The sequence below is a fragment of the Pungitius pungitius genome, chromosome 6 (genome assembly GCF_949316345.1).
Source record: "Pungitius pungitius chromosome 6, fPunPun2.1, whole genome shotgun sequence".
NCBI lineage: Eukaryota > Metazoa > Chordata > Actinopteri > Perciformes > Gasterosteidae > Pungitius > Pungitius pungitius.
In genome coordinates this window covers 4067651-4200767 of record NC_084905.1, presented here as the reverse complement: position 1 = coordinate 4200767, position 133117 = coordinate 4067651, and the positions used below count along the sequence as shown (strand labels likewise).

Sequence of the window (133117 nt, the reverse complement as noted above, 5' to 3'; positions counted from 1 at the left end):
CTGCCATACAAAGAGATTCAAGTTGAAAAAGCAGCCTTTAGTTCTTCTTTGCATCCAACTACTGTATTTATACCCCCCACATTAATACACATGTGTGGAAAAACCTTGCACTCAAATCGTAATCACTAGGGTTGAAATGAGGAAGAATCTCTTGCTCCCCGAATGGCCATGTCTGTCAGTTCCACTGCAACTGTCCAAATATCGCAACAATTTTAGCATTGATTCCCATTCATTATTTTAAAACATAACTTCTATACTAGTCATTGAGTCCAAAGCTGTAGGGTTGATTGGCAGAACTCTTGACATCCAATTTTCCTAGACGGGAAAACCCTGCTCCTCAAATGTGTACTCTGGCACCACCGTAAGGTGTTTTGACTGAAATGTCTCAATGGATTACAATATCACCTGGTTGGCTTAAAGACGTTTTTTGTTCCCTCTGAACGAATCATGCTAACCTTTTTAATCCTGTTATTTGCTCCCTGACATTACAATCATCCTCAGCTGGATGTTTTTACATACCTGTGTAAGCTTGCAAATATGCTTGACTTAGATGTTTGAAGCATTTTGCACGGCAAAAACTATTTTTCACCCACAACTAGAATAACCTCTGACTCTAACCAGTTTTTATATGAACAAATATTTTTGTTAAATATAATCCCAGCTTGTATTACCAACCTTGACCCAGCAGGGATGCCCTTCTTAACGGCTCCAGAATTTCAAGTCAAAAGAGAAAAAGAGAAATAGTAAGTCAGCCAACACCACCCTTAATCCTTGCTGAGATGAGTGTACCTTCCTTCCTCCAGCTTGTATCTATAATTAGTTTCGATAAAGAGTGCATTAAGAGTCTTTTTCCCCCTTAGTATAATGTAAACATATGGACCCACTCTGCTATTTCATTCCTTCACATCTCGAGCAGACACCAGGGTCATTTATCAACTGAAACTAAAATTTGCATAGCAACTGGTTAATTAATGACCACGGATCCTCTTGAGCAATTGTGATGATTGTGTTAAATTTACTGTCTCATATCCGGAAACCTGAGTAAGCAAATACACCATAGTCTGTTCTGTGAATTGAAGCAAAACATTAAAGTGTTCTGGATATATAATCAACGCTCCAATTAAAATGATTAGACAAGGAGTTATCAGCGCAGGAGAGTCTGTTGCCCGTCTTGATGTTGTGGTTTGGAATAAGTGATTCATAAGAGAGCTACAATGGAGACAAATTTGCTATCTTTAACCAACTTCCCTCACGAGTCAAGAGCCTTCAAGGCAGGCCATTCCACAGAAACTGCTCTCCTTGCAGTCTCAGAGAAACTCCACACTGCCAGAGCATCTTTTTCTCCTCCGTCCTCATCCTTCTGGACCGTTCGGCTGCATTTGTCACAGTATCTTACCAAATCCTTATTCCCTCCCTTCAGGGACTTGGTGACACAGGTTCTGCTCTCTCCCTTCTCTCGTCCTACCTTTACGGCCACACCTACTGGGTATCTTGGAGAGGATCTGTGTCGGAACCTTATCCTCTTACACCTGGAGTTCCTCAGGGCTCCGTCCTGGGTCCCCTCCTCTTCTCTATCTACACCAACTCTCTCGGCTCTGTCATTCGCTCGCATGACTTCTCCTAGCACAGCTATGCTGATTACACTCAACTCTCCTTCCCTCACTCGGACACTAAGGTGGCGGCACGGATCTCTGCCTGTCTGACTGACATCTCGCAGGGGATTTCCTCTCACCATCTGAAAATAAACCCTGACAAAGGGTTCAAGACTAAACTACTTCGCTTTCCGGGAAGAGGTTCTCCTACCCAGGACCTGACTGTAAACTTTTGCAACTCTGTGTTAACGCAGACTTTGACTGCTAGGAACCTCTAAGCGTGTATCCTGTAGGTACACGCTTACAACATCAGGAGAATGCGACCCCTTCTCACTCAGAAGGCAGCGCAGGTACTGATTCAGGCTCTTGTCATCTCTCGCCTTGACTACTGTAACCCTCTCCTGGCAGGTCTCCCTGCTACCACCATTCGACCACTGCAGCTCATCCAGAATGCAGCAGCTCGACTGGTCTTTAACCTTCTGAAATACTCCCTCACCACACCACTTCTCCGTTCTCTTCAGTGGCTGCCCGCATCCACTTCAAAACATTGTTACTCACGCACCATGCTGTGAATGCATGGGGTCCAGTCAGGACATGGTCAAACCCTACATCCCAACCCGCACACTGCGCTCTGCATCTGCCAAACTGACAAAGACACACCTTTTCAGACTGTACCTTGACTAAAATAAACAAATTGTAGGACTTTAATTGTTCTTATATTGTCTCTTATCTATAACAATTTTTAAAATTGGCTTATTTGATGAAATTGCACTTTCTTGTTTCTTGTTCTTCTGGCTTTGTGTCCTGATGGTTGAAATGCACTTATTTTAAAGTTGCTTTGGATAAAAGCGTCAGCTAAATGACATGTAATATAATGTAATGAATTGAATTACTCTCACAATTTATATTTTGATGGTGACCATATTTCAATCTTTGATTTGCTTTTCAACATCTGGAGTTTTTTCCTCTATCTGCAGCAGTGCTAGCTTGTGCTAAACAACAGCTTTACAGAAAAAGTAGCTCCTTATCTCATATAACAGCCCCATTCTACTCAGCAGGATATCTTAAAATAGGAGACAAAGTGCTAAAAAGTCCTAAGAACAGCCTCCCTTATTACACGCACTACTAATGTGCTGTAAATATTGTTGATAAGCCTGTTGAAGTAAATGATCCATGTTGCCGAGTAAACTCAATAGAACAAAACTCCATATGAAGTCTCTATTAAACTCCTATCAGTTTAACATTGATGCATTTCCAGGTTGCTAACAAACTCATTTTCTGTGTTGTCTTATGCACAGAAAGGTGAGAAGCAGTAGGCCTTGATATGCAGATAAGGCAACAAGAGATAAATGGAGGATGTGGATGTCAGTGTGTGACGGTAACACCTTGTGGGATATACCATCATGCATCACTGGCTAAATTAAAAAACACCCTCCTGTGGGTAAAAATAATTGAATTATCAACCAATACTACCTTTTTAAAGCATTGTATGGAAACATATATTGTTGAACTGATTCTGTGTGCATTAGCCATGCTGAGATAAATGGTAGAATAAGGCGAGGGTGATCGGGTGTTTAGTTTTTGTGAGCCTCTCTGTCACAGGTTAATTTAATTTACCTTTTGTCTAGTAATGTGTTGTCTCATAGGATTTATCATTAAGCTACTTAACACTGTTGAAACTAGGTGGGAATTTGCAACATTACACTGGCTTTTATACCAACTCCAATAGGGATCCATTTTTAGAATCACATGATGATTTAAGTATGAGTCATATCAGTACTTGTACGCTGAGATAAATATATTTTGCAGATTCAAGAGGAACATCGGTGGCTTTGCAATAACAACTAAATAATTGAAAATAGCTGGTTGGAAGACATGTTTATGTGCACAACTTAGTGTATAATGGCATTGACTGTCCCTAGGTGATGACGAATACAAGAACAACCCATGAAATCAGCAGGGAGTATATAAAAGATGCTCTTATTTTCTACATAGTGTCAACATGAAGCCGTATATAACTATGATGCATATCAGCTTGACCCCTGGATTGCTTTCAACCTCCTAATATCTGAAAATGTGTGTCGAGGTACCATGTTGAGCTGGTTAGCATGCATAGTGATTTCTGTTTCTGTAATTTACACTTCAAACACACACACACACACAAAGAGTCCTCTGCACGATCAACCACCATCGCACCAGCTGAAATATATTTTTTTTAAAGTCATCCTCACCTTACCAGGTAGCAAAAAGAAGCATTACAGCTCCCCGAAGTGCCAATTTGTTTTCACTGCTGGGCTCATTGTGTCTCTTTGCGGTCGGATGCCTGTAATTCCGCCACCCCCCCCCCCACCTCTGATAACTATGAGGAGCAGTGGATGGACGCAGCACATTCACTCACAGGGTAGATTCACAATGTGGAAACTCAATGGGTGTTTGCATGCCAAAAGGAAACACATTAAAGGGCATATTTATGGACTGTGGGCTTTGATGACAACTGATGCAACAGAAATAAGCCAACAGATACAAAAAGGAAAGTGGATCACTATGCTACATGAGTAAAAAGAAGTCAGTGGCTGTGAAATTTTGTTTTCTTCACAGGTGCCGTCCTCCTGCACTTAGCATCTATTTTTTTTCAGCCCCTTTACCTTTTCATGGGATTTATGGACTAATCATATATCATCATCTACAATCTTGGTCCCTGCAGCTTCCGAAGTCATTTTCGTAAAATAAAAGCCTGTGAAGGTGAAGGTAAAACACTTTCATTGAGTTGCACCTTAAATATAGTGTAGACAATTCGCCTCAATAAAGTGAAAGCAAAACGGCAGGAGAAGCTGTCAATCTGGTGTGTGTGTGTGTGTGCGTAACACTTCCCTGTTTATTGAGGATTTCCAATAATGTTGATCATATAAAGTGAATTACAGCAAATAAGAAAATAAATATTCTTACATGGCATTGACTACGGCTGATAATCAAATTGAGAGAAGAGGTTTCAGTTGCCAATCATGATCTCGTGTGAAACAGAGGATTCAAAAAGCAGACTTATTGAGAGGAAATCTGTATGTCCGTCTATCTGTGGCCAGCAGTGTCTCTAATAGATGTGTCTGTCTGTCCTTTACTCTTTTACCTTATTAACTGTGGAGACAAAGTCAATTCAAAGTGTTCTGGCCTCTTCACTATCACAATAACTCTGGTTTCTCAGAATTGGACAATAAGCAGTGTGGCCCAGAGTTCACTTGGACGGGTACAACTCAAAATACCACACACATCACCAAGAAGACTCCAACCACAGCGGCTGTAATAGAATGGAACAAGTTATCTCATACGACACTTACTCGGTCGATGGGGCTGATTGAATGTCTGTAGCTTGATGTTTAAGACGCATTTTCAAAAGAAAAACACAAGGGCAAAAACACTGTGCAGCCTCAATTTAAACATAAGAAACTCAGAAAATAAAATTGGAGGTGAAAACGTTTTGTGTTCAATACGCTCACGGAATGGTGACAAACCTTCCTCTCCTGAGAGTGCAGCCTAAGGATGGAAAACTACATATCCAATGTTTATTTAAACATGAATAGGTGGTTTATTTAAGCAATAAGGTACGAGAGGCTTTATCATCCAATAACGTAGCAGTTCGGGAGTGTTGTTGGGCGGAGGAGCGGATGCCATGAATACTGCATTCAATGTAAATCCATATTTTGTATTGCCAATTATTACATTTTAAGCGCTTAGTAAAATGCCTCTCTGTACTATAAAAAAACTTCCTCAGGAACCAGATGCCCTCAGATGTTTTGACCTGCCCCAGCTATGCTGATCCTGCCTATATATTTATATATGTTTATTTATATACTGTATATATTTATGTTTGCTTTGCTCTTCTGGGTTTGGGTCCTTGCTTTGTTGTTTTAGACCATTACTTTGTGGCATGAAGCTTTTAGCATTGCGTGTAAATGTTTGTTTCAAATCCACCGTGTAGCATTTTTACATTCAGTAAACTCAACCAGACTTTATGTATATTGATGTCATCCTAATGTACTAAAGGGGTAGAAGGTCAAAGACCACTGAGTGCAATCCTGAATACTTCTTCGTATGTATTTAATTATATATTATAAAATATACAGTGCACTTTCTACTTGCAACATGTCTCAAGCCTAATCCAGCATCACCTGGGGGCTTTAATATCAAACCTCTGCCTGCCAGTTAATGCCTGAATTTGATTTAACACAGGAAGCCCTGAAGTCGAAGCTGAGGATTTGGGAGACCAGTTTACGGGTTGTGTGTCAGCAAAGTGGTTAGCTAAGCTACTTATCGTATTATACAGAGTTATTGTAATGTTTGGCTTGGTTCTGTCTGAGAAGCTTTCATTGCGAGCACTTTGCTATCCTCCCTGAAGTAATATTGGCCATAAATAAGAAAAGGAACACAAAAAACAAGGAAACAAAAGAGATAATTTCATGGCAGTGTGGTGAAAAGGAAATTGCAAAATCCACAAAAAAAAAGAAAAGCTTTTTTTCTTTAACAGACTGAGAAATAAAAGTTACGGCAGCGCAGCACATCAAGGTCACATTGAGACTTTTACATGTTCCTTTCCGATTCTTAATTACAGTCCACAATCAAGAAATGAAACCTTTTCCACCATCAGAATTTTAAACAAGGAATCTGTGTACATTATGAACCAAAACTGCATCCCCCCCCCCCTCTAGTTTCTCATCATTCATTCAAAGTTAAAGATGAAAAAACAACTAAGGACTAACTAATTGACTGGCACTTCTTATGAGCAAAATAGGCCTCCACATCCTGCAGAACGTATTTAGCGAGTGAGAAACAATCCCAGAGTGAAAGAGAACACCGGAAAAAGAAACAAGAAGAACGCACAAAGAGATACGAAACGACCACAATGAGGAGAAGAGTCTTCAGAGTGGCATCGTGTCCTCAAAGCTAAACAACAGAATATTATTTTCTCTCTCGCTCCCGTCCAAATCACTATGGTAACCAGAGACTGTAGACTAACAGCAAACATAAATCAGGTCATAATGTTACTACCTATAGGACTCTTTTTGGGTGATGATGTAACAAAGAGCTGCACAGTGACCCCAAAGCGAGACGATCCTAAACCGGACCGTTATGTGAATTCTTTTATCCGCATTTCGGTGTATTAGACTTCTTTCATGATGGCAGCTCACTGACCGAGGAGGGCAGGCCTCAAATGCCCCCTTCTCTCCTTTATTTGTGCTCCGAACATTTCTGCAGCGAGAGGAGGAGGAAGAAAGAGGTGAAAGAGACTGATCCGCTTGTTGGGTCGGTTTAAGAGCTCGGGGCTTTTGGCGAAGATGGACACTACTGATATGAGAGGAAACCGTTAGATTACTACTCCACTGGGAAAAAAGTGACCATAAATATACTGACACCCTTGATCTTATCTCTAGTGGAGCAAAGCCAAGAGACCGACCCAAAGGTCATGGGTCCAACTCGTAAAAATACATTGAACAACGTATTTGTCGTTGGACTTAAAAAATCTAAATTGCATTGACTAAATTCTTAAGCCTCAACGTTCCTGTGTCAAAAACAATGTTTGCATGAGAAAAGAAAATCAATTGTGTGTTAACCAGACCAGATGAAGAAATCCTGATAACAACTTAGAATTATACATAAATTCCCACAATGGCTAATGACGAAATGAAAGGCAGTTGTGCTGGCAGGCTACTGCTGAGTCCGGGAGGCGAGAAAGCACTCAGAGGTGTCTGTGGGGGGGGGGTCCAATTAGGTACAGCAGTAACGTGCATACGCAGAGTACACACACATCCACAAAGAGGTCTGTTTCCAGGATCTGATGCTGAAGACACTGTCCGCACTTTCATTTGCTAGTCATTTAGATCGGATCTGTGTGTCCAGAATTCCCCGACATATCTGCATGAGGTTACCGTGGCAACAAAGTTGGCGTCAGTGTACTGGGGACACAGCGCGCCAATACGGAAGAATGCTTGATTGTGGTTCACCATTTCGCCCCCAGTGCAAATCACGCTGGCGACAAATTGCACAGAGCTCCTCGGTTGCACCACACAAGATCAGTGAGGGTGGTGAATACATTGAGTCGTTCCGTGATGAAATGCTGGCGGGCGTCACTATGTATGGAGAGGTTTCAAAAGACTAGTAATCCCTCTGTAGTTACATTTCAATCACCCTACAAATGCAGTGTGGCTCCGATAAACAAAATTTGTATTACATTGTTCGTTTTTGCCATCCGTACTTTCTAAAAAAAGAATCCGTCTGGAGAAAACAACAAACCTCGACTAGAAAGTGTTGCAGCAAAATGTGTTTACGTGCCTTTGTGAAACAGGTGAGGCTGGAAGTGTGTTGATTTGAGTCGTTTGTCTGCGTAATCAAAATTCTTTACTAATCCTGTGAAGAAGCACAAATAAAACAGGAATCCATGTGAAGATCCTGCTCTTGAATTGTATAAAACACTTAAAAAAGGTTGTGATAATGCTAGAATAGTCCCTCTAACACATATGAAGGCAGAATATAGTGTTTCCACAATGCGCCTCCAACAAACAGCAGTTTAATTAACTCTCCTCTGGAGACGGAACATAGTTTATGACATTCTCCCGTCAAGAGATTAAACTATTCATACAACTCAAATTGAATTTGAGACAAATCCACACTGGGCAGTCAGTGGGTTTCTGGTCAGCTGGAATGAATAGACTGGCCTTCTCTCAAGGAGATGAAATATCTCATTTGAAATCCCTGGTCAAGAAAGCGGCCAATCAATAGCTATGATGCATCCGCGCTGTGACGCAGAGGCAAGTAACGTTTCATATATGGATTCACATCTTTCTGTTGCACTAGGCCTGCAGGACCTAGCTTTTCTCTTTCTCTCTGAAGGGCCGAAGATACATGTGCAAGGACATCCTCTCTGCCCTATTACCAGGTTTATTAAAATCAGCTCTGGGATTTATGGCAGCGACGCAAGAGCAATTCTCAGCCATCTATCAATCGGTGCAATGCTGTGTCTCTCTCTTCCTCCTCCGCTATCTGTGCTGGTGGCAGCAGCAGGATGATGGATGACATTACCCAGCAGGGAGCCAGCAGACGGTATTATCATAGAGCAGGTATTAGCATGGAGCCTCCGGGTCCCTTTTCGGCCCATCGATTTGGGCTGCTAGCCTGATCTTAACCTCCTAAAGGGACCTTGGAGCTGGAGGAACAGAGCCACAGTACAAGCCCCGGGGATAATCTCTGCCCTGGTCCTGGTCCTTCATCATCCTTATTCCTCCCCTGCCGCCCTCCGCCTCCTACCTTCCTTCCTGTTGTAGCCTCCGCACTACATCTTTTACTCTGTCTGCCTCGCTCCTCTCCGGTTTAACAGCCATTGGCATATATTAATGCGACAATTTCTTTTATTAGAATCCTCAACAAAAAAAAGATGCATGCCATGTGCCGTTATCTCATAACTGAAAACCATTGCCATTCTTTAGTAAATGAGTTTATACCTGAAAGGAATTTTTCTGTGGTTTTGAATTTCAATGGAAAGTGGGATATCCTCACAGTGATGTTAATAGAGATCAGCAGAAAACAAAGTGCTTTTCCTTCTTTGGGTGTGCGGTTTTCTGAGAAATGCTCTTTTTTAAGTTTTCTGGCACCAGGGATGAAAATGTGTACATTACGTAAGTGGTTTTAGATTCACACACACGTATGAAAAAGCGCAACAGCAGCATTGTGATTACTGCTGCGGTGTGGAGGCTGCTCCAGTTTCCCCGGTGAAGGAGAGTTAGGATTCCCCCAACGTCGTATGGTACATCTCCTGCTTATTCTATTACCAAATGAATATCATTTATACCTCGATTGTTTATGTTAGGTTTTCAATGTTTTAACTTACTGGGTAGCATACATCTGTTCTACACTTTCACAACTTGGTAGATTTTTACTTCACATGCACTAACATACAGTTTTTCAATGAGGGGACTTGGCACATTGTTAAAAGTCTCTTAACGTCAGCTGTGTGTTGGTGCTGAAGAAGATGCAGAATTATCTGTCTGTAAGCCATACTATTTATTCAAATAACCTGCGTTGCATGTAAAAAGTGTTTTCACCCGCACAAAGTACAAAAAAATCGTAATAAAGTTACCTTTAACATTAGTCTTAAGCAACAATTATATCATTCTGTTATCATTTGTATTAGACCCACATGAGCGTTTCAGAAAATCTACAAAAATAGTACAAATGAAAAGATGAGAACATTACACTGGCATATCAAATGGGGAGGGAGGAAGATAAGCATGTATTTTTAATCCCTCCTGCAGATTCAGGAGCTTCCTAAGACCCTCTTAGCCTTCTACAAGTGTGTGGGACGCTCATTAATCCGCATCCCTGTAGAGTTTGCTGCATTTAGATCATGTGAGTGTTGAATCCTGGTCTTTTTCGGTTTCTATCTGGCCCCTGATCCACCAGCGCATGAACATCACACGCGATGCTATTCATAATTGCTATGAAACATGTACCATACCAGGAAGGATTTGGGTGGGAAAACGGTGGTAGGCAAGTTGTTTTCAAACCCTAGAAATCTGTGTGGAATTTCCCTGAAACGTGAGACGTGATTTTAGGTGATTTAAAGTCGCGTAATGGCATCATTTCCTCTGGTGCCGCTGCTAATGACAAACATTGCATTGGGGAGTTAGCGACGCTTAAACAAAGGCCCCTTAAATCTAGACAATAATGAGGACGATCGAGCTGAAGAGTTTTAAAAAAAGGTTGTTTTTTTATTTTGACGCTTAGCATAAAGCACACACACACACAAACATGCACAGACTCACTACTTCCTGAAGGTCAGTATGAGCCGCGCAAGTGTTAAGCATAACTGTACTTTACCAACTAAGAAACAATGACACTAAAAGTGACACATTTTAAATCACACTTTAATTTACGACTCTTCTCATTGTACCATACAGAAAGAGAGACACGGCTCGTGTATTCATTCATTTAGATTCCACCCAAAAATAATCGGAGAACAATGTGAATATCAAACTGCAAATTTGATGAGCGGAAAAATGGGCGATGATAAGGCGTCGAACCTACCAAGCGTCTCTGATTGGATTCTTTTAGGAGAAGACAATGCCTTTCATCTCATAATTGAACAATTGAACACACTCAACTCCAACTTTAATTTTAAGCACATGTATCCACAACTTATTGGACAAATAAAGTTTTTAGTGCTGCACAATGTGTTATTAGAAAACAGCTTACAGCTTGAAAGAGCATCTCTTTTATCAATCACTGTGAGATCACTGATTGAGAGACATTTCTTGCACAAAACATATAGTTAGTAATATTGAGAAATGGCAAAAGTCATACATTGTCATTCTGTCATGTGATATCTGTTAGATGTTTTGAGTTGATTTCAAAAGGTCTACTTCTCAGTAAGTCACTTTCTAAAGAGCAAAGGGATCACTTAAACACATTCGTCCAGTCCCATATATTCATATGGATCCCCCCAAATGTAAGACTAAAGAGCCAAGTTCTGATCTTTTGTAAGAGACAGAAACCTGTGGGAAACATGCAACATGCTGCCTACAGTTAGGGTTGCCACCAGTCCCTTAAAATACGGAATCGCCCCGTATTTGAGCATCAAATAGCGCGTCCCATCTTGAATGCAGGCCATAGCATCCCTTTTTTTCGGTAGAAAAAGTGCCAACCCTACCTACAGTATCCCTTTGCTAGCATTGTTTCAGTGTCTTGGTTAGATCTCAAACCTGCACCTATCAATCCGCCTTCTGTCTTCTGCGCCATTGTCTCTTTTTATCAGAGATGTGTGATGCGCATGCAGAGCATCTTTTTCTTTGGTTTCTTTTGTGCTAGCGCAATATATGCCACTATATACTAGTACAAAAGAAGGCTGCGCACCCCAAAAAGTGTAATCAAACAAGGTAAAAGTGTGACAGATGCTGCAGCAGTATCCATGGGTTACAATTTGTATATCATGTGTCACCCGGTTCCCAGCGACAAACCCGTGCATGCTGACAGATAATTATTGCTGGGGAAGGAGGTGACTGCTGTAAGGGGAAAACATGTACACGCGAGAGAGCGAGACGCTATCTTGAAGAGAAATAACCGCACTGGTCCATACTTTGTATTTATGGTTATAAGAACCTCTCTAAATCTGTTCTCTCAATAAATCATTCTGAGAGGCCATTCAACTCTTTTGCTAGGCCTCTCAACCTTTTTAGGTCACTTCAGATATGTGACTAACAATTGTGGAGCAAATAAAATGCCTGATCGCGTAGCGAGATCTACAGCCTGGCAGACATGTGTTGTCTCGCTATGACACTTTATTTAAATACTAATGAGTGCCCAAGAAGGACCAAAAATAATTGAGATTAAAGCAAGCGTCTTATTTCCAATCTCTTCTGCCGCATGTTGACGTCTCTGTATCCGTAGTCCTGCACGTTTGGGCCCGTCCCTCATCAGGAAGCATCTGTGCATATCCATGGCGTGTAACAGCCTCACCAATCTTAATCAATGGTACGACAACCACCCGCTGATTGTCTTTTGCCGTGTCAAAAGAAGCCTGTGTCTCTCCTTCTCCGGAGCGCAGGCCGACAGACAGAGCGAGGTGTTGCACGGGGGGGGGGGCTTGGCAGATGCCGCGGCATCCCTTACCGAGCCAGCGAGAAAGAGCCAACGATCCCGCGGTCTGATTACAGCAGCCACGGGGGAGCAAAGCGAGGAGACTTAATTAAAAATCATCTAGATGGAAAATGCGGTTAAAAAAAAAAAAGGCATTCGTAGGGGTTGCTGAAAGCTAAGGGGCTATTGTTCGGGTGGGGGGGCTAAAATATGAACTCACCAGCCAACTGGGGGATGTCAGCTGAAAAATGATCATAGTTAGTTTCTTATTAATGTATTTTATCTTGTCCCCTACTCTCACTGTTCTCTCACTGTTGCCACGACTCCACAGTTGGAGCACACCTCCACCGCAAGAGGAGAAGTCTCGTCCTTTGTGCGCACCGCGTCCATTTGTCCTTCTCATCCCGCTCTCTGCCCGGCCATCTAAACGACAGCGCACCGCTGCAATGGAGCCCATCTCAAACACCCGTTAAAAATAATGAGGTGGCCATTTTCCCTGCCTGTTACTTGAAAACAATCACGGAGGGAGCCCCGGGCAGAGACCGAGGTGGGAGCCAACGGGAAGGAAACAATGGCTTTAGTGGATTGAGTTAATACCTTAATGTCTGCGGTCGGGGCTGCTGAGCTGGTGTCCTGAAGTAAGCTGTCCAAAAGACAAAAGGGACAACTGGACGCTACTCAAACAACAGAAGTATTTTTGGCACATCTGTTCACACGGGCCGTCGTGAAATGGTTCAAGTGGGAACGCACACGTCATTCTTTTCTTCGACTGTCTAAGAAACACTGATCAGCGAACCTGAGGGTTTACATTACATTACATTACATGTCATTTGGGAACAAAACGACAACAAAGGTTGTAGTTTAAGCACATTTGTTTTAACTTTTGTAAGTTTCAACATACATAAGAAATGTCTTTGAAACAATGACATATAGCCATATAGCAACGGAGTATATTATCTCCCCATTGCTGTTAGTAATGGCCTTTGAAGTCATACTGATTACAGATGGTAGTAAGTGATAAAGTCTCCACTAAGGAGTTGCGAGGATGACCAGACGAGCATCCGCCAAATTGCAGCTTGTTATAAATAAATTGGTTGATGAGCCGATGGTCTGAGAGAGAACGAAAATCAATCTACATCAAGCAGCCTGTCTCTTAAACTGAAGTGGAAAAGTGAGGCAATATTTAATCATTTTAGAGTGAATGTGTGTTGTGCTATAATGCATACCTAATGACTTGCATTTTGCTTAAAGATATTGTAATTGTTAAAAACTGTCAGAGACATTTTTACAAATGCACAGCTCACTGTCATCTATGTCAAGTTGGACTAACCTAGCTTGGGTGTGCATAAATATAGCAAACAGTATTGATTCTTACATATTCCGATAGGGTTGAATCTTTGCTGAATATTTCACAATCACCAGAAAAGATGCAGCTTTTGACAACCAGCTAGCTAGTGATGGAGCTGATTTGTTTCTATATTCTCCTAGCTCTCTTTTTTATATATATATATATGTATATATAATCTATTTTAACATTTCCATTCAATTTCTTCTGATAAAAGCAAAGATATTACAGCTGAAAGGGAGCAAGCGGTTGATAAAAACCAGTGGAGGAAAATCCATTTGTAAGGAAGTTCATATTGAATCGTGAAATAGCTGTGCCTGGTCGTGCTGAACACAAAATAAAAGAATGCCCCCCGTCTTTATCAAAATGAAAGCAATCCGCAGCACATCTCCCCTGGGTTTGCAGAGACATGGCTGTTATGTACTTTGCCTGAGAAGAAAGAGAGGACAGAGTGGGGCGGGTAAGGGCTAACCATTTTGACTGGCTAAAACAAAGACAAGAAAAGACAGCTAAATGAGCACCACTGGGGAACTACCCACAGATGCTAGTCACATGCTGAATATCCAAGAAGAAAAACATTTGGTATATTCCACTGCAAAGTTCTCCGCCCGAGTGCCTCTTCACCAAGTCAAACATGCTATTTGTGGGATAAACGTTGTATTGTACTAAGATAGATACACCTTGGATTGCTTAAACCTGAACCCATGCAGGCTTGGCCATCCAAACTCACCAAATATCAAATGTGTTTTATTACAAATGTATTTTATTTGGACTGTTGCAGTACCATGCTGTTCTACCCCCCTTGGCCCTTTATAATGGAGACCATTACAAAGCTGGGATCTCAGGCTTGGTGGAAGCCACAGCAGCTGGAGGCCCGGATATTCCCTGTTTAAACTTTTATTGTTGATCGACCTCAAAAAACCATCCGCGGGGAAAGAGCTCTATCCATTCAGCTGAATTATTTCCTCATTTATGTTTAATAAATAGATATTTAATACATTGTTGTTTCTCACATGGACGTTAAAAAGATTCATTTCCACCACACTAATCCTCCCCCTGCAGTTTACCAAAATGAATGCAGTCAGACACAGTGTGCGCGCATGTGTGGTTCTGTGCTTCTAATGAAGTAGGAAAACGGGGCATGCACAGTTGGCACTGGACCTCTATCCAACAAATGAACAGGCTAACATCCTACATGCTGGTCCCATTGGCGGTCACCCACATCCACACACCTTTCTTTTTTTGTGCCCCTGTCGTGTGTGCTAAGTTTGGCCTCCCATGCCCTTTGCTGTCTCCCACGCTAGACTGAAAATACAGTCAGTTCTCAAGGAGTATGTGACCACTCCACTGAGGCTTTTATGCTCCCGCAGACGCCTTGTCGCCTCATCACATTGCAAAATAATCACTCGTCAGAGCATTTTTGTTTTATTGTGAGGGCACCAGCTGAAAATGATGGAAAACACTGAAAGTGTAGGTCGAAATTGGTGGTGGATGAAAATGATGGAAGCTATTTCCGCCAAAAGGAACAAAGGCGCAGTACAGATGATAAAAGCTATTTCATGTACCATACCAGCAACCAGATGGATTGTGTGTGTGTGTGTGGATACTTGGGTATTGAATGGACCTCAACTTTGATGTAGGTCGACATGGCCACTCAGGATTGAATTCAGCCTTGTGAATTCTGATTAATCTAGAATGTAAATCACATGCCAGTCAATGATGAATCCTGGCATTTTTTCTTGGTGTTTTTATCCAGAACTTAATAAAATAATCTATAATGCCGACTAATACTCATTGGAAAGATATTCTTGCGTATATCGAGTGAGTCATCACTCAATGGTGTTCACCTTTTTTTTTGGAGGAGGAAATATTGGATGTTAAAAAAAAAGTGAAGTTAGATCAAATTCATGCCGATGTGAATGGTGGTTGTTATGGTTGTCGAAAAGGGACTGATGAATATCAAAAGAAGCTTTAAAGTGGTTTAATTGAGGGCAGAGCCTGGTGTGCTGTCATGTGTAAAAAAAAAAAGCCTTGACTCGGGCTCTAACATCCGTAGCACATTTGCATATACATCCCTGTGAATTATAAAGCACCCCTTTACATTAACATCTTACGCAGAAAACGAATGAAGATCTGATCGAATATGATGGACTGTGCACTGTTCTTTCCGAGGGCAAGATCATCGTTGACAAGTCTGCAGCCAGCACTGTTCCTCGGAGCCCTAGCCTGAAGGTATTATCTGTTACAAGATCTGACCAAAGACCAACAGAGAGATTTAAGCAGCCAAAATTTGTTTACTTTGCAAGCTGGGTTCACCCTTTGGCACCGGTTGAGGAGCTTTGATATCTGATTGCCTTTCAGTGAAGGTGAGCTGGTTCAGTAGTCTGATCAGAATGCCCTTCTGGTCGCTGTGCTCTGGGCACATCCCATTCAGAGGAGACCAAAGGAAGACCCAAAACTCGCCGGAGGGGATTACACGTCCCGTGTGGCCCAGGATGCCTTGGGCTACCCCTAGAAGAGCAGCATAACGTGACAGGAGAGACAATCCTCTGGGCTTCAGTAGCCTGCTGCTGCAGCAGTTCGGGGTGTTTCCAGCCAAAATGTGTCCGTCTGTGTCGTAAAGCTTTGTGACACGAACACGAGCTCCTCCTCGCTGGAACCATCTCCCTGCACTTGTAGTTGTTCTCACTTTTAATACCACTTCACTTGCTATGATCATAGCATCATATGCATTTACAGCAGAACGGATTAGAGATAACCCGAAAGAGATACCTGAGCCGTTTGAGTTCCACTCAACATGATTGGTATCAGTCAGTTATGTGTGAGGCATATTTCATTTATTTACTCTGTGTGCACAGTTTGGAGCGTGTTTGGTTAGTAGCAAGTATTAAAGTGTAGTTATTGACATCAATAGAATTAATAATGTCAGTAAGATTATTAAAAAATAATAAAAAAACACGGCACCACCCAGGGACCAACAACTCGACTATAGATTAACTCCAAAACCTCATAACTTACATAATGTTTATTTAATAAGTAGTCAAACAGGTATTTCCACATTAACAGTGAACAATAAAGGTTGGAATTTGAGCAAAGGGCATATATACCAAACTACGAGAGAAATGATAAAAAAGTTGATGTTATGCAGCGCCGCTGCAAAATGCCACCGAGGTCACGAGAGCAGCCACGTTTACACCACTGGTGCCTGAGAACGGGAGTTGAACGAATACGTGTCTCGCTGGCATAGTTCAAACTGTATGTTTGCATTAGTTAACAATAGAGAAAAAAAGGAAAAAGAAAAACTCAAAGCAAAGTAAATCTTCACCTCCTTAACACACAGAAATTGTTACTTTATCAATCAGCTACTTGACTGGCCAATCCAATGAAGTTAGAGTTATTGATCTCACTCTTGGCGGATCTAGCAAGGCAATAACATCAGCAGAATGGAATAGAGAGTCATCATTACAAAGCGTCCTGTCAGCACGAAGTGGTTATAATACAGCACACTTAAAACCAACAAAACTAAGTTACAAATACTCCAACGTATCTCTGCCCGGACATAAGCCTCTTACTGTGGGATGGGTAGCGTAGAGGTCGCTCTGCTCCTAGGAGTGTTGTTTGAACTTGGAATTAATTAACTGTCTGTTTAGAGAGCTCTTTGGAAGTGAATGGAATTTTATTCATCCTTACAGCCGGCAAATGCCAAACTTATCTCTGCTGCTTACATGCAAACCGAATAGCGTGGAATGAGCCGACGTTGTTCATACGAAGCTTAGGCGTCAATTCCGTCAGGAAGACGAGCTGAACGATCCTGTGGATGTCGCAGGTTGCCGCCTCTCTCCCTGTGGTTACGCTTTCAGCTGATTGGCGGGCGGGGGTCGTTGAGAACCAGCCAACCAGACGCGGGGCCCCGTTTCCGTAAACCAATCGCAGCGGTGCTGTCAAAACTGTCCTCTCGCAGCTGCTGTCTGTGTTCATTTCAGCGAAATCCTCCACTAACCTGGACACCTCCAATTAACAACCAATTCAAGGACTATTCTCCTGATTGACTTCTTCTCTCGCTGATTGGGGTCGGACTAAAGGTAGCCGTGCGTCCACCCTTTGCCCCGCTGGACGTCGGGCGGGGGAGAACGTAATGTACGTTTAGAGTCACAGTTACGCCAGGGAGACATCCGCCATGTCTTTGTCCCTCGTCCCACGAGACCTTGGTAAGTGTGTTTACTGTCTTATGGCGGCACTGCAGGCCGAACTCTTTGTTAGAAACCTCAGATCGAAAGAAATACATGAATACTGCATAAATAAAAATGACTGTGTTGCTTGTTACAACTAGAAAATGCATTTCCTGCTGAAAATGCATTGGAATGCAAAAAGCTGAAATTAATTTCAAAAAGTTGCTTAAAGTACAGAAATGAAACGAGCTGAAATTATTCTTAACATTGCTGAAAGAATAGAAAAAGCTGAAATACATTTAAAAATTGCTGAAAATACAGAAATGAGAAAAGCTGAAATGAACTTGAAAGAATTGCAAAAAACAGAAATGGGAGAAGCTTCTATGAATTTGAAATCACAGAAATAATAAAAGCTGAAATTAATTTAAACGTTGCTGAAAGAATAGAAATAGGAAAAGCTGAGAATTAAATACATTTTCTGTAGTAATATAAGGTTTAGTACTAGTTATAAATCTAAAATCTAAACTGTCCTCAAACAGACGTAACCGGTGAACAGCATCACTCTGACACCACATTAAAACGTATGAAGACTCGTTATAGTATAGTTATGTAGCAGGTTGAACCAACCATAAAGAAAGTTATATTCAATGTAGGATTTAATTGGAGTTTAGAACAATGATTTCATACTAAAACATTTCCCCTTGTTCATGACCATGCTTTAACAGGGAAACACCAGTCTTACTCAAGGGGGAGTTATTCTAACTGAAGGGGGCTCATTAACCAGAACAAAACAAATAAATTCCCCATAACAACGTACATTCATTCCACTGCGTGGTAATGTCATAAGCAACATATAGCCATTGATGCAGTAAACGACAGGCCAAGCGTAACACTGTACTGCAACACTGAATGCAGCAAAACATGTAATCACATCATTCAAAACTACCCATAACGTAGAGGTCCTTGTGTACAATAAAGTCTAATGTTATTATTCACACTGCTCCATCAGTATTATGTCCACTTGCAGTTTGTAGCGACAATTTACCATCTTGTCACTAGTAGAGGTGTTTTGTAGGGCTATCTGACGCGTGGTTCCAAATGAATCCAGTTCCAGTCCACTACTGCATTTTATCTTCTTTATTTTTTGCTCAGTTCTGATGCTCAAACATGTTACAATCCATAGTTCTGATGCACCATGACTCTTGATCCTCACCCTTGATCCTCACGGTCAAAAACTGTTTGCTTCCCCAACACCCCTATTCCCTTGCTCTCTGATTATCTATACACACCTTAAACCCAACACCTGGCTTCCCTTGCTCCCTGATTATCTATATACACACCTTAAACCCATACTCCACCCAGTGTTCTCCAGTGGAACTACAACAGTCAAAAAGAGAGCATAATGGCTCTTACACTCCGGCCCCTAATTGTACATGACAAGTAGACATTACAATTCAATACAATATTAATACAAAGAGCCATTAAAGTCCAAAGCGACACTGTATAACATTGCATTTAAACAATCTTCCATTTTTAGAACATAAGTCTTTGCAATCAGTCCTTTAATTTTCCAGGTTGTCATACAATAGACAAAGCTTTGTCACAGGTCTCTCAAGTATATTGGTTTTAGTTTGTACTCGCACAAGTCCATTTTTATCAGGAAAAACTTCCAAGACTCGTCCCATCAACCAGGATCCACGTCTGAACTCCAGGTGGAGGAGGTGGAGGCGGCTCTGCCCCCCCTGCGGAAGAAGGACGTGCCGTTGGAGGTGGACTTCTTCTGAGGATGCTCCATCGTCTGCTGGGACCTGAGCTGCTGGTTGATAACGATCTGGATATCGTCCTGCCAGGCTTCCAGTTCCTGTGACAACTCCAGCTTACGTTGGATGGCTTCTAACTGGTTGTTGAGAGATATCATGTCACTTTTACTTCTCACCAACTCTGCCTCCATCAGGGTTTTCTTGGCTATGGCTTCATCTCGATCTCTGATGGTGTGTTGGACGACGTCGGCCTCCTCCTCCACGTCCTGCAGCTTACGTTTCAACTCAGCGTTTTCCTGCTGCAGATGGACGTTCTGATCTCTCAGCTCATGCGCTGCACTCGGATTCCCACACTGATCGCCCGTCCTGTCGACAAAAGCTCGATTCAGCTCCTGAGAGCCCCACGTCAGTGCCAGAGTCTGGGCCACTCCCTTCAACTGACGCAGTATTGTGTGCAGGTCTTCCTTTTGATCCACGACCTCTGACCTCCCCGAGTTGTTCAGTTTTGGTGTCAGTGGGAGCAGCAACTGAAGACTGGACCACATTTCTTGTGTAATCTCTTCTTTGCTGACCCCGAGGCTCGTCGTCTCCATGCTGCTCTCCAGCTCGGACAGCAGGGGTGCGTCTCCGTGGCTCCTGCCTTCCTGCAGGGACACCTCCTCCTGAAGCTCCTCCACCTGGGTCTGCAGCTGCCGTGAGCGACCCTGTGCAGCCTCCGCCTCTTGCAGCGCCCCAGCTAGCTGCTGGCTGTGCTGCTGGTTGAGTTGGTCTTGTAGAGCCAGGCGTGTGTGCAAAGAGGCCAAACTGGCCCTCAGCTCGGTGGTTTCTTGACACACACTCTCCAAACGCTCCTCCAGCACCTGCTCCTTCTGGGTGAGACGCAGAACCTGCTCTCTCATCGCACTGATAAGCTCCTCCTCCTGCAGCCTGTTGTGGCTTCCTTTTTGTTGGAGCTCCTGTTTCAGCTCCTCCAGCTTGTCTGCGTATCTATTAACAGTAACATCCGGACATTCAATTGTGTTCCCATTGTCCTTGCTTCCTTGTAATGGTCCATTCACGACCCATCCCAGTAGGGTTCTAACTGCATAAGGTCCTTCTCCATCACTGTTTTTAACCTCCCAGGGCTCCATTACCTTGGAAGCATTTGCTCCAATTAGCAAATCCACATCAGCAGGAATATGAGGGATCTTAACACCTTTCAGGTATGGCCATTTATCCAAATCCTCTTCGGTAACCATGTTATCTTTGGACACAGGCATTTTCTCCTGAGTGAAAACTTCCGGAAGACTGTAAAAGATGTCATTATAAAGGCTAGACACTTCCAATCCAGTCAGAATAGAACTACTAACAGACCTTTGATTGCCCATTGTTTTCAAAAGAATATTAGTTTTCTTTCCTTTTAATTTCAAACGGTGCATTAAGTGTTCTGAACAAAATGTGGCAGAACTACCAGGATCCAAGAATGCATATGTTTGAATTACCTTTTGTCCTTTACAGGATTTGACTTGAACTGGTACAATTGATAATGCACATTCTCCATTACCGGCCCCCGTTTGACCACATGCTTGAAGAGCAACAAGCGCACTACTTAGTGATGGACGATTTTGTTCTTGAGCGTATGTTCTCTCCTTCTGTTGAATGTGCAGAATGCTGGGATGCATTTGGCCACATACTGTGCAATTCAAGCGCTTTTCACAATCTCTGCTCATGTGTCCGACACAAAGACAGCCAAAGCAGATACCTTTCTCCTTTAGAAAGTTCAGTTTTTCCTTGTGCATCTTGTTTTGCATTTGTGTACACTGCTCCAATAAGTGATCACGTTTGCAACACAAACATACAACTTGAGATTTTGATCTGAAATCAGACATACAACACTGAATTGACTTGCTGTTAGTAACAACCGTTGTTGCAAAGCTGTTTCTAATTGTATTCCTATGTTGAGGTTTCTGTTGTACAATTTGAGTACTCTGGATATCACCAAAAAGTGGATCAGATGACATTTTAACTTGACGTTCCACAAATGTTACGATATCTCTGAACTTTGCCCTTCGATTGTGCCTTTCCAATAGCTCACAAGCAACAGTTCTCCAGTTCTCCCTTAATTTGTAAGGCAGCTTCGTGATGACTGTTTTCAAATTGCTTGGCATCTCCAGCTCCTCCATGTACTCAATTTCTTCCATTGCATTACAGCATCCACGCAAAAAGAGAGCATAACTCTGCAGTGAACTTACATCCTCGGATTTTACTGAAGGCCATCCAAGTACTTTCTCTATATATGCAGCAGCTATTTTGAACTCATTGCCAAAATGTTCCTTTAACAATGCTTTAGCTTGCACATATCCTCTTTGTGCATCCATGTGCTGACAACTGCGCACAAGTTCCTTAGGTTGACCTTGTGTGTACTGTTCCAGAAAGTACAAACGATCTCGATAATTGTTGGTTTTGTCCTCTATTCCATGTTCAAATGCTCTGATGAAAGCTCTATATTGCAAAGGATTACCATCAAACACAAGAATATCTCTTTGAGGCAGTGTGCTGGATTGTTGTTGTTGTACAAGAAGAGCAGTAATCTCATTTTGTTTTTGCATAATACTGCAGATGTTTGAAGTTGATGTTCCATTGCTGTTCGGCATTACATTTGATGTTTGCATTTGTGACACAGAATGAAGATCAGATTGCAGTGCACTGTGAGTTTGCTGAACCACATTCCTTTGGTTCGCTTGCTGGAAACAATTCCTTGGTCTATATTCCTCAACATGAGGGTTAAGAATAACTTCTTTGCCACCCATTGTAGTTCCTTTATCATAATATGCATTCATACCATCAGAAAAGGTTTTACGATGCTGGCCGTCAGAATTGTTTAAAACCGCAATTTTAGCAGTAGCAGCAGCAATATCTGCATCAATATCCATTTGCTCTTGTCTTTGCCTCAGTTGTTCCTGTTGTACCTCCAAGGCATGCTGTTGTACCTCCAAGGCATGTTTCTCCTTTAAAGCAGTTGCACGTGCAATTAATGCAGCCTTTTCTGCCTCTGCTATAATTCGTGCTGACGAAGCAGAAGATCTCCCAGTACGCACACTGCTAGAACTTTTCCTACTGGATGGTTTAGTTGACACTCGTGAGGAAATGTTTGAAACGCTATCATTTGGTTCAATGTCATCTTGACAAGCATTGTCATCAACACCAGAACATGAAACTTGACTTTCAGTACTCAACCATTTGTTAACATCATCTTTAAACCCATTATAAATTAACATCTTTCCATTGAACCATGTTTGTTGTCTTTCCTTTTCTTCATTGGGCAAAATAACCATCACAGAATTGTGCATTTCTTTTGCTTCATCACACAGCTTTATGAATTTCTCAAAAGAACATTGCACTTCCTTTTCATACTCTCGGTTACACATAAAATCTCTTATGATAACCATCAAGTTGTTTGCTTTATTTAGTTTAGTCTTTCTTGTTTTCTGCAACGTTTCCAATTTTTCCAGTAATGCCCTTGGAGTAAGTTTGATGCCCCGTTTTTCTTTCACCGACTCCATTTCAACTCTCTCAACCGGCACATTAGTCTCTGGTGGTTTACCAGCAGCCATAAAGTCTTCACCACAATTACTCACACTCATTTTCACAGAGTGTTGATTTCATTCAACTTGTCAGTAACTGTAAACTTAAGCAACCAATGCATTGGATTTATGCTATTAAAGGTGTGCACACAAGAGCCATTCATAGGTAGCAGTACACATACCTTGAATTAATTCGCTCGCTTCGTCGCGACTGGTCCTTGATTCATACGTCCAATTATATCCAAATCCACAGCGGAATCCAGTGCTTAGTTCAAAAAAAAGGTTCCAAAGCGATGCGTGATAATCCACAAAGAAGTAGTTTTTGACAAAATGTAGCGACAATTTACCATCTTGTCACTAGTAGAGGTGTTTTGTAGGGCTATCTGACGCGTGGTTCCAAATGAATCCAGTTCCAGTCCACTACTGCATTTTATCTTCTTTATTTTTTGCTCAGTTCTGATGCTCAAACATGTTACAATCCATAGTTCTGATGCACCATGACTCTTGATCCTCACCCTTGATCCTCACGGTCAAAAACTGTTTGCTTCCCCAACACCCCTATTCCCTTGCTCTCTGATTATCTATACACACCTTAAACCCAACACCTGGCTTCCCTTGCTCCCTGATTATCTATATACACACCTTAAACCCATACTCCACCCAGTGTTCTCCAGTGGAACTACAACAGTCAAAAAGAGAGCATAATGGCTCTTACACAGTTCACGGTTTTACCCGTTCAGTAAAAAAAAAGGAGGCACGATCAGCTGGCCACGTTGCTGTTCGTGGACAAGATGGATTCACGTGTGGCAGGATATTACTTACGTCAGGTAGTGGCGTGGGAGGGGAGAAAGCAGGCGTGCTGCACGTCACGGGCTGTCGTTGTTCGCTGGCGCGGTGAAGCGCGGTGAAGCCTTCGGCGTTGGTGACGAGCTAATAACGTTTCTAAAGTTAGCTAAACACTTCACTAGCTAGCGAGGAGACCCCGCCTAGCACCCCACGAGCTATACTTTGCTAACCGCGGCGACGGACAATCTTCAGCGCCGGAGGTTTAGACGCTCGTCCATCACACGGCCACTCCGACAGTCATTCTTCCTCGACACGGACCCTGAACTTAACTTGATGCTAAACTTGCAATGGTCTGACATCCTACCGTCTCGCTTCCTTAATCACAGGTGTCCTTAAACCTAGACGTCCCTGCACAGTGGAGGACTCCTGAGCTACGTCTTTATGGCCATCGATCAACAGCTGGTCGCTAATGAGCTCACAGGGAAGAGAGCGAAGAGATTTAGACAAAATCCACACCTCAAACAAATGCTTCCTGGAGCAAAAATAATTGGAGAAAAATAATAGCATTTTGAGAGACACGAGACTCTACCGAACGCATGAGTGTAGTTTTTATGTCTCTATGTGTTTTAAAACTGCTCAAACAGCCGTTTACAAAAAGTGTACCGTCTGTGTGTTTTTTTTTTAAATGTCGGCAGATTTGTATGGAAGCTTATGGGGCTCGGGGCAGACTTTGTCTCACAATCGGGCTCCTCACGCAAAAAGTAAATAACTCTGAGATTTCAAACGTATACGAGTCCAGCCAGCACAAGCACGGCAAATGTTTTCTTTTTAAATAAAGGCTGAAAAGTGAATATTGTGGCCGTAAAGATAAAAGTGCCTCATTTTTTTTTTACCTGGTTCTGAGACGGCGCTCACTCTAAATCGCGGGACAATCCGGAAAACTCCACTCTAAATTCGAAAGAAACCCCAAAACTAATGAAACATAATTAGTGATTATGAAAAAACTATAATAGATATCAACAAGCTGTTTGTGTGCTCGTCGTTTCTAAATGGTCTTGGAAAGTCCTGAAAGGTTTTGAGATGATGTCAGTGTGGCGTCTTTACTTTACTAAGCAGGGTTTCGGTACACAGGTAAATCGGTCAAGGCAGGCGGAGGAATGCCCATCGGCAGGCAAAGAGTCACGGGCGGACAAAAATAGATCACAGCCCAGGAAGGCACACTGGGGTAAACGGCTGCTAAGCTCGTGGAACATTAAGAGACAAACGGGCCCAGAACAACGAGTGGACACTGACTAAAATACACAGGGGAATGAGACCCAAGTGGAAACAATGAGGGCGGAGCTCGCAGTCACACAGGAGGCTTGGAGGCGTCTGAAGCCAGAGACGAGGTGACAGACAGAAAGCACAAAAGACCACATCACCACCCAGAAGGTGGGGGGAGGGGGGGTGCGCTACGTTACTTGGTGTGACCAACACTGGCATCATTTGGACCGTTGGATGGATGGACAAATGACACATCGTTTACTGAGTCTTTCCCTAGAAAAGGCTTTCCCATGCACTTGTAAGTCCATAACTGTCGTTGATTACTACTTCTGTGTAGGATTTCTGTCTTTATTGATCCTTAAAAATTTGTGCAAAAAGTAATATGTTAGTGTATAATTCCAGGCAAGTTAAAAAATATTTTCTCATTGACTTCATTTGACAAAGTGTGTCCAAACTTTTGACTTCAAAGATAGATGGACGTGATAGAAGCGGGTTACGAGAGGTTATTCAGTAGATGAATTATTGGTCATAAAGCTGAAGACGGACATTGTGGTTCATGGACAACAAAAGTCTTAACAGCCATCATTCGTGTTTGTTCTGGTCAATTCATCATTGTTAAGATGTTAAATTAAATTGCTAGATATCAAACATGTAACTGTCAACACAAGTCTTGTGAGTTTGACGGCAGGCTAATTTAAGCTGCAATTCACACTGTGTGTACCAGGCATTTTGGCTTTACAAAATTACATTACAATTATTCAGAAAGCCAGGAATTAAGACGTCAGTCTTTACTCATTTAGTTCAGTTTCCTCATCATAAGGCCTGTAAATGGTTGTTAGAAAGTCTCCTCATACTCCATGTCTCAGAGTGGAGCACCCTTAAAGCAATGATCCTCTGATATCATGGTTGTCTCAGCCTGGCCTTGAGATTTAACCCCGGAAAGCCTGGTTCACAGACTTCAGGTGAGGTCTTTGAAAGACGTGGGTGTGCAGGAGGCAGGAACGGTCTGATGAAGATCTTTCCTTTTGTCAATCCGTCTCTTCTGATAGTTCTAACTCTATGGGAGGGAAAAACTAAATTGGAGTACCACTTTCACACTTTAGTAAATGAAATATGTCTATACTAAACTAAATCTCTAGTTTTTTTTTGTATTAAGCATTTATTCCCGGCCTGTAATTTGTTAGTTTACTGTAGTTATATGAGGCGCATCATTTCAATTAACAGTGGTATTTATGTTCAAGCTCTATCTTACCACAAATGATGATGAAACTATTACAAAGCATGACCCTTTTAAATAACTTGATTTACGTCATTTATATATTTGGAAAGCAATATCTTTAAACAAAATGCTAATAGTTCAGTGCAGGTTTCCTGAAGACATGCCCAGAATTCTGAAAAGCTTTGTCCAGTTTAGCTATCTTGATGGTGACAGAGAGGGTGATCGAAAGTTAAAAATGATTAACAGAGCAATAAAAATGTAAAAGGCAAGATGTTGCAACATGGTGGGGTGTTGTTAGCCATGTTTAACACTCTGCAGAATCATGTGTGCACCGCACTGTGACACTACATGGCATAATTGTCAAAATAAGTCCCTCTACGCTGCTGAGACCAGCAATTAATATTTCAAATCAAATTAAGCTGAGTGACCAAACTGAGATAAGCACATTGTGAGGAGCAGTCAAATTGCCCCTGGAGCTTTTTCATGAGTGCATGAGTTTATGTCTATCATTTTTTTTTTTTCAAGTTAATTTAAGCCGCCGAGGAGCTGGATGTGAATAAGCTTCGTCTTGAGTATATTAATGAGCATTGTGTGGTAAGTGGTTTCAATCTTTAAGAAAAGAGAAGAGGGATTTAATTGTGATCGCTAAATTGTTTTCCGACCCGTACATGAATTTAAGATGTCAACCAGAAACCATTTGGCTTTGTTAAGATACAACTGATCGTCTTTTGGAGGAGTCACATGGTTGGTAATGTAAAAGACCCCATTATAGACCCAAGAGACAAGTCCACTTAATGGACTTATTGATTGACAATCTTGTTTATTTGTTCATTAATTTGCATGTAATTGTGTAATGGTCAAATCCTGCGGAGAGACATGTTTTGGCACCGTCGCCACGGTGATTTGCATAGACACGGAATAAAACCATTTAATTTCCATGATTTGTCGTGACTCCTCATGTACGACGGTCGGTAATAGGGCAGTCAGACAGAATTCAAACAAAGATTTTTCCATTTTGACCTTGTGCCCTAAGGGCTGGAAGTACACGGACATACGCGTTTGTCCGTACACTCACGGATGCAAAAGCGCTGTGCTGCGTGTTTAGGGCCCCACAGAGGGAGGAGGAAGGGGGGGGGATAAAGGTGAGGAAGGTGCTTGGGGCACTAGGAGGTCTTTCTTGTTGCTCTCTCCGTCGTTTCACTGCTTTAGGGATTAATGCCATGCCTCATTTAGGACGAGGTTCTGTCCAATCTTTCTCCCCCTGTACGCCGTAGATTACTGTCCTTCAACGGAATTCGTTACGAATCACGTGGTGGTCTCTCCCTTCCTGCCAGCAGTAACACTTGAAACGTGGTCCCACAACCTTGGCCGGCACCCTGGAGGAGAGCAAGTGTGCTCGTCGCAGTTCCAAATAGGGTCCTGCACATTTTCTGAGCCCAGGGACTTAATGACTTTTTTATAATCTCACAACCACTTCATACCTGTTGGGCAGTTAAAGCTGGCTGCTCTGGAAGACCCTGAGCCTTATTGGGTCAGACTTTCATTCCAGGAACCCCTGAAACCAAGCTTAACCAGCTTTTTGGTTGCAAAAATGTCCTTCCTCCCTATTTTAAGCAAATTGGTAGGTGAATTTATGGATATCTTTGCAAGCTCTGCAAGGATTTCACATTTTATTGCTAGATAAAGGGCTATATTCTGATTGTGTGCCCTTGGACCTTTCTGCCTTCATGAGAAGAAAAAAAATGAAGCTAAGAGACGGTACCTGCCTCCCTTGGCAACCTGTATTCAGCTAAAGCTCCATTTCATTATTGCTCCATTGGATTAGTTCTTCGTGTTACTCTCATTTCTATCTCTCGCTCTTCCTTGTGCTTTCTCTCGACTTTTCTTATCCCGACACTGTGTTGCCGTTGGATTTTGTAGCATATTTCATTGAGTTAATTATATTTCATGGATATTATATTGTTTAGCTGACTAATGACTCTTATAACATACCGTGTGTGTGTCTGCAGAACATTGTGTAAGCAACCTCAGTAAATCCCTAAATGCATATTTCTCCCATCTCAATAATTGAAATGTCCCAGATCACCCGAAGAATGCACATTGTCAATGTAAAGTGGGACAAAAACAAAAACAGGAAAATAACAACCATATTTTTAAGTTTTGTTGCTTGAACAAATACAAAAAATTCAATAACAATTCGCAATATTGTTTTATTCACCGATTTATTCTTAATCGTGTCAGAATCCGAGAACTAAGATAATCCTCCATCTGGTTGAGGAAATCACACTATGTTAACATAAAGTAGTCCACTAATATGTAGCTTGTACTTGGGAATTCATTTGACTCTCAAAATCACTCGGCCATAATGGATTCAATTAGTTTAATCTAGCCAATCTTATTTTAGTGTTAGTGCCTTTTTGTGCATAACCAAACCAATGCTGCTTTTGTCTCCCTCTGATGATGTAAAACACTTCTGTCTGAGCTTTTGTTTTAAAAGTTACGGGAAGGTTTTATTGAGATGACCGTTGCTTCCAGGTCAATATGAACAGATGGCACTCTGCTCTCATTCAATTAGAGTTAAAAGAGCAAATGCCAGGCGTCATTTCGTCGTGGTAAAGCAGAAAAACACGGTCTGCACTGCAACCCAAAGAGCATTTCAGTGTACAACATCTCATCATTTTTTTCCTAGTGCCAACAACAAAGTTACAGTTACGCTGCACATTTGCTGAACCCCCCCCTGTCTCAAGACAGTGCCCTAGCTTTTATTTAAAAAGCCTTACTCTCGGTTAGAGGTGTGCGTCTGGAGAATTCAGCCCAAAGCGAGCGCAAGCAATTACACAATTGCTCAATCCAACGCTCGGCTTTGTGACCTCCCTCGGCAGAAAACCAAGTCTGCTCTTTCAAATCCGAGCCTGTGCACTCACGAAGGTCCCCTTTCAGACTAAGTAGGCCTCTGATCTGTTTTGTGCTTTCGCAAAATCTTTTAATGTCAATGTCTACCATAGTTTCTTTGCATAATGTAAGGTGGGTGTGTGCAGTGCGCCTGTTCTGTTCTTCCATTATTGCTTTTACTACTCGGACCACAAAAGACAGGTAGCATCAATCACAGGTTGTTTATACGTCATAATGTGCAAGTCTGTTTGCCTGTAAATACAGTACGGTTAGCAGAAATGTACAGTAGGCACTTGAAAATGTTGCTAGCAGTGCATATTGATTTTATTTGTGGGTTATTTCAAGCATTTAATGGCACATCTACATAGAGAGGCTGGTGCTCAAGGTTTGGAGAAAAAAAAAAGTAGTCATTGTTTATGACATCCACATTTCTTGATAATTATTTTCAACAATGTTTGACATTCAGCGTTTACAGATGGAGCAATTTGCTGGAAACCAGTAAAAAAATAGTATTGAAAAGTCAATTTGATGTGTCCCTTGTATTTTACATCGTTTTTACCTTTCACTCGTCAATCAGAATCTGCTTTTCTGGTCACGTATACTTACGCACACATGGAATACTTATCCAGTTTCCACTTGGTTCTCTGCATGGATACAAATAATACAAAGAGAAAAAATACAAAGTCTGCCCTGATAACATTACATAATTCAAGGAGAATACAGCAGCTACTTGCTGAAGATAACGCTCACTGAGAATATACACAACGTTTGAAATTCAGGCAGTTCACACGCATAATGTAGATGTTAAATAGGAGACTTTTATTTACCAGTTCACATGCAATACTTAAACATGAGGAATTTACCATCACACTACATTCTTACTGTGTGGATGGACTGTGAACTGCTTTTTTGAATAAAGAATGTTTCCTTGTAATGCGGTAAGGAGATTATGTGAACTGGTACTAGGAATTCTATAGTTATTATCTATTATTTTTCATCCAGACTGTTATCCTTGTGTACTCAATAACGCAGCCATATGTGTTTGTAGTTTCTAAATCTATGCACTCGCCTCACACACACACAAAGCCGCTTTACAATAACTGAACACAGTGGTGTAGTGGTGCTCTCAAATAACCACACTCATAATGATAATTGAAACGTTTATGAATACTTTGTTGTATAATGAAGACCTAAATTCCCCGTATTTTCACCCCAGTCAGGACACGTAAAACTACCCGTTTGTTCGGCTATAAACGCCCTCAGGGAGGAGAGTTGTAACTCATTCGGGGAGGATGACAGAATTAAACTGGGAAATGCTAATGAGAGTCTACAAAGAACTGTGAGGAGACAGTTGTTCGTTCCCAAAACAGATGCCCACAAACATGAACAACAAAAGTCGCAAACAAGACCAATCTGACATCAAACCCGGGGACGGGGAGCAGATGTCCTTTTTTTTGGAAAACCCTGCTTGCTTTAAAGGCGCAAGTGAGGGCAGTTTATTGGGGGCTCCATGTGGAAAACATCACAGGCAAAGGGATTGGAAAAATAGAATGAAAAAAAAACACACCTTTCTGATTTGTTTAGTGACAATAAGGTATCTATATAATAAGGAGTTGAATTATATTTGAACTATGTAACAAATGTCATGGTTCATTTATTGAAATACGTATTGTACATATCCGTTGCAGAGTCATGTTAATGGATATTGCATTCTGTACCATCCCTAGCTCCCTAGATACAGGCCCATCACATTGGATGTCCCCTTTTTTATTTTAATGGAAACACATGGAAAGCATCAGTACGATCCCACACATTGTTTCCAGAGCTTGATTTGATGCCATCATGATTTTGCCATTTTGTTACAGCTCAATAGTTTGCTAATGGCTGTGCTAGTGTCAGACAGAGGAGAGGGAATAGTTGAGGCATGAAGTGTACACGCTGTGTATATTCTGCTTCCCCCCTCAAACTCTGACAGAGGCCTTGAGTCGAAGGCAGCCAGCATGATTTAATATGCTAATGTTAGATGTCTTGCATGGACCTCATAACGACTCATTTAGCGCCCGACTTCTCATTTCTATTGACACTACTTCTTCATCCAGAGGCAGGAATTTCCTCCTTGAACTGATTCTATAAAGATTCACCATTGAGTAACTGGATCTATCAGTGAGAACACAACGTTTTGATTGTTGCTGGCTGTTTTCTTTTGTTGTAGTTGGAGAAAGACGAATCATTTCAGTCCATATATGTGGACAAACGGATCACCATGTTTCCCTAAAGTAGCAATTGAAGAAGGATGTTCTACAGTTGTCCAATTTAACAAAGGCGTCTTTTTGCACAAGCAAGACGCTGTTAAATAAAGTAAATAATTAAAACACTGGACAGATTTGTCCATGACTTTGGTAAAAAAAATAGTTGCTAAACAAGGCATATCCTTAAAAGTAATTGTTTGTTGTTTTCTTCATATGCTTTACTGAAGTAAAAGAACCATGCAAGTGGGCTGCAAAGGAGGTGGAAGCAGAGAGAAAAGACACATTTGAAAAGTATCAGGCAAAATTATTTTGGACGATAAAGTACAGCCTCTCGTACCTTATTGCCCCCCCGTGCCTCGCTCTCAACCAATGAGAACGCTGGATTTCATCTACCCGTGTTATAATATTAAATATGTAAAGCGAACTTGCCCATAAACACTTATTCATTTATCTTATGATATCTATGAACATTCCATGTGTCCCTGTGGTGTTTCCAAATACCTTTTGAACAGTGAACAGAGGCGGGATTAGAGTCTGGAAGCCCACCTGTTATTTTCCCATGATGATTTTCTAAAATTAGCTTGTCACTGGCTACATGTGAAATAATCCGGTTGGGTATGTTGTCTTTCAACTTCAACTCCAGTTTTGCATCTCAAATTTCTTATTGGACCTTTACCAATTAAGCAGCGCACTGAAAACAAAGTCTTTGGCCAAATATCTTCTGGCCACCCGAGAATCCCCAGAGATACAGTCCCTTTACCCAGAGGCTTATCCTGCGCAAACCACTACGCTTTCCAAGATTGTATGCATTTTCTCTGATGTTGTTCCGCTTCCCCTCTCCCAGCTACTCCATTCTCCTCCCGTCTCTCCTGCAGACGTGTTTATTCCCCTGCTTTGCCTGAGATTGGTCAAGCTGTCGCGGTAGAATAGTGATGTCTCTGTGGTCGGAAAGAAGACGGCGAGCGCCTTGATGGATCCATTAATGTTCCTTTGGTCTTCCATTTCAAGGCTGCGCCAACACTTTCATGCATATCTTTGTTCCTGTGAGTTTAAGAACATTTTGAGAAAAAAAGGCATGGACAAAAACCTACTGTGTGCGTGTGTGTGTTCAGTGTTACAAGGTCTAACTTCATTCAAATTCAGGTTTTAAAAAACCCTAAAATGTAGTCAACTGTTAGAGCTATTTTTCTGCACCTCAGTCTTCATGACAAGGACTAATTTACGGTAATGATTGTTTAAGTGTTGTCAGTGGCGGCTGGTGAATTTTATTGTAGGGGGGGCTAAATAAAGTTTTTTTTTCACATACAAACGAAGCATTCTGGTGCATTCTGACAAAATAATAAAGACAAAATAGAACATTTTCTTACAAAGGCAAATGGGGCCAAGGAAAAAGTTTTAATTTAATTTATTTGCCTTGTAGAATTTAGCAAGATTAAGTGCAAATACATCAATAGAAATTGGGAATTATACACAAGTTAACATTCTAACAAGTTAACAGAATGTGATTCTAAGTAGCTACTCGAAAATATCCCCATCCCCCTCGGTATGTGGCAGCAGAATCATGAATAATTTGTCACTTCCCTGACAGCAGTGGCCACCTTTTAAGGCCCTGTCTGATAAGGATGAAATCAGAGCGAACTACAGAATGTGGCAGACTTCATGGTGGAGGAGCTGCACTGCAGTCAGCACATGTATGCACCGTCGTGCTGCTGTGTAGAAGACATATTTATTTTACTCAGGGTTCATCTTATATTACACTAACCATACCAAAAATTGAGTGACTGACCAAACAAAATAATAAGATGATAGTTTTGATTATATAGATCTTCTGTCACTTTTACAAGATACACTTGCATTATGAAAAACAGGTGGGATGGACCTCAGCTGTGGTCCCCGTTATTGTTGCGTCTAAGAAACTAATTAGCATCTAGCATTGGTGCTGCAATGCAATGCTAACTTTAGCCCCCAGTTCCAAACTAAAGGTGCCATCTGTGTGAACAATAAATCCATCTCGGCACCTGCCGCGGCGGACAATGTGTCTCCCCGTCTCCAACACCGCGGCACGCCCACAGACGACACCCACGTGCACACGGAGGGCTGCGGCTCTCGCTGCACAGCTCCATTTAAGGTGTTTTATTTGCCGTGGGCCAATGTGCCTGAAAGGCCGTAGAGATAGAGAAGGTCACAGAATTCATTAATTAAAGCATAATCGCTGTGCGTCGGGTCTGAACCAGGGATGCGTTCAGTCCACTTCAAGGCCTCCACTCCGCTGCTGCCAACTTCGTCTCATCCATCCAATTCAGCTAGTTCAGTGCCATGCCCCTTCCAATTCCTCAATTAGCCTTGGTAGTAATTCTACTAACGGGTAATCACCAGGTGAGGTGCTTGAAGTGCAAGACTGTCCGTTTATTCCCGTACAGGGCGACGGTGACGCGTGGCGTAGGGGTTGGCGGTTTGAATCCCAACCCTAAACTGCCTTGGCTGCCTTTACAGCAGCACACTGCTCCCACTTTGTGGGATGGGTAAAGCGCACAAATTTCCCCAAGGGGACTAATATTGAAAGTTGCTGTGGATTAAAGCGGCAGCTAAATGTAATGTGCATGTAACGGTGATCAGGAAACGTGCCCTCTATCATGTGATACTGGTAACTTTATGTACATGTGTATTATTGTTCTACTCTGCAGCATATATATAGCAGCAGGTGGGGGGCTTGTGGCTTCCTGAACTCCATATTAGCTAGCGCTCTGCAGGGAAAGCTTCTGGATGGAAGCCTTCTTGCCTCCAAAATCCTCCACCAGCACGGACTTGATGTTCACGTATTTAGTGCCAACAGTTTCCTTAAATTTGAAAGTTTCCTTATTTTTTTATGCATGCAGTGATCAGCCCATATTCCTGCAAATGGTTGGCAAATAACCCAATAATGTGATGCAAAGCATATGGTGAATAAGATGAACGACCCGGTGGGAATCTTTTTCCAAACATTAACATCAATTTGTTGTGTATGAATTAACAATATTCACTACTAAAAGATATATCATTTTTAGCCGGTGTTACATTCTAAAATTCCAAAGCGATATGTGCAATATTTCAAAGGCATCTTATAATGATTCTCTCATCCATCATTTGCTTATTAAACTAAGGGATAACTTTCATCCTACATACGGTGTGTGTGTGTGTGTGTGTGTGTGTGTGTCCAATTTCTTTAGAGCAACCAAGGTCATAAATACACCACTTGAGGTTGTGTGCTCTTAGCAACAGCTTTCTCCAGACTCCAGAGAGTGAATTTAGTTGTCCTTTCTGTGTGCATCTTGTTTGTTGCATTTGTTCATTAAAGGAGAACCTTGTGGTGTGCTTGCAGTGCCGGCTGGTGGAATTTTTTATTTTTTTGGTAGGGCCAGCTAATCAGTTTCAGTAAACATCCCAGTATCATTCAATGCAAAAAAGGGTATCAAACCTCAATACCATCCAGTTAAATATTTAACATTTATTCCAACAGTTTAGCATAATGAGGACATATTATTCAAACAATTTAGAATAAGATATAACTATCATCTAAAAAATATATTAATATAAAATCTATTTTAGTTTATCTCTATGTGAGAGGAAAAACCAACTCAAAACTTCACATGGTGAATTAATTTGGATAAAATGCGCCTTCTTTCATCCACGTTCTGCTTGTGTGTCCTCACCGCAGTCCTGCGTGCGTCGCAGCTGGGTAGCGACGTTAAACTTAAACACGGCGACGTCATGCCCGAGGTGCGTGAGTATACGCCGTTAGCATGTAGCTAACTAGTTAGCTAAACGTCCCAATATCTTAATTTACAAATATTACCGGGCATATAATCCACGTTTCAAAAGCACAAATAATGACTATTTCTAAAATGTATTTTTAGTATAATAAACAACTATGTATATATATTTTTTCTGTCGCTCATGGTGGGGCCACGCCTCATGAATCTTGACACTGCCGCTCTGTCAAGGCTCACCCGAACACCTTGCCCCTAAATAAAAGCTTCTCTGATGACGGCATGGTCAAAAGCACGCAGAGAGGCACAGTGAGACGGGGGGCAAATAGTCTAGAAGAAAAAGCTAAAAGATGCATTATTGGGGAATGAGCAGCAGTGGTGAATGGAACACAAGGTAATGATCCGCTGAATGCATCCATCTGTCTGCTTATCCATGTCTCTGTACTACTATTGATTTAATCAAGTACCCACAAACACTCGACTTCCATACTGTGTGTGGGTGGATGTGTGCGTTTGTGAAAGTGCACCCAACAGTGTGCTTACCGAGTGAGCCAACAGGGATTTCATTAACTGTAAAAGGCTGAGATTATAGTGATCGATGGCCCTGCTCATCGGTCACCTGGAGAGACCCATCTGACTGCAGAGTCAAGATGGATGAAGGGACTAGAAAGGAGGGAGTGGCTGAGCGGAAATAGAAAGGATGCTGATGAAAGTTAGGATAAATAGGAAGAAAAAGACAGATGAGGATTACTGGATTGCACTGAACACACCCCCCTTTCTGCCCAAGAAACACACTCACACTGCACTACTTTTCTACTTTACTACCACATCTGAAGACCACATGGTCCGGACCAGTCCAGATCTACTCTAGCAACCAGACTGAGGTCCACCTCACTGGCTGAGGTACCAGAAACATGGTCACTGTTGGTCTGCAGGTATATGAAGTAGCTTCATGTTCACATTATAACCCCAATCGGATCCCAGACTAGAATGTTAGTAAGCACGTAAACATTATTCTCCGTTGCATCCGCACCTTGCAGAGTCTTGAATATTGCCAGAGACAGGTGATCCATCACCTCAGCATTTTGTCGCCTCTCTTTTCCCTCTAACTTGTGCTATCATTGCCTGGAAATGCAAATCAACTCGGCTTACGGATGGAATGCAGTATCCCTGAGTGAGATCCCTGAGTAATTGAATAGCTTGAAAGGTGTGTGTGTGTGAAATTTTCCACGTGAAAGCCGCCCAGCCAAAGAGGACTGCTTGGGGAGGATTTCCGATTATGTGAAAAGAGCAGAGGGTAAGCATCCAGAGACGACCGCTGTCGTCACTATCCAGCCTCCTAAAGACACAGCGAGGCCAATTAACCCCCCTCATTACCACGGCCACGGGCCTTCTGCTCCACAGGATGGAGCTGGATGGCAAACGGGATGGGGGTGTGGCCGACGGGTGCCGGGTTAGTGGGCTGTGGATTTTTGTGGCGGTGCAGTAGAAAGAACGAATAAATCAACGGGGTGAAAATAAGAAAACGCAATTTGTTACACCGTTGTCGGCTTCTGCTCTCTCTCTCTCTCTCCCTCTCTCCTGGTGCGAGAGGAGCGTGGATTCACAAGGCGAGGCCAGCGTGTCGGCCCAGCTGCTGCATCTATTTAAATGAGGCTCACAGCTTCATGAAGTGCGACCCCGCACTCTCTAAATATGCAGCGCTGGAAGAAGGGAGGGCAAGACACGGAGCGAGAGGGTGGTGTGTTCTGATCTGGGGAGGAAGGGGGGGGGGGCTTTCGAAGACAACTCTAGACGCGTAAGTGAAACTGAAAGTGTAGAGGAGGTCTGCAGCCTTAATGGGTCGCTGGGACGCACGCAGTGACTGTAAAAGACGAAGCGTGTTGACAGGAAAAGCCATTGACTTATTACCCAGCTTGACAGCGGAAGAGAGGAAAAGTATGAAGTCTCTCTCTCTCTCTCTCTCTCTCTCTCTCTCCCTGTATGAGTTGTATGTTTCATCAGATGAAGGAATCTTTCAAAGACACAAGTTGAAATTCATTGAAATGAATGAATAAAATACCATATTGCATTTTAATATCACACCTGCGAGCTTTATATCAAACATAAATTGGTAGCATGACTTCACAAACTTCATTGCCGTATGATTATTTCACTATTATGTATGAGAGACATGTGATTTTGATCTTTATCAGCTTTCAAGACACTGCTAATTAATAATGAAACATCTTCTGTAGCTGTGAAAGTGCTTTGTCAAAAGCTCACAAACTTCCAAAGATGTAAGCACCAGGCAGGGGAGGTCTGCAGTTACAGAGCCAATGTTTTTAGAGACAAATATTACAAGTCAGAATATTTTTGCCTTTTCTGCATCTTTTGTTTCAGGTCAGTCAATCCGTACAGGACTTTGATCCATGCCGATGTATTGCATGGATTAACAGTACATTTTGTGCGGACACTGTTTCCACAGATTATACCTCATAGCTCTGTAACCCTTGACTTTTCATCATTGGTTGACATATGTTATAGTCATTTCTCAAACAGTATGCCCATACTGGTGTTTTGGTTTCATTGTGGGACAGTATTCATCTGTAATGGGAATCATTTAAACAACAATATTTATGTATAATTGAAACGGGCCAATGAAAGCGCCATTGTGTTGCAAATATTACAGCCCTTAAAGATGCCTTTCTACTCAGAGGAGAAGAATGACAAGTACAAACAATGTAGGTAAGAAGATCTGGTTTGTTTCCCGACTCTCAAAAGAGCGATTTGACTCGTGCACAGTAGGAGGCACTTCATTTCACCAGCAGGATCGACAGAAACGTGTCTCCAGATAACACACATGCCCAGTTTGTCCAGATATCCATTGCACAGGACAAAAGGAAAGGTGATTTGTGAGTGATCATCACCTCCTCTATTTAGCTGATCATCATCAAACTCAGAGTCAACTTGTGCGCATATCTCGCTTTATCTTCTGTTCAATGTCTTCCTGAAAAATCTGTCACTGATCCAGGGAAATGTTAGAATTATGAATGCAAGCACTCATGTTTGTCCCTGTCACTTTCTCTCTCATACTCAGAGAGGTTTTCACACTCTCATTTCAATCAGTCTGGCAGCTGTATAATGCCTGCAGTGGCTTTCCCCTCGGGTGATGCCACCGTTGCTAAGCCTGTTTACCTCCTTTTCATTCAATAACCTATTCTGATACAAGACGTCAGGTCAGCTAATACTTGGCTGATTGCAATGGATGAAGGAGTGTGCGGAAAATGTCATCAGCAAGACAAATTAGTTTTAATTACGGCCTATAACTAGATATAGCAGATCTGTCAATCTCCAACTCGCTCCTCATCTGGGACGCAATGGGTGGGTGGGGTGAGCTGGAAGGAATGACAGCAAATACAGCTCAGGGAATGTAAGAAGGTATGGGAATTAAGAAAAGCAAGGAATGTGTTTGTGTGTGTGTGTGTGTGTGTGTGTGTGTGCGGGCCCAGCCACCACATTAGGGAAGCATCCTTGCAACTACTGTGTGTGTGTGTGTGTGCTAATTCACCCTGAGTGAAACTCTGCTGCCCTCTAAAGGTTACATCTTGCAGTGTGGGCCGATCCTTAAAGGCAGTGTGTGTCGCTGTGTGTGGCTATTCACATTTGTATGTGTGTGTGTGTGTGTGTGTGTGTGTGTGTGTGTGTGTGTGTGTGTGTGTGTGTGTGTGTGTGTGTGTGTGTGTGTTTCCGGGTGTGTGTATTTCTCCTGAAGCCGTGAAGCCCTTTGAAGACAGACCAAGGTATTGGATGAGGGGGGCAGGGTCGGGTTACCAATGGGCGGAGAAGGTGGAGAATGGTGGTGATCTGAGGTGAGAAGCATGAAAGAGGGCCGGCGACAGCAACCAGAATGGATTAACACACTTGGATGAATTGTGCGCTCACTCATCACACAAACAAACACACACACACACACACACACACACACAAAGATAAGTCAGTGGCCTACAGGTAAGACCTGTTTTTTTTCCCCCTCTCCCTTCAGTTGGAACAGAAAAATCCCACTTTCTACACATCATCCCTTACCCGCCAACACTGCTCTGAATAGACCACACAATGACATTTAGAAAATGTCCTCATCTTAAAAAATTACTCAAGCCAAAGAAGCGGGATGGATTTATTTCCCCCCAAATGTCACGAGAAAGTGTGCCACACCCTATAAAATTTCAGCAGACACATCCTTCAACCTGAGCTAATGGCCGAATGAAAGAATACAATAAGTGAGCCGCTCTTTGAGCCACATACGGACTCTTGCATATTAACACAGAAGATACACTTTCCCGACTTCAGTAGTCGGTTAAAGGAGCAGCATTTAACAACATTTTATTAGAGACTGAAGTGTCGTGTGCGTGTGCAACCAATAATGTCGTCCCCGCCAACTAGTGGGCTTTGTTAGGGCCGTGGGCACTTTTGCCATAGTTAGCACCATCAGCTGTTAGCAGCATTAGCTCCAAGCACCATCAGCCACCGGCTTACCGTACACATGTTCAGAGGCGACGTGAGGCGCCGCTCCCAAACTCGTACAGACCTTTTATGAAGGTCAGACAATCAAAAACACACACGTCTGTTTTTTTTACACACCGACGAGTCGGCGAGCTTTAAACATTTAAACTGTCAACGGCTCTAAAATGTAGAACACGGTGATGTTGAAATGGCCACATTTTAAAAATCATGGTACATGACCCCAGATCTGACTACTAGTTAATGTATTTTACGCACGTGGACCTGAAAGGGTCAACATCTTTAAGGCTGTTAAGGCAAAGCAGTGCTTGACATGCTACTGTACTTGCATCTATTTATTCATTTATTCACGTTTAACCAGTAATCTTATTTCAATAATCTTTTGACTGTGAGGGATTGAATCCTAAAACCATCTGTCAAAGTTGAAGCCGTCTTTGTTATCTACACATGAGAGACTTCTCTTTTCTTTTCTTTTTTTTTAAAGCTTCTTTCGGGTTCCGAGTGGGCCGGACTCTGGTGGGGAAAAAGGTGATGTCACATACTTTTGATTACAAATCGTAATTGAGCAACGTTCAAGTTAAAATGTAACGACAGATGTGTCTTGAACTACTCAATCCTGATGAAACAGATTAACATTTTTGAGTGTTAAATACTTAGTAACAATAAAAGTTTCCCCAGCCTTGTACCTTTTTTAAATATATAAAGCTTAAGGGAGCTGTTGATGTCAAAGGAATCATTTGTAAGCATAGCTGAGGTTTGGTGTTTGAGGTTTGATATTTCCAAGAAAATTCAGCTGGAAGGTTCAGTAATTAATATCTCATTTTTTGTTGTGCTTTGTGACATTTCTTTCAGCCATTGTTGCCTTTGATACCTGTAATCGAATGAATCTGATGCGGCACGATTGTTTTCCTCGGTGGCACAGCTAAGAACTGCTGCAATAGGTTTGTGTTCAGTACCAGGGCGGATTATTTTTTCTCTTTTATAAGTTAAAAGTGCTTCAATGAAGTACCTGCAGTTGAAGGTGATTTGGGAGAAATACCAATTTTGTATAGAAATTATTTCTAAATAAAAATCATGAAAGTATTTCAAATCAATTGAAATAACATTTTTGAAATTATTTTCTTTGGTTTTACGTTCTCACATGTTGTTATAAAATACAACATTTCAAAGTTTATCAGTGTTACAATCCGGTTCTATAGTTGTGCTTTAAAATGGCCGTGTAGATGAATAAAAAAGGGTTTTGTATCTCAGATCTTATCAGAATGAATTAGAAAATGAAAGCACCATGGCCACCGCTCTACTTGTCTTGCCACTGTGATCTGTAAAAAATGGATTAGCTTCATTTGTAAGGCAATTTCCTACAAATGAGGTATAAGATATTAAATACACCACATCCTCTCATGTTTAAAAAAAAAAAAAGGAAAAAATGGATTGTCTGAATTACTGAATTATTTTTAGCTGAGGCATGAATTTTCACAGCCCACACTTTCTAATCAATTGTAATCAGGTCTTATGGTGCTTTTTGGAAAGTATTGCCATGTCTGACAATGTAGCAGTAAAATATTGAACTTGGCTGTGAATTCATTATTAACATGTGCTGGGCTGGAAATGGGACAAAACTGCAATCTGATTAGACCCAAATGAAGCCTGGTCTAAGCACACATTGAGCCCATATGACAACTGTCAGTGATCAGAATACGTGCCGGGACATTTGTCTACAAAAAGCTCAAACATGGCTATCCAATTTCACTGCCATTTGAGAACAGATTCAGATTCCATTCATTTGAAAAGCTATTTTCAAATTAACTCTTTAACGCGTGAAAAGTGGAACGTCCTTTTTAAGCATCAACTGAAGGGGTTGGGATTATTTCATTTATCCTATCTGAAGTTTGTGAGGCGTTTCTCTTCTAATTCCTCCAATGGGAAACACCCGACTGACTACTACGGACCGAAAAGTAATTACTTTCACTGTATGATACATTTTAAAAATGTCATTTTAAAAAGCCGGTGGACTTGTAACCCATACCGCTCTGCACTCACTCACCAGGAAGCGGTTACTCCAACAAAAACAAAACAAAAAAGCCAGGAGCCAGCGTGGAATACGTCAGTCGTTTCCCTGGCAACCCATATAAACATACAGCGTAATCTAAAGGGAGATGGCGTGACAGTGTCTTTCTTCTGTGTCCGCACGCACATGCACGCTTCTCATAATGTCTCCAATATCTCTGTAGACACTTGTACCATCTATCAAGGGCACCCTTAAACCACGGCCCTCTTTATCCTCTTCCCTCCTCCCCTCCTCCCATGGCAACTGAACATCATCAATCTAACCATTTACTTTAACTTTATTTCCCACTCCATTAGTTTCTAAGACACAGAGTTGCACAATGAGGGAGAAAAAGAATAGGGGTGAGACTGGGTGGGCGGCTGCAGATGGTGTGACAAAAACGAAAGTTTTTCTCCTTGGAGAGATAAAATGTAATTTCACAGTCAACTTGCTGTGATATATTATTAACAATAGAGTGGGCTGGTATGAGCCCTGCTTGGCACCTGTACGGCACAGTTCGAACATCTACGATGGCTTTCTGGAGGTGTGTGTGTGTGTGTGTGTGTGTGTGTGTGCTGAATACTCAAAAGAAAATCCCATGAATGATGCAGCAGGAGGGTTTAGTCCAGTAAATCAGCATGAGCACCCATCGACAAAAAGAAATCCATTTTGTTTCGAGTTATGTCCAATAAAATAACAATTCTACTCTTTGATCCAATGTATTTTGTGTAGTATGCTGTAGTGAGAATGATTAACCCAATTTAAAAACAGTCCTCTAGGAAAAACAGACGCGATCCAACTCTCTTCCATTCATCAACATATTTGCAGGGAAACGGTGCAGACAAATGAAAGACTCTAAACATCATTTATTCCAGTAGTTGCACTCCCTCATTGCTTCACCATTACACACACACACACACACGCACGCACGCGCGCACAGTTATCCAAGAACATGGAAAAGCATTGATAGATGCCTCGTGCTTCATTAGCCGCAGTCTCTCAGCCTGAGAGGCACTTACACAATATCAAACAAATTCACCCAGAAACCCGATGAGGCAAGAAGCCCACCCTACGCACTACACACAGACGCGTCATGTGACCAATTGGCCAATCTCAATTCTAAAGTAATACCGGCGGACATCCATCGAGCGGTGTCTCTGTCAAATACTATACAATCAAGTCAGCCAGTTAACGTATAAATGGTGTCACGCGCCGAACTAACCCGAACCGGTATGCGTTTGTGGGTTTGTCATCGTCTCGCTGTCAAAGTTTGCTGCTCTTCTGAAATTGGGACACCAGCCCCACCACCTGCTCCGACGCCGTGATGGCCTTGTTCTGCAGGTACAGGGCGCTGTTTTTGGTCGTCTCGTTCAGGAAGTAACGATAGTTCACCATGATGCCGCAGGCGTTCGCCACGCCCCTGGGGCTGGTGTCGGCGCTCCAGTTGAGCCGCCACATGGTGGCGCCGTTTTGCAGGTGGAAGTTGGCCACCGGGTTGAGAGCGTAGCCGCGCCTCTTCTCCCCGTACAGGTACCAGGCGCAGAGGCGCATCAGGACGGGCTCCAGGACGCGGGTCAGGCTCGCGGAGCGCGTCCACTCACCGGTGGCGATGAGCTTGCGGAGGGCCTCGATGGCCGCCGACCCCGGCGCCGAGTCCACGGCCTGTTGCACCTGCTCCCACTCGTGCTCGGACAGGAGGTCGGAGCCCCGGCCTTCCTTCTTGCACTGCCCGAGCTGACCTTGGAGCCACGAGGAGAAGCCCGGGATCGGAGACAGGCTGGAGAACTGGGCCATGTGAGGGAACTCGCTCTGGAAGACATGAAGAGGGGCGGAGCTTCAAGGTGGAGTATTCACGTGTTCTCTGACTGTGCCTAAACACTTGTGGTGGTGATTTTGGAAGCTCGTCGGGGCTATAAAGTGGTTGACTCTGCCGCTAGGTGTGACGCATTACTTTAAAAAGGAGGGACTGGTTGTCACCAAAGAAGAAGGAAGCCAAAGAAAGGACAGTAACTCAGTCATATTTTCTATGTAGGGGTTCAGCTGCTAGCCGGTGTATCGCGTCAAAATCTATGAGCGCTGTTTGTGAGAGATGGAATTGTCGCGTTAGGTGAGAGATGGAATTGTTGCGTTAGGTGCGAGATGCGGGCGCATGTCTGAGATCAGTAACAATAATATCCCTATCCCTTCAGTTATTAACTCACTGTGATTCACGCTTTGCAACTTTTCATTTCACCGTTTTCTCCTCGTCTTTAGTCATTGTGGAGCCTACCAATCGGAACAGTTTTTCATTCACCGTTATACCGTGTTACCATCAAAACGTCTAAACTTTAAAAAGGGAATCTCAGAATCCTGTGCCTGCATGCGTAGGCACTTAAATGTGGAGTAAAAAGCTCAGAGAGAGAGAGAGAGAAGAAACCGGGAAAGGGAAAGAGAAAAGAAGAGAAAGGTGGAAATAAGTGAGATGAACCCTCCACCTCGGCATCAAAAACCAAAACATCATTTTATTTTTATTTGCGCTCCGTCTGCAGCTCCAGCCTTCAGTTCCTCCGACACACAGCACATTGCAAATCCACAACATTGCTCCGCTGATGGAGATGGATGGTCTCCTCTCTGTTCTATCCTCCTCCTCCTCATCGGTGTCTCTTTTCTCTTTAATATCCGTCCTCTCACCTTCGATACCTGTCCTCTTCTACTCGCTCGTCTCGTCCACACAGCGCCCACCCAGCTCAGGAGCTCTCCCCCGGCCAAAAGTCCTCCTCCTTTTCTCTGTCTCCGTCTTTGCACCCGGGTCTCTGGGTATATAAGTGACGGATTGATGTGGCAGGGGAGTGGAAGTTGCTGCAGGTAAAAGTGTCAGACAACCCCTGGAGAGCTGCGCTGCGGTTTTCTTTTGAAAACCGCACTTCATAATCCAGTCGTCTCACTTTCAACGCCCTGCTGCCCCCCCCACCCCCCTCACATGTATTCTTACTCTACTGAATCAGGAGCTTGCCCTCTTCACGCCAGCTTCTGCTTTTAACTAATGGTGCTCACAGCGGACTGAGGATGAGGAGGACAGGGGGATGAAAGAGAGGGTGGTGGAAATAAGGAAAGAGGTGATAGGAGAAGTAATAAAAAGCAGAAGGGAGGAAAGGATGCGTGTGCTCTGGGGACCCATCGACAAAGACAAGCAAGACCCCCCCCCCCCTTCACCTTGAATCACGGCTATGACCTTTTCTTTTTCCACTCTATCATCTATCCATCAGCATAGCACTCTCTCTTCACCTTTACATATAACCCTGTCAGAAAGCAAAGCCCTCTGCAGAATAAAAGTTTGCGAAATACAGATTCGTGTCGAGTCTAAAGCAATGCACTTACACTGATGGGGTCGAGTGATCATCTCCCACTAGGGCCATACAAAAGTAATAACATTGGTGGAGGGCTTTGGATAAAAGTGTCCAGAAAAAGCAATGGAGGACAGATCTAAAAGTTCAAGTTCCCTGCAGTATTTTTTTTTATCGTGTAAGTAGCGACATATTACAACCAGAATCAGCATTTTGGTCTTATTCTGTAGGATGTAAATGTTTTTTCGTTAGACCTTGTTCTGACTTAGTACCAAAAGAAAGCTAGCTAGCTAGTTAAACCTATATTGACTAATTGATTTTTCATTATCTACTAAAAATAAGGGTCGGGACCGGAGTGGTGAGGAGAGAGGGGCTCTTTGGCCCAGGGATGGACAGGATTTCCTTACAGCCCATCCAGTGACCAAAGCCCTGTGCTCAAGTGTGTGAAGCAAGTGCAAGAACTGGATGTTTATGATTCAGCAATACGAAACTTTTGAGAAGTAAATCAAACAGAAAATAGCCTGCCTGGCACATTTCTCACTGGAATAACGCTGGGTCGCACCTGGAGGCCACCTCAACGCCTTTTAATTGAACTCAGCTTGTGATTCATACCGAGTGAAACATTCTGTGGAGGAGACTGGATGCTACTACACCATAGGGGAGGAACCGAGGAGCTCTGCAGGAGACCACAACTGTACCCAAGCGCTCTAATAATAAAGGTTTATATGCAGCCCTGCAGGAAAAGGGTGGTGCAAAAGCTTCACCGATAAGACTATGTGCTTTATTTATTGTGTTTAAATAAGCTTACAGAAATGGTTATGTAAACATTGGTTAAGTTCTACCAAAATCACGTTTTTATAGGAATTAGAATATAATGGATTGAAGTAATTATATTAAAATATTTTACAATAGCTTTGGCTCTAATGGAACAATGTTGTTACAGAGACTTTCACCCACTCCATCCCACGCCCCACTCGCACTCACCTGTAGTTCCCGGACCACCCTCTTGATGAGGTAATTGCCGAGCTCCACCCCTTGAAGGCCAGCTTGGGTGGAGGAGATGGAGTAGAAGATGGCCGCATTGATCTTATTCACGTCCTCCTCGGAGTCGAGAGTGGCGAACTCACGGACGATACTCTGAGAGGAAACAAAGGACACTTTTTTGTCGCCGCGGACGACCTGAGCATCATCCAGACGCCCCTTCTCCCTGATGCTCGAGAGCTACCATGATTGCGGGAGCCTCCTGTAGCTGAGCCAGAGCTGCTGGAGCAACACTGTGGATAGCTAGCGCTGCTGCATCTCACACCATGCACTATTGTCCAAATTGCAGAGTTGTCAAAAGGGCCTTTTCCTCGCTGTAAATACCAAGTAATGGAAGTCAGCACTGTGCAGGCTGCGCCCAGAGGGATGTGCAGTTGAAGCGTTTCAGTATTGTTTTTCACACAAGCCCAAATCCATTTGTCAGTTGAGAAGTAATCCCAGATGCTTAACTACTACCCCTCCCAACCCCCAGGTGTGTAGAAGTGAGACAAACCATTACAACAGCCTGCAGCTATCCATTCTCACCTGAATGTTATCAGAGATGTCTTCAGTGAGGGCCACGTGTAGCACAACCAGGGGTTCTCCCGGCATGGCGGCATGGGTGAAGGCATAACAGCGGCGGTACGGCCCAACTCTGCGCTTCAGGTCCGTCCAGTTCCTTATAGGGTGCACGGCCTCATACCTGCGTGGGGGGGGGGTGGAACTGAGGGTTAGTCTTTCTGCTCTCAATCAACCATTCACCGAGTCCTTCCCCTACTCGACTTCTGTCGCTACACTTGACTGTTGTAGGCGCACATCCGGTGATTTAAATGATTCGTAATGTTTGGCTTATGGTTGGTTGGTTATAATACCTCCTCTGGAGGACTTCATGATGTTTCCAGCTGATGTGACTTATAGTTGCATGATGAGAGTTGGATCTTACATTTTGTCCGTGTTCAATTCTAGAAAACCCAGCAGCGCTCTAACTCTGTATGCTAAGCTGTGATTGGAGAATCCCTGTTCAGGGGGAGGGCTTTCGCATTTTGCACTGTATTATTTTGAGGCAAGAGACTGATGAAAGAAGAAAGGAAAGAAAACAGGAGGAGAAGCACAGTAGGATTTGAATTTCTCTTACTGGCTGACCCTCTGTAGGATGTCGCAGGGGGACTGCCAGGTGATTCTCTCCAGTCGAAGCAGACCCACAGAGAACCACTCGGACAGAAGGCTCTTCAGCGTGCCGTTCAGGTCCTGGCAGAGAAAAGAAAGTTGGGGGGTTTAGAATTCACATCCACAACCGGGGGGAGATTATTGAATATTCACCACGTTCGTTCCTTTGTTGAGCAGCGCAGGCGCCTGTCAATCAGGAAAAATGAAAGCTGAATGGTACATTTGTAAAATAAAACACTGCAATGCGACGAAAAAAAAAAAAAAATAATCTGATGAATATGGAACGGAACGTTATGGTCTCCACTACATTAGCTTTTACTTGGCTATGGGGGATTTTTTGAGTCATTCCTGTATATTTCATAAAGGAGGGACACCAGAAGTGTTTTCATTAGAAATTACAACTTTTATAGGGGGATAAAAAGCGGTGGATGAACACAGTCCTCACGGCCTTATAGAGCTTTTTATTGGCGAGAACTTTATTGACTGGCTTCCAACGTGCTCAAGTTTGTCTGTTGGCCATAAACCATCCCTGGTCGCCGTCATTCACGCTGCGTGAGGCGTACGGCCCGATTAGGCGTTTGTAAGCCGTTAAGATGTTTTAACATTATGAGTAGTGCTTTTTTTTGAGCTTGCGATGGGTATAGAGGAGGCACTCCAAATAAACAACTTGCCATTTCAATGCAGGCCCGTCCTCCCGCGAAGGTCAGACTTCATATAAAGCAAATCTCTCGCAAACACACACAAAACAAGCGGACGCGCTGCAGCCAAACAAACCCGCCCAGGTACATAAATACACCTTATATTGGCGGTTTCCTCGGACGTCTTCACTTCAGGCTCACTTTAATGCCAGCTTGTCAGTGATAATAATAGCTAATACAATCGAGCTCCATTACAGTCACGGTGCCACTGGCTGGAATTCTCTGCGAGCGACTATCAAAGCCAACATTAACTAACTACACTTGGAAAGTATTCCCCACACATATATGCATCAAATACGCCATTATGCATCTCTGCGGTTCGCCGGTCTCACGCTGGGAAATCGTGTTGAGTGAGGAGCCAATCAAAAGTTTGAGACCCATTGCTACTCGTGTGTGTGTGTGTGTGTGTGAACAGATGTGTATTTGAGTTCCTTTTACCTCACAAACTGCCAGAAGTAAAATAATCTATAAAATAGCCAGTAATCCCAGCTCGGCATTTCTGTGGAAAACGCAGCAGACAAACAACCCATGAGAGCGCAGCCGCTATCCAATTCTCTCCCACTCAAAAGAAAGGCCCGACTGAGATGTGTATTTCATTGACCTAGCGTAAGTCTTCTGACGCGCAAGGGGTTAGAATCAAAAGCCTGGAGGTCAGGAGAGAAGCGGAAAAATGAACAGAGGGGAAAAGACTGATCCTGCACTCCATTAGAAACAGTCGACTTCTCTTTTTTTTTTCTTCTTTTTTTTTTACAGTGGGGCAGAATAAATGCAGTGAGACTCTGATGTTGCGAGCCGACGTGGCCTCTGTTACCTCGAGCCGCAGATATAAGCCAAAGGGCTTACAGGTCAAACCCACAGCGCGCCAATACTTGTCCTCCAGTAGGCTGCGAGCCACTTGTCAGACCGAGCTTAAAAAAATAGCATCACTTCAGCTCTGTGAAATCCTAAACATCACATGTCATTTAGCGGACGCTTTTGTCCAAAGAGACTTACAATAAGTGCATTTCATCCATAATTAAGTGCATTCTCAACCAAAGCGATCTGCCTTGTATTGAAACCGTCCCCCCACTGTTTGTGGAACGATGAATAATAATAAAGAATAAAAGATCTCGGCAGTGACGGCTGGCCAATTGCCTGTCATCGCACGTCCTGTCTTCAGGCAGGTCTAAGAAGCACTTTGGCCAATTGCTGATTAAATAAAAAAAAATGTGTTACATACAATTTAGCCAATCAGCGTCCTTAGATAGACTCAGCCTGGGACAACATTAGTTTGGCCCCAAGCTTACGCGTTCCGGATTTCAATAAGAAGGTCTTTCAGAGGTTTGCCACAGAAGGACATGAGAGCAAAATTCCTCTTCAAATAATTATAAATAACCACGTTCTAAAAATTGCGTTTTTAGGGCACTAAGATTATCCGATCCATTATGGACAGCAAGTTCTATTCCCTGGTACGAAAGTGGTATCAATACATGTACTAAAAGCTTTATATTCATAACAATCTTTTTCTCCTTTTGAGCTCAATCAATTCTGGCCATGACAAGAAACGATGCTGTGCACCCCTAAGACCGAGGCAGCCGGGCACTCAGTACACTGTAGGTAGCTTGGACCTTTCAAAGCTACAAAAGGTCTCAGTAGGTCTTGGTTATTAACATTAAATGTTTCTGAACCACATCTCAGCGGGAAAATAAGTATTGAGTCAGAGACAAAGCCAGAAGTCCATCGGCTGTGGTGCAGTCAGGGTCTTTGAAAATAATATAAAGCTCTACTGCGAAGGCCAACAAAACATTAAAAAATGTATGTCGATGGGAAGCGGTTTTCCCTTCGATCAGCATCCAAAGACGGCTCCTCTCGTGGTGATCAGTAAGCTTGCTTTAAGTAAACCCTGAATATTCTTCCGCGGGGAATAAAGCCACTATATTGTGTTTTCAAACTACAAAACCAAAGCATCTGTCTAGATGATGGTAAATATACATACACTACAGGGGCTTAGAGAAATGTTCCAGCCTGCAAGGAACTCAGGTCTACTGCAAGTAGAAAAAATATACAATTAAAGCTGCATGCAGATTCATTTGTGCGTTATCCACAGTTAGACACACAGCCAGTAGGAGCATAAACCCTCCTACTGAATGACGGAAGAAATGAGAATCTAAGTGGCAGCTTTGTGATATAGGGGTTAAAAAATGGATTTGAACCATGACTGTGATGTAATGACACTTGTTTTAGTATATATTTTTTTCAATGAGCATTCTAGTAAGTGGATATTTTAAGCAAAAAAACAAAACAAAGGAAGCCCTGCCATTTGGCTCTAAAGCTTGGTGATGTCTATTTGTAAAAGGCAGCCAAAGCAATGGAGAAAAGAGGAAGAAGACATATTTAGCACCACCAGTTTGATAAGGAGGGAAATCTGGAACAAAGGTCGTTGCCACAAGTTGTGAGGAGGTGTGAGCCATTGGATAGGAACAAGTGCGTCAGCGAGGGGTTATGTAAGCAGCTATCCTCAGCTCGCTGTTAAATATAGCACAGATGATATCTTTAAATAACTTGAACATTGAGGGTCAGCTGTTTAGACTAACGATGCCCAAAGTCTAAACCCAAACACCACTGCTTTGGCACATGCGAGTCATCCGCTGCAGCCAACTCGGCACACTCGGATTCACGTGGTCAACTCAGCAGACGCTGGAATTTTGCTGCACGTAAACAAGTAACTGGAATAAAGGCTATTTAAATAGCAACTTCCAATGACCTATGCATATGTGTTAAGGACCCCTCTGACTACTAGGATGCTGAATATGAAACATTTTTACTGTACAAAGTATATGTTCAAGCAGATAATGTCTCCATATTTGAGCTACAATAAAAACATTCTTTCCAATAATTCCACACAAAGACCAATGTACTTGTGTTAAGGACCTCTCTGACTACTCTATGTACAAATTTAGGGAATTAGCCAAAGTAGAAGTCCTATTTTTGCTACTTCAAAAATAAATGAGCTTTGGGTGTTTTTTGACATGCTTAACAATCGTGAATCCAAACATTGTATTTGAGAAGTTAAAAGGTTTTGCAGCTGGAATTTACTGTGCAGTGGACGTTTTAGTCTGTAAAGCCTATGGATTTGATTTGGAGAATCACTTTCAAAGAAAGACAAAAAACGCTTTCACTGAGGAAGTTATACATTTGTACTGTAAAAAATGTAATATTGAGCATTCTAGTATTCAGAGATATCGTTAGTTTTTGTCTAGAATTATTGTTAAATATGTTTCTATTGCAGTTCAAATGTGGACGAATTGAGAAATCTCTAAACCTGTACAGTAAAAAGTAATTTATTGTACAAGAAGAGTCAGAGAGGTCCTGTACACTCATACTTCTATCATTGTCCGGAATTAGATATTTAAATAACCTTTATTTCGATTACGTGTTTAATAGCGTCTGATGAGTTGACCACGCGAATCCGAGTGTCTGCCGAGTTGACCGCAGTGAGCACCCGTAGATATTGTAAACAAATCAATTACCCTTATTTGCGGGGTCTCGCTAGCTTTGGATGAGATCATTTCCAGCAAATCGGCTCGGAGATCCACCAGAAACTTCACACCACCTTCGACCCTGCTTATGTGGTTGAGCAGCTGCTTATAACGGGGCGTCAGGCCATATCGCAGCCTGTCTTCGACTTGCAGAACGGTCGCCAAATCTCGCAGCTGAGCGTCCAACAGCCTCAAGGCGAGCTCGGAAATGCCTTTGTGGTCCACCCCGAAGTCGTGCGACAGCTTCGTCAAGAACTCGAGTTTCTCTTCCTTCTCGAGACTTCCGTAGAAGTGCATGAACTCCAAGCTGTTCGATTCGGGGGGAGGAGGGTACTTGTCTCTGGTCTCGTACGTGGGTAAAGGTGCAACGACCCTGGCCAGTATCTCCTCCATGCTCGTGACACCCCCGCGAATTGGGGTCGAGTACCAACGGGCACCGTCGATGTCCGAGGCCTTCAGAGCCACTCGTAGCACAGCCCGGCGTCGCCAGCACCGCACACTGCTTCGAAAAGCCCAGTTGGCCGGGAGGGATAGCATGATCAGCTGCGTGTACCCGGACACGCGACCACTGATCACGCGGCGGAGAACTGTTTCCGGGTCTCTTAAAGAGACAGCGTCGTAACCCCGAAGCAGGTTCACCGCAGGTTGTATAATACTTATGAGTAAAAGCAAGTTGATGTAATTTTCTCATACTAATAACGTTGTTGATGGTTAAAGACTATGTATGCATGCAACTTGTTTATTTATAAGAAAATATATTATAAAAATCACACCCAGACTCAATAAATCAATAAAATGCTCTGTAGAGATTTTGTGGAATAAATGCTGATTTCTGAAGCTGCTTCTTTGATGTGACCATGAATCATTGTTTGTTTTTCTGTTTATTTTGACGTGTTTTATTACAAGATCAGTAACCTCCAAATTACACAACGAATGACAACTGGGTAATAATATTCGAATAGCAATGTCTGCTGACAGCATATGTGCAAAACTTTTCCCACAAACCACGGCTGTTTATTCCAGTATGAAGAGTAACAATAAGAAGTGGATCAATAATGGATTGTTGCTGATTTCTTCATTTTTTTTCTTTCAAATAATTAGTAGCCGTTATACAAGACTCTACTTCAAAGATGAATAAGTAGACTTTACTTGTTGGAAAGAAAGGTCTATTCTTCAATCAAGTAGATTGCTTGTCAACATTGTTTGGTCATTTTCCAATCCGGCATTATGTTCTTATTGTCATGAGACCCCAAATCATATTTTTATATGGCAGCTACCACAATTGAAACCCAGTAGGCTAAATTACTCCATTAGTCCTTTACTTTTTAACATCAAAGAGAGAAAATAAGAAAACAGGCTTTAATTCACGTCCACAAATTGGCAGTATGTTTCACTATCTAATAATGATTAGTTTACTGTGTATTTGATTGAAATAGAATAAAAATCTAGAATAGAGTAAAAGGCTGTTTAACCAGGAGCATGCACTTACTTATTTCACTATTTTTAAGCTTTGCTAGATTTCTGAATTATCTATTAAAAACCCATAGTAAGACAAAATACCGGATTGGTTCAAATGGTGGAAAATCCGAAAACAAATAGCTGTAGCAGTAAGGATGTGCTACCGTAATGTAAACCAGAAAACTGGAGTAAATAGGATTCAATCAGGAGACAGACAAAGGTGACATATTCCTTGAGACTTGCTTGCTGTCAGACACCACAGTATGTTAATGAACTGTGACACAACAAAGTACTTCTCCATTTTTATCTATATAATATTTTAGGACTTTAGGATCGATGTCGGTAGGCCTAAAAAGCATCATTACCCTACCAATCATAAAATGAAAAAAAGTGATGCTGCATTTGATCAGATCAGTGATATCCCAGAACAAGAGTCAATATCTGTGTCAACTAACGCCAAAGGGGAAAACGGACTCCAACGAAAGACATGAAAGAACAGGTCACAGAATACGGTGTAACACCCCCAAAATCACACCCATATGCCAACTGCCGTAACGTCCTCAGCTAATCAGGATACAGCTGGTCGCTGAGGCACGCGCAGTTCAACCCAGGAGCTTCAAGCTAACGTCAACGGAATCCGAGCCTCCCGAGTGTCCATCAGGTGAAGGGAACCGCCAAAAAAGTTTGTATTTTTACGATATGCAGCGTAGGCTATACTTCCTCGGCATCATACGTGGCGTGCAAAGTCCCAACGTTAGAATTTCGCTAAACATGCAACATTCCGGAAACGTGTTTAAGCCAATTACCGGTAACGTTATTTAGCTCTGGCTGCGTGGGCTAACGTTCACGTGCCAGCTTAATTTAATTGGCTAACTTGTGAAAACTCAACCTTTCCGTGTTATGGTTGGTTTTGCTTTGTAAACTGTTTCACAGTTGCGTTAAACTAGTTATTTCTCGCTGTGCCCTGCAGAGTTCGATGTGAACGATGGGAAGAGAGAAGGCTAAAGAAAACGGGAAGGCCAAGCTCAACGCGAAGACGCTGAAAAAGCGCAGAGCCAAAGCAAACCCCGTTTCCATTGAGAATGGGACCAGGAACACGTATGTATGTGTGTAATTATGTGTGTAATGAAGGAGAAACAGCGAAATCCTCCTTCGGTACTGCCACGCAATGGCAACTCCTGTGGCTCTCTGACCAAGACTACTATACATATTTTTATTGATTTTTAATTTTAAAATTGATAAAGAAGTTGATTTTATTTTCAGTATTTAATCAGATTGTTAATGACTATCAAAGTAATTGTAAGCAAAGAGTGTACTATGAAACCTTATGTTGGAAAACCAGCAAACTTAAAAATAAAAAAAACTACACGGTGGAAACTAGAGTGGGTGGCTCATGTGTCTCAACTAAAATTAGAAAACTGATTTACGGCAGCTGACCTGTCGCACCAGCGAGGCCGTTATCGGTAAATGTGGCCCCGCCCACTCAGCTCGCTGCTGTGACGTCTGCTACAGATTTGCCACAGATTTGCCAATGCGTGCCAGGGCCACAAGGAGGATTTCGGTCCTGCTGAAAAAAAGATGGACTATTTATTTGACAAGAGCTACAGTTTAGCCTGAACTGTATTATGATCCCATTTTATGTCATTTTTTAAAATGAGTTACGGTGCCATAGAAGTTTAAGCAGCTCTGCTACAATATTTGCTGACCAGACACCAGCACAACCAACATCTTTTCAGCATCCGGCAACAAATCAAAGCTTTTATTCCATTAGTCCCGTGAAGGGCATTCCCTTTTGTTTTGACGATAGGTTTTAAAGAAATCAATTTGGATGAATATCACATTCTTGCAATGGTGATAAATCAGGCAATAAAGGGTGAGAGGCATATGGCACGATGCATGTGCCGCTAGAGGATAGACATAAAAGTGTTATCAACAGAGTGTTACGCCGGCCGAGTTGTCATGCAAGCCAGTTGCATTGAGAGCATGCATAAAATTCATTTGACGATGGAGTACGGTGGCCACTCCATCTTCATTTGAATATATTAATTTACCTTGATATCTGATGCGTTCATTACCATGCACATATGAGCAGACAAATGAATGTGGAGCGATCTGTCATTGGCTTGTGTAATTGATTGGAGCAGGGAGATGAATAGACACCTGAAAGCGCTACTGGCAGTGGAGCAGGCAGCTCTCTGTTACAGCTAGCCTCATGTCATTTCATGGCACACTGACTGAATTACTGATTACGTTTCAACTGATCCTCATCAGCTACTAGACTCAGGGAGCACATTTTCCTCAGCATGAAAGGGCCTCTTTCCATAAATGTTGCATTGCTGAAGTTTGATGTACAGAAATGGAAATTTTCCATTTTAAATAAAATGAATATGGCTGCAGGGATACTTGCTGCCCAGTTTTATTTTACATGTAGACCTGAAGGGTGAAAAGTTCAAATTCAAAAGGGACATGTTCAGAACTACATGGGGACTCTCGTAAACACCGCTTGTCTGATTGTGTTGGCAATTAATGTTTTCTTACGAAAAAGATACTAACCAGATTAAGACATGCGTCTTAACATCCAGCTGATATGCTTTCACCTTTCAAGCAACATTCAGTAACTTTAATTAAAATATGCTAATACTTAGATACTGTACTATATCCTAATAATAGTATATGAGAATGTCAAAACATGATTCTACCAAACTTTATTGGCAATTTAGGGAATAAAACTAAAAGAATGGATCACCTGCTCCAAATCAGTATTCGACATACGTGTGCTTTGGAAGGAGTAGCCGGCCCTATAATATAAATTGAATATCATTTTTTCAGTTGTCTTATGAAAAGAATTCTGCTGTTTTAAATTCTGATGGAGCTGTATTGCTGACCAACCTGGTTATAAAGACTATTTGCTTTTCTCCTATAACATTTACTGTTGTTGTCATTACTGGGGTAATTTGTGGAATTTACATTACACAAATTTACATTTTTGAAGAAAACCAAAGCTTTCATTACCAAACGTAATATAACAGACAATGCGTCCGAAAATGTTTGAAGCAAGAAAAGGCAATATACTCAGTTTATGAATTCATTTTGGATCCACGCTGTTTAATTGGAGTGCATGAGCTTCACAAGCAGTGACACACATTTTGGGTTCTTGGTTCTGATTGGTTGTTTGGACTCCCAGTGGAATCTTACAAACACAATGAGGAGCAGTAGGAGGAGGCACTGGTTTTCTTCACAGGTTATTTGTCTAATGTACCACTGTCAATAGACAATGACAGTTTGAGCAGATGCGACAACATTGTTTTTATTACAGTTTCCAAGTGCAGCTCAAACCATTGACCAATCATAGAAAAGCTATTGTGGTAGAAATACTGCAACAATAATAAGCCTTTGTACCTTTTTTGCTTGTGATCTTAACACCCTGATGAGCAGTGCCATGTCAACTAAAGCTACACCGAAACCTGAAAGACGAAAGCCGCAGAAAAAGGTAAATCAAGAATTTGCTCGTGTCACAATACTTTAGAGGGCTGGATTTGGCTGAAATCTACACAGATGGCCAATTTAGAACATTTCAATGGAAATTCAGTGTCGTTGTGATGAGGGGAAAGCTTGTGATGGACATGAGTCCACCCATAACTCGTGTCCTGCATGGAATTACCACCAGGTTGACGATGCCAGCCCCAGTTACCCACTGACCCCAGTGCAGCTGGAGTATGTGCAACAGACAGTCACACCTCATGTAACACAATATTTACATGCATACCAACACCCTGACCCATGGAAGCTTTGTCCTCTTAATCTTATTTTAACCACGCCAGATTCTAACAAGAGCTTCAGATAAAGGGAATTTGTATTACCTGTATACATGTTTTCAAGATTGAAAATAGGATGTGCAACAAATGCGCATGCATGTTCTCGCAAGAAGATATAAACGAGGCCCTTTGGTGGTGTGAGTGTTTTTAGACTTTTTGCACACATATGTTTATGTAAGCTTGAACATATTTGTTCATTGTATCATAAGCCATCTGTGTGCATTATAACATAGTTATGCTATTTTGTAACCCACCCCTCCCCTCAGGTCAAGACACCCAAGACTGAAACCCTGGAGTCAGCCATCAGTTGCGGGTAGGGATGAAGTCATAATACAAGTAGACTGTACAGTGTTAAAGGCCGTGATGATAAACTGACAAGTGGAGTCTGATTAACTCTAGTTTTTATAGTCCGGTATTCAAGATGGAATCTGTCTCTCTCCACTCTGCCCAGTTCCTTCCTACGGCAACCAGAGGGATACAATTAAAAGGGACAAAACTAAAATCTTATGTTTCCAAAAAATATGACCACATTATTTTGTTTTGTTTATATATTTACTGGACGAGCATAGACACTACCGCGGGGCAGGTTTTGTAGAATTTAGTCCAAGGCGACTTCAAGGGGTGCTATATGGATGTGGGGGAGGCACACGGTTCAAGTTCCTGTGGGGATTTTTGGGGGGTGGGGGACAGACGAGACAGATCAATGTAAGTTGCAAAGAAAACTCAAACTGTGCCAACATGGTGGATTTTAAACTGGTGAGCTGAGAAACAAATCCCTAGACTCCCTATAGCGGTCTCTCAGTTCCATCATATAATGCTCGGGAGGCAGCCGCTGAGTCAAGTGTGACACCTCATGGGAATTCTTTTCGGTGTGCCGATCTGGTCCAGTGTTTGGATTAATATCCTACTGCTCTGAAAATGTTTACACAGCTCCCTGTTGATAAGTAACCATGGAGCCAGAAATCTCACTTTTTCTCTCCTGAGGTGATGGAATTTGATTCCTGTGGTTTGAAACCATCCAATGTTTTTTCATTCTTTCAATATTTCAAGCTGTCTCAAAGGGGAAATGCATTTTAATCTGCATTGAAGTCAAATATCTGTGGCTTGTCAGGACCGTAATAATGCATGGTTTGAGTCATTGGATGCTCCACAGGGTGCAGCCCGGATGGCAGACGATGGCCACAGACCTGCTGTGTCAAATCTGTCTCACAGTGGGGTTTCTACAGAGTTGTTAATGGATTGTTTCCCGGATGTGGACTTAAACTGACCTGATATGACGAGACGTTTCAAAGGAGATGTCTCCTGGAAAAGCTAGTTTTCCCCTCTCCTTGCAGAAAGGCTCAGGTGGCTGTGATAGTTGAGTAGGTTTCCGTGCCGCTCGCAGCGGAGTTAGGGAAGAAAACACAAGGCTGTTAGAACCACGGACCGTAAATGTCAATGGACCCACTGACCCAGGTTGCTTTTGTATAGCTTTTTATGGATTTTGCTCGGTGGTGCAGTATACCAAAAAACTTGACCGTTTCTGCACACGCTGTTTTTCCTCCCGTCTACATTGTGCGGTTCAACTGAACCGCTTGGCAACCGCACACACTTAAGCAGTGTTGTGCCTGAACGCGTTCATTGAACGATAGTTCATGAACTTGTTCATATTTTGGGCGAACGTGAACTGAACGTACTGTATTAATGCCCGATGAACGTTACTGTGAACTCGGTCATTCTGGTGTCTATGAACTCAGGTTAACGTTGTTCAAATTTACCAAATTTAATTTATTTATTTTCTATAGAAAACACACCGTAAATGCGCCGTAAACGCGCCTTAATAAGTAGCGAAAAAAAATCTTATTTAAAATTTAAAAAAGAGCATTCAAGCAGCATGTGTTTGAGAATGTACTGTAGGGGTGAACGCTGCAGCTGCTGCTAGTGTGGAGTGAATGGACAGCAACATTAAAGCAACAATCCCCTCAATGCTAATGTCAACCCTGGTTGGATAAGGATTCAAAACTGGATATGAAGATGAAATCTGATGCATAGCTTCAGTGTTAAAACTGATCAAATAATTGCTGTCTGTGGTTCTGGGCTGTGGCAATAATTTTGAAAAATAGCTTTCTGTATAGAAAAATACAGCAGCAAAATATGGAAAAAAAATAACTGAACTAGTTGGAACTGTGAACTTAGTTCAAATATTTTGAAGTTTGAACTATGAACTGAACTAGTTCATTTTAAAATTTGTGAACTGAACTTTGAACTAGTTCATGTAGAAAGTGAACTTTCCCAACACTGCACTTAAGTTTCCCAAGTAAACAAAACCGAGAACTGGGTCTTACAATCGGTAGTTTGAAGCCCCGTTCATAACGTTCACTTTGTAGTTTTTAATCAACGTTTGAATGTTGAAGAACAGTGTTTTTCTAAACTTGTCTATTGTTTTAAACCGGTTATTTCTGCACTTTCGCTGATCAACATCAGGTCACACTGACTGTATAAATATTATACTGCTTGTAGAATTTGTTTCCTCTGGTGGCTGTATAGGATTTTCTAAAACTACAAATAATGGGAAAATATTTTACAAAAGGTTTGCTTTACCTGGATGCGTAATTCCAACAGTCTACAAAACGTGCTGGGTTATTTCATTTTTAAATATATAGTAACCTGATGATTCAGTTATTCAATGATGGAATATTATGGATTTCCTTTTTTGTGATTAAATTGAATGAAAAGCATTTAAAACTCAGTTTGAGAAGTCTCAATCTGAGCCATGCATTTAAAAAAAAAAAGCTTCTTCCTGAAAAGAGATGTCAATGAACGAGTGGCTGGTTGATTAAATGTTGCTCCGCTCGCTGGTCGGCACCAGAAATACTCGCCACCAATACTTGCCGTAGACGCAGCTGGCGGCTCGCCGCTCTGATTTGACCTTTGTCTGCTTCTGACTGACTTCCCACCGGGTTCTTCTGGCCTCCGGCCTGCTATCGCTTTCTTTCTGAATCAGCTGGTCTGCTAGCTGGACTGGATTGGCAGCAGTTTGTCTTTTATTTTTCTCTAGTTTTGGGATGCTGCATTAAACATAGTCATATTTATGATATAGTCTCCCAAAGAGTCAAGTCAGGGAAGTGAATGAGGAAATTCTTTCCCTGGAGGAAAACAAGGACTGCTTTGTAGAAAATGGAAGTGAAGCTCTGGCTCTTAAGTAGTAAAGAGAGTTGATAGTCAGCATAAATGTGAATGACACCTTGACACTTGCACTCAGTCTTTGGGGCCTGTGCATTCACATGCTTCCCTTCTGGTAGGGGCCGGATGCAAATGTTCCTCATTGGAACCAATTTATTCGGTATAAATTTATTTTAGGCCAACTGTATTTAGCCCTTATTGTCCCAATCTTTTTAGGGCAAGGATTGCCATTTTCATCAGAAATTTGATCAGCGAGCTCTTGATGGAGATGATTATTATTTAATTGTGTTGTTGTCCCCTGTAATACTGTATCCCCTCTCTTTTTTTTTTCTTCTCTATATGAAGTAATGCCTTTTTCCTCCCGTTTTATCTGCTGACGTCCAACACATGTTTCCTCTGGAGGTGGGACAGCGGTCCCATGTCGTCGTTGTTCTGACCCAGAACACGTACAGCGTTGGCTCCAAAGCCGTGTGGAGTCAGAGACCAGGAGGAGGGCTCATTACTCTCAATCAGGAGACATCAGGGGTTGTGCAGTAGAGGTGCCGAGACAGTGCATTAGGCTCACACAATGTGTACCAGGTAGTTGCCACTATAGTGCGCCGTAATTAGGCTCAATTTAGCCAGTTGCACAATTGCAGGCTTTACATTATCCACATTTCCCCCTTAACAAACTTGTGTCAGAGAAATGAGAACACTGTTCGTTATTAGGGGTGATGACTCTAATTTGTTGATTTGTTAATTTGAAAATTTCCCTACTCAGTAATTTCTTCCTCTGCTGGGAAATCTAAGCTAGCAGTTGTATCATTTTTTTTCTCTTTCTAATTGCTGTAATTTTGTCATTATCATTAATGTTTTTGACAATGCTGCTTGATTACGGTAATTATGTGTGATTTCTTGTGGTCAATGTGTACTGTAGGTTCTTTTTTTTCTATTTTGCATGGCAGGGTAATTTTGTCCTCCTACTATAACCAGCCGTGTGGCAGTGGGGGAAAAAAGACAAGCCCAAATTTAAATGAAGTCATATTTTCTAAGACAAAGTAAGATCATAGAAATAGTTTTTTCAAGTACACAAATATCAAAGAAAATAGGATCCAACACAAAGGGTTTTCTAAAATGCAATTGATAAAAATCAGGGCTCAGTCTTGTAAACTGGTTGAAGAGGGGTAACCTTTGCTTTGCTCTTAGCTGAACTACAAAGCTGCAATCTACTTTGTGCCGTGTTTTTCAACCTATGAAAAGAGTTAAACCTTCAAAGACCACAAAGCAGACTTCTGATTGGGAAAAAAGCAATAGTTAACCATTTGAAGATGAAAGGTCCACTCAACTTTGTATTGAAAATAACTGTCCCCGCTTCTTCTTGTGGTCTAGTGAGTCGGAACAGATCGAAGAGGATGAGGACTTCGTGGTAGAAAAGCAAGGAATAAAAAGGAAAAGAGTAAAGGAAGAGCCCACAGACGGCCCTTCACACTCCACTGCTTCACCTTCGTAAGTCACGACGTTGAGCTTGTGATTGGCCAGAAATTTCAGCCTATTTAACATTATTAGAGTAGGATTAGCAAAACTTATTTTGCATACACAGGAACATTTGTGTATGAATATATACATTTGGGATTTTATTAACTTTTGCCTTTTTTTCCCCCTGTGTTAGCTGTAACTATTCTCTCTGTGTTCTTGCTACCTGCAGGTCAAAGAAGAAAAGTGCAAAAGAGGAAAATGAGGAAAATAAGTTGAATGGAGGAGAAAAGGTAATCTTGTCTTCCTGAGGCTTCTCTGAATTCAAAATGACTAACCATACAAGTGTGCTGGAAAGGGGCTTTGCAGTGGGAGTTTATATTCACATGACAAGTGTATTTATCGTCACAGAAGGAAGAGGAAGAAGAGCTTATAATGAAGAGAAAGCGCGCAAGGATGCCAAAAAAGGCTTCTGAGGAGGCAAGACTGCTGAAGATCAAAAAGAAGGAAGAGGAGGAGCAGAGTCGATGGAGATGGTTTGGAACTGCCGCTCTATTATTTTTGATTTATATTTTCCACCTGACCCAGACACACACACACACACACACACACGGACGGGGAACCTGGAGAGCAGCAATCTTCCTGTTCTGAAATGCATCCTCATTTCCTCACCATCTTGCTCTGTTAGGTGGGAGGAGGAGAAGTATGAAGATGGGGTGAAATGGAAGTTTCTGGAACACAATGGACCCTATTTCCCTCCCGACTACCGGCCTCTGCCAGACAACGTTCACTTCCTCTATGATGGTCAGTTGAGCGGGAAAGTTGAATGTCAGTTTCTATCGTGTCTTTTCTCATGACTAGAATTTTAAATTATTTCGGGACCTTCCAGACCAAAGTAAATTAATACATTTTCAAGCTCTACATACTTCTTGTTGTTTGGTTTGCCTCTTTTCAATTTATGCTCCATGAATTACAAATCAAAGTTGAATCTCTACTAAATCCATATGGAAAGCTGTAAAAATGCCAACAGTAGGAATAACAGTAGGATCACTAAATAAATTGGAGGCAGAAGTACTCATACCACAAATGAATATATGGTGACAACAAATAAAGCAACAGCTCAATTCACCCAAAATACAAACTTTTAAGTTGAAACCCATTTTACTTTTTAGAGCACAAGTTAAAGAAGGCTGACTGTTGCCTTGGTAATCAACGTCCAAATCCGTAATAAACCATTTTATTTTGTTTTCATTATATGCAAATCCCCTCCAAATCTCATGTAATAATGTATTGTGCGCACCATGCATCAACAATAATTACTAGTGCTTCCCACTCACTGTGTGCAGAGACGCACTCCTCAAGGCCTTAATTTTATTAGTTTGCATACGCTACGGTGTATTTCTTTTTTTTTTTTTTTGTGGCCTGATGCTATGATTTATTTAATGTGATTATAGCACAATTTGCTGCTCTTTTACTTTCAATTAAAAGGAAATCCTTAAAGTTTCTCATTACACACTAATTGCAAAGTATATATAAAACAAATGACGGCCGCAGACTGCTGTAAGGGGGGGGGGGGGGACGATTAGTTTGTAGTCTCTGTGTAGGCAAGAATTGATTGATGGATGGCTGCATAGGATTTTCTAAAACTACAAATACGAAAAAAAATATATTTCACAGTTTGCTCTGCCTGGATGTATGACACCAACAGGAAGTCGGCAAAACATACCGGGTTATACTGATTAAAGCAAGCTGATTTTATAAAATGTATAGCTATCCGAGGATTGATGAGTCCAACGCTGATGTACACCCGGTACGGGTCGATGCTGGCGCATGGAGTAGTGCGGTGCGCTGGGAACTGCAAGGTTGGTGGTTTGAAACCCGACTGCTCCATGTGCCATGTAGAAGTGTCCCAGAGCAAGACACCCAACTTTTAATTGCTCCCCAGTCTAAAGTGGAAACTATGGGTTAAAATTTAAAATGAAATGTCAGCTAAATGACATGTAATGCTTTCAACAATTTCCTGCAGGGAGTCTGTTAGATCTATTGGTTCCATGTACCTGTTTGTGGCTCCCTCTTCGTAGTGGGGCTGAATGTAGATCTTGGTCCTCGTCAATTGGTGCTTTACTCAAACGGGACCCCAGAGGAGCAGAAGTGGCTGTTCTACCGCAGCGTGCGTGATTTAGATCCGGGATGTGTGTGGGTTTGAGTGTCTTTGTGTTTTTGAAAAGCAGGACTGCGTTGTATTGTGGTGTTTGTGTTTGTGTGCAGGTAAGGAGGTGAAGCTGAGCCTCGCCGCTGAAGAGGTGGCGTTTTTCTTTGGCCAGATGTTGGACCATGAGTACACCACCAAGAAGGTGTTCCAGGATAACTACTTTAAAGATTGGAGGAGGGTAAAGCCAGGATCTTAAATATTTTGTTGGTTTTGCAAGGAATAACAAAGCAGGCTGATTAGATTGTGTGGTATTGAAATGCAAATAAAGAAAATAACTTCATTAAAGCAAACTGTAGAGGCAAGTTTAATTGTGGAGCACATTTTGAAACAAGGCAATTTAAAGTGCTTCACATAAAACTAATTGAAGCATAAAAACATGAGAGAAAAAGGAAATTTAAGAACAATTTAAACAACATTAAAACAATAAACAAACTGAGTGGATTAACACTTGCAGTTTAGTTTACAACATGATGGGTATTCAATCCTCTAGTTCCCTGAACTAAAGGTCTTTGATTTTTTAGGTTCCCAGAACCAAGGTTACGACCTGAACCTTTTTAGAGCTGCATATCTACAGTGGGGAGAAGTACTTGATACACTGGAAATTCTGCAGGTTTCCCCACTTAACAAGCATGTAGGAGTGTGTAATTTTTATCATATGTACTCTTCAACTGTGAGTTACGGAATCTAAAACGAATCCAGAAAGTCACATCGTATGTTTTTAAAAAAGATATATATTTTGCCGTTCATTGCATTACATAAGTGTTTGATACATCAGAAAAGCTGAACTTTAGAAACTGTAGATGCCATCCACGTGCTCTATGATTTGTTTAGATTCCAGCTTTGTGTTCTAAATTGTAGACTGGTATCTGTCCCGTCAGGAAATGTTCGTACAAAGAAGTCTGTGGGTCATCTGCACAATTAATTTAGCGCTGCTTAGTGCTCAATGCACTTGAAAACATGATTTGTGTGAAGGCATTGATATGCTAATCTCGACAAGTAGCTCCGTTGCATACGAAGAAATCCAATTAAAGTGTTTATTATACCCGGAAAAACTCTTCCTCGCTCCACTGCCCCTCTGTTCCTGCCCACCGTCGTGTGTCAGTCATCCTTTGACACGGACACTGACTGCATGTCTGTTCTGTCATATTTGCATGGAGGGAGTTGTGTGCTTTGTGCATTTGTCAGAATTTGTCGTAAAAGCCGCTCATGTTGTCCTTCCATTTCAAACGTTAGAAACGTTCAAGATAAACCAGGATCGCTGTGTTAGTGACCTCTGCTTCGGGGTGAACGCTTGCAATGACTTAAAGTTAACAATTATAACGCTTAGCTCTGCGGGCTTCAGTGTGCCACAGTGTCCTCCTGCAGCTGTTATGGTATTTATAACGATACCATTTCTCTTCTGTCTGCTCTTCCACAAAGATGAGTAATTCATCTCAGGGTCCCTAATCTGCTTTGATCGTGTTCGTCTCCTTTGTATTTGTTCTGACGCCTTATTGTATGCGGAGTTATTTGGGAAGACTAACGTTGTGTACTCTATAAATTAAATGGAACAACTTCCTCGAGTTCAACATTTTGACTCTGCACGGTGTTTCAAATTGTGTTGTTTGTGATCAATATAGAAGTTTTCAATTAAACAAGTCTGTTTCATCAGAATTTCCATCAATCTCTTATCTCAGATTTATTGTTAATAAAAATGAGTGATTCATTTTCATATACCTTTTTTATCTCCCTATGATTTTATGCAGCTATAACTTATAATAACTTAACTCAAGAAGGATCACACGTGATTTGTGTTTGCATCTGTTCAGGAAATGACCCACGAGGAGAGGTTGCTGATTACAGATCTGGACAAATGTGACTTTAGGGAGATCCATGCCATGCACAAAGCCAAGGTGGAGGCCAGGAAAAACTTCACCAAAGAGGAGAAACTGGTAGTGTTTTTTGCGGGGGGTTTTCTGTGCCACAATTTCCATGTCATACGATTCTTCCTGTTAGTGCCTGTAGAAGTTCAAGATGGCTCATTTCTGCATTAGGCCTTGAAAGAGGCCAACCAGAAGATTTTGGATGAATATGGCTACTGTCTGCTGGACAACCACAAAGAGCGCATTGGCAACTTCAAGATTGAGCCTCCGGGGCTGTTCCGGGGTCGCGGCGAGCATCCCAAGCAGGGAATGCTGAAGAAAAGGATCCAACCAGAGGACGTCATCATCAACTGCAGCAGGTGAGAGTGAGGAAAGAGGACCATAGTGACCAGAGGGATGTGTGACAGTGAAGCAAGTGAAGCAAAATACTGCCATGAGCCATATTTGCGAAAAACCAATTGTGAAACCACCATTGCAGTTAGAAGTGTTTCAACCGCGAGATCTTTTGCAATCTTGGCAAAACGCCCACAACAGTGTTTCATAGTATGCAGCGATGCATCTGCATGTTGACAGCTGCACAGGCAATGGGAGCTACTGCTACAGATGGTGTGGTGTTTGGATTTTGAATGGGTGATTATTTGGCTTAGGGATCTTCAAAAATATGGTATGTTAAAGCAATAACATTGTTCTTTAATAATTCATATAATAGCATAGCTGTAGATTTTATTGTTGAATCCATTTTCGACACTAGTGTCATAAATTCGTGTTTACAGTTTGGGAGCCCTTTTTAGGATGAATTAGCTTCAGCGCCTACGCTGTGAGTGCTCACACACACACACACACACATTCTGTGTTAAGCTCTCCCTGTAATCAACAGAGAATCCAGAGTTCCCGTGCCGCCTGCTGGTCACAGCTGGAAGGAGGTTCGCCATGACAACTCTGTGACATGGCTGGCAAGCTGGACTGAGAACGTCCAGGGTGCCATTAAATACATCATGCTGAACGCCAACTCCAAACTCAAGGTAACGAGAGAAGTTAAACCTTTTGGTTTTGAATCAGGGCTTTGCGTTCATATTCGGAGTGTGTCGTCCATATCGGTCCTGACACCATTGACCTCGGACCAGAACCACAATTCTGACATTAGATCTGTATAATACATCCTTGTCATGTCAATAAAGGCTAAACTGTATCAGATTAAGTTAAATCCAAATATTATCTTTTGTTTCTAAAATATTAAAATGCCATCATGGCTTTGTTTGGAGAGTAAATGGGCAATATCACTCATTTGACGTGCGCGACATCTTGCCATTATCTCCCCTTCTCATTTTCGCCCTTCTCTGATTTATTTTCCTTGTCTTTCATGTGTGAAGGTTAAGTTATTCCGCAGTTGGTCTCCATGACAATATGTGCATGTATTCGCCAATGGTGGATTTAATTATGTCTTTAGTCCCATCTTCCCATGTAAACAGCAGCAAGTCCCAGACAGGCAGAGACAATTTCGTCAAAGTTTTGTCGATGTGTAATATTACAGCGTATCAAGATGCCATTTTAATGATTAAGAGGCTTTTTAAGAAAAATCACTTATTGTCATTTTGTTTCCTGTTTGCTTTCCTCCTCTTTGCTGTTCCCTCTATCGTCATCACTCTTTTCTCTTCGCCTTTCGACTCCCTTTTGCTTTCTCTTTTGTCCGCACCACTTTTCTTCCACCTTGTTTCCATTCTTTCCGTCCTGCAAAGGCAGAGAAGGACTGGGAGAAATACGAGATTGCCCGGAAGCTGAAGTTGTGTGTAGAAGACATCCGTAACCAGTACAACCAGGATTTCAAATCGAAAGAGATGGTCACACGACAAAGAGCCGTGGCCCTCTACTTCATAGACAAGGTCTGGTTCGGTTACGCAAAGATGCTGCGATTAGCATGCCATGTAAAAACACCAGCGCTAGAGACAAACTGCTCTTGGTTTCACAGATTTCCCCTCAGTGCTGAAGTCTGATGCCATGTGAACATGTTACAGATGACTGCAATGTGTTCTAGCGGCCTTTTCCCGACCCCATGCTAATGACATTGGCCTGCATTTTATCGATAGACATAGATAGATGTTTTGTGAGCACTTCTGAACTGCCTCGTTGTGTTGACCCCCCCCCCCTCTCCCAAAAAAAATAGCTGGCACTGAGAGCTGGTAATGAGAAGGATGAGGGAGAGACGGCAGACACAGTCGGTTGCTGCTCGCTACGCATGGAGCACATCACCCTTCATGAGAACCTGGAAGGCAACAAATATGTGGTGGAGTTTGACTTCCTGGGTAAAGATTGCATCCGTTACTACAACAAGGTTCCGGTCATCAAGAAGGTACTAAAAGCACTTGCACACTCGCACTCATCCCTGCTCTTCTGCCTTTGTTCAGACCTGAAAATGGTATTTGGAAAATCCCAACGGTTTATAACGAGCTGAGGTGACGTAAGGAATACTTTCAAAACCAAAGTATTTCATGATGATGATCTAGGTTTTGTGCCCCTTGGGTTTTTGCAGACGTCCATGCTGAGAAGGTCACTTCCACGCGTATCAATGTGCGCTGAGCCTGCAGCAGAGAGGGACCGAGAGACATGTCCTCAGGGCACAGCTGTGCGATTCCTGCGGCTGCAGTGCTTTAATTTGCCTGTCTGCCCACTGCGTCTCTGCAGTTACTTGTTGGGATTGTACATCGTAGTGTGGTTTAAATAGTAGTGAAACCTAATACTTGGACTCCATAAATGGTGCTTTGTAGTCTTTTGGAAGCATCAGTCTTCTGCTTTGTGACGGTCTCTCTGCAGTATCTCTTAGGCCACAATGGCTGGGAACAATTTGTTGAATCTGGCTTAATCATTTCTTTCATCATTATTCCTCCTTGTTTATGGTGTTAAAAAGGCCTGTCGCGATATGCAATACATTGACACATCGCACAATATATGAAAATTAGTCTGATCATTTTTGGTGGTGCGATATTCATTTTACATCTAAATGAATGTCACCAACATTTTAGTCGATCGCGTCGAAAGCTTGTCTGCTTTCATTGTTGGAGGCGGGGCTTCGGCAGCGCCTCAACACGCGCACAGGCAGAGCAGACACCGACAGGGAAAGCGTGAACCTTCCGTGTTATGGACCATCATCAGCACTGGTGTGGGAACATTTTGGCTTTAAGCCGAACGAGAGGAGAGACAATAACGAGCCGGTGCCTCAACTTTGTTTAAAAACAGGCAACACAACTAAGCTGAAATCTCACCTAAAACAACAACCATCCGTCCAGTCTTTCAACCTGAACTACTGTTGGTTCCTCCGGACTGCTCATTTGCCTCTTTGGCCGAGAGATTGTTAGCGGGACCCCCGGGTTAAACCTCCCTGCCGCGCCGCGCTTTTATGCTGGACACATTTTCTCAAACCCGCATCGCACAAAGCCCGATGCTGTCGGCTTGTGTGTCACAGCTCTCTCCTGTAGTTTCAGTCAGAAGTTGTTTAAGGGGGCGGAGCATCGGAAAAAAACATTTTGTTCTCTCCTCTTACCAAGAGACACTATCTGTGTTTAAACAGAGTAAACACAGTAGTTTGAAAGGAGCATTTCAAGCATAAATACAATTTGATAATTCACTGGAAACTATTTCCCCTGCAGAGCTTCTGTGGGGAGAGAAACAGTTTGTGGACATGGCACATTTTTTAATCCATTTTTCTTTGTTTAGTTTTAGTATGTTGTTTACAACTCTTTTGAACATCAGTTAAAGTTAAAGAACAGCCTAACTCACAGTTAAAGTCACACTTGGCATGGCTTCATGCTGTCAGGTGGCTTCAATAGAAACATTTCCACGGGGTTATTTTTAAACCGGAATGTAATGAAATATTGTTTCCACTCTTGCCGGTTATGGGTGATACAGTAAACGTTGACGCATACCGTAATAAGCAGGTCAGCCAAATCTATAACACAAGAAAACCAAATGTGTCCGGAAACTTGATTTTGTTATTTATTTTTATCGTCCTTAGTTGTTGCAATCTGTCCAACAGCTGTCACATTTGTGTGAGTGTATGCATATGGAAATCTTTAGCCCCTCCTCTGGTCCCAGCACATGCTATCTTCTGTTCCAGAGATGGGAAATGTTAGCACCTGACAGCCAAAGTGTTTTCTTTCTTGGCAGAATGTATAATTATTCAAATGAGTGCATTCAAAAGCAACACATTAGCTAGAAATAATTACTCCCTTGCATATTTTAGCATCGACTATTCCCAAGGAAATCAGTTAGATTGCTGCTAAATGTCACTTGGAATTTAATAATGGAACAAACGGAAGGAAGTGGATTTCCATTTCCAGCCATCATTTAATCTAATAATTTGGTTTATACATTTGGCTCATGTACAGTTAGTTCAATTTGTGACTTCTGCAAAAAAGAATATTGCATTCATAGATTGTAGGGTACTACAGGGGACCCGGCAATACAGTGGAACAAAGCGTTTGGATGATTCGGAGTCCCGAAGCCGAATGCTCCGATGTAATAAAATGGAAAGTCAAGTCATTGATTCTCAGCAGGAGGGGGAAGTTGTTACTAACGGGTTGTTACTAAGCCATTTCTAATGCGCCTTTCACAACCACTACGCCACACGGTGACTCATTAGCAGCCCGTTGGTGTGTGTCTGTTGTTTGAAACAAATGCCTACTTCTCAATTTGTAAACGACCCACACCAAATGACTTTATTAACTAGTCCCAGTGTGGGTACACCTGCAGATGCATAAATGCATTGTGTGTAAATCAAATCAATTACACAAGCTTTACTTTGGTTTCCCTCCTGCCTGAGACTTTTAGACCGACACCAATTCCCATCTTCCATCCCAAAAGCACATGTTGTTTTTATATTTTCAGATTGAATGCCGAGGGGAACCACACAAATCAGTCTGTGTTTCTGTAAAGCAACACGTCAGTTTGCTGTTAATTGGGCCTGGAATATTTTACAAGGTTATAGGTGCAGCTGCAGAAGCCACATAGTCGCTGGAAATGTCACACGTAATGGATACAATTTCCCAAGATAGACAAAAAAAAGTCTGACTCGATGTCACTTTGTTTTTACCATATGCTAATTAAGATGCGTTTGTAAGTCATTTTTGATGTTTTTAGGCGTAAGCTCACCTTTTTAAAAAGTTCTTTTGCGATGAATGTATTCAGACATGGGATGCAAAGGTCTAGCTTGTATGAATACAGTGTTTGAGATGGATGCATAGTTGTAATGTGGGTCACTTGATTTGTAGTAACTGACGGTTTCCAGGTTCCTCCGATACTCATGATGCAATTTCTCTGCACTTTGTCAGGTTTTTAAGAATCTTAATGTGTTCCTGGAGAACAAAAATCCCAAAGATGACCTCTTTGACCTCCTCAATGTGAGTACCTCCAACATTTATTTGACTAATTTTCTAAACACAGTGAAATTCTTTTTATAATTTTCTTTCATTTATGTTTCGTGGCTACAGAAGGCTGTTGTAAAGGACAGGCAGGGGCTACATTGTAAGGTGTGGGGGGTGAGATTGAATGAGCCAGTGGTGTGGGGAGATGAAAGGGGTAAATCAAAGAAAAGGTACAGAGTTTTAATAGAGAGAAGGAATGGACCTCGGCAGATAAAAATTAAACTACAGAGGTGGAAAGTGAGAATCAACATGCCTGGAAGACAAATTTCAGCACTCAAATTTGCGGCAGCCGTACACATGGTCAGCCCATGGCAGGCAGCACTCGGGCCCTTTCATACAACAGCAGCAGCAACCGAACCGTTCATCCCGGTTGGGGATCCTTTGATAAACGGCTTCCCTCGGAGTGGAAACCGGACGACAGCTTCAGCGTGTGGGCGGTCACTCTGGAGCAGAAACTGGGCAAGAAAGAGCTGCAGATAAGAACGCTGCGGGTTAGTCTGAGAGACAGCCTTGTGTCTATATTTTAAGATTGGCAGGTGGGGGGCAAAGAAGACGCCAGATGGGACAGAAGTGAGAGGGGGAGATGAGGATATGGAGCAACTGTGGGAAGGTGTGCGACGCCGCCGCTCTCTGCCCTCCAGTGTGTCAAGAAATGTCAGGGCGTGTTAGAGGTGGAATGGTAATGGCCGCTGTGGGCAGGCCTGATTGGCACCCGCAAAGGCCAGGCCAGTGTGTGTGTGTGTGCAGGAGTAGATGGAGCAATGGGAGTGTGACAGCTGCTTCAGGTGAGGAGAGAGAACGTTGGAGAGAGAGGGAGGGAGGGAAGGAAGGAGGGAAGGAAGGAGAAAGCAAGTGATAGACTTGACAACTATGCAGCAGCTGTAAAGGCCGTGAGGAGGAGGAGGAGGAGGAGGAGGAGGAGGAGAGGGGCCATCTGGTCTGCGGTGCGCTGCTCTCCTCACACGGCCTTGATGCCGAGTAATGGTTTAAGGAAAATTAGTTGCAGAGTTCAATGACTTAACAGCCTCTTCCAAATTGAACAAACTAGAATGGTGTAACTCGCCAAAATGCAAAACAGATGTATGTATCCTCGCCTCTACTTACAGTGAAACAGATGTTGGTGTCTTTATTTTCACCAAAGTGACGTATTTAGTGAGTGAAGCGGAATGTAGTGTGAAAAGATACCGTTAGCCCTTGAAAAAATGTGTTTTAAACACACGATCTGCTGTCCCTTTAAGCTGCTTTGGCTCTTCTAGTTCTGCCTTCACTCTTTTTTGGATCCCCTTTTTCTTTTTAAATGGGAACGCATGCAGAAAACACCCGGCGGAAAAATTAAAAACCACGTCACCATAGCAGGTTTAGCGCGATAGCGGGCGATATGTGGCCCTGGCAATGGGCGTAGGTTGATGAGGAAGTTACGGTGCGCGGCATCCAGTGTTTTTTAGTTAGATATTCCTGCTGCACTAATGGTAAACCGTAAGAAATGCCTTTTTAAAAGATGACACGCACAAACACACAAAACGGCAGGCAGAGGTGGGGCTGGGGTGTAAGGTGCTCGCCATGTTTCTAACGGAACCCTGCAGGGAAACACATTCTCACAAGTCTGCCCCCCTTCCCGTCCCCCAACAGCCGGGTCCTGACCCTGCTCTGATTAAACCCACCTCATTATTATTGTATTACTCCCCAGAATCATTGGAATGATGATTCCTTTTGCTGCCAGAGCTGCGAGCTCATCTGGATGTTTTGTTCTCTGCGTCTGAGCACTTTCATTTGTGTTTAGAAATGCACGCACCCGCTTTTGAGTCTCTGTTTATACTTTGTATCAGTATTGGTACAGTGAGTGTGTGTTTTTGATACCAGCGTATAATCTCTTCCCTATCCTGTCGGCGCTGCAACCATTTAACAGGAGCTAATAGCTATCTGACCGTTGGCTATGTGAGGTCCAACTTGTTTCTAATACCTACCGAAATGTCAGAGGAGAAATAGCACTTTGATCTGTTTTTAATTGTCCGCTCTAATGGCTGTCAGTGAAAGTGAAGGCAGAGATGGTGTTCTATGCTTCAAACACTGCAGTGGTGCAGTGCCACCCAGTGGCAACGGCTCAGTTTTGTGGGGTTCGCTGCTGATGCGAGTGATGCGAATGTGTCGTCTCGGCCTTCCCCCGCTCCCCTTCCCATTAATCCTCTGCAGACTGGCATGCTGAACAAGCACCTGAGCTCTCTAATGACCGGTCTGACCGCCAAGGTCTTCAGGACGTACAACGCTTCCATCACCCTACAGCAGCAGCTCAAAGAGCTGACAAACAGTGAGTGTCACACACACACACAGTCGCCATGCTATAAAGCGGTTTAACATGACGGCACCGTCTCATATTCCAAAGCAGCAGGGAAGCTTTCAATATGTTTGGATGCTACAGCCTTCCATCAGTCTGACTGGCGCCTATCATTGTCTTATTATCTCACTGCTGGTGGCATGGAGTCCTATGATAAAACATGCCACAGTTTTGATGTTTTTAATTAAAATGTTCGCTTGATTCAAGATGAACTTACAACCAGGCCACTGTTCCGGGAGCACATTATCACTGCGGGCTGTGACACTTTCATCAGGTTTCCTCAGTCACGCTTTCCTCATATATGGGTTGCCACCGAGAGCCAGTCTGCAGGATGTGGCTGTGTTGTGTGGACCACAGGAATAATAGTTGATGCTTTTAGCGATCTGATGAAATTAAATGGCAGCCGTCTGTAAAAGTGTTTGTCTCAAGGTCTAAATTGGAACTGGCCTTATTAAATCTGAGATTTACCTCCTTAAAAATAGAAATAACTCACTCCTCACACCCCATAGAGTCAGCCAACGAGTTTGAGAAGCTGCTGTCCTACAACAGGGCGAACAGAGCAGTTGCCATTCTATGTAACCACCAGCGGGCGCCGCCAAAGACCTTCGACCAGTCTATGGCTAACCTTCAGGCCAAGGTAAGAAGGTTTATCAATCGTTCATCACAATAAATAATACATTCATTTTAGCATGTCACCACAACGTCAGAACCTTTCCAGCCCAATAACTGAGCTGAAAGTATTCCATATTTCAACCATATCCATGTGTGCTTCACCCAGATTGATGGTGCAAAGGAAAATCTGGCCCTCGCAAAGACGACGCTCAAACAGGCCAAGAAGGAGGCGAAGACCAAAGGGATCTCCAACGCCAAGCTGCAGATGTACGTGTCATCATAGTGGTGTAAAAAAGCGGTGGACAAAACAATTCTGATAACGAGAACCAATCGGCAGGTTTAGGTGCCTCCAAACACGGCTAACTGTTTCACAGTGAATAATGAGCCTTACTCTAGCAGTCGGGGAAAGTTGTGTTGGCGTCCGTGACGTGCTCCGCTGCTGTTCCTTTTAGTCTTTGTGCGTCCTTGTTCATTCTTGTGTGGCACAGGATGGGAACCCTAGTTTCTGTGGGAGGCATTTCGAGGTCCTTCAAGGACAACTGTAAGCCATTTGTTACAACACAGGGTTGCTCTAACTGTCTAATATTCACTGTTCTGCATTTTGTACATGCGTAGTCTTTGTTTTTTGCCAGTTGGTTTGCTACTTTTAAGTTATTTACACACAAGGCGTTCTGAACTAGCCTGCATACGGATGGCGCCTCGCTTGCCCAGAATGTCTGAAGAACTCCCGTTAACAGAAAGAAACCTTGTGTGATTTCTGTCAGTCTGGTGGAGAGCAAGAAGGCAGCGGTGAAGCGCTCAGAGGAGAAGCTGCTGAAGCTGGAGCTCCAGGCGATGGACAAAGAGGAAAACAAACAGATTGCACTTGGAACCTCAAAGCTCAACTACCTGGACCCGCGCATAAGCGTGGCCTGGTGAGTGACCATTACCACACGGGCTCTCAAGGCCTCGGCCACCTCAAAGGGGCTCTCTGGTTTTTCACTTGGTGCTGACCCCAGCAGTGAGCCGCGTGCATCACATCAAAATGTGTAGATACATCACTCACAAGACTAACCGCTCTTTCTTACTACTACAGAACGTTCTGACTTTTTTTAATATTCCACGCGGTGACTTTGTAAATAGAGAATTTTCTTTGGATAACATAACTGTCTCCGGCTTAATGTAAAAAGGCTGTTTCATCATAAATGCAAATGTTTAACTTCTAGCTTTAAAGTTATATATTGTCGATCTTTAAACAACACTGTAGAAATAATCGATTCAATATCAATTATGTTTAAGTTGTCAACAGATTACAGTAGGGCTTTTATTATGATTTCACACCCCTGTATAATTAAATGTTCTGGTTAGTTTGTATCGATTGCATTCACATTCTTTATCAGTATACCTGTGCTTTTTTTATGAGGAAAGATTTGGGACCTTTCGGTTTAAATTTTCCCCATTTTTTCAGGTGCAAGAACATGGGGGTAAAAATAGAAAAAATCTACAATAAGAGCCAAAGGGACAAATTTGCCTGGGCCATCAACATGACGGAGGATGACTTTGAGTTCTAACTGAACTGACGCTGAAAAGCAATTAAGGAACCATTCATGTTCACCACTGATTTTGTACTTCTTGACATTCTTTGCTTACTGCTGTTAAATTGTGTTTAGGGCTTTTGGCACTCAATTTTGCTGGTCATTTGCTTTGTTTGTCAATTTTGTTTTGCAATAATTTGAATAAAGGTTCATACAATGCAGTTTGACACTTATTGGAAACAATTCATACCTCTAATTCAGTACACATTAAATGATTAACACCTATTTGCAATAAACAACAAGTTTGCTAATTTCCCAACCTAATTGTAACAATAAATCTAGACTACAAACATGCAACACTGAAACATTTCAGATAGTTTGCAAGATCAAAAACCACTTAAATTAAGTTTAGAAAAATAATTAGCACCTATGTATTAAATCCACTCAGCACCTGGCCAAAGACTTATGTAATACAAGACGGAAAGCATTGTATTAAATAGCTTTAATAGAGAATGTGGAAATTGGGACGCATCCCACAGCTTGGTAGTAACAGTGCTGTATGTAAAACACAAGCTTCAGATGCTCACTGCGCCTATTTCCCAAGTTGGTGGGGGATGGAGGTTCCACTGGCCTGTAAGAATGCAGGTTGAACCTCTCGGCACAGGAAAGGTGCTAAACGGCCCCCATCATGTCATTTTATTAATTAGTGTACGGTGGCAGAGATGACCTCTGGGTCGTTGCATTCCACACTACTCTAACTTACAAATGACTATCAACTTTAAGTCATTACACGACTAACCGTTTTTATCACAATATTCAATATATAAAAAAAAGCATTTCACACAACACTAAATCAAAAGTTGTTTCTCAGGAATCCTAAGTCTGCTGCTCCTGAATGTGGGACCAACGTCACTCTGAGATGCTTGGGAACCTGAGAGAGACAAAACAATGGTCTGTGTTGGAGATGTCAATCACGAAGAGGGACAACCATGCAGCCTGAAGCCAAACTGAAGGTGTGACACCATTTCAGCGGGTCTACAGCTTACCTTCACTATGAGCCTGGACCCTCTTTAGCTTTTTCCGGTGCAGCCTCGATCTCTTCGACACCAGCCTGGGTCATCAGGTCGGCGATGTTCTTCTCCAAGTCGTCAATGCGCGTGCTCATCTCGTCGAGTGGGGGAGCAGTTAAGGCACATAAGAATTAAACACTCGAATGGGTACAGATATTCCACCCTTGAGACATCACATTCCTTAACTACCCATGCATTTTAATCAATGAACACATGATTGCTTAGGATATTCCTCCCGATGATCTGGTCTGACATGGTTTGGAACTTGTCCTGCATCTGTTGCAGCAGTGTCTGGACCTGTGAAACGCAGCATAAATACTGTAAGTATAACTATGAAAGCCCCCCATCAAATGCATGGACTAATATTAGCAGGCGCACCAGTTTGATACTAGCATGATTTTACTAATGCTGCGGTCAGTGGACTGTACCAATAGCTAATACCTCTGGCATAGGAACAACAGCACTCCCACTCTAATGCAGCACACGCCTGCGGTCTATGAATCTTTTTTTTTTAAAGCAGCAGTACAATTTATAACCGAAGTATCTAGTTTCCTTGACAACAATGTCAAAGCTCAGTTTCCATGGGAGATTATTCATAAATTCACGTGATAAACATGTGTGCAGTGAAGGCACAACAGACTTATGGCATTCTGTATTGCGAGTTGCTGGCAGCCATTTAATTTTTGGCTTTATGACACTTCTAAAGTGGTGTCTGTGCTTAGGCATCCCTAATCACAAGGCTCTAAAATGTAGGTTAATCAAAAACACCAATACAAACATGTACAAGTTCTCTTTGAAGACTTTACTTGGCAATGGCTGAAAATACAACAATGTATAGACTAAAACAACCTATGAGGGAGAAAAAGTAATACTACCACAGTGTAGTGTTAAACGTCTTCGAGGGTAACAGACAGGAATTGAATGTGCATTTCCATGACGACACACTTAAACAGTAAGCCAGCTAATAGTTATGTGAGCGACATTACACTATTCAATACAATGTTAATGGTAACGTATTAATCACTACACAGGAACAAATCGTGTTGTGTGGCGCTATGCAGTTTACTCTGTTGTGATTTGGTCACCAGTCTCGTCAAAGCCCAACAACTGACCGTTCTTGTTACGTAACGTGCTGAATAAAAGGGTCCGCGCGTTCTGACCGGGAAAACAGATTGAACAAGCGGAGCCCACACACCTGTTTAATTGTACAAACAAACGAGTATGTAAATGTAAATGCTACTGGTGTGCTGTAGCCTACTAGCCTTTGCTATTAGCTTAGCACCGTTAGCATCCGTGTTACCGTGATGAAGTGGATGTTGATGCTAGCTAGGCTACTGTAGCTAACGCTAGCCTTCTATCTCGACCACGACTCACCACATTGGTAAGGTCCTGCACCGACTTGGGATCCGTCTCGGCCATGTCGCGGTGTCAACTATTATCAGTAGCTAACAGTACTGAAATTGTAACGGGAGATTCTTTTGGATTATCGGGTGTGTAACTGTTGGATACGGATAGGAGTTCCTCCCTGGCACCACCCACCGCAGTCAGCTGCTTCGCAACACATGTAGTCTCGCGATATTTATCTCAGCGTGCTGAGCACTGTGGAGTAATGAGGTTTTTTTCATTTTTTAAATAAGGAGACCATACATTACTTCACCAGAGTAGTTTAACCCGCATGGAGAAGAGCACAAACCGCCCTCAGTCATTGCATGTGTTCAGCAGAGTTATGCTGCGTCCTCTCGGATGCGCCTCAGCGAGCCAACGTGACGAGTTTAATTTTAGAACATTGAGTCTGAAAGTAATAACTTAAATAAAAATAAATAGGTAAAATAGGACTTACCTGCTGCATGCTCTGTGTTTCACTGGCTGCTGTGCTAGGTGTTATCCTACATGTCTCTTCACCTGCAGCTGTATTTAAGCACAGAGAATAAGAATACAAGTGAAGTTCTTTAAAATATAATGGGGTTGAAAGTCGTTTACAATGAATGGAAGTCTGAGGTCATTTTGAGTGATTTGAACTATTACAGATGATTATAGCTTTAATAATATGTATTTATATACTGCTACTTCTACTAAAACTATTAATACCACCAATAATAAATAAAAACATACAAGGTTCAGAGTGAGGTGAACCTGGGGGATTAACTGAGCTTTCTTTAGGAGGTGAGGGTCTCTGCCAAAGTTTCTGGAGTGCATCTGGTCATATGAAAATATAAAATAATATAATCATTCCATAACACCACACATTTATTCACATGTATCTACTATTTACATTACCATAAATACAATCCAGACAACAATACAACACAACAATATTGTGAGATGATAAAAAAAACAATTGTCAGCAAAATTCTTTAGTAATAATAATACATTTTATTTAAATAGCGCTTTACATGGTACTCACACTCACATGGTAGACACTTTAAAGTAAAACCAGTACAGATATAGTAGAAACAGATAAACAATAAAATAAAACCAACAAACAAACCATGCAAAATAAATGCCATTAAAAACAATACGTTTTTAATGGCATTTATTATGCATGGTTTGTTTGTATATCTGTACTGGTTTTACTATCGGACAAAAAATTCTCTGAAGAGAAAGGCTCGATTTGAGGCCTTTGACATTTGGACAAGTAACGTTAAGTTAAAGTTACATCAGCGTTTCACTTGTCTATGAACTAAAGGCCGGGTACAGCTTAATCATTTTCATTTATTTAGGAACGTTTCCTTTTGACAACTAAGATGAGTTGTACTATTGTGCAAATAATATAGGTAACAATTAAGGTGTTTGTAATTTTTTTTAAACATTTAGACAATTTATGATATTTAAGTACCTAACGTTAAATTAAACCGTTATATATTATGCTAATAATAGCTCGCTGGCTAGGAACGAAGCTGCCGACGCTAGCTACCGTTAGCTAATGTCACTTATGAGAAACGCTTGCTAAAGTTAGCTAATGTCACTTATGAAAAACGCTAGCTAAAGTTAGCTAACGTCACTTAGAAAATTTATTCGTTTCAAATCGGTAAAATAAAATCGGCATGATGGAGGCAATGAGTGTCCCGGACAAGTCTCAATGTGGAGCCCTGAAGAGGTGTATTTTGATTAGTGATTAGAATGTGTCACCATCACTATGCTAGCTGGAAGGCTCCTTAAGTCTTAAGCAGTTTGGCCAAAACCAGCTGTGTACACGACCAGTGTAGATTCTAAAGCATCCAATGTGTGACATGAAAAGACTTGTCTGAGATGGAAATACATAACGTTACCTCTTTACGGGGCTTTCTTATCCTCCTGCTGCTTTTCTGCTGCTGTTAAGTTAGCTTGATCCGAGTGTGCCAATTGCCTTGCAACTCACGCAACCATAAGCTCCGCTGCGCGTGACCGTCGCGCCCCCCAAACACATATAACATTTAAACATATGGCGGGGTGGCATGTTTATTTGTTTTCATCATGGTTTCATTTCACCTGGGTTTAATTTCGTTAATCGAAGTTGTTGGGAGAAAGATGTGTTATGCTAGAGGGCGCCACCCGCGAATTTGGCGCCCTAGGCGGTCGCCTTCGTCGCCTATAGGAAGGGCCGGCCCACTTGGTCCTTAATGCAATTTATTTAATGATATTTATGGTCTGCTGCAGTATTAATATCAACTATTTAAGCTGTGTTCACAACATAGCATGATAAACCACTAAAATGTTGGCCAGAACGAAAGAACGTGGATAATACCGGAATAAATAAAATCGATATATATTTAATAATAAACGACTGCACGTACAAACACGCACGCACGCGCGCTCTATAATGCCATGGCAACCGAACGATGACCCGACCGAGGGTATTTAAGGCCAGCGGACTTTCTGAACGTTCCTTTTGCACTTTGACTTGAACACGAACGTTAAACCTCTTGTGAAATCAAACTGCTGAGAACGAAATATTTGAGTTTTTGACTGCTGGACGGAATCTACTGAATACGAATATTGTTGGTGAAGTGAACGACTATATAACATCTTTTGTGGAGCACAGACGAGGCTGAAACAGGCCCTCAGGAGCGGCAGAGCATCGAGGACGACCACCTGCTGAAGGAAGTTGGCTGTGATTGGAACCTTCGGTGTTCAAGTAAGACAACGTTTTGATCCCGTTACATCCTTAGAAGGGTCCCCGGGTTACAAATGAGTAAGACGCATTGACTTTAAAGGTGAAAGAAATAAGATTTGATGGCCAAAGACACCCAGTCGAGGATTTGTCGGTGTAAAATGATTATTGGAGAGGCGGGATGTGTTACATCACGTGGGACATATTTGGGGTGTGTCAACAATTAGTGTAGATGTTTTAAAACACTGTTATTTTGGTTTGAGGGTAACAAATCGTCGAAGATTAACATTGGTATTTGTGAAAAAAGATGGCGCTGAGAACGCCATGGAACGCTGAAAAAAATGTTTTGATTTGGAAACCACCGGGTCCATAGAGACGGTTGAGGTGTGACGTCACGACGTGCAGGCGTAGTCAACATACGTCACGGTGGTTGAAACTTATGAATGCATTATTGCACGCTCCGTACACTATTTCTCTGATATTTAACATCGAATTGCACTCTGCTCGTGGTTGATGCATTTCATAAGAGTGACAAGAGCGATTTGTTAAGTAACCGTATAGGACTGCATGTGCGCGTGCTGCACCTCCTCCTCGCGCTGCGATGTACAACACATAGAATAAAGAGGTGATGCATTAAAGAAGTTCCTGTGGTCATGTTGGATCACTGACGCACTGCATATAAAACACGTCCACGCTGTTTATTGCAAGTCAATGACGTCCCGTGCAAACACATGCAGAATGAACGTGAACAGTGGCTTAGTTGACCCGCTAACCCCCTCCAGTGCCAGACAAATGAGCTTTTTTTTAACTGCTAAAATCAGTTTGGATAAAATATGTGAGCAGGCTTCTTGTAAGTAATTACAGTAACCCGCATGGTGATGTGTCCTTCGGCAAGACACTTAACCCCAGCATTGCTCCTCTGTGACTACAGTGTGTGAATGTTAGTTCCTTATGGGCAGGTGCCACTGTGTATGGTAGGTCCTGTCATCAGTGTATGAATGGGTAAATGATGTCATGTAGTGTTAAAGCGCTTTGAGTGGTCAGAAGACTATAAAAGCGCTATACAAGTCCATTTAGTTTGAATGAAAAACATTCTCTTTCAGCAATGTTTAGAAGTCATTTAAGCTTTTATTAGTTCTTTATTTTTTCAAATTGATAGAAGCTTCTCCCATTTCTGTTTGTTTTTCAATTATTTAGGTTAATTTCAGCTCTTCTCATTTCTGTATTATCAACATATTTTACATTTTTTTCAGCTTCTCCCATTTCTATTCTTTCAGCAATGTTTAGAATTAATTTCAGCTTTTTTCATTTTATTTAATTTGTACTTTCTGAAATTAATTTCAGCTTTATGCATTCCAACACATTTTCAGCAGGAAATGCATTTTCTACTATTTGTATCAGATTTCCAATGATTAGTGCAACTTGCAGTACACCCATGACAATATGTTTATTGCGTATTTCAATGGGGACACAATTCACACGTTTCCTTCATACTTGTGATGTTTGTCATTTATTGGGAGGTTCTTTTACACCAAAGCTTAAGAAACCTGTCACTTTGATGAGCAGCAGAGAACAACAAGCACAACAGGATATTTGTTATTCACAACGTGCCGACATGTTACCGACCTTTAGTCAATCAGAAAGACTTCATATGGACCTTTTAGTCTTGTCTGAATGTTGGATGTACTCTGTGTAGACTGTAATACAGCTTCCTGACTGATTCATAATGTACACACATGTAAATACATGCACATATTCATATTTAGAATAAACAACTGATCTTCTTTCATATTTACACCGCCAAAAATGTTTCTCATGAATTATGAAAAGAAAATGTTGTTGCAATATCAGACCAGGTCAGGGGTCAATTTAATAATATGACTGTGCCATTGGTGACTGTGTGTCCATGGGTTTGATACCATCAGCATGTGTAAGCCCTCCTTCAGTAACAACACTGAACCAAATGCAAACCGTTTTATTATCATGCGTTTTCTTTTGTTAGTGTATTATTTATTGCATGACATCTACTTTGAATCCACTTTTAATGCAATATGTGATGTGAGAAATGACCACGATGTGCATCGGTGATCTGAGGGTTGTGTTGTGTTGCTGTTTATCCTCAGATGGCCCAACGGTGCAGCTACACCAGCGTCCAGATCCCGGACCCTAATCGGCCCGGGATCCTGCGGACCATCCTCAGGCTCAGAGGACTGCCTGACTGCTCTTCTGGATCTTCAGGTAAGTCTTTAAAGGTAAGTCCCCCAGAACCACCTCAGGGACCAGGTAAGTCTTTAAGGGTAAGTGTCCAAGAACCATTATTGAAAAGGAGCTGTGCTAGAGTAGCATGGGAAAACCAGTCAAACAGTTGGTGGTGTAACAGAGACCCTGGTACTCCAGACATTATTTCTTCGCAGGTAAGTCCCCCTACACCTCCTCAGGGACCCAGGGAACCATTGCAGGTAAGTCCCCCTACACCTCCTCAGGGACCCGGGGAACCATTGCAGGTAAGTCCTGGTGAGTATCAGCCGTTATGGGACCAGCCTGAGCCAGATTGGGTGGTAGACATGAGGGTTTATCTAGAGTGGAGAGACCAGTTTGACAGCTGGTGGTGCAATAGACGCACTCAAGCTCCAGGTAATATTAGGAAGTATCATCCAAATAAGAATGTTTATTCATTTGAAAAAAAATTATCTGATTTTGAAATTACTTACACAAAATGATTTACATGTTATTAATATTTAAGTTTCATCACGCTGTATTTTTTGTATTAAGTTGTATTTAGTTGTATGTTTTTATTTGAACTCATCTCCACTTGGCTTAACATCTACAATCCACCCCTCTGCCGGTAAGCTGCAGCCTATAGACGGCTTCAGTCCTAAGGTCCACTTCTAGGTTCTGGCAGTGAACTGCAGGAGCCTCCTCCGCCTGTATTCCACTGGCAGACACCTATAGGCCAAACCTCTACCCATAGTCTCTGGCAGTAGACTGGAGGTGCCCCCTCCACCTCGAGTGTGTGGTGGGCAGCTGCAGTTTAGACCTCTACATACAGCCTCTTTTCACAACTAAAATCCTCCAGCCGTCAGCCCTCCAAAGCCACCTCCATCCCTGGCCTGCACCTGGCATCCTGGAAGACAGCTTCTGAAACCTTCTCAACCCTTCTTCTTGTTCCAGCTCCTGGCCTGAGCCTTCACCCGACACCTCCATCCTTCAGTCTTCAAGCGGTCTGCAGTCTTCCTGAACCGCCATCTCTGGTCCGTGCCGTTGACCTGGAACCCAACGCCAAGAGATCCTCCCTTCTACGACCGTCGGTCAACCTGCTGGACTTCGCCTCACCACACTTCGGGCCCCCTGACACGCCCGTATCTCTCGTGGGTCAAGGATTCTGTGAAGGGGCCACTCCTGGAACCAGAAAGTCGCGGACTACTGGTGGATTTTTTTTGTTATCCGACTCAACAAAATAAACCTTTTTGTTTCACCCCAACTGATCTGGTGTGCGTCTGGGTGCTGTCCGAGGTAACCGTGACAGTTATGTTCCAAGAAGCTGTGGTGAAGGAGCTCAAATTAGGTTTTTATTAAGTAGAGCCTTAATGTCTGCACTGGTGCCTTTGGACCAGATAATAAAATCCCTCTCATTTGAATAATTAAATATCACTAATGTTTTTGTGAATCACAAACATTTAGTCCTTTTATGGGACTTTCCCTCATATGGAATTGTTTTCCCCATGGACGGGGACCGCTTATGACCAACAGATGTCCGTCTCTCGTGTCCACCCAGTCACACAGGTTGTTGATGGTCAAGAAGCTACAGCTGTGTATTACTGTTCTACCTCTTCCTCGAAAGGCCTATACAGATTAACTCTGGGTTTGTTGTCATACAGTCAGCGAATGTTTAGTTTGTTATATCTATACGATGCTAAAAAAATGTTAATGATTATATTTATAAGTATATTCAAATGTCTTATTTTATTCATTCGACTGACGGATGGATGGCTAGAATTATCTTGGATTGGGAATCATTTCTTAAATTCTTTAAACAAATCCACATCTCCCTTATATGGATAAAATCTGTGTCCCTTTAAAGTACTCAAAACAGTAACTCAAGATCCTAAAGCCTCTATTTCCTGGGGCGCAATTTCCCAGATGGAATTGGGTTAATGTTTATTACGTTTTTGTACACCTTGATACGGTATCTGTGGATGACAAATATTTTATTCATCAGAAGATACAAAGAGTAGTAGCTGCTTACTGTTTCCTTTTAGTCCAGTGAAAGCAACACTCTGCATGATCACTCAAAAGAGGACCAGTAGTGGAACAAGCTGAGATCATTTAAGTAGTAATACTACAGTGAAGAAATACTACATGTAGAAATAGTGCCTACAAAATTAAGTAAAAGTCATTTGTATTATGAATAAAATAACTATTAAATACAGTGAATTAAGAAGTACAACATACTCGTTTGGATTGAAGTAGAGGTATAAAGTAGCAGGAACTATAACTAACACTGTCTTGAAGGGGACATATTGTGAATAGAGTGGACTCTCCTTTCACAGAAAAAAGAGTAGCCCGGGTGTGATGCATGGGGTCGTCAATAGACAGGGGACAATAGATAGTCTTTGGAGGGACTATGGCCAAGGGACACAGAAATGGTGAAGAAGCAAATGAATGCAAAAGCCTCCTCATTTTCATTTCAAATGCTGTTTCACTTCACTGTCTCTATAAATGATGGAGGAAAACTGTAAAACACCAGGACGGGAATCAGTGGACACTGGATGACCAGACAGGGAGGACAGTGTCCAACAATGTGTCTCACTGGTTTGTGTCCAGGGAACAAACACGTTTAAAAGATGTTTCAAACTTTATTTTGCATACAGGAGCTTTAGTAATATTCTCCATCACTGATGTTGTAAAGGAAAAAAACATAATACCAGGCAGAGAATGTGCTCGGATGTGAGAGCATGTCCACGATGGGGGACGTTAGTTAGATGAGGACAGTGAGGTTATGGACATATTTGATGGACTGTGAAGAAAAACGATACCGTTCAAACAAGTCTATCTTGAAATGACAATATATCTAATCGGGGCTCAATCATCTCTCCCGACGTTTAACACCCTGCGAAGTAAAACAGGATCGTCCAGAAAAGGATGTGCCATGTTCCAGAAAACACTTTAACGTAACAGGATCTTATCTTGTTCATGTGTGGAAACTGCGCTAAAATCCGCCTGAGTATGAATGAATGAGGAAATGAAGGCGCGCTGTGTCATTGGCTGGCTGCTGTCAGGGGGAGGAGCCTGTGAAAGAAACTCGAGGTTTACCTGCTCCCGACCAGGTTAGGTTCACAGGCTCAGTTACCATGGCGACTCACCCTGAGGTTTAGTTACCTCCCTTTCTGAAACAGACAACCCTGAGTTTCCCTCATTTCACGGTGAACGAACTCACGAAACGGACCCCTGCTGGTGAGTAAAGCGGGGTGCGTGTGTGTGTGTGTGTGTGTGTGTGTGTGTGAGTGGTTGGGGGCGCGGGGTCTCCGTTCACGGTTTACACACAAAACCCCAAATGTTAAATAACGCCGAATGGACACACACTGGTCGGATCCACCACTAGACCGCTGGATGGTTTGTGCAATGGGCGCGCTTTTTTTCAACAAAACGTGTCCTCGTAGACTTTCTCAGAGCGCGTCTGATGTGCGGACACACGCACGGAGGGACACAATGCTACAGCCGGCGTGCGCGCTCCTGTGATGCCCCTGTGAGCCAACATGCCACTGACCCAACCCCGTACAGCTATGCTCTAACACAACCTTACAGTGTCCCAACACGCCGGGCTGCTGCGCGCGTGTGTGTGTGTGTGTGTGTGTGTGTGTGTGTGTGTGATGGTTCACTCACACAAACAGGCAGAAGGAAATCGTTTAAGACAGCTTGGATTGTTAAATACTTGAGTAATGTTTAACTGTCGTTTATCTATAAAAAAAACCCCCGACTTATTTGTGCTTGGGGCTGCTCTGCAGTTTTTAGTTCATTTTGCATTCTTAATAATCTTTGGCTTTTAAAAAGATAGCGAAATAACTGGGATACACACATAGGTCTGTGGATAACTTAAGAATGAACTTTCGCTCCACCTGTCTATCTATCCTCCTAAGCAGCGAGGGCTAGGCTGGTATATTGATTTCGTTCCTTCCCAAGCCCTCATTTAAAGCTGAGTTATGTGAAATCCCAGATGGGTAATCAGACCCCGTTCTTCTTCTGGATGACTCTCGATGCTCCCAGTGCAGCTGAATCTCCTGTGTTGAATGGGCCTCCGAGTAAAGTAGTCCTCATTACAACATGCCGAGTGACTGATCGGCCTACGGACTAATATCAGTCCATAGATATTCGTATAGTTATGAAATAAAATCCTAAAGTTCATTTACGCCATTGTTATCACACAGCCGGGAAGAAGAATCCCACGGTGGCATGTGAATCAGGCCACACCGCTTCCCACTATTTGCTCAGAATGTAGGTAGTAGGTAATGTTTGTGTGTGCACAGCGAGATATGGAGCTCTCACACCAAACATGCTAATCCCATTTCCTTGGAGTTGCTTATCTGCATTACAAGATCACATCGTCTCAAATGTGTCGAATGGCCGTACTTGCGTATTCGTTCTGTTGGGTGCTCTGGAGAAATGAGGAATTTGTCCCTCAAGAATGCCTGCTGCCACTTGGCTCAACAACAACAACACTGTTTTTAGGATTATCGGACCTATGAGCACCTCTACTAGTTGTGCGTCTGGCAGCAAAACACTAAACAAGTCATAATACGTGATCAACCATGTGACCACATAAGATACTGTGGTCATTTCGCAGGTGGAGACACAGACATGTGGTTTTTTTTCCAGGACACCCTCTGGTCCTCCCTCATTCCCGCCAGTCATCTCTTGCTATGCTATTCATCCATCACTCATATTATCATTCTGACCTGTTCCTTTTCTGTTTTCACATGTACTGGTTCAATGTTTCATACACATTTGTACTCCCAGGTACTTATTATTCTTTGAACTACAGCGATTCAAGTGCAGTCATCTTAATACCTTTTAATCTACCTCACCATTCATGGCTTGTAACTCCGCTTCACTCTCATTCTTTTCCTTTCCTGTCGCTGCGCCCCAGGTGCAACCTTGAGCCCCGCCCCGGACACCTCTGAGCTCATCTGGGGGTGATGGATGTGGTCGCGCAGGAGGAGGCCATGGACGACTCGTGGTCCCTGCTGTCCTGGGTGGCGTCCTGCCTCATGGTGTTTGGCGGAGCGCTGCCTTACGTGCCGCAGTACCAGGACATCCAGAGGAGCAGCCACAGCGACGGCTTCTCCACCCGGGTCTGCCTGGTGCTGCTCGTGGCCAACATCCTGCGCATCTTCTTCTGGTGAGGAAGGATTAGCAAAGGCCTATTCTTAGTATTGTCTTTCATTTTTTTCTCCTTACTTTTTTGATTTTTCTTTCCCCCTTTGGAGGGCCACATGGCATTTTAATAGATCAGTGGTGGTGTCTCAACTTAATGGGTTTGGAATATAGTCAGAGAATGAAATAAGATTCATCATGTTATGTGAGCCATACGCTGTTCCCTTTGAGGCTTCTTACCAAATGATTTTACACATCAGAGAGATCAGGTCAATGTTCCGACTCGAGGGGCCGAAGAAGGTATTTGATAAATTCTTCATAGAATCAGGTGGGAACATTGTATTATTTATGAGGTCTTTCTGTGCCGCTTATAGCCCGTATGAAATGTCCTAAAATAGAACCCATGTAATTGAATGGTATAGTTTGTGTGTTAACTGGGATCTACACATATCTCATTGATGTTATTACCCTTGTTTTTATTGTACGGGCCACATATCATCTCGGTGAAGTCTGTGATGTGGTCGGGTTTGGGTTTGCGCCTTTGCAGGATCGGGAAGCAGTTTGAGCTGACCCTGTTGCTGCAGAGTGTGGTGATGATCATCACTATGTTCGCCATACTCCACCTCTGCTGTGAGGTCCAGAACACCAACCGAGTGAGCACCAGGCAACACCGACTGTCAGGTAACCAGCTTTGAACGACATATCTGGAATCCATCATGGCTCCTCCTGGTCTGCAGACCAGGCCTGGATTCGATTTGTCAAAAAATGACGACCTAATGTGTATTCCTAACCCACTATTCCTTGACCTCTGTGGAAAACCTCATGCGCTCGAGGAAAGATGGGTAGGAGAATTCAAGAGGAGTTGGGAGAAGACAGCCGCGGTGTTTAGGGAATCCGACCCCGCTTCCACTAATCTACGTAGTTCTGATTCAACGGGAGACCTATGTTAGTGACGTCAGTCTGCAGCGGAGAAACTACAACTTCTCAGAAGATGGACTACAAAGAAGCATCTTCGATGCCTTCATGTGTTGTGCAGAGTCATGTAGGCGACACAAACAACCAGCTTCAAAGTGTTGCTTTATTAACCAGGTTGCAACATAAAGGAGTTATGCTAACGGTTACTTACATGATCGTTATTTCCCGGGAACGAACGAATGATACGTCACTATTTAAATATGGCCGCCGCAAGGAGCCTTGGGACAGAATGATCTCCTTTCCTTTAGTAAAGGATGGTCCAGTGGTTCTTATGCTGAAGGAGCTAACTAGGGAAGCATTGTAGCTCCTTAACACTAGAGAATTCAAACAGCCCTTATCATGGCGGGCCTCTTACACTACTTCCGACTCACTTCACTCAGTCAGAAACCTTCCTAAGCAGATTTGACAATTCCAATCCAGTCTAAGTGTCATGTGCCTCGACTCCAACTTCCCACCAAGAGAGGGTGCCATTGGAAAAGCTTAGCTGCCAAGGCTCCTGTTTGCCTCACCCGACTGCTTCTTATTCACCACGGATCCGATATCCACATGCCTTATTCTTCATTGAAAAGTTACGTTAGGCCCCTCTTTGGACACTAAACGAGTTGCTTCTGAACGCGGGTTATGTTGCCGCAGCAATGGCAATGAAGATTTGTAAGACAGACTATGGGTGTGTTAGCTGCTGTAATGTCACACGTGAGATTAGTTTATTCTGGGCACTAGAGTGTGTGTGTGTGTGTGTGTGTGGCAGGCATCGGGACAGGGTGAGAGAGAGCTGGAGATAGGAGGAGAGAGCTAAAGATTAAGCGTCAGCATCCAGTGTGTGTGTCTGTCTAACTATGTCCGGGAGGGGGCCCATCCAAGATTATTTTCAGGGTCACTCTTGATAGGGTGATGTCTTTCATGGGTAATTGTGTTTTATTCCGTTCTTTACAAGAGCTCAAGTTGATTGCTTTTGCAAATGGGCTGACAGAAACTCGATCTAAGTACAATCTTTACAGGATAAGGGCCTTCAGAGGGAAATTGAACGATGGCACCTCGCAGTTCTCTGATCATGCAGAGCACAGAGCGTTATTGAAAACATCAGTTATGAGCAGTGTTGGATTTCATGACGATTTATTTGCACGTCAGCATCATCTTCAGCTCGGGCATCAGTGCTTTTCTTATCTTGGCGAAGAGCTGGTGTATTCGGGCCAACGCTTCAACCCGCCCGCGGGTCAACGTGATCGACCGCGGATGATTGCTGGGGGCTTTGCGTGTCTCCGGGCCCCGCCGTGTCTGTACACATGGCGCAGGATACACACCGGACAGTGATCCGCGTGTATCCTGTCAAACAGTCTGATCAAACAGCCTGATCAGCTCCGGATCAAATCTCTCACAAGTGACACATGACCACCGCCCCCCCCCCCCCCCCCCCCCTCGTCCCCACCGAAGGACGGGCCCGAGGTCCCGTTTCACACGGTCAGGACGAGAATAGATCAGAACAGTCTGTCCTCCCGACTGTGGGCTTTCTCCCTCCAACGCTCAGTCTTTTCAACTGATCAGGGGCATCTCTCTGTAAAGTCGTTTTCTCTCTCTCTCTCTCTCTCTCTCTCTCTCTCTCTCCCGTATTTTCTCTCCGCTATACCCCCAGCACCCTTCTCTGCCCTTTATCTTCCTCTTCCCTTGCCTTTCTTTTTCCCCCACTTTCCTGGGTGGGTGCTGTGGTCTCTCTGTCCTCTCTGTCCTTTCTGTCCTTCTGTTGCTGTGTCACCTCCCACCTCTCCTCCTCCACCTCCTCCTCCTCCACCTCCTCCTCCTCCTCCTCCTCCTCGCCCTCACTTCTCGTATCAGCATGGACATCTGAGACCGAAATGTGCCATTCCAGAGTCATCTCTGATCCGGGGGCCGGTCTGCCAACACCTGTTCCCTATTTACTGACCTTATTTTTCCACCTCCCTAAAGACACACAGGAAAAACACAAATTTGATGATGAAGGGAAATTAAGAATGACTTGTCTTTGCAATATGCTACAGATTTATTTACTCGTTAGAGTATGTTGTTGTTGATTGTGCGGATTTTCCTCAGCGTCCACCTACTCTGCCTATTGCAGTAGGTGTTTTTCCATATTTTAGTTTGCAGGATTTTGTTCTGCAGATGCCCAGTGTGCAGCCAACCACATCTGGCATTCTGCCTTCATTCATGTGAAGTTGAACCAAGACTTTTCTTCTTCCAAAATGCAGCTGGCTTTGTGATCCTCAATGCTTTGACACAAGCTGAATACCATCAATTAGGAGAATCCCATTCAAGCTTTTTTTAATGATGGATATGCCTGCTGGTCTGCTTGTGTGCCCCGTTTCTATCAATGGTAATTTTACATAATGCTTTCCTTTGTGACGTGTGGGTGTTTACCAGCGTTGCCGGGAAACAATACTGGATCCCTTTCTGATGTGTGTACGGAAATAGCAAACAATGTGCCGCGTTTACATGACTGAAAGGACAACGGTTCACAAGGTAGCAAACGTCCTGCGAAAGAATTGTTGTGTTTCATCAGGTTGGGGTTCTAATATTATTGGACTCACGTATCAGTGGGATATTTCATATTCAAAAGGACTGGCAGCAGTGATGTTGTCAGGACGTTACAGAGGTCTGTTGTATTCTGACTTGCACAGTCTCAACTAATCCCAGGCCTCCCCACGTTAGTCGGACCTTTTGAACACAATTGTATAGGCAACTCACAGCTAGGTGTGACATTGTAAATTGTGCACGTTTTTTCCTCCCGAACACAATTTAAAGCTACTACAACACTTTTCAAAGGTTGAAAGTGAGGATGCAGATTTGTTTCTACGTTTTTAAGCCTTGCATGTTTTATTAAAGTGGAAATTGAGAGAGAATCAACATGATTAGACCGGAAATGAATTCTCCAGCGAGGTCACCGTGATTATCATTAACGAGTGCGAGGACAGAAGGACGGGGGGAATTTGTGTGTTTACATCGGCGTGCTCCACTTAACGCTGCTTTAATCTGGCGACGGTTGCAGGATGAAAGGTCAGCAAAAAACAATCTGTTTGGGGATTTTGTTACAGAGCCCATTAAAATGCAACTCTTCACATTAGCACCAATAGAGGTTAAACTCCAAAAATAATAAATATTTATTCAAACAGGGAAAATATGCTCAAAAGGAAATGACTGAAGAATATTTATGATCCAAAGAAACACATTTAAGAGTCTTTGTAATGGCGTCACCACTGAGCTGCTTCCGTTTTGAGGGTTATGACTTTGCAGTGACTTCCAGTCGCTGCCCCAGGGGGCCACATTAACAACCCCGGCCTCATCACACAGGCATCTGGAAGCTGAAAGTGGGCCGAGGGGAGTGATGGTGTTAAAAGAAGAATGTGACTTCAGGCTAAGTGCAGCAAAAGTGGGGAGTAACTTTGAACAAGTGGAACGTAGGAAATGTAAGAATCACAGAAACAGAGGGAAGGGAAATTAGTTCTTTATTGACACAGTTTCACTTAGTGCACTTTAAATTATTCAAGTTAAATAGAAGTCAGGAGTTGAGCGGCAAAAACAAATAATAAGTTGAACAACATCATCCTCTACTGGTTGGAGTCGGTGAAGCACAAACTAACTACCACAACGTGACCTTAGCTCTTATGGTATATTTAGTTTGAAACCTTTTTATTTCCTTCATTTAACCAGCCAACAACAGCAGCTCTCACCACTTTTTGAGCCAGAATTGCTTTACAATATGCTGTGAGAGCTCACCAGACCATAAACAGAGTAAGAGATTGGGCTTCTGATGGCTGTTGTTGACCCAGCAGTCATCTCTAAAACCCTTAGCACTCAAGTGGTGAAAGCAAGTTCAATTTACCCTTGATGACCTTTCTCTGGAGAGGTCAGACGCGGGATGAGAAAATAGTTAACGCATGCATGCTCAGTCTAATTATCGGCTGATTATTTTTGCCTTACCCGTCGCAAATCATTTTTGCTTTTATTCACCCAGGTGACAACAAGTCATCACATAAGCTATTTTCCGGAAGATTATTGTCCCTTAAAAATGACACCAAGACCGTTGTATACAACCAAGTGACTAACAGGCTGCCATACTGCTTGAAATGTATGAGAGGGCCAATTGGTTTGATTTGGAGTGGACCCTTCATTTAAACGACCGAATCAATGGACAATTACAGCTTTGGGCTGTTTTCTTCTGAAAGACACCTTGAAGTGTAGGAAAAGCTGCGTAGTTGACTTACGCTGCTGTACGGTACTCGTGTGTTTTGACCTTGAGTCAGCAAAGCGCTTTAAAAGGCAAGGTCTTTGCATTTTTCTCATATTAATCTGTGACTTTTGACTGCATGCACTCCATGTGGCATCTGTCCCTGCTGAATGGCGCAGTGCAGAGTACGATCACTCAGCCTTATCTGCAACACAGCCAGCACTACTGCAGCATGACAAATCAGGTGTAACAAGCACATAGACACACACAGACACGTAGACAGACCCAACCAATTTCATTTACATACCCTACCCGACACAGAAAAGTGCTTACTTTCAACGTCAATAGTTTAATTGAACCCCAGATAACTATTTAATTAGCAAGTCAAATGAAGTGCGGTAGGTGCGAGTTGCTTCATTAGCATTCAGGCATTTTGATTTTTCTTGGGCAGAATGTTTTGGAAATAATATAACATGCCTCAGAAGAGTATTTGTCAAGATGGTGCTTATGCTCCAATAGTTTTCACGGAGGCTTACCCAGGAGACGCAATTTAAAAACACTTTTCTACAACCGAAGCTTCGCGGCCATCTTTTGGATGTCGAGAGCTGTTTCACACAGTCATTACTTGACCTGGTGTCGTCTTTTAAGGGTCTGACACACTGAGCAGTAGGATCCGTGGCATGTTGGTGCGTGACACTCCGTTGTTGCCTGATGGCGGCCCCCACGGGCTGCTTGTCGGTCCGGTGCCCTGAAATGAATGATCTGTCTGCGAGGACTTCTTCTGATGTTCTTCGAAGTGTGCGTTTGTTATACACACTATAAAACACGAACCCAAATGAATGATTGCTGTACCTTTTGAATTCAGGGTCTTCCTGTCGTACAATCTGCCCCTCAGTCTCGGTCTCCTGACGTCGCCCTTGGCGGCGATAAGCTCTGTGTGAGCGCCGTGTGGTGACCCTGAGCTGGTTGGTTGGCCCCGCGTTCTTGCACTAAAAGCTCAGCTATGTCAACAAATCAATGACAAACTTGAATTACAACACGTGTGTAGGTAGGGTGACTTCATTTTCGGCTCATTGTGACCGTTTAGTTGTTTGCTTGTATATCAAAGATCTGATATAGAAGCAAACATGGATATCTCAGCATACCTCCCAGGGGAACGCTTAGTCATCCTTCCACATGTGTTGAATGTTTCTCTTGCCCCCCACAGCTATTGTGGTAATTCATGGATCTGATATTTGACCCTATATTGTTTGTGCATCCAATGAGTTTTTGCTGCCCACTCTCACATCTCAAATGACTAACCTTCCCACAAGCACATGAATGCACCAACTGTAGAACTTTCTGTGGTGGATAAAGTGTATTTGATGAAGTCCTTCCATACCCACTGTAGACCACCCGTCCCCCGGATTAGACCTCGTCTCAGGACTGCGTGGGTTGGTTCAGACAGCCCTTGATTGAACTCTCTTCCCACTCATCCTTTAGCCTTGTTGCACCTTAAAGGACAGTACAACTGAGAAAAATACATACATCTACATTCATTCTACACACACAGTCAGTTTAATGGGCTCACCTGTTTTACCGAAAATTATCTCGTGGCGATACTTTCAATCAGACCCACACGATTGATAAAAAAATCATAAGGAGCAGACACGTGCTATTGCCCCTTATCAACGTGGGATACTGAGAAAACGACTTCTCTCGCCGAGGGTCTGCTCCGATACCTGGTGGTTATGTATGGCTGTGTCTTTGGCCCCGCTGAACCCGGCGTGTCAGCCAGGAGAGGTTGTTTCCTCGTTAGATTGGCACTAGAGAGACGATCTGACAAGCAGACACCATCCATAACATCCGTCTCCGCTGCACAACCCGACAGGTGCGTGTGTGTGTGAAAAGGCCATGTGTACCCATCTGTTATATACAGTAGGTCGCCGTAGCGCATGCTGCACAGCTGTTTTGCTGCGTGTGCACCGGATTGTGTTGTGTGTTTCTGTCATGTGGATCAAGATATCCATAAACCAGGTGGGCCCGATAACGCAATGTCAAGACCCTCTGAGTGCCCGTTAAGTTGATGAAAGGCCATCCACGGCTTGTTCCCTGACGATGGGTTGTCTGTTTCGTATGACAAGCCACAGAAACCACAAACCCGCCGGTCCAAACAATGAAACCCCCCCCCCCCCCCCCCCTCCCAACCCCATGATGCTGCTAAATGCCCAAAGCCCAAAATAGTATCAGCAAACAGTTCAAATCCCCCAGAGAGTACACATTTCAAATGACGACAGCACAAAATTAGCATTTACACGACACAAGAGCTGTGTGAATCCTGTCACTTAATCATGCTACTTACATATCCTAACCCTATACCCAATAATATATATCCTCATGTTTAATGTGAATAGTGCTAGCAGACACGGATGAGAACAGGTTGTACTGTTGTTTTCGGTCGAACTCCAGTATTGGTAATGGATATGCCTTACAGATGCACCATGTACTCACTGGGACGGCACACTTTCAGGTGATGCGGTAGATTACCTTCCTCCTGCGTTTGGCCTTGGCTGCTGGTGTATTTGGAATTGTGACAACAGTTCTCTCATGTGGAGGGTGAAATGAAATCACTGTGTCTCTGCGCTCCCGCTCGCTGTTTTCTCCCCTCTTTTCTCTTCATATTTGATGGCCTCTTTGCTCCAGCCAGCTGCCTGTGCAGCCTGAACAGCTGCTTTACTAAAGCCACACACTAAGAACCTCATTAAACACAAATTCCCAAAGTGTATGACCCCTATTGGGGGGGAAAGTCATTCGCCCGTGGTTTCCTTGTTGGGGCAGTGGCTCGCAATACCACACGGGAATTTCTATGAAACACATGCAACGCAAACTCGATTGTCCAGAGACTCGTGCAATTCTTTGAGGGGTAATGCACATTAGTCCTTGACTCCACATTGTCAAGGACTAATGTGCCTTGTAAACAGATCCCGCGGAGGTTTAAGCTCATTATTCCCTTATTGTGTAAAAGACTTCAAACTCGGGCGGCTTTTTGCTCTCGTTTTGTCTCACATTGTTCAACATATACCCGCCGACTTAAACAAATATGCAATGAAATGAACGTCCCAAATCTTAATTCTTAGTTGAAATTGTTCTCCTTATTTCAGTTAGAAAAAAATCGACATGATCTGAGTCTTGCTAAGATAATAAAACAGATGCTTGCCTGCTTTCTAATTGGAGGTGAAGATGTGCTCCGGGCACCGTGCTGTCCATGAGACGCCAGACTTATGCAGACTGTCTCCAACGGTGTCCCTCTGTGCTTCCTGAGAACATCACTGCCTGCAGGACTACCCTCAAACCCAAACAACCCCCCCCCCCCCCCCCCCCCCCACACACACACACACACAAGCGCAAAGCCAAGCAGGTTTTTCAACAAGCAACTACGATAATTGGAGCAATAAAAAAAGAGACAAGCTCAAGTGGGATATGATTAATAGTTTTTAATCATTGCTGACTAATCCTAACTGAGACAATTTAACACAACACAAGTCTATTATTATAATTATTTTGCTGGATACCCACAATAATTAAGTTACTTTAAGTTCTAAATCGTTATCTTTGCAAACAATAAATCCTCGATGGAATATGCAAACCGAACAGCACATTAGCATAACTGTATGCCATAATGTTATAAATCAGATGGTCTTCTCTCTTCAGATTAGGGTAGAGCAATAATTCAATCAGTAACACAGATTCATTTGTGTTGGGAATTTTATTCATTTCTTTGATCAACTTCCAACAGTCCACCCTGAGTTCCCCATTCAACCAATGCTCCTCAGGGGATTGCATTCATGCCTCGCATTGAGTAGGAGGAGTGGGTCCTTTGAACTCTTACAGGGAACAATCCATGTTTGTCCCCACGAGAAGTTCCTCAGGACAGAAGCAGCAGACCATCTCCTTCCCCTTATTAATCCTTAAAGTCTTTCTTCATTTCTGTCCTCTGGTCTTTGACCCGCTGAAGCAGTGGACACTGACGCCTCTTCACATCCGACTGACCCTCTGGTTCCATTCCATCATTTCATAATGCTGTGAAAACCATCACTGAAAGACTGGCCATTAACCCAAGAGGGAAAATACGCCATTTGTGTTGAGACGTGCCTGGTCATGTCTGGGGAAAAGTGGCGAAATATTGACCATCATTGTTTGATCATATTCTGAGGTGTTTAATACATTTCTAACAGCACCAGACAGGCCCGGTCTGTGATGTTCAGGATATTTTTGTCGTTGTGAAACATCAATCAGGGTCTGTTTCACCTTTTTGTGTAAAAGCGGAAGTGAGAGGAAGAGATAGACGATGCTTAAAGTTTGTTACGACGTTTGACAGAGTGAGAATGAAATCCCACATACATGAAATCACTTCAAGATGTACATATGCAACACGTCTCCGCGTGGTGACTCGACACACAAGTGGGTGAAGGAAGGTAGCCAGCTGCAGTGTGAGGACGGTCAGTGCACCATATATCTAAATAATGGCTTTTAATGAAGCACCCCTGTGGTAATTGCTCTATATGTGTTAAGGTAATTGTACCCTGAGGAAGAAGACAAAGTGTTGGTGTGTGTGTGTGTGTGTGTGTGTGTGTGCGCGTGCATGCACATTTGTTTTACATCCTATGAGAGACTTTACCACAATACTACAAAGCTTCTTTGTCCGGACACACAAGTGTTGAGCCTACGTGGGACACTAGGTTTGTTAGCATTGGCGAACATGGTTAAATAGGTTTTATGATTCCAACAATGATATGCTGTCAAAGTCCTAATACCTAAAAGTAGAAAATACGTCCATCAAACGTCATTTCTTTTGAGTTACCTTGTCAGCGTGCTGGAGCAGAGGTAGAAGAATACAGGATGTGCCACTGCTCTGCATCGGGTCATGTAGTTACCGCTATGAAAGATGGCCTTCCCTGCTCAGCTTCTGATGTCTCGTATCAAACGTGCGCTCACAGCACAAGTCTGTCAGCGCGAGCTGCCAACACTGGTATGAAAGCGCTGTTAAAAAATGAGGGTCAGCGTCTTTTAAGTCTCTGAGAACAAAATGATGAATAAATAAGAGGTAAAAATGTGTCCTCTATGTCATTGCTGGCAGTGATTAAAGCGTTGGTGTTTGGTGTTAATAGATAACAGCTCATAAACCAACAACCATAATAGGAAAACATCTGCTCAACCATCACAACCTTTAAAAAACACACGAAGCGGGAAGAGCCAGACTGTTGAGACGTCAAACTTTGAATTCGCTGTTGAGAGAAAACCCGATACGAGCGAGAAACACGAAGGTTCTTTGGGGCCAAACACCTACGGACTCGACTCATTTGAGACTTTCAGTGATGTAGCAAGATACAGTCTTGTACAGATCGCTATCGGGACAATCGGAAGGACAACGCTGACAAAGTACTTTTTTTTTCATCTTCATGGAGCTTACAGAACAGGGCACCAGGGTGATGGACGAGTCGTGAGAGGGACACACAAACAAAGCTCAAGAGAGAACTACAGAGCAGAACGTCTTCTTGGGGTCAAAAGGTTCCCACTGTGTTGTTTGTGTGTCAACATGTCTATTTGAGTGGATATAGTGCACACTATATCATGTGGTGCATCTGCAAAAAAAAGAGAAAAATGTGGCAAGAGAGTGTGAAGTTGGAGGGGCTGTGAGAAATGGCGGGTACTCTCCGTGGCAGCATGAAGCTCCACCGGTTCATCTCAGTGCTCCTATTTGTTCCTACTTAGGTTTCAGATCAGGTCCAATGATCCTCTGGTCTGATTCACTTTGTCCCAACTGTCCAGATAGGATCGCTCTCGTCTTTTCTTTTCTTTACGTAACTTTGTGTGTGGGCGGCTGGTGTCCAACCTTGAGGAGAGCGTGGGAGACAAAAAATGAAGAGAGACGAAAGACATCTTTAGCAGGGACATTTGCGGGCGCAGAGTTACCATTGAAATCAAGTCATCAAGTTATTGAGATGTTTTTCCAACAGCAATATGCCATATTCAATAATAATAATAACACACAATAAACACCATGCCATATTTTTATCAATGTGGCATGGCCTATTACTATTTATCTATATATATATATATCATAAATCATAATGTATCATAAAATGTTCTGCTGTTATACAGTTTATTACGTCAGTCAAAACAAAACAAACTACAACAACTCATTTTGTGAATTTTGAATAAGATTTAAGTAATGTAAAATGGAATCCAATCAAATTAAATTATTGTGTGGTCATGGTGGGATTACACTCATTTTGGATTATTTCCTAGCCTCATACGAGCCTCGGGAAGGACACGAGCAAACCCATTTACCTGTACGCACACCTACCACACGGTCACGGTCCGACGCCTGGGCCTTGAACCCGACTTGATGGGGTGTGTTTTTGTGGTGGTGCACCCTAAAGGTTCGCTGACTCCCTCATTCATCGCGGAGCTGCAGACGCCTGCCAACGACTTTGAGGGACCAAAGTAGACGGAGGCGCCGGAGCGCGAATGAATGCGAGGTGGCGCTGGGTGTGTTTGACAGTGTGCCAGAACTGCCAACGGACCTGAACCTGAAAAATAAGTGTTGCTAGGCGTGGATAAGTCATGTGCTGATATATATTTTATTGTTGTCATCATACGCATGGAAAAAAGGCTCAAAAGGCGGCCATCAATCTTCCTGTCGTGAAGGTGGACATCTTCGGCTGCCACGCTAACGGGGAAGAGCCCCATGAAGTGGCTCCTGCCCTGCGTGCGATCCTGCTCTTTATGTTATGTGAGGAAACGGGGTCGGGCCATGCCACGGAGTCGTTGTTGCTGTTTGTCATTAACGCCGGTGGAGTCTGTTAGTTGAGCCTCGTGTGGGTCAAGAGGGCAGAAGGAACACGCACATACACTCAGCGAGGAGCCAATCAGTTGTGGAAAACACAGCCATGGTTGACTTGCAAGGTCAAGGCTGCCCATTTTCAGAAGTGCTCCTGCGGCAGATGATGATTATTATGGGCTGCAAACAGGCCGGCCCGTGGCCAACATTTTCAAATGATAGTTTTTATCCTTCTCTGTTTTATATTGTTATTTAATTACCTGCAAATGTGTACGGTTAACAAGAGTGATAAGTGGAACAAAAATATGCATGAACCTTGAACCATGAATCTTATCGGTTCAAATGAATTGTAGCTAAACAGTAAATTATATCAAAAGTCATGTGATTTTATTTATTCGAAAGTTAAAATGCGCCAATCAGGTCACACTGCCACGGCTGTGCAGAGTGAACCACCAAGCTGACGCCGTTATGGCTCTAAGCTTTGAAGTGTGCAATCTCCATACGGTTTCAGCAGCAGTTTCAGCAAAGGGGCACTAGTTGTTATCATAGAGGCGGTGGTACAATGGAGAAAACACAGCTCGGCTGACACTGCTACTGTTCATTTGTATTTTGGTATTTATTGCATTTTGTGTTGGCGGTGAACTGCTCTTGACCGCATAGCTGTCCAGTACTTGCTAAGCCGACTGTCCTAATGTCATATGTCAATGTTCTTTGTAAATGCCAGTAGGATACATCTTTTAAAAATTCAAATCACTGTTGACTTGAGAATGCATTCCTCAGATGTCTCTGCCTTAGGGACTTCTGTAACGCACAAACATGGATGCAAATGAATTCTCCAGATGCCCCCGTGAATAGGAATGCACCGAAAGATCAGACGGGCTTTTGGATTCTTCAGCTTTATTTAATATGTTAATTCCCCTCAGACAAAGCATAGAAATAGAGGAGGTACTCACAGAAAACTGGCAGCAAATCCACGACTGGTATTAAGTGTAAGATAATGCATCAGAAACAAATCAAAATCAATATGCAGAAAGAGCTGTACAGCTTACTGTGATCTGCCCCATCCCCTTGGGACAAACGCACACAGAAGCTATTGGAAATCAATGATTTCCAGTATTTCCACTGGATGTTGTGATTCCTGCATGCGAGTGTGTGTTTGTGTGTTCAGGCATTTCTTTTCTAATAGTGTTTGTACATCGTCAAGATGAGATCAGAAATTGAAATCTCAGCAAAGAAAGGAACAGCGCTTTCTTAATCCAGCTTGCCACAGTGAAAATGACCTTGGCGGCTTTGTGTTTTTTGACTTTTCCGTTGCACTTTTCTTTTCTCACTTCATTGCACATTTTCACCTTTTTCTTTGATCCGTTGTATGGTATGTACTACTACTGTATTAACCACTGTTATATGTATTTTTTCTGACTCTATTTTCGTGGGTCAGATGTTGCCACTTTGTGGGATTGAAGCCACGCGGCGCCTGTTGAGCAAACCTCTCAAGGACGTGACTGGAAAGTCTACGGCTAGACAGGTGTTTTTTTGTTTTTTGGCAGACAAAGTTCTCCTTAAGTGACCCCCCCTGTAACGCGTGGCTGGCCTCGAGCCGCTGCTTCTCCACACGGCGATGGTGCCGGTCCGACGGCCCCAAGATGCTGAGGGAGGGAGAGTCGAACGCTGCCAGCTGTGTCAAGTGGTGCTTCGTGCAGAAGACTGGAATTATAATGAGATGTTTTTTTCTATTTAATTCCCTTTGATTGGCTGGCTTTATTTGGGCGTGTTCGACTGGTATGTGTGTGGGTCGTTCCGGGGCGCCGCACCCAAGTAATTGCTCAAATAGAGTTTTTCTGATGAGTTTTTTTTTTTTTTTTACAAAAGCAAGCAGTTGTCTAAGTGTTTCTGCTCGCACGTTAAATATGAACTAGACACTGAATCCACTTAGGGGGGGGCAATTTGCAGAGGTGTGGACTCGAGTCATGTGACTTGGACTCGAGTCAGACTCGAGTCATGAATTTGATGACTTGAGACTCGACTCGACAAAACGTACAAAGACTTGCAACTCGACTTGGACTTGAATACCGATGACTCGTGACTTGACTTGGACTCGAGCCCTTTGACTCGAGAAGACTTGCTACTTCCCATGAAAACTGGGGGAAAACATTTTCACACCACCGCGCCGCTCTGTTTATCTGCATCTGTCAAAAAAATGTGCGCCACCTGTATGCAGAGGGCGCGCGCTGCCTGAACAACATCCAATCACTGCAGTCCATTTGACCGCATCAACGAGACAGCTCGTTCATGGTTACAAAAATCGGGATTTTTGAACCCGGATTCAGACTCCGATGGAAATCCTCGCCAACATTATGCCAACGTCCGTTTTAAAGTAGTGTAATGAGCTGAGTTAAAGTTATTAGTTAATCAGTTATGCAGATGTTGCATGTGTTCACGTTATGCTCCGTTCCAGCTGTAGTTACGCGAGACAACCCGAGTTTTGGGGGGCCGTGTATGCGGAAGTGTTCGTTCGGCGTGGTGACGGCCAACAGTGACCGAAGTTGAGTTGTTTTATATAAATAAATGCAGCGGAGTTGCAAGCCAGTCATCGCCTCCTTATTTACGCTGCAGCATTGGGGTGAGCGTTACAGTACTATAACACAGTCACAGTCCATCCACCATTACCCTTCCCTTCGTAGTCTAGGTCTGTGAGGCAGCGCACCATCACCCAGGGTTCCCCGTCCCCACTATAATAAAATGACTCGAAATGACTCGAAACTAAAATGGTACGACTTGAGACTCGACTTGAGACTTGTTGGCTGTGACTTGTGACTCGACTTGGGACTTGCTTCGTCTTTGACTCGACTTGACTCGGGACTCGAGGGCAATGACTTGAGACTTGCTTGTGACTTGCCTAACAGTGACTTGATCCCACCTCTGGCAATTTGTTCTGGTGTGCGCTTCTTCCTGTTACATTCACACAGTAACTTGATGAGTGGGTATTATTTCAGAAGTGTATCATTCAGAGAGCTTTGCAGAGAGAGAGAGAGAGGGCTCGCAGCCCAGCGGTGCTGACTCAGCATTCCCCTCACTAGCTGTCAGCGTTGATCCTTGTCTCCGTCTCGCTGCCTTCGCTGCTCGTCCTGATGGGAAACACCGCAGGCTCAGCCTCCGTGCGTCTCTCTCTCTCTCTCTCTCCGACTCGCTCGCCCCCCGTCCCTCCTCTGCCTCCGCCGTGCAGCTAGCGTGAGGGTGCTCTTAAGCTCCAACAAGCCCTGTCCCTGTACGACACCTACTACGGCTACTAGTACACCTGAGCACACAGACACACAGATTGACTTACCCTGTGCGACATCGTTCCTCATGAACACTTATTGACATCCTCGCGGCCGCTTCCTCGCCTGTTTTAGTAATTGAATTGTTTGATCTTTGCGTGGGCTTCGTGTTAACAAAGAACGGGTGTGAAGGATGAGCGTCTCCCACCCCCCACCTGGGGTCTTTGAAGGGACGCCGCACTCCAGACACAAGGATGTTTGGAAAAGGCCAGGCCACCTGTCCTGCCCCGGAGTGACAGGTGACAGGTCAGGAGCCGAGGTGTGTGTGTGTGTGTGTGTGTGTGTGTGTGTGTGTGTGTGCGTGTGCGTGCTTGTGCGTGCTTGTGTGTGTTTTTAGTCAGTGAGGTGGGTGGAAAAAAAGTCAGCAAATGGAAGATGGGGATGATGCATGGTGCAGGAGGACAAATTAAACAGATGACTCTATGAATGATGCATAGCTTTCTCTCCTCGTTTAACTTTTCCGAGCAATTTGATTATGCAGATAAACATACAGGGCTGTATAAGGCATACATGGCTGTATAAGGCATACGAGCTGTATAAGGCATACAGGGCTGTATAAGGCATACAGGGCTGTATAAGGCATACAGGGCTGTATAAGGCATACAGGGCTGTATAAGGCATACAGGGCTGTATAAGGCATACAGGGCTGTATAAGGCATACAGGGCTGTATAAGGCATACAGGGCTGTATAAGGCACACGGGCTGTATAAGGCACACGGGCTGTATAAGGCATACAGGGCTGTATAAGGCATACAGGGCTGTATAAGGCATACAGGGCTGTATAAGGCATACAGGGCTGTATAAGGCATACAGGGCTGTATAAGGCATACAGGGCTGTATAAGGCATACAGGGCTGTATAAGGCATACGAGCTGTATAAGGCATACAGGGCTGTATAAGGCACACGGGCTGTATAAGGCACACGGGCTGTATAAATGGGATGGAGGGAGAGGGAAGCAGCCGGGATCAGAGAGGAGGGGGAAGCGAGTGTGTTGCTTCCAATAAATTGACTTGGTGAGAGGCCAATGTTGTTGTTTTTTTTGTGTTGGTGTGTCTAATGTTTGTGTGTGTGTGAGCGAGTGTGTGTGTGAGTTCATCACGATGCTCACGATAAGCATGAGAGAGGAAAGGGGAGCTGAATTAAAAATGGAGGGATGAGAACAGGAGAGGCCCGGCAGGAGGAAGTTGACGGTAGTTTTGAAATCCCTCTCCTCTCGTCGTTGCTGCTGTCAGCGTCTTCTTACTTTTGGGCTTTTGTTCTGCCGATAAAGAGCAGCCTGGAAGCCTTTCCCTGACTCGCCAGCAGGCCGCGTCGCCGATGGCTCCGGCTTGATGTCCGTTGCTGCAGTCAAAGCGGCACCAGCAGTGAAGAGACACTTGTGATCCGCCGGTGAAATGTGTCCTCAGCCTTTTGGCTTCCGTCAGCATCCTGTGAGGACACACACACACACACACACGTGCGTGTGCAACGTGAGAGTCGAACCCGTCGAGCGTTAGGTGTGTGAGAAAGCTGAGAAACTATAGCGTGTCTGTGTGGGTTGTAGCGCTCTCCTCTCCCGCCCGGCGTGTCGTGCGTGGCCGGCAGTGGGCGGCGTGTCCTCCTCCACGGCGCTCCGTAATAAAGCCATAAATCACGTCCAACGTTTTGTCCCAAACGCGCCTCGCCGCGCTCGCTGCGGGACGTCTCACTCTCCCTCTCCGTGCCAGGATGCCACATCAGAGGCGCTTCACTGGAGTGGAAGGCCGAGTCTGTGGGCTCCTCGTATCTCATGGCAACCGGTGTATCCATGTGAGAGGATATTTGTGAATGAGGCTTTTATCAGTAAGAGATGTTGTTGGCTACAGTGGAAAAAGTGGGCGGGAAGGTTTGCGTCCCCACAAAAGTTGACTTATTTAGAGTTTAAAATAGTTTTGTACTTTTGTAATATGTAACTTATCGGTCTTCTGACCTGGACAGTTTTTATCTATTTAACTATCAAGTAAAAGTATATATATATATATATATATATATATATATATTGGCACGTAGATTCGTTGAATTAACATCACTTGTCACTTGTCACATGTTTCCCGGAAACCGTGTCAAATTACGAGTGTCCAGGTCATGGTATTATTAGCTTCCTCTGTCCGGGTCAGGTGATCACGTTGTCATGTTAAAATATATTATTAATTATTATTATTATTAATTCTGAATCCCAAAGTAAGGATGTAATAGTTTTTGACAATGGCCAATAGAACCTAAATAGGACGTAAATTCCTTCATTTCACACTCAATTTTTTTTTTTTTAGCTTTTTTAAATTTGCTTAAACCATCAAAGCCTACAAAATACATTACAAAAAGGTATATATCATATACCATTCAGAAAACCAAGCAGATGCACACATAGGAGACCATGCAGGAGTATTAATTGACTTTCATTTTTCTCAATTTTTTTGCTCTGATGCACAGCATTCTTATGCTAATACATCCTGATTACTCATCATATTGATTATTTAAGTTAATATATATATATATATATATAATAAACCTTTTTGATTGTTGACATCCATTGCAGAGGGATCTCTCCTCCTCTGACGTTCTTCCCTTTTTTCCCCATTGAAGGGTTTTTTTATTTTTTGGGGAGTTTTTCCTGTGCCAATGTGAGGGTTTCGGGACAGAGGATGTTGCATGTGTACAGACTGTAAAGCCCTCTGAGGCAAATGTGTAATTTGCAATTTTGGGCTATACAAAATAAAAATGATTTGAATTGAATTGAAATGAATTTAAGTCACCAATAGTGCCAGTCGTTACTCTCTTTTCATTTCATGGGCTTGTCCTATTTTTTTGCATTTAACTGGCTAATCAAAATGAAAATAATCAATAGATTTATTCGCCAAAGAAATATTTAAAGTTTCCACGTTTGAGAACGCCTTTCTTCCTTTCAGAATGTGCATCCAATTTCTCATTCACACGCGAGCTACTCAATCAGTGTTGAAGTCAGGTGCTTCGCTGTGTGGCGCGTCACACTTGACTCCCCAAGCTAACTAATGTGTTCCTTTTCATCCATCAATCCCCTTTAGCTGACGTCAGCTGCTTTTCCACGGCTCCATGGTGATGCATAAGCAATGAGAGACTTTCCATCATCTCACACCGTGGTCCATTGAGGAATTGTTCTCATTAGAAACCCCACTCTGACTTTTCCAGGCAGTCAATGGTGCTAGCAGACTCTTCCCTCCCAGCTGAGTAGCGGTTTTTAGCAAACAACACGGTATTTATCAGTAAAACGCCACGCTGGATAAATGTCACAAATGTCAGTGGAAAGATTGAGGAGCAAGGAGGTAATACACTTTCTAAGGCCTCACCAAGAGCCCGGATGACGAAGTAATAGAAATGTAAAAGCTTTGGAGTGTCTTATTAATCTTTTTTTCCCCTTAGATGTGTGCACAGTATGGATTAAGAAGTGCTGTCTTTGCAGAATTTCTATGCTTTAATGGAACGATCTGATTACAGCACTTTCCCCTCTCCCCTCTTTTTCCCGCTACATCGCCGTTGCCGCTTTCAATCGGTGCGTGCCACTCTTGCTCTTCTGCTTCCATCCGCACTTACTGTAAGAACCTTCTCACCCTTCTGCACTCCGAACGCTCACACACACTCGCACGCGACGCGCACAAGGAGACAGCCTTCGTTAATCGATCAACTCTCCAGGCTCTTCTGTCTGGTTTATTTCCTTTCAATCTTTCCGCACTTTTTTTTCTCAACTTCACTCTCCTCCCTGTTTCCGCTCTCCTCTACCTGCATCCACTCTTTTTAGTTTTTTTTTTTTTCATAGTAGGTAAGCAGAGCCGATTCTCCGAATGACTCTCTGTAACTACTTTTTTCTTTCCTCTCACCAGACTTGGACTTTCGCTACTTCTGGAAGTGGAGCGCGTTCGAGGACTACCTGCTCTTCTGCTTCGGCTTCACCGTGCTCTGTGCCGTCATCACCCTGCTGCTGCTGGACTCGCCCGTGTTTGTGGAGACGCTGGGCTCCGCAGCCGTGACGTTTGAGGCCATGCTGGGCCTCCCCCAGCTGCTGCAGAACTTCCACAACCGCTCCACCAAAGGCATGAGGTAAAGCGGCTTTGAGGTGGAGCCAATTGCATCGGCTCACTGCCACAGAACCTCATCAGTGCTCACTCACATCTCGTGGAAAGTATTCCCGTTAGGCTCAATATCTAGAGAATGCAAGTCATTTATAGTCTCATGTATGAGGTCGTTTATATTCATTGGAGGGGCGAGTCGAGGTTTGGATGAACCCAATTATCAACGGTTATCCGACAGTTATCAATCCCTTTTATTGATACGGGTAAATGCATTACTAGTGACAAACAGTAACCCGGTGATTATTTGCATACATTCCCTCCTTTCAGGACTCACATTTACAATATTTGTAAAAAAAAAAAAAAATCAATTTGAGAAATATTCTCGATGGTATTATTGAAAGTAACGAATCTGAGGGAGAATGTGAAGGAGGGGAACACAAAAATAGGCTTAGCTTGCATTTTGAATTTCTTTCTTGTTAACATTATGTCACAGTGTACAAAGGTCTATATGTGCATTGATTAGGACCGTGAGATCAATTACACCCCTAATGGTACAGAAACCTGTAATAAGATAGTTACATTCTAATTGTTTTTAATCTTTAGGACAAAAACCAGACACATCCAGTGTGTGTCTGTGTGCTTGTGCGTTTTGGCTTGTGGAGTGAAAGTATATTCATGACACAGCCACAGCCACTTTCCTTTTACTTTACCGAGATATTCAGTAAGTATGGACTATGTCAAAAATAATTTCCTGTAGCTTAGATTTACTGTACACAAGGCAAGATGTTCTTCCTCTGTTCCGTGCCCCATTTCACATAAAGAGTCCTGAGGGTGTACATCTGGGTTTGCACTTCCCGTAAACATCCATCCAACTCAATACCCCACCAAAGATTAAAAATGCAATAACACTGCATTAGACCTCTGAAGGGACGGATGAAAATGTCAGGAGCATCACTTTGCTATGGATTCCTGGTGTCATACTCAGTGATGTGATGATGTAATATGAACCTCCAAAACAACAACAGTTATTGGAATACTTTCCAGAAAATAACACACGTTCAGTGTGTGAACCAGCACTCCTGTCGCTTTTTGCACATTACATGATTTAGGACTTTTGGTCCTCTTCGTCGTGTGTACTTAGGGACGTGTATGGATCTGCTCACCTTTCCCAGCTGCTCTAATGACCACCTTCTCTCAGATGCATGGTGTGTCAGAGAGAAGGACACACACACACACACACACACACACACACAGGCATGTTCAGTCATGCTCAGTGTGCATGGTCACTATTGACAATGTGCATGTGTGTAGGCACACAATGTGCACCTATATACCACATCCCCGGGGAAACGGTGGAAGGGAGAGGATGGGACCGTAGTGGTGGCAGGAGGGATGAAGGTATAGAAGAAACAGCAGTAAAGTAAATGTAAAGAGCTTCGATCCCCTTCCAAAGGAACTTTTCATATACGGACGTTTCATTTCTCGTGTGAACGCAAACCAGACAAATTCAAATAGATTTTAAATATGTTAGTCATTCCAAAGGTAAAGCACAATTCGATTAACTCAATTCAATCAGATATTGACAAATGATAAACCTAGTTAGCAATTTGAAATGCATACGTGTGCCTCCTAAAATATAGTTTTGTGACTTTCTGTTTTGTAGGACAAATTGCCTATTTTTGTTATTTGTATATACATTAATTAATTAATTTAACAACAGCACCAACATTGACGATGAAAATATATCTCTGGATTAAAGACGATGGAACTACTAAGTATTTTGTTTGTGTGTGTGTTCGGCCACAGCTTCACGTAGAAAATGATGGCACGTGACAGTTTCCAGTGGGTTTATGGGCTTTAATTAGCTCTGCCTCAGTTTTGTGCCGAGCTGTTAACAATTCATTGTCACTATGCAAAATAATACAGCATATGGAAGGAATTGCCTGTATGAATGTGTTTCCAAATGCATTCAAAAATGATACGATGTCTTTATTTTGTTCTCCATGAATATGAATAAGTCATAAATAAATGCATTAACACAGTACAAGAAAAGAAGCTACGGCAAACAGAAATCCCTCCGAATCTCTACCACATACTGTAGAAACAAAAGTCAATGCAAGTCCTCAAAAACTCCAGGCTTATCTTGCCCCAGGAAAGTCGAGGCAATGACTTTGATCGTGTTAACAATGCCCAAGCAAACACTATTAAATGTGCTCCGCTTACGCAACGCACGATGCAAGCACCAAGTGCGTGTACGCTCTCACGCACACATCTCAGAGAGGGCAACACAAATACCAATTGATTCACTTCTAGCCTTCTATCCTTTTGTTGTTAGAAGAAAACATTCACTTTGGTCGGTTTGATAGAAAATATCCAGTACATTGTATTTGAATGATACATAAACCTCGAAAAGTTTGATTAAGTCAGCTTCGTGCTTCAAGGTCGTTACAGTTTGTGCATGACACTTTTACAACTGTACTGTCCCTTTGTACAGAATGGCCTTGAGGTCAAATAAATGTGAAACCGCCATTGCAGGGACCTGGTAATACGAGCGCTATTTACGCTTGAAGGGTGTCACTCAGAACTGAGAGCAAGAAACAAGCTGCTCTCTGCGATGGTGTGAGAGTGACAGATGGAATGTGCAGCTGCACCCAATAGTACGTCAGGTGTTTGTGCATGTATTCTGTTCTCCTCATTTACTGGCTGAGGGCAGGTTGTTTGGCATCTCATTCATGACAATAATGTGCATTAAATGGAATTGAGAGACTCAGTGCACAGGAACTATCGTGAAAGTAAAATAACAAAGATACCGTCGGTGTCCACACCGCTGTCTCTGTGATTCAGTGTCTAATGAAGAACTAGAAATCGCTTGATTCTTCTAATTAAACACCCGTGTTTGAAACAATGTGAGGAAATAGAACACAATAGTGCAAATAACTCTTAATGTGATGTATTTTTGTGCAATTAATTCAATTTAATCTCTCATTTAATGGAGAAAATTCTTATTTGTGATTACTCTATTCAATTACGTTTGATCAAATCACATTGCATTACATGTCATTTAGCTGACGCTTTTGTCACAAACCCTTTGTCATTGTGATGGTCACAGTCATCAGCGTGGTTACCTTAAGAGCCATGGATACTGTCGTCCTTCGCTACAGTGTGTGCCCAGCGTTTCACACGGAAGAAGGGCTCTGCTTGAAATGTCCCTGTCAGCAATTTGAAATGTATGCTAAATTCAAGTTTTATGTAGCATCGCAGAAGGGGCTTTAATGTTATTCTGTAACCATTTTGTGAGGGCAAATCCAAAAAGCCATCACCGACGTGTCTCATTACGACTTGTTTACATTCTCTGAAAAGAAAGTTGCTATACTATCATTTAGCAAACTGTGTCTCCTCCTCACGTCCCCTTGGCTCCGTTAGGTGAAGTAGAATCTCTCCGTGGGGCAGGTTGGGAACTTTCCCTCGTTTGCCAGTGTGCGATCGATCCACATGCATTATTCATAGTTAGTGGGTTAAGAGCAGCTCGGCTTCTTTTCCGTTGGGCCCTTTGATTTTCGTCTTTCTATCTGCCCCCCCCCCCTCGCGGTACCCCATCCTCCTCAGCAGAGCTGCAGCATTGCTGATAAATCACCTCATACAGCCCTCATGTGTGGGCCCGCAGATGTGAATACAAAGATACGCTATACACACACACACACACACACACACACACACTGTGTAAATGTAAACAGGCATGGTTAGGCTGGAAAAAAAATATTGTAGCTCTTGTAAACGTCATCCTTGAGTGTGTCTCCTTCCATGGAATTGTGTATCAGTACGATTAAACAATTACCAGGACTCTGTTGGTGTTAAGAAGACAAATCAGTGGACCCAGTGTGCCCTTAAATCAGTCCACACTGATTGTGTAAACTTTGCACAGGAGCTCCTGTATGTCAGTGACTACATGTTGAACTTCACAACTCTACCCCTAAATCTGGATTTAGACTCATATAAAACCAAAGTTGGACTTTCCTCCATTGATTCTTCCCAACATCCATGCATCCATTTATTCGTCCAATGGTTGCTTGGCAGCAAACTAGGTGGAAGCAGCAGAGGAGGCAGGAGACAGACGAGAACAGTTGACAGTAGTACAGGCAGTGAAGAAAAGCTGTGGATGAGTGTTTAGAGGCAGGTTGAAGACAGAGGGGTTAATGGGAAAAAGATTTAGGGGTATAAGGTGTCACTTCACCCATTGATGGATGGTTAAAAATGATCATCCATCCATTTTTGTCAAGGAAGTGGAAGGTTTCCTCTGCATATTTTAGCTAGTATTAGCTAGAGTTTTGGACGGTTATTTTCTATCATTTACTGTATATCCAACAATTGGTGCTCATGCAATCTTTTTTGTGTTGTGCGGGAAGAAGTAAAGGTTCAAAGGATTTGTGCAGAATCAGACAAATACAAAAACGGGCATCAGTTGGATGGACGGACTCTTTAGAGTTGTGAAGGAATTTTAGCACTAATTTGGAAACGGATGAGCTTTGCAGTTGTCTTCGACCCGCCGTAAGATGCTGATCTTTGCAAAGTGACATTTAAGGATAAATCACGGCCCGTCAGAAATGCACGGAGCCCGCTCATGTCCTCTTCACTTCTCTCCCTTTTCTCTGTCCCTCTTCCCCAAATGCCACTCACCCCTCCTTCCTCTGTTAGCGTTCCACTTGTCCGCGCCAGCCGCTTAGAGGAGCTAATAGCCGGCCTGTCAGCCCTCGTTCAACAAACAGCCCGGCACTTGCTGGTGGCCCGCGTACATCGCACCATGCAATCCGACCCCCACCCGCCCCCGGCCCCCCCCCCTGCTCCTCCCATCGCTCCCCCCTTGTCCTGCTGCTCTCCAACTATCAGAGTGGGTTCGTTTCTCACCGGATTGATCGACCCGTCTCCCGGACACATCGTCATCCATCTTTCATCCTTTTCCTTCCCACCTCCATCCTCCCACATCCATCTTCCAGCTCCCTCGTTTTTCTCTCCATCCTTGCAGTACCGCAGCTCACCATTTCACCCTTTCCCGCCTGTCATCTCTTGCCACTTTGCCCAGATGAAGGCGTCAGGTCAGCGGTAATCGATGAGAGACGTGTCCGGGCGGAGCTGAAATGAGTCGGTGTGAGTGCATGAGGGCACATCAGCGCGTTTTGTGTGTGTGTGTGTGTGTGTGAGTGTGTGCTTTGCTGAGGACATCAGTCAAACAAAGACGTCCGTGGGTTGCATTTTCTGCCAATCTGCATTTCAAAGCGCCTTGGTGCAAGCCGAAGCGAGCTGGCGCACATGCTTGTTGACGGTGTGCCTGCCGGTGTGTTTGACACTGAAGTCGTCAGTCGATATTTCCAAATCGATTCCATAATAACTCCTTTTCCCGGTGGACACCTCAAGCCTCGCTCGGGACCAGGTTCAAGTGTTTGTTCTGTGTCTTTCATCACCCGTCAACTGAGGTCCCGTGGAGTTGCACGTCAGCCGGATGGAGCTACATGAGTCTAGAATGACAAAGAGACGCGTGTGAAATGTGTGTGTGTGTGTGTGTTCCTGCCACAGATGAATGACCTCAAACTGGCATTTTGTCTCTATTCTGCAGCGCTTCTTCAGAGACTGCCTTTGTACAGATGACCTGCCTTGCTTAATTACATTGCTAATGACTCATCCTCGTTAATGATGTTTGCCGTCTCTCGAGCAAAGAAATTAGCCTACGGGGGGGGGGGAAACAGAGAATTTGGGAGTGTGAGGGAGGTCAGGCAGAGGCAGGAAAGGAGAGCAGGTTAGCCAGAGGCTGAGAGGACGAAAAAGACCAAATTAATGGCTGTAGTGAGGCATTGTTATAAACGTGAGAATATTAACGTAAGTTTACATGATGGAAAACAAATTAAAAGTACCTCCAATGAATTAGGTATTTCTCTCTATCCACAGATTCTGCTGCTGATATTGATATCTTATACAAATATGATTAATAGGTTTGATAGAACAACGCGTCCGAAACGTCATGCTTGAGCGACTGCGAATGAGCTTCCTTATCATTCCATTTTCACGATGAAATGGGAGTCTCTCTTCATGCCCCCCCGCCCTCCCTACGTCCACTATAGATATGATATTTTCCAGAACAGGTTTTTGCAAACCTTGGATACACTTGAAATAGCTAACTATTATAGGGCTGTTATAGAAAGGGTAAAAAGTGTGCTGTTTTAAGTATGTTACAGACATTTCATTAAGGAGGAGCCACATCAACTTGGGGTAAAATGGGCATACGATGGGTCCTTTAAATGTAACGTTCTTCACAAGTTGTTTTGGGTAGAAATTGTTCCAACAAGCGGTCTCACTGTGCTGTAAAATGCAACTTCATTATTTGACTTTATCATGCAGTTGAAGCAGCCGAGATAAGCCACCCTTTTTATTTCCTTTTAACAAAGAAGAGATAAGTGGACCAGAGGCAGAGGCAATAAAAGTAAAGATGGCAGTTGAGCGGAACAACAGGGAAAGAAGAAAGTGGCGCGTTAAAAGGAAAATATGACGAGAGAGATGAAGCAAGAAATCCAAATTTCAGCAAAGCGTTCCCTCTGATGAACAAAAAGCTTCAGCGGAGCAGTATTTCTCCTGAGAACCGCTGGCACCTCAGAGAGAAAAGTAAAAGCATAACAAATTAAAATTCTTTTAGCATTTATTTTTGGAGGAATCCAATGACATTTTTGTGTTTTTCACACTGTAGGTTTAAATTGTTAGGAGAGGAGAACACATCAGTGAGGCTCTAATATGCTGTAAACAAGCGCTCCCTGGTCCTCCTCTGTGTGAGGTGGAAATAGTCTGATTCTTGCCAAAGCCTGAGGTGGTTCAATTGGAGGTGGGAGGACGGAAGAAGCTGTGTGTTCACACAAGCAGATTGGCTTTGTCTTGTCTGCTAGACAAGTAATACAACAAAGTATAACTGCAGCGGAAGTATACAAGAGTCACAAAGACGGTCCAGCTGTCACTGTCGCGTCTTTCATTCAGCACTATTGGTTTCTCCTCATGAGCTGACATAAGCCTCCATAAGCTACTGGTCATTCCCCGCCAAGTCAAACAAAAAAACACTGATCATAAGGGGAAAAAATAGTTTTTGCTTTGTTGAGAACTGTGAGCTTTGTCAACATTATAGGAAATCAATTCCACCAGGAAAGTTAGTGAACTTCAGGCATTGGTGTATGATCAGCAGATCCCCAAGGAGCGCTTAGAGAGTACGATCCATTAAAAGCACCACGGGTCCGAGTAAGATGACAGCAAATGGCCTCTCAAAACTCATAGCAAGGAATCAAGCCACCTAATACGTTACCTGGTACAAACGGTCCTTAATATCACACAGATGTTTGTCCAATCAAATTAATACAGACATTGTTGGTCTGAATAATGAGAATGAAAAAACATTTACATTACAATACATTACATCTTTTCTTTTATTTATTTCTTTATTACAGTGACCAAATAAGTAAAGAATATAAAAAAGACACCTTGGATATGATGAATAAATTGCAAAAAGTACTTATTATTTCCAGCTCCTGTAGCTGTGCAGAACAGCCCACAGCACAGTTTGCAGCCTGATGCAGTTTGGGTTGTTTATCACATTTCGATACCAGGTGCAGATTGTAACGGGGATAGTAATGATGTCCTCGGTTCCATGCCAGGCAGGGAGTGTTGGACGCGAATGTTTCGGCTCGGCGTCGGGGGCCTGCAGGCGGCCCCGGGGGAGGGTTACGGGGGGTTTGACATGCCTCTGCAAGGAAAGCTCAAGGATAGTACCGGACAAGCTGTCCCCAAAGTCATTAGGCCGCCTCTGCCCCCATACGCAGTCATCTTCCATATCTGTCTCACGCAGGTCTCCTCCCCATTCGTAGAGGTCCCTGTATTTCTCTCCGCAGGCTCCGGCGCTCCGTCTCCTCCCCCTGACCCGCACGCTGTGTCTCGTTGATGACTGATGGTCCTGCTCCGTCCCCGAGCCCAGTCAGCACTAATAAAAAAAGAAAGAAAAAAAAGAACAAACTCATATTACCCGCATCCCTATGGGACTGTGCTGTCCAGAGAGCGAGAATAAAACGGAGGGAGCAGAGTGTGAAGGGGGATGCTGGTTTCATAATTCATTGTTGTTGGGTTGCAGAAGTTGCAGAGAGCCTAAGAGATGCGCCTCCTGAAAACATGTACTTGCCAGACACAGCGGAAATCTAATTGGACCCGACGGCGGGGAAGTCAGTTTTCAAAAATAAAATGAAAGCGAAGAAATGTGTCAATAGTACAGGAGAAAAAAAAGTGATGAGTGGAGGAGTAAAGGATGCAAGGAGGCAAGGATAATGTTTCACTCCCTGCAGTTAGGGTGTTGACATGTGAGTGCTGGCATGGCACATGATCAGTATCCTCTAAAAAGGTCACTTCTCAGCCTCTGACCGGCAAGTTCAAGCCGAACTTCACCCTGTTGATATTTTTTTCATTTTCTTTGAATGCAATCCAAATATTTCTCATACCGCTGGAAGTAAATGAAGATGCTTTAATAAAATCTGTCAACGGTTTACCAAAAAAGCTGATCTTTAGCTGCTGTTATTTAACTTTTAATGCAATTTTGACATTGGGTTTTGATGAACTTCCATGGCAGGAAGAATGCTTTTAAAAAAAAAATGTTTTAAATTAGAGTTAAACAAAGAGAGAGACACCACTCTCATGTTGAGGAATACCATTTCCAAAAAATTGTACACATTGTTTTCCTGGGTCTGCACCCTGTTTGGGTCTGCACCCTGTTTGTCAAATGCTTTGGATAAAATGAATTCTCTGTGTCCTCACACCTTCACCTCTCTGTCTGCTTCTCTGTGTCCCCGCTGCTCCAGTGTGAAGATGGTGCTGCTGTGGACGGCCGGGGACGTTTTCAAGACCTCCTACTTTGTGATGAACGAGAGCCCGTCTCAGTTCTGGGTTTGCGGGTCGGTTCAGATCATAATTGACGTGGCCATCCTGCTGCAGGTCCTTCTCTACGGCCAAGACACACGGGTCAAGCTGGGTTGAACATGTTTCCTCATGTTTCCTCGTGCAAAGTAAAGAACAAATTCAAATTCTTCAGTCATTTTTAAAAATAAAATCATCATTCCAATTATCATGGGAGACGTCAATAACACAGGAATAATGTATAAATATGGACTCATCAGACCCAAATGGTTTACCTTCACGTGCAATTAAGAAAATCGTTTATCAACCTAGTTTAGTCATGCACTAATAGCCACAACTCTGCCTTTAACTTTTAATTAAGACATGGCATTTTATATGTTGTATTTATTTGTTCTATGTTACATTACCTAGATTCCTAGGTGTACTGCACACGGAAACTGTAAGAGAGAAACAATAGGTCCCTAACTGGCAGCTGATGAGTCTCCCAGTTTGCACCACACATCTCACGATGCACAGTGTGTGCTTGGGGTGGAGGGGGGGTTGCCGGGTGGGGGGGGGGGGGTGGGGGCAGAGTTGTTTGGGTTGTTGCGTGCTTGCTGTTGCGTCGGTGCAGCGGAGATTGATTTTTGCAGCACCGAGCCCAGACCACGGCACGAACACCGAGTGATTGTAAAAACACACAGGACATCAGTCTGTGTGTTATGACTCTGCTTTGTGGTTCAATTGACACGCAATGCTGTATACGAAAAGTACCGAAAACACGTGTCTGCACTGCGAGGCTTTGTAGGGCGCCTCCAAAGCACGCTTCAGGCTTCAGAGCATGTGATGCAATGTAAGAGTATTACTGTGTGTTTGTTTCTATCACATAGTCCTCCTCCCATTACTCGTCTTTAGTTGTCGTTGTTTTTTTGCCAATTCAACAAGCACTCTTTTTCTTTGATACAGTGACAGAATGACTTGTAATTATTCTGTATAAGTATGTTTAGTATAAATATGAACATAATCAGCTGGAATATCATACTTTGTTCTACCTTGATCTCTTGAGCCACCCGCTGTTTTTTTACTCCTAAGCAAGCGGTACTTACTACCCGGGAGGGCTAGAGTAGCACTGCCTACCCTCCCCTTAGTCAAAAGGAAACATACGCCCCCCTTTTGTGAACTGCCCCCCCGATGATGTTCGCACGGCCCCTTTGATTAGAATACTTAATTTCCCTTTCATTGCATGTATAGTTTCCTCTTGAAACTATCGATGCAGGATGAAACAAATCATTACCAGCAGCTGATCAGTGGGCAGCGCAGGTTATACTTAACTACCACCCCCCCCCCCCCCCCCCCAGCCATGATTTAATTAAACAGCAGAGCTGCTGTGCCTGCTTACTAAGCATTTTGCCCACATTTTGAGCCTGATTACACTCCTGGTAGCGTCCGGTGTGCCGCCCTGAGCATTAGGATTAACATTACAAAGGGCTTTTTGAGACAAAGTTGGATCAGGAGGTCGATACCACTCTCATTGTCTGCTCTCTGAATATGAAGCTTGGCTTAGCTTAGCTTAGCATGAGGTCTAGAAATGGGACAACAGCGAGCTTGGCAATGTTCGATGATTTAAAAAGTTAAAACCTCCAGCAAGTCATTGGTTCCGACCCAGATTATTGGTCATTTTCCGGAAGGGTTAGTATGCTGGAGTGTTTCCTGACATGCTAGTTTTTGTTGTTTTGTTGTATAATAATATTTGCCTTCTTGACTAACTTTTAATAAGAAAGCGGATAAAAAATAGAACGTAGTTTTTTTTTTCTCAAAATGTGCATTAATGTTGATACCGCTGTTCAATACTCCATAATTGAAAGGCATTGCAGGTTCATAGGCCAAAGACAATCCCTTTTGTGTTTGTATACGTGTATGAATGTGTGTGTAATGTGTAAATACTTGCTCTTCTGCTGGTGCTGTTACACATGCATACTGTTTTTTTGGGAATGGTCAAATGGCATTTACACAAGTGTCCAGGTAGCTTATGGATGTTTCTACTCTCCAGCTAATAGTGCAAGCGTCCAGCTTTTCTTTGTACTGTGACCTTCCATTGTGTAGTTTACGCAATGTGGGTCCTAATTCAAATTATCTGTAAGATGGCATATTGAAAGCTGTCTGAAAGATGTCTGTTATCTACAAAGCCAGCAAAGCACAGTTGTATTGGAATTGCATTACTTCTGTATTCAAAACGCTCTTATTGCCAGATGTTTGTCTTTATAATGGCTCTCTTTTCAAGGGCAACAGGACAGATTAGCACGCCGACATCCCGGCTGTGATAATCCCTCCACACTTTTCCCCTTGTGATGAACGTACATGTTGCCTTTGCACTGCAATACTGATAAGAAATAGCTTTTCCAAATCTGAGGAAGGAGAAACCTCACCAGGCACAAGGTATTTCATGTAACATGACGGAAATGATGAATGGTCAGTTACGACAACACATATTCTGTGAAAAGCTTTTAATGTGATATTTCTTCAGGTAATTTATTACAAGATCTGTCAAGTCAAAAGTACAACCAAAAAAGAACTATAAAGTATTGTAAAAGTATTGCACATCAGTGTTCATGTTTTATGATGGTTACATTTAAAGCCATATGACGGTATACAATAAGGACATAAATTAGGAAAATAGAGGCATTTTAAATATTTATCATGGTATTTTCTCAAATATAAACTATTTATATTTCACTACGTGGTCTTGTGTTTTTACTGTGTAGACAAGATTTCTACCCAAAGTGGTACCTTATTACTACACCTGTGTAATCATATTTTTATACAATAATTTCTACTGCGGCTGTGATAGAGACCGAGTTGGTGCCTGCTGTCTGTGAAAAATAAAATATTTAGACTCCTTAGAACTAGGCCTGCTGCTGTTTGTAAGGGGGTAAATTGATGAGTAAGGGTTAATTAAGAAATGTAGACTTAAAACAACTGACTGTCAGCAGTGCACTTCAGTATGCATGGTAAAATATTAAAATGGATACAGTAGATAATGGGTGCATTTCTATGGTTTATAGATGAGTTGGACAAGGGCAGACTGTGTACTTCACCTGTAGCTGCCTTCTCTGTACTCGTTTCCTCCATCCATTCTATACAGTGGCTTGTTTTAATGATTGATGCGTTGGGCTAAAATAGTCCACCTGCACTTCAAGTCTGCGATGTTCTGCACTGCCCTGCACTAACCTATGTATTAATGATTAGTCTGTACCATTCCGCATGTTGAGTTGTCCAAACATCAGTTCATAACAAATCCTTTTTATTGAAAGTCAGATCCGGTGCACCGTTGTGGACAGGAATGTTCTGTACCCATGAGAAAATAACATCACTCTTTTATAACGGTCGGATTAGGGAGGCAGAGTCACCACCTTTTGAAAGAGAAATGAACCGGGGGGGGGGGGGGGGGGGGCTAGAGAAAAGGTTCAAAACTCATTTCATTTTTTGGAAGTGGGCAGATGGTTTCATAACAATCGGCCCAGATAAGCTGCAGGGACACTTTAAAAGCTCCTCATCTGGAGATCTTTATACGAATTGAGCTCTTATCTTGTCATCAAAACCAATAGGAACGTTTTGCAGCTCATTTCGAGTGGGAGCGGGTGCTGAGATTGACCTTTGACCAGCATCTATGGTCAACAAGTCGCTGATGGGGGGGGCGCAGGAGGAGAAGAGAGGGGGTTCTTCAGAAGACAGAAGGCCACTATCACGGAAAGGACGTCTTACACCAGATGTCTTCCAATCCAGTGATGTTTCTTTGCCTCGGAGTCACACGTGTGAGCACTTTAAAGAAGAGGGGGAACGAAGAAAAGACAAAGGGATACCAGGTGCTTGTTTTCAAACTGACCTCTGCGCACTTTGACATCTCATTATTTGTGGGATATGGGATGTAAGACTGTACACGCTTCACTTAGAAAGCACGTCATGTAACAGTGTCCCAGTGGTTTCCCGTGGCTGTATATTCCTATATGCCTCACGTGTTAAAAGTAATGCAGAGCGTCCATCAAAGGCAGCCGTTATCCAGCACACCTCCGCACGATGATCTCGCCTTTCTTACATCCTTCTTGGAGCTTGTTAAATTTGATCCACCTCACAAAGGAGAGGCAGTATATCTCATGTGTTTATCGTGTTTTTGATTAAATTCCTGAAAGATGTCCACGTTGTAGTTTGAGCAGATAAGTTTAAAGCTGCACAAATTTAAAGTTCAGAACAGATCAAACGACGATGATGAGAAATGCGTCACAGGGAAATGTCATGGAACTGTATTTAGCATGCATGATCCTATTGTTACGTGTTTTTTGCCTTGCTGATTCGAGCTTTATTTTTAGATTGTTTGATCTTATATCCTGTTTTTTCTGGTAAAAAACTAGATGCCTTTGGGTTTTGGACTATTTATAAATGTCATCTGGGGCTCTTGGATGTTGTGACATTTTGATAGACCAAACAATGAATCAATAATTCAAGTAATGCCTTTTCAGGTGGCAAGCTCTAACTATATTTTCAACCAGCATCTCATTTTTGTTGGGAATCGGGAATCAGAAACATTTATTGTATGTAAGTATGTTATACATGGCGGTTGTTGCATAACATTGGACAATAAGGCAATGAAAAGATGACATCGCTCAATGAGTCAACCTGAGAAAAGAGGAACACCAATGTGTGCCTGCAGCAAAACTATATATAACAATATATCATATATTGTTACCAGTTGTTATTTTGACCTGCTCTCCATGTTTAAACAGTTCAGTTGAGATTTGAAAGTTTGCTCTATGGATTGTAGTTGGCTTTTTTTTTTCTCCATGTAACTTACTGAGCCGTTAGACTGTATGGAGCAAGTGTTGCACCTTTAGTGCTTGATGACCGTAGAAGGAGGAGACCTTGCTTGAAACAGGCGGATGGTGCATCGTCTCGGTGCAGCGCCGCCCAGCTCGAGTGTACAGGACGGACCCGGCAGAAAGAGGATCAAACCCTTCTGATAGACGGTCTCATCTCGCCTGTGGCTGCAACCAGGGAGCCAGAACCACAGCCGAGATCAGAGCGAGGCAGGTGTACGTCGTACAGCGGACGGAATGTAGCTGAGGCACCGATTCCTCCAGGAGTTACAGAACCGGCATGTTGCCGCATCATGAACTGCAACAGGAAGTGTGTGTTTCTGGCTCCTGCTGCCGATTTCACTGAAACACGGCAACAAGCTTAACTGCCTTTACCTCACCAACTGCTCCCCTGTGATGTACATGATTTTGATCTTTTCATTTGATATCAAGTCCACAGATGGCCGAAAGCGCGAAGGTTTGATTTGGAATGATCAGCAAAGGGTTTGTTTTTTGCGACTTGGAGCCCACACACACTGGCTGCTGGGGTATATATGGAGGGGTTCGCATGCTGTCTGTCATCACAGCATGCAGCAGTACAAGTGCCATCTTACGTGGGAAGACGTCGCAGTTGTTACAGAGGAGTCGGACAACATGCCTGCCGGGCCATAAACAGATGAGCTGCAGGAAAGATGATAAAAGAAGCCTTGGTTACTTTGAAGCAATACGCTTAAACTCGTTGTCCCTCAAAGTACACAACACTGGCCTAAATATATTTTCCTCTAAGCATTGTTTTACTGAAAAAGAGGAATTCAGCCAGCTATGCTGGATGAGTCCGGTTATTTTGTGTTTTGTTGTACTTTTGGGAACCTGTATTTTACATGTGGAAGGTGGTATTGTACGTAAACGTTAATCTGACTGACATGCTCACATTTTGCTGGTGAGTCGTCTCCTTGTGGCCTCCGCTGTAAACGAGCAGCGTGAACCTTCTTTGAGGACTTACGTATTTCGTTGTTCATGACAAAAATCCCTTATGGGACTTTCAGGATGTCAGTGGGGCAGAAATACTGAGTGAATATGTTCTATTATGCCCTGAGAAAAAGGGCAATCAGGGAAGTTGAACCTGGAGAAGATTGAGGAGGATTTAAGACTCGTTTCCTAGCAACATACCGTTGCATTAGAGACTACACAGGAAGCCATTGTATAGCAACTGCCTTACTCAGAAAGAAGTTTTAGCCGAACAACTTTTTTACTAATTAAAATGAATGTGTTTTTTTTTACAGTAACAATAGTTTTTCTTGAGCACAGTATTGTAGTATCTCCCCTTCCCCCTTAACATTAATGAATACCATCTGGTTGTAGCTGTAGTTCTCAATGAGCAGAGAACTGCAAAAGGGTAATTTGCTCAAAACATTGTTACTCTGTTTATTTCCACACACTCCTTTCATCCCTCGAGGTCACCAGAGGCCCCTTAAATGACTCCTCAAATTAGTTTAATAGACGGCGCAGCAATCCGACACCTTGTCTCTGTGCCTCGGCTGGCCACAGATTAGCAGCAGGATTGTTACCGTGGCTCAGAGAGATGTGTGTGTGTGTGTGTGCGTGCGTGTGTGTGTGTGCTTGTGATTGTGCGTGTGTCAGTCCCCTTTTCCCTCCGTTAGCATGCTGCTGCTTTCTCTCCTGCATTCCCTAGTTAGCATGTAAGGTCAGGACTCATATCAGCTCGTCTGCTCATCCACCCACACAAACACACGCTGTAGACCGGGACACCACAAAGCTCCACTGGAAGCCCCCTTTTTAAACTCCCTCTGCCCTCGCACAGCTATTCTCTCTCTGTTTAGGGGTTGGCAAAAACATTTTTTAAACAGTTTGTCCCTTCCTTCTCGCTAGCTCACCCAATTCCTCCAATCCCTCAGCAATTTGCTCATGATTAAATTGAGCGCACATACCGTTAACTCCAGTCAATTCCAATTTCGTGCAATGTTTTAATCCCTTCCAATTCCTTTTGCCTCAAAACAAGTTTTCTTGTTCCACCTTCCACACTTTAATCTAGATTCAAATTAAACCAGCCGTTATGTGGCAGTAAAACTGAACACTTGGAGGTGGACTATTAATCTCACGGTGAAAGCTATTTCCTGCTCTCAGGTGAGGTAATTATGATATCTTTATATAGAAAGAAGTTTATGAAGGTGTTCACTGTGCCTCATGTACCACTGAATACCGTCAGCCGATAGCTGATGTAAGCAGGCGGGGCTTATAATGATGATGATGATGCAGACAGTGATAAACAAAGCCATGGTGATGATGAGGATATGGGTCATAACCTGCAATGCCATCAGCACAAGAGTGATTTATTTCCACCATTACTCAAAGAGTAGAAGGCAGAGTGTCCATTTGCAATATTTTACAGTCCAGTGGGTTCACGCATCATTACTAACACTGGCTGGCATGGAATCAGGCTCATTTGCATGTGATGGTACTGCATTACCAGGAAGATCTCAGGCTTAGCAGCACATCGCAGAGCATCTGGCTGATGGGTCCTCCATGCGGTGTGCATGCCAAGAGAATAACTTCTGCAGAGCTTATCGTCATGAAGCAAAAAGTTAAAGAAGATACAAGCTCATTAAACTCATCTTGGAATTTTAAGGTTCTTGAATAATATAATAATAATAATTAATAATAACAAGAAGTGCTGAGCACCACAGTAAAACTGTAAGGCTTATAAAGTGCTGAATGGAAAATATCAAATCAAATGTCCTCGAGGAGGGAGCAGAGCAATAAAGCCTTTAATACTGTAAAGTCAATCTGGTTTGGTTCTTTTGTATCATGTTCTATTTTTTCTGCTGACAGCCATTGACCTCTATTTGAAAGGGGAACTACGGACCAAATATTGCGTAAGCTTCTCAGTGTAATGGGCGAACTTTATACACAACATAAAAACCACATAGTGGTGAAAAGTAACAGGCTGAAGAGAACGGTAAAACATTAACAATCATCAAAGACATGATATGAGATTAGCTTCTGTACTGTAACATTTTTCACACTGTAATGGGATATTTGAAGCATTTACAAACGAGATTTGAATCATATTCTGAAATCAAATCCTTTGCATTTGATATGACTGCTAAAAAGGTGGCAGGGTTTAGCTCTTATTTCACACATTAAAGCTTCCACACCTGACCCTATTAACCCTCCTGGACATTTAGCAGACATAGGAAGAATGTATGGTTGGATACGAGTGGGCAAAACCCTTCTTCTTTTTTTTTTACACTGCAGGTCCCAAAGCGTCCCTATTAACCCTCCTGGGGTTAATATGATTATGATTGTTGCCCAAAGATCGATCTCATTAGGGGGGCTTTTGTACGCCTCTGAGTGCAGCATAAGTTCTAAATCATTTACCGTAACAGAAGCTATCCGCCCAACTCTGAGGGGCCACCCTCACGCGGTGATCAGGACCTGCTTGCATAATAGCCATGATTAATATTTTAATACAACCTTTCTCCGTGGATCAGAAGCACGGTAATGGGGGACATTTTGGGGGGCCGTGCGCACTTTTTAGTGTTTTGCACGCCGGTCTTGCTGTGTGTGTCACTGTCCTCTGCAGGAAAATCAAAATCCAGGCACAGATGTTGGGAGTGCTCTTGAGATCCAAGGTCAGCGTAGCCCTCCGCTGCCTCACCCGGAGGGAGATAACTGATGGCTGCAGGGTGAGAGGACAGAGGAAGAGATGAAAAGGGAAAAGGAGGAGAAACTAGGAGATGATAGATGAATCTAACTGTGAAGACTTGCAACGTGAAGCTATGTGACAGGGATGGGAGGATGTATGAGATGGAAAAGATGATGAAAAGAAAGAGGGTTTCAAAGCCAGGGGCTTATTGTACGGATATTTAATATGCATCCTCCACATTTCTGCTTCCTCGTTAGCTGTGCTGAAAAAACAGAAAAAAGGGTGATCGAAGTCTGTTGGTGATGCCTTTCAATCACAGCATGTTTATTCTGGCAATATAAGGAGAGAACAACAAATGCCTCGCAAACGGCAGTCCGTAGAGCACATTAATGCTGCTGATTTAATAACTTCATTATTTGTAAGTAGTTCCCCCTCAGTCCTCCCTTGCAGAGAGGTGTTTTGTGTGAGCTGCGGACAATCCACACACTCAGTGATTGACCTTCAACATGCTGCACACCGGCGAGATGCTCAAACGGATCGACCGAGAAAGAGGAAGAAAGAGACAGTCAATGAGGAAGGGATTTTCAAAGGCCTTGACATTTTTTTTTTCTCTTTACAATTATTTCTATGATCAATTTCATGCTACATGAACACAAAATGGATTTCCAAAGTTGTAAAAGCGTTGGCTTGGGTTTGTCTAGGTTGCTTTCACAGGTTTGGCATGGCTTGAGATGAAAAAATAAGTAGGTCAAGACTAAAGGCCTTTTTTTTGCTATTAGTGACAGAATAACAAAAAGGTATCAACTGATGCAGCAGTTTCCCCCATGCTGTGCATTGCATTTGAGCGTCTGGTAGCTGATTGTTTTGGCTTTACATCCTGTAAATTTACATTTCTGGTTCCATATCACGGCTTTCATCAACCTTGTTTCCAGCTGCAGGAGACAGCTGTTTCCGATGATTTGGAGTCACTTATTGAACGCCTCGGTGCCGAGGCTCCATTTAGGGTCTGCAAGAGATGCAACGGGAAGAAATAACAACTTTCTGTGCAACCTTTGACAGTACTGGCAGTTCACTCAGTGGTTCATGATTACAAATATAGATAAACTTACCCTTTTCTCCTTTTTATTTGGAATCTGTGTATACTTGACCCCTCACACAAAGAAAGAAGACATGCATTCTGCAACTTTGAATGACAAGGAATGCCTCTTACCTCATCATTATTTCAGTGGAGCTGCCTAAATAAGTTGAATTTTCACCAAATCCAATAGGGTGTCTCCACCCAAATTGCCGGGACCTGACAGTAAATGGCGATGGAACGGAAGCCAAGAAGGAGAGGAAGAGCAGAGGGAAGTAATGTGATGTGATAAACATGGATTGAAAATAGTAAGAGGAGATTTTAGAAGCATTTGACTTAGTTTGATTTAATTCTGTCAAAGTCTTGGTACACGAAACAACGGGTGTCAGACAAATAATAAAACCAAACCAAGATTGAAAAATAAATGGTCCAAAACGGGAAATGAATGGAACATTTACAATATATTACAGATGCGGGAAGAGTGAGATCCACATTTTACTGCTTTTCCAGGTCCACCATGTTGTAAGCACTTAACTGCAGTGACTGGCAGCAGGAAGCTGCTTGCATTCAAACGCTGTCAGCAAGGCCGTGTTCTCCATTGACAGCAACATTACATTGATTAACGTGCTGTGGCTTTCTTCTTTTGTAACTAGGATGCTCTCAACGAGTTACCACAGCAGGGAAAAAGAGAAGTCTGGCATTAAAATGTAATTTATATTGTGTAGATTATTAGGCACTAAAGGCTCTGTTCTCACTTTTTAACAAAAAAATACATGAGAGAAAATGAGATTTGTCCAGTATATGGAACAATTACATCCAACACCAAAAACAAAAGACAGTAGCAGAGCAGGAGGACAAGGTAACAGTATATACATTTAAGTAATTACAAAAATGACAGTTCAGTTTAAAATAAGTCATGTTTTAGTAGATGAAGATACATGTAGTCAGAATAGTATATTGAACATCCATTACTTTTCTTTCATAGTGTAGTATACTGAAAATGAAAGAAAGGTAATGTATTATGATATAGTATAGCAGTAGTAGTGTATATACTGTATATTCATATTCAGTTTTATTAGCAGGCCAAGAGGAAAACTGCTTCTTCAGAGGATAGCCAGTGGCGTGGGGAAATCTGGCAGCCTTACCCTCACGGCCTTGAGAGCCCAAATATTTCATTTTCAACACAGAGCACCTAACTGCAAGCACGCCCAGAACTGGCATGCAGCCTGCTTGGTATGTGCCAGGTAAGCAGCAGATAACACCAACAAAGGGTCTATCCAATGTGGCCCATATGACTGCTTGTTGCTGAAGAAGTGCAGCCGTAGGTGTGACTGCGGGGACCTACTCACACACACACACACACACACGCCCTATCACACCTTGAATGCCTCTCTGCTGGAAAGCAGCTCCTTCATCTTATTTTCCCACCATAACACCTTTCTGTGTGATTCATGTGTCCACGTGGGGGACACTCTCTGTCTTTGTCAGCTCTCCCTCACGCTGTCTGTTGTCTTACGGGTACGTGGGACAGAGAGAGAGAGAGAAAAAGAGCAGGAGACAGAAAACTTCTCCTCCCACTCACCTCGCGTTTCTAAAAACAGGCGCCTGGCCTCTATTCGGCTGTATCATGGCGATCCTTTATAGACCTCTTGTTCCCGGTGTGAATTATTGACCATCGCTCTCCCGGTGTAGAGCAGAGCATCCCTCAAACAGCTCGAGAAGAAGAGAACTTCACTTTGTCACTCTCCGGTGGTGCCGGCTCACATTCACCATCTGCAGTGTGTCGCTGAGGTGGGGAATCCTCCTGCTCCCTTATGGATTACAACGTGCAGGACCAGGTCTCACGCAGCTTTCTCTGCCCTTGGATGTCGCTAATGAATGTTGTGTGTAATAAGAGACCTAAAGCTAGTCCATTGAGGGGAGATCAATCTGCATGAAGTACGCCGACGCGTGTCCTGCTGCACGCTGCGCGTGTTCCTACGGTGGTCGGGATGAACCTGTTACACTGCTTTAGAGCATCGGCCTCTGATTTCATTCAATTAGTCCAGCCGTAGAGGCTCGCCATGCTGAGGAGTGGATTGTATTAGTTTGTGACTGCTTCCGCCATGCTGCTTTCGCTCTGACTTCCCAGCGCTTGACAGCAGCTCATTGTTTCGTGGGAGTGACCCAGAAACCTCTTTCAGGGAATGGAATTCCTTTAAATGCACGTATGTTATAACGTAGGTTTTTGAATTCGTGGATTTCTTGAGACACAAGCAGACAGCGCGATCAGCTGCGTCACGTCACGAGCCGCCACCAGGGCCCCGGAGTGCAAACTGCATTTTAACAGAGTGGGTCTGATTCACAGAGCGGAAATCATGTGATCATCTGATTATTATGGATCCACAGCTCCTTTCAACGTATCATTTCCAGCGCGTGGAATCTGACTCTAGGAAAGCCCTAAATAATGAAATGTAGACATGACTCACAGATGAAAACGGTTAAGTTGGCTGGTTCTGGTTATCATTGTAACTTTAGGTTAACTTTATGTTCCTAAATGTTGAGGTATCCGATGCTAAAATTCATGCCATCACCAACAACAACAACAACAAAAAACACAGAACAGAATGGTTTGTGGATTATCCAGGGGAATAGTGACATTGTTTCTGGAAAATTAGTTTAATTATTAAATTATTTCATCTTCAAATTTGACCCTTTTGATTACAGCAAAAAACATTTATCAAAATTTGTGTTGGTTTGGATATCACGAAACTTGGTCAATTAATCTGAAATGTTCCTCTATGTTTTGTACATTGTAACCAAACATATTAATGTTTGGTTTGGAAATATCTGAAAATGATTATGATCCATGTGTTTTCCCTGATATACTAAAATATGATTCCTGAATTCCTCTGCTTCAGTTTCACGGTCCTGGTTTTGTTTGTGTTCTCATTCAGACGTTAATTGTTAGGAATTTGCTTGGTTAATCCTGCAATACAACGACTCATTCCTTGTGCTCGTGGTTCATTCGTTGTTCCCGATGGACTCTGTTTGTTTGCCTGAGACTAGACGCTCATTCAAGGTAGACAGCTCATCACGATGAGTGACAAGTGCTGGTGCAGAAACATGACCATCTGAGGGGGAGGAGGGACGCGGCTAAATATAATCCCTTCCTCCAAAATGAAAAGTTGTGAATCACACATTGATTGGAACTCCGCTGGCACAAAAACATGGCATCTAGCCAGCGTGTGTGTCATTTATGTAAAATCCTCAAAACAGGAAGTCCCTTCATCAAATCACAGAAACTACATTCATTTGCATTTTTATGTTTGATTGAACGTGATGGTATTTCAGTTCTTTCATTCTAACTCGTTTTGTTAGAGAAGGTCTTCACTCGTGGACCTTGTTTGATTAGAGAGAACAGGTGGCCTCTGTCCAACCATATGTTAATGCACAACTTCTTTTTGCCACTGATCAGTAAATGAGAAAAAGCGTTGAGTGAGTGAAAGGAGGTTAAAGAGGGCAAAATGCGTGCTTTCGGAAACCTAAGAAATCATTATCTTCTATAATTGCTTTCTCTCCTTATCTCCCTCTAACACGTAAACATCCTTTTTTTTAATCTCAAATCGCTCTGGCTAGCTTTGAACAGCCACGGCCTGAGGTCAAAAGAGCACACTTCAAACAGAAAGAATGTTGAGGCCCTTCTTGTACAAGCTACTGTGCTGCAACAACGACACACAATATGGATGCACGGCTCTGTCAAGACAACAACAGACGCCGAGCAACAACTCGTTACATGATTGTACGAAGCCACATCAGCCCAGATCCTCGGATTCCAGCTAAGATCGGGTGGGAGTGTGTGGATGTTGGATGCGTGTCTGTATGTGAGTGTGTGTTTGTGTGTGTGTCAGTCCTTTTCCTCGCAAAAGAAAAAGCGCCTTCTTCCACTTGTCGACTCTGGAGGCCTGTGTGTGTGTAGCATGATCCAAGCCCTACCTTGCAGTCAAACAGTCACTTGGAATTAGTCAAAATAATCAATCTACTGTTTTTCATGATGTCATTGTATATTTGATATCACGAAAAAAAAAAGGTTTTGCTACGGTTTGCAAAAAAATCTCATTAAAACATTGTTGTATATTGTTGCATAAAGGTAAAGTATAAGTAAGTATTTTGCAAATATAAACGTACTTGGCAAAATGTAAGACTTAAATTGGCCCTAGATATTTATCATTATTACATTGTTATTATTATTTTTATAATTTCATGTCATTTAGCTGACGCCTTTATCCAAAGTGAATTACAATACCTAAGTGCAACCATAAGGAAACAAACTCAGAAGAATAAGAAACAAGAAAGCTGGATTTCATCAAAGTAATTAGGCTCCTGGTGGGAAGTGTTTGGCTTGGTAGCCCAGCCGTGTCCTTTGACAACACCTGCAGTCTGACAATTATACCTTGAGTTAACATTGAGTTGCTGTGAAACTGTGAGGTTCGAAAAGTTTTTATTTAATTTCTGTCGAGTTATTAAACTATGTTTACAGTCGCTTTCTTTGCTTTTCACTTCCTTTTAAAACCTCTCCCACCGGGGGGCTTTTAGTCAAGCTGCTGAGGCTCCAGTTCTTGCATCCATTGAATGCATGCTAATAAGCAGCAAGCAGTCCATAGTGCGTCCCAATGGCCGATGTGCAGTCCTAAAATATATGACAGAAACAAGCTTCAGATTACTTTTTAGAAAATATTTTCTCTTCTTTTTAGACATTTAGACAGTGTGAAATATGTTAAGAATTGTTGTAATTGAATAAATATGATAGTAGTGACGGTATCTGAGCATTATCATCTTCTTAATGAACAAAATAACAATGATGCACATGGCATCGGGGTTTCTGATGACTCACTTATGTACATATCAGGTGACAAAGGCGTTTTGGTAACAGCAAAATACCTAATTTGATTTTTTTTTTTTTTTCATTGTGAGAGCTAAGAAAGGATGAATTGAAGCAGTGGAAGGAAAAGATGACGAGGTAGACAGAGTCATTGCTGTCACAGTGAGGCAGACAGGCCGGCCAGCTAATCCATTTTAGTTGTGACTGAAACATCAAATGAGGGCGAACTACCAGCCCGCTGTGTGCGATCAGTCTCATACGGACCGCCCGGGGGCATCGGCTCCTCTGTGAGCCGCCGTGCAGTGATGGAGGGCTGCAATAAGGCAAACCCGTCTCCGTCCTCACCCCCTGCACATTCTCAGAGCCTCCCTCCCTTTCTCCCGCGGTCCAAACGACTGATTGCCTGCTTACGTCTGACTGTGTTGCTAAATACCCTCAGAGCCCAGGCACCCAGCGGCAGTTATGGTGAAAAGTGACCAATTTTAGTGCACTATAGCATTGTGACATGGTTAGAAGAGATGGTCTGATTATCAATGAGGGCAACTGTCTGGAACACAGCACCAGCGGTAAGCACATCAGCCTGACATGACATCTGCACAACACTAAAGATGAAACTTCTCAAGATGAATGAATACATGTTCAATGCAGGCTAGTGATGCAAAATGTGATTATCTTCCACAAAACTGACTCAAAAGCAGCTTTATACCACATTGCATTTAAATCTATTAAAAACAGAAAATGATGACACATGTGATACATGATTACTAAAAACTACTCAAGCTCAAGACAGAAGTAATGCCACCAATTACATGTATTACTACCCAATATTACAACATCAATTCATATGACATCATCATATATCAGTTCCTCCTGAGGCATTGCAACTCTTTTCTGTCCCTCCACACGATCCAAGCGTTCAAATAACATTTTAGAAGTAGCAAGAATGAAAAGGCGAGCGAGGCAATAAAACGGCCCCAAATCCTCCAAGTTGAATTGAAGACATGCACTGCTTATCCACAAGTGTGTCTTGTCACGGTTTGGGTCCTCTTCCTGTCTTATTTTGTAGTTTTCTCGTCTCTCGTGTCTCTGGGTGAGCTTCACTTCCTGTCCTGTCCTGTGATTGCCTGAGTGTTCCCACCTGTGTCCAATCACCTGCACCTCTCTTGTGTATTTAATTAAGCCTGTGTGCCTGTTGTCCCTCGTCGCGTCATTGTTCACGTCTACCCGCCGTTGGTGCACGTTACTTTGGATTTTGTTTTGTGGTGAATAAAGATCACCTTTGGAAACCTTGAGAAGCCTGCGTTTGAGTCCTGCCCTGCAGCCTGCAGCCTGCACCAGCACCCCCATCCTGACATGTCTATAATGTTCTGTTCATTTAGCAAATTCAGAAGGATGGCAATGACACAAGAGGTAGAGGAACTCATTGTCCAGGCAATTATCAGGCGAAAGCCAACTAATAAAAATATGCGTAGTAACCACTGCGTGTTGTTGTTGTTTCATTGTGGACTAAATAGTTGGTGAGACGCCCATCCGTATTAAACACATAACACACACTGTACTTACCTGAAGGGCGACACACACACACACACACACACATAGAGAGAATGGCATGCACAGAAATGTTAAGTAAGAAGCACAGCATGCTGCACTACTGAACTGTCAACTAAATGCTCCCTCAAAACAATCAATAGCCATCCAATTAACTTAATAATGATAAATAGGCGACTACCGCTGATCACCTGGCTAGATTAGGACCATCTTTTTCTCTCCATCGATACTATCACTCAATCAAGAGCTCTGTTTTGATTCCACATCCCGATACTGTGTGGTCTGTGACCCGTAATCAGATAATAGCATCACCGAATGAGAACTTGAGAGCGTCAAGGGAGACGGCACAGGTCGGGTTTCCAAACTGAGGCGCTACTGTTTCCTTTGTCTGCTCATAGAAAAGAAACTTTCAGGAACAAGTCACGGCAGTGGGGAGGAAAAACTATTCCGAGTGAAGTCTGATGAAATCCCTGATGAAATATAGATCACAGAGGCTTCGAGAGACCCAAAGAGGATTAGAGCCAAATATCAAAAATGTTGCAATTTAGAATTTGAGATGCTGCTGTAGACTGCCGTAGTTGCATGTAGGTACCTCTGCATGAAGGGGTCCATCTCTTTTCGTGGGAGTTGTTAAGCCATTTGTCAGCCGTAACGTGTTTGTAACACTGGTCCATTATTTCAAGGTCAAGATTATTGTCATTTTGTCTTTGAGAAATCTCTCTTGAAGGAGATCATTCAGGTTATTATTTTGGCAAAGTGTAGAATATTCCCCTCATGGCCATTGGGCCATTGGGTGATAGAAGCTCCCTTTATTCCTCCCTTAGGAGGGAATATCTTCCTACATATTCACGGCTTGTAAAATCCAGCAACAGAGCTTTTAACCTGGGACACTAATTGAGTGGTGAGTGTTTTTCCAATGGTTTTATATTTCCATGTATTTCTTTAACTCAATTTAAATAGAACGGAGACACATTCAAATGAATATTATTGATGTTATCTGCCGAATCCT

General features: G+C 42.9%; 5 protein-coding genes and 1 long non-coding RNA gene across 12 annotated transcripts; 3 read left to right on the top strand and 3 right to left on the bottom strand.

Moving 5' to 3' along the window:
• Positions 1-18758: 18758 nt before the first annotated feature.
• Positions 18759-24156, bottom strand: LOC119197120 (uncharacterized). The gene has a single exon (XM_037453146.2). It carries the CDS (start codon positions 23104-23106, stop codon positions 19408-19410), a length of 3699 nt encoding a protein of 1232 aa, XP_037309043.2. The 5' UTR covers positions 23107-24156; the 3' UTR covers positions 18759-19407.
• Positions 24157-29512: 5356 nt separating this feature from the next.
• mlycd (malonyl-CoA decarboxylase) lies at positions 29513-52011 on the bottom strand. The gene is made up of 5 exons (XM_037450637.2): positions 51466-52011; positions 47227-47339; positions 46638-46794; positions 46056-46208; positions 29513-43557 (listed from the first exon to the last, which is right to left on the bottom strand). The coding sequence occupies exons 1-5, from the start codon at positions 52009-52011 to the stop codon at positions 43012-43014; spliced, it is 1515 nt and encodes a 504-aa protein (XP_037306534.2). The 3' UTR covers positions 29513-43011.
• A 1288-nt stretch (positions 52012-53299) lies between these two features.
• zgc:173742 (DNA topoisomerase I, mitochondrial) lies at positions 53300-75522 on the top strand. Of its 5 annotated transcripts, none has more exons than XM_037450634.2 (20): positions 53301-53614; positions 53903-54034; positions 56368-56422; positions 57014-57060; positions 61278-61394; positions 61594-61654; positions 61773-61897; positions 62050-62165; positions 63630-63751; positions 65382-65504; positions 65607-65794; positions 66313-66457; positions 67172-67315; positions 67597-67782; positions 70757-70825; positions 73040-73154; positions 73691-73818; positions 73960-74060; positions 74558-74707; positions 75241-75522. In XM_037450634.2, exons 2-20 carry the CDS (start codon positions 54015-54017, stop codon positions 75341-75343), a joined length of 2115 nt encoding a protein of 704 aa, XP_037306531.2. In that variant the 5' UTR covers positions 53301-53614; positions 53903-54014; the 3' UTR covers positions 75344-75522. The 5 variants fall into 5 exon arrangements, with proteins under 5 accessions (XP_037306533.2, XP_037306531.2, XP_037306527.2 ...); XM_037450630.2 differs by having other exon boundaries at positions 53302-53614; positions 53903-54030; XM_037450632.2 differs by lacking the exon at positions 53301-53614 and adding an exon at positions 53618-53740 and having other exon boundaries at positions 53903-54030.
• Positions 75523-75792: 270 nt separating this feature from the next.
• Positions 75793-79661, bottom strand: hsbp1b (heat shock factor binding protein 1b). 3 transcript variants are annotated; one of them, XR_009956667.1, is made up of 4 exons: positions 79647-79661; positions 77752-78285; positions 76354-76674; positions 75793-76238 (listed from the first exon to the last, which is right to left on the bottom strand). XR_009956667.1 is itself a non-coding variant. In XM_037450638.2 (3 exons), the coding sequence occupies exons 1-3, from the start codon at positions 77794-77796 to the stop codon at positions 76359-76361; spliced, it is 234 nt and encodes a 77-aa protein (XP_037306535.1). In that variant the 5' UTR covers positions 77797-77972; the 3' UTR covers positions 76354-76358. The 3 variants fall into 3 exon arrangements, 1 of the variants encoding a protein (XP_037306535.1); XR_009956666.1 differs by lacking the exon at positions 79647-79661 and adding an exon at positions 78490-78504; XM_037450638.2 differs by lacking the exons at positions 75793-76238; positions 79647-79661 and having other exon boundaries at positions 76354-76480; positions 76608-76674; positions 77752-77972.
• LOC119195595 (uncharacterized) lies at positions 78633-84103 on the top strand. The gene is made up of 3 exons (XR_009956668.1): positions 78633-80491; positions 82591-83312; positions 83639-84103. It is a non-coding gene; the product is annotated as an uncharacterized LOC119195595 (long non-coding RNA).
• A 1684-nt stretch (positions 84104-85787) lies between these two features.
• On the top strand, positions 85788-116665 carry si:dkey-246g23.2 (solute carrier family 66 member 2). The gene is made up of 5 exons (XM_037452394.2): positions 85788-85921; positions 87612-87863; positions 88386-88519; positions 107021-107237; positions 116077-116665. Exons 2-5 carry the CDS (start codon positions 87661-87663, stop codon positions 116249-116251), a joined length of 729 nt encoding a protein of 242 aa, XP_037308291.1. The 5' UTR covers positions 85788-85921; positions 87612-87660; the 3' UTR covers positions 116252-116665.
• The last annotated feature ends 16452 nt before the right edge of the window (positions 116666-133117 follow it).

Bases quoted from the DNA above. Each gene is read 5' to 3' on its own strand.
- hsbp1b (XM_037450638.2), bottom strand. From the start codon at position 77,796: ATGGCCGAGACGGATCCCAAGTCGGTGCAGGACCTTACCAATGTG. The intron at 76,675-77,751 runs GTGAGTCGTGGT...TGCGTTTCACAG, and splicing joins TGCAGGACCTTACCAATGTG to GTCCAGACACTGCTGCAACA. The intron at 76,481-76,607 runs ATATCCTAAGCA...CTGCTCCCCCAC, and splicing joins AGACCAGATCATCGGGAGGA to TCGACGAGATGAGCACGCGC.
- zgc:173742 (XM_037450630.2), top strand. From the start codon at position 53,918: ATGGGAAGAGAGAAGGCTAAAGAAAACGGGAAGGCCAAGCTCAACGCG. The intron at 70,826-73,039 runs GTGAGTACCTCC...AATCCTCTGCAG, and splicing joins ACCTCTTTGACCTCCTCAAT to ACTGGCATGCTGAACAAGCA. The intron at 74,708-75,240 runs GTGAGTGACCAT...CCATTTTTTCAG, and splicing joins CCGCGCATAAGCGTGGCCTG to GTGCAAGAACATGGGGGTAA.
- si:dkey-246g23.2 (XM_037452394.2), top strand. From the start codon at position 87,661: ATGGATGTGGTCGCGCAGGAGGAGGCCATGGACGACTCGTGGTCCCTG. The intron at 87,864-88,385 runs GTGAGGAAGGAT...GCGCCTTTGCAG, and splicing joins ATCCTGCGCATCTTCTTCTG to GATCGGGAAGCAGTTTGAGC. The intron at 107,238-116,076 runs GTAAAGCGGCTT...CCGCTGCTCCAG, and splicing joins CGCTCCACCAAAGGCATGAG to TGTGAAGATGGTGCTGCTGT.
- LOC119197120 (XM_037453146.2), bottom strand. From the start codon at position 23,106: ATGAGTGTGAGTAATTGTGGTGAAGACTTTATGGCTGCTGGTAAACCA.
- mlycd (XM_037450637.2), bottom strand. From the start codon at position 52,011: ATGCTATCCCTCCCGGCCAACTGGGCTTTTCGAAGCAGTGTGCGGTGC. The intron at 47,340-51,465 runs GTAATTGATTTG...TTTCTCTGCCAG, and splicing joins GCGAGACCCCGCAAATAAGG to GACCTGAACGGCACGCTGAA. The intron at 43,558-46,055 runs GTGAGTGCGAGT...CATGTCTTCCAG, and splicing joins GGGTGGTCCGGGAACTACAG to AGCGAGTTCCCTCACATGGC.